We start from the raw sequence: 139,015 nt of genomic DNA on the forward strand, positions 1-139,015 counted from the left end.
TGATTCCTTGATTTCTCTTTCTGCTGCTTCATTGTTGATATATAGAAATGTAACAGATTTCTTTTTTTTATTGTTTAAAGTTTTATTTATTTATTTGAGAGAAAGAGGAGGGGAAGGGACAGAGGAAGAGGAAGAGAGCATCCAAGCAGACTCTATGCTGAGTGCAGAGCCTGGTGTGGGCCTCGATCCCAGAAGCCCAAGATCACAACCTGAGCCAAAACCAAGAGTTGGATGCTTAACTGACTGTGCCACCCAGGTGCTCCTAGAAATGTAACAGATTTCTGTACATTGATTTTGTATCCTGTAACTTTGCTGGATTTGTTTATCAATTCTAGCAGGTTTTTTGGTGGATTTGTTCAGATTTTCTATATATAGTATCATGTCATCTGCAAAAAGTGAGTTTCATTTCTTCCTTGCCCATTTGGATGCATTTTATTTCTTTTTGTTGTCTAACTGCTGCGGCTAGGACTTCCAGTACTATGTTGAATAAAAGTGGTGAGAGTGGACATCTCTCTCTTGTTCCTGACCATAGAAGAAATGCTTTCAGTTTTTCCCCATTGAGGATAATATTAACCATGGGATTTTCATACATGGACTTTATAATGTTGAGGTATATTCCCTCTAAACCTACTTTGTTGAGGGTTTTTATCATGAATGGCTGTTGTACTTTCTCTTTTTCTATTGAAATTATTGTATGGTTTTTATCCTTTCTTTTATTAATGTGGTGTATCACATTGGTTGATTTGCAAATATTGAGCCATGCTTGCAAACTAGGAAGAAATTCCACTTGATTGTGGTGAATGATTTTTTTAATATATTGTTGGATTTGGTTCGCTAGTATTTTATTGATAATTTTTTCATTCATGTTCATCAGGGGTATTGGCCTGTAGTTCTCTTTTTTTAATGGAGGTTTTATCTGGTTTTGATATCAGAGTAATGCTCACCTCATAGAATGAATTTGGAAGTTTTCCTTCCTTTTCTATTTTTTGGAACAGTTTGAGAAGAATAAATATTAACTCTAATTTAACTTCTTTAAATGTTTGGTAGAATTCACCTGTGAAGCCATCAGGTCCCGGACTTTTATTTTTTGGGGAGTTTTTTGATTACTTATTCAATTTCTTTGCTGGTTATTGGTCTGTTCAAGTTTTCTATTTCTTCCTGGTTCAGTTTTGGTAGTTTATATGTTTCTAGGAATTTATCCATTTCTTCTAGGTCGTCCAATTTGTTGGCATATAGTTTTTCATAATCTCTTATAAATGCTTGCATTTATGTGGTGTTGGTTGTGCTTCTCCTCTCTCATTTGTGATTTTATTTATTTGGGTCCTTTCTCTTTTCTTTTTGATGAGTCTGGCTAGAGGTTTATCATTTTGTTAAGTTTTTTGTTTGTTTGTTTGTTTTCCAAAGAAGCAACTCCTGATTTCATTGATCTGATCTATTATTTGTTTGTTTGTTTTTAGCTTCTATATCATTTATTTCTGCTCTTTTCTTTATTATTTCATTCCTTCTGCTGGCTTTGGGCTTCATTTGTTGCTCTTTTTCTAGCTCCTTTAGGTATATGGTTAGGTTGTTTATTTGAGATTTTTCTTGCTTCTTGAGGTAAGCCTGTATTGCTATATACTTCCCTCTAAGGACCACTTTTGTTTCATCCCAAAGGTTTTGGTCTGATTTGTTTTCATTTTCTTTTGTTTCCATGTGTTTTTACATTTCTTCTTTGATTTCCTGGTTGAACCATTCATTGTTTAGTATCATGTTGTTTAGTCTCCATGTATTTGTGTTCTTTCCAATATTTTTGTTGTGGCTGACTTCTAGTTTCAAAGTATTGTAGTCAGAAAAGATGCATGGTATGACTTCAATCTTTTTGTGATTGTTGAGGCTTGTTTTGTGACCTAATATGTGATCTATTCTGGAGAATGTTCCATGTGCACTTGAAAAGAATGTGTATTCTCCTGTTTTAGGATGGAACATTCTGAATATATCTGTTAAGTTCATCTAGTTCAGTGCGTCATTCAAAGCCATTGTTTTCTTGTTGATTTCCCATTTGGATGATCTGTCCATTGATGTAGGTAGGGTGTTAAAGTCACCTACTATTATTCTATTATTATTGATTAGTTCCTTTATGTTTGTTATTAATTGTTTTATAAATTTAGGTGCTCCCAAGTTGGATGCATAAATATTTACAATTGTTATATGTTCTTATTGGATTGTCCTCTTTATGATTATATCATATCTTTCTTTGTCTTTTTTTACAATCTTTGTTTTAAAGTCTAGTTCATCTGATATAAATATTGCTACTCCAGCTTTCTTTGGGCATCCATTTGTATGATAAATGCTTTTCTGCCCCCTCACTTTCCATCTGCAGGTGTCTTTAGGTCTAAAATGAGTCACTTGTAGGCAGCTTATAGATAGGTCTTTTTTTTTTTTATCCATTCTGACACCCTCTGTCTTTTGATTGGAACACTTGATCCATTTACATTCAAAGTAATTACTGATAGATTATTTATTGCCATTGTATTACTTGTTTTGTAGTTGTTTCTGGAGCTTTTCTCTGATTCTTTGTTTTTGTCATTTTTGGTCTCTCCTTAGCATTCAACAAGTTCCCTTTAATATTTAATATTTCTTACATGGCTGGTTTAGTGGTCATGAACTCCTTTAGTTTTTATTTCTCTGGGAAACTCTTTACCTTTCCTTCTATTCTGAATGAGAGCCTTGCTGGATAGTCTGTTCTTGGCTGCACGTTTTTCCCAGTGAGCACTTTGAATATATCATGCTACTTCCTTCTGGCTTGCCATGTTTCTATTAGGAAATCTCCACCTAGCCTTTTGGGTTTTTCCCTTGTATGTTACTGTCTTCTTTTGTGTCATTATTTTTAAGATTTTTTTCTTTATTATTATATTTTGCAAGTTTAATTACAATATGTCTTATTGTCAGCCTGCTTTTGTTGATTTTGATGGGAGCTCTCTGGATGTGTGTTTCTTTCCCAAGAGTAGGGAAGTTTCCTGCTATTATTTTGTGAAATAAATTTTCTGCCCCCTTTCCTCTCTTTCTCTTCTGAGACTCCTATAATACAATTATTACTACATTTGATGGAGTCACTGAGTTCCCTAAGTCTATTTTTGTGTTCCTTATTCTTTCTCTCTTTTGTTCACCTTCATTATTTTCCATTATTTTGTCCTCTATATCACGAATTCATTCCTCTGCTTCTTCCAGCCTGCTGTTCATTGTATTGGCCTGTTTCCAATCTCATCTATTGCATTCTTCATTTATGACTGATTCTCTTTTAACTCTTTCATCTCTGTGGTAAAAGATGTCTTCTATTCTTTTCTCAAAGCTGGTGTCTATCTTTACGATTGTTGCTTTATTTTTCTTAAGATTTTATTTATTTATCTGACAGAGAGGGAGAGCAGCAGAGGGAGAGGGAGAAGCAGACTCCCCACTGAGCAGGGAGCCCAGTGCAGGACTTGATCCCCAGGATGCCGGGATCATGACCTGGGCTGAAGGCAGATGCTTAACCAACTGAGCCACCCAGTCGCCCACGATTGTTGCTTTAACTTCTCCATCAGTCATGTTATTTCTATCTGTCTCACTTAGATGTCTGGCTGTGACCTTATTTTGTTCTTTCATTTGGGATTAATTTCTCCATTTTGGCATTTTGTCCAATTCTGCCTTATTCTCTGTGTTAGAAAAACTAGTTATGTCTCCTGCTCCTGAAAGTAATGGCCTTATGAAGAACAGTCATATAGTGCCCAAGGCCTAGCGCTTCAGGGAGTGTCTCCAGTGTGTGTGTGAACTCTGCTGTTGTGTTCTGGCTGCTCTATCCTTCAGAGCAATTGTCTGCAGAGGCTCTTTTTGCCACAGCGGGCAGTGTTTGCTACTTGGCCTAAATGTGGAAAGTTTTAACTAGGTGTACTCTGGTCTGCTTGTGAATTGAGACCTGACACTAACTCCACAAGAACTGAGGCCCTGCAGAACTCTCTGGCTGGGAGAGGTGGTGTGGGTAGGGGTTTGTGCTAGTCTTCTGGGGGAGGGGACTGCCACATTGGGAATGAGACAAGCTTGACTGAGAAGGGCAGTTCCACCAGAGCACAGGGAGTTGGGGCTTGGTGTAACCATGTTAGGCAGCCAGTGTTGGCACCAAGCTGCTTCTGTCACGTGGTTCTGTGTTTATGCTGAGGGGTGGGGGAAGAATTGGCACCAGTCAGTTCCTTTGTTCCTGGGGAGGAGTCTCTGAATGCTGCCTCTCAGGGAAGCAGCATTCACTATTCCTAGAATAGTGAATAATCTCTCCGCTGTGTGCCTTAGGTGTTTCTCAGTTCACTGTTCCCAAGCCATTTAACCCTGGGTTGTTTGCTTGCCTTCTTTCCAGGAGCAGTGCAGTGCCATCAGGGCTCCATCCCAGCCAAGCCAGCTGACCTTTAAAACTCCAGGCTTTAAGTTCTGCTGCTTGCAAGAACTCATGAAATTCATCCCCTCTAATTTTATAAGACAATAGCTTTGGGGAAATGTTCTCCTTGTGCACTCTCCTGTGTGTTCCTCTCTCTCTCTCTCTCGCCCTTCTCTGTGACCATGGCTCCCTTCCCTCTGCAGCACCCCTGATCCATTTCTCCCCCAAATCATATGCCTGCACTTCCTACGTTCTTCAGTGTGGTTCTTCTCTCCCTTTAGTTGTGGAGTTTGTTCTGTCAGTCTTCAGGTAGATTTCTGGTGTATTTAGGATGATGTGATAGTTATCTAGTTATGTTTGTGGGATGAGATGAGCCTAGGGTCCTTCTACTGCACCACCATCTTCCTCTCCATCCTTTCCTTTAGCTCTTTGAACATATTTAAGAAAGCTGGTTTAAAGTTTTTGTCTAGTAAATCCAATGTCTGTGCTTTCTCAAGGAGAATGTCTGGAGATTTATATTATTCCTTTGAATGGGCTGTGTTTTCTTGTTTCTTTGTATGCCTTATGATTTTTATTAGAAAACTGGGCATTTGAAAAAATAGCAACCTCTCCCAGTCCTTACAAACCAGCTCTGTACTGGGGCAGTGCTTCACCAATTGGGCAGTGCTTCACTAATTGGGTCAGGGATAAGCCTGAGATAAAAGCTTAAGGTCCACTCAGGTCTTTTCTGAGAATGCCTCTTGCCTGGGCTTGTGTGTGGCTCTCTCAATTCCTCCATATACATGGCTATTTTTGAATGTCTTAATATCCCAAAGAGTTCATTCCAGCTTTTCCCCAGGGACTAGATGGTCTATTGTATGTCCCCACCTGTCATCTTTTGCCTCAGGTGCACAAACAGTGACTACTGCTTTTCCCCTAGACTGAGATTCAAGTTATATGAGACAACTAGTCCTTTATGAAACCCCCAGAAAGGGTAGAACATAGCCAGTAAGTTTAATCTGCAACTGGGAATTTGGCTGCTGCATCTTCTAGATGAAGACTGCTGAGCCAGGAGGGAGTGGGGAAATGGTGAGTAAAATTTCCATGAATTTTCCTATCAATTTTAAGGTAAATTTTTCTTACCTGGGAATTCACTTGGTTACTGTAGCTCTTTGGCGGTTTTTCACAGCTATTGTAAGGTTAATTCAGCCAGTTTCTTGTTTTTTGGTGTTTTCATGGACTAAGGGATTGAAACTTTCTAGTTTGGCATTTTGCTTATATCACACCCTTGAGGAACTTTTGTGTAGTTAAGACAATCACTTTGAAAAATTAAACAACGTATCAGGCAAAAAAAATTTCAATACACTGAGATGAAAGCTAATTTCTGTAATATCCCAAAAAACTCTTACAGTAAATCAATTATAAAAATATGAAAACCAAGTAGCACTTTGAACATACAAGAGAGGAAATAACATTATGTCCTTTTTTACATAAATTACATACAGGTAATTTAAAGAAAAAGAAAAGTTACCATTTCTTTTGATGATGTTAAAGTGTATATTCAACTCTTTTTGTTTGTTTGTTTGTTTTGTTTTTTTTAATAATTTTTTATTGTTATGTTAATCACCATACATTACATCATTAGTTTTTGATGTAGTGTTCCATGATTCATTGTTTGTGCATAACACCCAGTGCTCCACGCAGAATGTGCCCTCTTTAATACCCATCACCAGGCTAACCCATCCCCCCACCGTATATTCAACTCTTATATTGGCTTATTTCTAGATAAAGTAAAGAATAAGACTAGTATTTTATATAAGCTGTAAACTCTGCATTGGAGCTTTCTAAACTTTATTAGGTTTATGTATTTTAGCTCCATATCTTTATCGTAGGAAACTTTTCCTTGCCCCACCTTTCTTCCACTTTTACTTCTTATTTTTAAGGGCCAGTTCCCATATTCTTGTTATAAACCATCTCATGAAACAGATTAACCTCCCTCTTAGGTGGAAATCAAGAAATGTGGTCAAAAACAGTTGCCCAGACTTTCCAGCTCTGGGCTTTCTTTTTAATTTTCCCTGTTGATTCAAATTTTGCATTATAGAATGGAGATCAATTACATGAGCATTAGTTCTCACCAATAATCAGTTCAATATGACTATGGTAAGTTATTAGTTGCTTTTGATACTTTGAACTTCCTTGTGTGATTGGTTTTTGTCTGCCATTTATGACTGTGGTTGGTTTTGTCTGCCATTTACAACTCCATTCTTTGGATGCCCAGGAGACAGAAGCTTATCAAATTTAATTAAGATGTTTAACATGTAGAATGAAAATGAAGTTGGGCCTAGAATTTTATTTTTTATCTTAGTACATGAATATTAAGTTCAAGGCATAGGATTTGAAGAGCCCTTAACCATATCATGGGACTGTTGATAAAGGAGAGTGAGACCTCATTCATACTAACACAACTTCACAGATTTATAAGAGACCGAAAGATATCACCACTTTTCAACTACCTTGAAAAATTTCTAAATAAATAAGTAAGTAAGTTTAGGTTAAACCAGAAGCTCTGTGTCATATATTGGTTTCCTTTTTCAGAAGGGAAGTTCAAGTTTAATTTTGTTCAGTACATGTTAGAGTAGTGGGAAGGACATAGTGTCATTTCCTCTCTTGTTAAATTTCTTGCTGATTTGTCTGGGTGAGCTTATTTAAAATAGCTGAAGTCAATGAACAGAAATGGAAATGGCACTGGTAAGAGGAACTGTACCTTTACATTAAAGAAAGAGTTCAGAAACCAAAAAAAGAGAGAAAGAAATGCCTGCTAGAATTTCAGATGGTACAGAGTAGGATCATGTCCTTTCCAAAAGGCAGCTATGAAGGAAGACCAGTGAGCACAATTTAAAATGCCTGCCTATCTAGTGCTCTGAGGCACTCTTTACTCTTTATCTAGGTCCATAGTGCATTAATCACATTACAAACCCATGAGAAGTTTTATTGGTGAAGAGGTACAACCTTACTTTGACTTCCTGTTAACACAAGGAAGACTGATTAGTCCAATCTATTGCAGAAATTCTCAAGAACTATGCTAAATTAAACCTGTGCATGATATTGACTCTTCAATACCCAACAGCTCCCTGGCGATTGGATATTCAGTGTTGACCCAAGTTTAAATATTCCTCAATAATTAGTTCTCTATTTGGACCTCATAGAATCTGGCAATAGTATAATTATTTTCTCTAAAGTAACCTGTCTTTTCACATAGTCTGTTTTCCCCACAATTTCAACTCTCTATATATGTTGTCAGAAATAGCAATGATGCAATCTTCATGTCTAAATTAATTTATATGGAAAATTGTAAACACTGTCCCATATAGCCTTCAGTAGTCTAGTTTTATAAATGTTGATGACAATGAAAACCATAATTAAGCCTTCCCTTACAAATCTTATGATGAAGTGAATAGACTTCCTCGTGATTATACATTGTCTTCAATCATCAAAAGATTCTTTGCCTCACATTAAAAAGGCTGTAATTGTCCTTCAAAAACAATGTCTAGGGGCGCCTGGGTGGTTCAGTCATTAAGCGTCTGCCTTTGACTCAGGTCATGATCCCGGGGGTCCCGGAATCAAGCTCTGCATCAGGCTCCCTACTCGGCAGGGAGCCTGCTTCTCCCTCTCCCACTCCCCCTGCTTGTGTTCCCTCTCTTGCTGTGTCTCTCTCTGTCAAATAAATAAATAAAAAATCTTAAAAAAAATAAATAAAAATAAAAACAATGTCTAATTTATTAAGACTTATTATTAGGAGCAGGCAGAGAAGGACGGAGGGTCTATAGTTCCATAAATTTATAAATAGTAAATTACCAATTACTTTTGGCTTATAACTGCCAGACATTGTCCTTAAAAAGGGAAATTTCCCTTAAAAAGGGAAAAATGAGCTTTGTCACTGTAGCACCCACCACCATAATAGCTAAATAAGTTAATGCATAATTAAGGAATGTGCAGCGGAGAGAAACTGACCTGCAATGTATTCAGAAACTAGCAAGAATTGAGGACTATTAATGTCTGGATGTAAACTGTTGCATTATGAGATGATCAATAAAAAGTATTTGGAAAAAGGCATTCATTAGTTCAATCAACATTATGGAAAATCTAATATGTGAAAGGAGTCATAAAGCATGAGAGATGGGTGTGTCAGATTGTCGAGGGAATGTTTTTCATTTATCTAATGATACATAACATACCACTCAAAATTTGAGGGGAGGGGGTTAAAATAACAACAGTCATTTATTTGCTTACTCTTCCATAATTTTGGCAGGACCTGAGGACAACTCATCTCTGCTCCATGTGACTCAGTCGGGATTGGAAGATCCACTCCAAATATGGCTTACTCATGTGGACAGCAAGTTGAGGCTGATTGTCTCCTAGGTGCTCAGTGGAGTTGTTGACCAGACTCTCAATTCTCCTCCATTGTTGCCTTTGCAGAAGCCTAGGTTGGGCTTCTCACCACACACCAAAAGAGTTTTGAAAGGAAGACGGTGAGTGCCAATGTGCAAATGCTTATCAAGTCTTGGCTCACTTCATGCTTAATAATATCCTATTGGACAACTCTAGTCACATGACCAAGCCCAGAGTCGATGTGGGAAAAAATAATGCAAAGAGCCTGGTTCACTGGAGGCCAAAGTACCAGCTTACCATGGAAAAGTGGCTGGAGAGTTATAATACAAAGAACATACCTTGTTCTGCTTCAAGGAGCTCACAGAGAAGAAACCTTTTGAGTACTATTGATGTTTTACTACATATTGCAATGGGTAGATGTGAGGGACGATCTTTTACTCAGGACAATTGTTTGCTTATGGTATTATATTATAGATAGGATAAATGAAAAATCAGAAAAGCATGACCATGAGCCCAGTGACCACAAGGTGGTTCCAACCAAGGCTGAGGCCCAAGGGGAGGACATTTTGCATCACGGTACAGACCTATTTTCTTGCCCTCCATTCTTCAATCGAGTCAATCTAGGGACATGTTTTAACTGATCCAGGCTGTTTTATTACTATACTTGTCTGAATAACGAACCATTATGGTAACTTGTGGTATATCCTTAGGCAAATCCCTCACCATGCTGTTTCCTCATTTCTCAAACAAGGGAGTCAAATTAGGTGATCTCTACAGTTCCTTCAAAGTGTTTTTACTATATAACAATATAGTTAGTAACATTATATCCTATTACATCAATAATGAGAAATGTGTTCTTTTCCTGACAAGCACATTCCTTTAACTAGTCAGTGAAGTTTATTGAGAACTAACTGGTGAATCTGGACTTCTCTGGGCACATCTGTTTGCTCCCTAACAGGCTCTAACTATGGAAACTGGAGTAGCATGAGTTAGGACTGGCTTTTGGCTTTGCAGGGGCCAGCAGTTTCTCTATTACAAACTAGGTGCCTTCTTGCATCAAAAGGTTAATTTCTGCATTACTTATCATCCTGGGCTGCTAAGAAGATAAGGGAAGTGAAAGTATTTAGCTTTGATTAGGGATTGAGGTTTTTTCCTCACTTTGACCATACTCTACTAGGTTCTGACAGTTTTGCGTCAGTCTTTGGGAAAAAAATAGAGGAATTCACCCTCAGGTATCTGCTAACCTCTAGAGTACTAGCCCTGCCCACGCCAAGGGAGGTCCCACTTTTTCAGCTTCTCTGTTGCTAAATCTGTGACCCTTTTAATGAAACCCAAGGGATTGTACACGAGGCAGAAAAGCAAGACATTTTTAAGAAGCAATTTAATATTTCTCTTCCTGATATTGTGCTTTTTTCCCTTTGCACTTCTTAGAATCCAAGAACTATAAGAAGCTTGCTTTTTTTTTTCCTTTTTTTTTTTTCTTTTCTTTTTTTAGTTTCACTTTCAAGATTGCAGCAAATCTGCCATGCCTTCCTGGTGAAAACGACTGAATTTGGACTAATGAAAAAAGGAACGGTCGGCTGTTATCAGAGTAAATGAAGGTATATCTTTACAATTCTTACTGGGATAAGATCTCTCGTGTTTGCTAGAGCTGGGACCGCACGTTGGTTTTAGTATTCTTTGGTCTTTCTTTGGTCTGGTGCTTGAAATCTAGTCAGAATCAACAAGGAGAATGGAAGAAAAGAGAGATGATAGAGGTGTGGGGAGAAGTGTATCATAACTCAGTGTACATGTAATAGCAAGAATTTATAATTAACATAATAAAATCCTTTAGACAGTAATTAATTTTATTTTTCTTTGTGGATTTCTGGACCTGGAAAAGCACATTAGGAAATTTATGGAGATCATTTTGCAATAGCCTTTTTTTTTTAAAATCATATCTTTGGGGTGCTTGGGTGGCTCAGTTGGTTAAGCATCTGCCTTCAGCTCAGGTCATGATCCCGGGGTTCTGGGATCAAGCCCCGCCTGGGGCTCCCTGCTCAGTGGGAAGTCTACTTTTCCCTCTGTCCCTCTGCCTCCCCTCCCCAACTCCCTGCTCTTGTGTGCTTTCTCTCTCAAATAAATAAATAAATAAAATCATATCTTTGTCTTAAAGTTACAGAGCCCTGTGAGCTTGAAAGAGCTTCTCTCCTTTCCTCAGTTTTGTTGGCTGGAGAGGAGACAGAAGCTGGCATTTTAGGATAATGCGCTTGAAAAGGAGAAAACGCTTCAGGTGTTCCTGGGAGTACAGAAGTGGCTTCTTTGACCTCATAAAGGAAAGCGGAGGAAGGTGACAAGTAGAAAGGAGTTTAGATGTATAGGTTGATCAGAAAGCAGCACTGGCAGGTGCAGGTGCTTCAGATGAAATCTGAGAAGTCAGCCTTGGGCAGTAGTAGCTCAGGAGGTTACCTCCCAATTTTGCAATAGGATTGTGTGTTTGTGTGTGTCTACAGTTAGGTGTTACCTGTATACATTCAGGGGAAAAAAAAAAAAAAGGTATTGTGAAGTGCACAAACCAAACTGGAGAAGCCGACTAAATAGTGGTTAGCTCTAAGTAGCCTGGCTCCAGACTCCATGTCTTCATCATGACGCAATATTATGTCTCACTTGGGGGCGCCTGGGTGGCTCAGTCGTTAAGCGTCTGCCTTCGGCTCAGGTCATATCCCAGGGTCCTGGAATCGAGCCCTGCATGGGGCTCCCTGCTCAGTGGGGAGTCTGTTTCTCCCTCTCCCACTCCCCCTGCTTGTGTTCCCTCTCTCACTGTGTCTCTCTCTGTCAAAATAAATAAAATCTTAAAAAAAAAAAAATTCTCTTTCACTTGGACACATGTAATTCAATGTACCCTGAAAGGCCTTTCTAAAATTGCAAGGCCCACTGAGTCCTATTTTCCATCTTTTTAGTTTTCTTTGCTTCTATTATGTCTCATACAATAGCAATTTTTTCCCTTCTGTTTCATCCTCTAACTGTATTTTCATTTGTTTCACTGAATCAAATTCCAGAATAACTTTTGCATACAGTTTGCATAGTTATAAACTTACCAAACCTTTGCATATTTCAAAATGCTTTCCCCCCTTATCGTGAGTTGTTCCACTGGAAATGAAATTTTAGGTTCAAAGTTTCCCCTGATCATTTTGGAAGCTCATCACTACTGTTTTCTAGTGGCTGGTGTTGCTGATGAAAAGTTTTCTACCATTCAGGGTCTTTTTCTTTTGGAAATAATTGATCATATGTTCTCCTTTGAAGGTTTTAGGATTTTTTTTCTTGTGAATGGCCACAATTCCGAAGTTTCATAAGATTCTCTCTGTGGATTTTCCTTTTTCACTCCTCCTGCCTCCCATTTGGTGAGTCTTTTCCATGTGATGAATGTATTTTCAGATCTGGGAATGTCTTTCAGTCCTTCAGGGATATTCTTTGTAAATAGATTAGTCCTTTTCAGTAATTCTGATCTTTATCTATAACCCTTCCAGAAGAGATAAATGTCACCCAGACAAGCAAGAGAATATACTGCAGGGACCGTAAGTGTGAGTTGGTAAAAACACAAGGAGAAGCATTTGTGGTGCAGGGAAGAGAGGTGTGGGAGAATCTCAGAGAGGTGAGGTTTGGGGAGTTAGTTCCTGATTTCCAGAATGTATTGTTTCCAGCTCCAAATTTTTCATGTATCTGAACAATTTGGTGAGGGGCCTCGCAGCTGGCCTGGGCTGTGATATTTGTCATAGCCTATAAATATAAAAATCGTGTATAGCTTTACAATACTTAGTGCCAGTATTATAAAGGCAATAAAGTAATTCATAGAAACTGACTTTTCTTCTGTTTCTGAGAACTAGATTAGAATAAAAGTAAAACCACTATATTTTAAGAGCCAATTAGAACAATTATAAATACTCATACTAGTTCTATTTTCCTGCAATTAATCCTCTAAAATGATGTTATTCTCTAAAACTTATCTGGAACTCTTCTTATGACATGACTTTTAGAGCTTATGGAAAACCTAACTTATTTAAATATCATTTTTATTGATCCATCTGCATACATTGAAGATGTATTTGATTTTTTAAAATATCTGAAAGTGAAACTAGGTAAATGATCGTACCAGAGACTATCGCATTAGGTACATATCCCACCAAAATAAAGTTGTGTCCATTTATGGAAGTGAAACGTTTTCTTGAGCTGATTAACTGCCCATGGAAAGCTATTCATTCAACATGTATTTATTCAATATTCGCTGTGGTCCAGTCATTGTTCTAGACACAGGCAAAGCAATACAGAGTAAAGACAATCATGTCCTCTACTATTATAACTTTATACTCTAGTCAGGTGGAATAGTTAATTAAATAATAAGTAAAATTATTTCAGATAATTCCCATCAACCATGGCACGGAAAAAACAATCTAGGAAAAGAATAACAAATAGAAGGATTTACGCTTCTGGGGCTCCTGGGTTGCTTAGTCGTTAAGCGTCCGCCTTCGGCTCGGGTCATGATCCCAGGTGCTGGGATCGAGCCCCGCATTGGGCTCTTTGTTTGGCAGGAAGCCTGCTTCTCCCTCTCCCACTCCCCCTGCTTGTATTCCCTCTCTCGCTGTATCTCTCTGTCAAATAAATAAAATCATTAAAAAAAAAGAGAGAAGGATTTACACTTCTTAATTCAAGGTTTACTATGAAGCCACAGTAATCAAAACAATGTGGTGTTGGCGTAAGAACTGACAAATATTTCCATGTAAGAGAGTGGTGAGCCCAGATATAGACCCACACTTAAATCCACCCACACTTACTTGGTTTTTAAGAAGGATACTGAAGCAATCCAGTGGAGAAAGGGGAAAAAAAGTCTGACAAACTGGGTGTGCAACTGAAAAACATGAAACTTGACTCTTCCTTCGCATAATACACAACATTTTATTAAAGAGAGACCACAGGCCTTAACCTAACACCTAGAACCATAATCTTTTTTTTTTTAAAAGCATAATTTGGGAGTAGGCAAAGTTTCTTAGACGGGACACAGAAAGCAGTAATAATAAAAAAATGATAAATTAGACTTGATCATAATTATGAAGATATCATCATTCATTAAGAAAATGAGTAGGTAACCCACAAAATGGGAGAGAACACAAATATAAATCTGACAATGGACTGATACTTGTGTATATAAAAAAAATTCCTAAATGCAGTAATAAATAAGAAACAACCTAATTTTAAAAATGAGTTAAATCTTCAAATATACAAGGGAAAATATACAAATGGACAATAAGCATATAAAAATTATTAAATATCATTAGTCAGCCAAGAAATGAAAATTAAAAACCATAATGAGATATTACTACACACTCATCAGAATGAGTGAAAAATAATAGTGCCAAATGTTGGTAAAGATGTTGGTGGGAGTGTAAAATGGTATAAACTTTACTAAAAGATCTGGCAGTTTCTTATAAAAGTAATTATACTCTACCTTACCAAATGCCCAACGATTTCAATCATGGGTAATTATCCCAAAGAAATCAAGTATATGTTTCCATAAAAACATACAAAGATGTTCATAGTAACTTAATTCATAATTGTGAAAGACTTCACACAATCCATGCGTCTAATAATATCAGCATGGATAAAATATATTTATACAATGGCATACCATTTAGTTAAAAAAAATACTATTTAGTTAAAAAAAAAGAACATCCCAAAACAAGCAACATGGATGAACTTCAAAAATATTTGAATGAAATATCTCTTATTTAAGAGAGTGAATATGAGCCCATTGATAGGAAGTTATAAATCACGCAACACTATAGTAGAAAAAAGTCAGAGCTATGGTGGTCTCTGGGAGACAGGGATTAGAATGAACTGGAAGGGGATGGGGGAACTCTTTAGGGTTTAGTTTACATAGGTGCATACACATGTCAAAAGTCAGAGAATGTACACTAAAGATTTGTGCATTTCGTTGTATGCAAATTTTATATCAAAAGAAAAACTCAACAAATACTGAACCGAAAGTAGCAATGCACACTCTTTTAGAGGGAAAGGTACTGATGTTGCAGTACACTTTGGTGAACTGGTGGATAGAGGATGGATAGATGAGTAGATATATGATAGTGGAAGAGTGTTCACTGTAAAATTCTGTGAGTTGTGCTGTTGTTTAGGACTTTTCATTAAAAATGCTAGAACAAAATAACTGTGGTAGAGCCATATTCTGTATGAATGGAAATGAGCAAATGCTGCTATAGGACAAGATGTGGATCAGTCTCACAAACCTAATATGGAATTTTAAAAAGGCATACCATGATACATAGCGCCGAATTCCATTAACATGTACATCAAAAGCAAGTAAACTTAAACTTTCTGTGTATGACATAATGAAGTGCTTGTCTGGGGAAGGAGGAGGGGTGGCCGGGCAGGAGCATGAGGGAGGTTTCTGGGGGGCTCATTGTGCTCTATTTCCTGCTATGAGTGGTGAATGCACTGACATGCTCTTGATGAAAATTCAACAAGCTGTACATTCATGATTTGTGTACTGTTCTGTATATATTTAAAATATAATTACTGGGGCGCCTGGGTGGCTCAGTCGTTAAGCGTCTGCCTTCGGCTCAGGTCACGATCCCAGGGTCCTGGGATCAAGCCCCACATAGGGTTCCCTGCTCCGCAGGAAGCCTGCTTCTCCCTCTGCCACTCCCCCTGCTTGTGTTCTCTCTCTCGCTGTGTCTCTCTCTGTCAAATAAGTAAAATCTTTAAAAAATATATATATGATTTAAATTTAAAATTTAAATTTAAAAAGTACATATATAATACAAATCCTGATACAAAAAGCTGAGCTTTTATCTAGAAATATAGAATAAAAAGATAAAAAGGTGGAATATGAAAGGAAATTTTATTTTTTTTAATTATTTATTTTAGAGAGAAATAGAGAGCAAGAGTGCAAGAGCAAGGGGTCGGGGAGGGGCAGAGAGAATCCTTAGGCAGACTCCCTGCTGAGCAGGGAGACTGACTCAGGGCTGGATCCTGGACCCTGAGATCATGACACGAGCTGAAACCAAGAGTTGGATGCATAACTGACTGAGCCACCCAGATGCCCCTAAAAGGGAACTTTAAATACAGATAAGATCACACGAAGGGCCAATGTTTACCTAAAAGTGGTTTTAAAGGAGAGAACACAGGAAAAGAAAGAGGGGAAATGATCCAAATAGTAATAGAAAAAGAAAGCTAAAAATTTAAGGAAGACATGAGTCCTCAGACTGACAATGCCTTAGGGTGCATATCTACATTTTAGAGGAAAGATTTAGCATGAAATATCCTTGTGAAATTTTACATTACCAAGGATAAAGAAAAAGACACTTCCAAAGAGAAAACAGAGAGTAAAATAAAGTCATCTTTTACATAAAGGAAAGAAAACCAGATGGGCCTGGTTTCTTCTTAGCAACAATGGATACTAGAAGACAATGGAATAATGCCTTCATGACTTTGCAGAAAAAGTATTTTGAACCTCAAATAGCCTATACGTCAAAATCGTATGACAAAAGAACAAAAACAAATATTCAAGAACTTAAAAGATAAAACCTCCTATAGGTATTTTGGGGAAAGAGGGGGAAGAGCTACTCAAGGAGACACTTTAGTCAAAAATATTTCAAGAAAGAAGGTACTGAAATCCATGATAGTGACATTAACCTAGGAATATGGTGGAATGGACTCCAAGATGATAACCAAATAGCAGGTGTCAGACATATCCCTCCAAACTAGTCATTTACCCAAGAGAATGATGAAGAAGGTAATTAATCTTGGTGTTACAGAAATGAAATCACATATTGTGCTTCTCTCAAAAAGGCATTGCATTGAAACTGGGATGGAGGTGAAGAATGAAGAGGGAGTTTGTATGCTCCATTTTTTACTTTTCGGTGCTATTTGAATTATTCCCATTTGATGTATTGCTTGTATAATACATACTTGTATATCATAGAAGTTGTGAGTCAAAAGATCATACGTAGTTCACATTTAGTTATCTGTTTTACAAGGAAAATACCAATGCCTATGAAAACCTATGTTACTAATGTCTCTTACTTGTTTACGTTTCTTTTAGAGGCGAGAATCATGAACCAGAGTTTACCTTTTCATATCTACTACTTTTTGGGACTGTTGCCCTTGTGGATACTGTGTACATCTTCTGCCAATAAATGTGTTGTTAGACAAGAAGTAGCTGACTGCAGTCATCTGAAGTTGACTCAAGTGCCTGATGACCTTCCGGCAAACATAACAGTGTTGAATCTCACCCATAATCAGCTCCGAAGATTACCATCTGCCAATTTTACAAGATATAGCCAACTTACTATCTTGGATGGAGGATTTAACTCCATCTCAAAACTGGAGCCAGAATTGTGCCAAAAACTCCCCCTGTTGGAAATTCTGAATCTCCAACACAATGAGCTATCTCACCTTTCAGATCAAACTTTTGTCTTCTGCATGAATTTGACTGAACTCCATCTAATGTCCAATCCAATCAAGAAAATTCAAAATAATCCCTTTCAAAACCTGAAGGTAAGATGAAAATGTTCATCTCCATATAAAAAATTAAAAATATGTTATCTCATGTTAAGTTTTCAAGTCACTTATGAATCTTTAGACTTTGTATCTAAATATCAAGGTGAAGAATAAGAAAACCAATCTTACCCCGTTTATGTTTGAAAATGTTTTCAAAAGGCAAAATAGCATCTTAAAACCAATTTCAGTCTTAATTTTTAAAGAACTTTGCCTCTCTTTCTCCCTCCCATTAAAAATTCAACTTAGAGGGGCGACTGGGTGGCTCAGTCGTTAAGCGTCTGCCTTAGGCTCAGGTCATGATCCCAGGATCCTGGGATCGAGCCCCGCATCGGGCTCCCTGCTCGGCGGGAAGCCTGCTTCTCCCTCTCCCACTCCCCCTGCTTGTGTTCCCTCTCTCGCTGTGTCTCTCTCTGTCAAACAAACAAACAAACAAACAAACAAACAAACAAATAAATAAATAAATAAAAATTCAACTTAGATACAACAGGTAGAGATCAAAGAAGAATCTGATCTGTCATAACCAGAGAAGAATCAGAATATACCACGAGGAACACAGCAAATAAAGCTCTCAGTGCTGCTGATTTAGTACCTGAAGTAATAACAAAAAAGGCCATATCCAAATTCTGACTTAAATGAAGTTAACAAATTGATGGATGATAAAGCAAATTGTTCAATTAAAAATTATGTACTCTTGGGGCGCCTGGGTGCCTCAGTCATTAAGTGTCTGCCTTCGGCTCAGGTCATGATCCCAGGGTCCTGGGATCGAGCCCCGCATCGGGCTCCCTGCTCCCCGGGGATCTGGCTTCTCCCTCTCACACTCCTCCTGCTGTGTTCCCTCTCTCACTGTCTCTTTCTGTCAAATAAATAAATAAAATCTTTTTTAAAAAATTGCATACTCTTGATTTAAGAAGTCTCTTTACAAGATTGCTTTTCCAATGGCTACCATCTTTTTTTTCAGTACTTTGCTTGAATTTTGCATGTGTGAAAACGTATGTTATTGTCTCTCAATCTGAGGCAATTATTAAGTACTTTTCTTAAACCAAAGCCATTTTTAAAACTCTTTGTTTTCTTCATTTTATGGATGTAGAAAAAATTGGCATTCTTTGACCTCATGTGCCAAGAATAGTGTACAAACTTAAATATGTGTAGAAACATTTATAAAATGATTTGCTTGCTGGTGATTTGAAAATTCTTTCTTGTGCCTCCTTAGATTCTGAAGTGGACGAAATGTCTTTGGACACAAAGACCTCAAAATCTGGTTAGAGTAATCCTTGGCAAAATCTTCTTTTATTTTTAAAACATAAATAAAAGTCTTACTCTCTTTAAACACATTACATAAGATTCTGCCCTAATATATATCAGCTTTTCATTACCTTTTACCCGAGTGGAAGTCTGTGTGCTAAAAAGTAGCACTAGGGTGGTAAAATGTCCCACGAAACAAACAAAAATGAATATTCTGCACTAGTCATGATGCAAAATTTACATAAGTGTCAGTCTTTCTCAATATAAAAAATCTTTTTAAGATCTCATGGACAGCAAAGTTCTACTCATACTTCTTTAAGAAGAAAATGTTTTCTTCTTTTTTTCTGTTGTTTAGTTTCAAGGCTGATGCATGACACTCTTTGTTTGTTAAGCCACATGAATATTCTTCACATCATAAAGAAATGCTTATTATAAATAAATGCTTATTTTTTAAGATTTTATTTATTCTTGTGAGAGAGAGAGAGAGCGTGAGTGCACAAGTGGGGGTTGGAAGGGGCAGACTGAGAAGACCCCCCGCTGAGCAGGGAGCCCGAAGTGGGGCTCAATCCCAGGACCTTGAGATCATGACCTGAGCTGAAGGCAGATGTTTAAGCAACTGAGCCACCCAGGTACCCCTAAATAAATGCTTATTATGAATACTCCTTATATCATGAATAAATGAGCTTAAGTCCTTTTATTTTGGTAAGAGAAATAAAATGATTATTTTTTAAATGAATCGAAGTAAGAAACAAAACCCTTGCAATCATGGTATTTTCAATCACACAAAGATTTTTTTATTACTCCTACTGTCAGTTTTCTAGGATAGTAGAGAGGTAACTTTTTGCTGTTATTTCTGAGTTATTTCTAAGATTCAGGTACATTTAAAGGAACTGTTTTGGGAGGCAAGACTAACGTATATCTTTTTGCTTTCTCAGAATTTAATCAAATTAGATCTATCTCATAATGGTTTATCATCTACTAAATTAGGAAGTCAGCTCCAACTGGAAAATCTCCAAGAGCTTCTGTTATCAAATAATAAAATTAATGTACTAAGACCTGAAGAACTTGATTTCCTTGGTAATTCTTCTTTAAAAAAATTAGAGTTGTCATCAAATCCAATTAAAGAGGTAAGACGTAAGGTAAAATTATTTTGTGTTCTACCTTTAAGTGTGGGCAGTCCCTAACTGTGTCACATGGATAAGAATCTAAAGGTTCCTAGAGAAAGGGGTGATAATGTTTGCCACGTCTTCCAGAAATCCTTCATACTTCCTGCTTGGGGCCATTGATGTCATCCTCACAAAAAGAGTCTGGTAGCAGTAAGGAGCTGGGGCTCTGCTGTCTAACGGAAGTGGGTTAAAATCCCTGTTCCAATTACAGGCTAGTACTTGGACCTTGGGGAACCTACTTAACCTCTCTGCGTCTTACTTTCCTCACTTGAAAAGTGGAAACAATACTATTTATCCCATAAAATCTCTGAAAGAATTAAAATAGCATGGTAGTTAAGAGGACGAGCTTTAGAGTTGGGTTAGCTAGCTCTGCATCTGGGCTTTCTCTCCGAATGATTGTGTAATCAGGCAAATTATTCAAATTCTTCATGCTCCAGTTCCCCAGCTGTAAAATTGGTAAAATAATAACTATGTCATAGGCTGTATGGTAAAGAATTTAGCAGTGTCTGGCATGTAAGTGCTCCATAAATCATAACTAGTGTTAAATTATTATAAAAATCCTCTTATAATGGGATCTACCTAACTAACCTTCTCTTTGGATCCATGATAGTCAATTCATTAACTACTTTCATATACAGGTATGTCTGTATTTTATTCCTTTACAGGCTGAGAATAAGAATATTGGAAATCATAAACTAAGTCAGATTTTTAAAAGCTGTATTCATTTTCAGAATAAAAATAGACTGTGTATTGGTCCTGAGATAATAAAATATAAACAAACAACAAATGAACATTTTACTCAATACTCAGGCTAAGTTTTGAACAGCATTTTTTTTAAATTTAGAACATTTGATGTAGAAGTCTTATAAAATACGTAAGTAGTTGGGGGGGGGGCGATAAAAATCATCCAAAAGCCCACATTCCAGAGACGGCCAGTATTAGCATTTGGGTATTTTTATCTCCAGCTTTTCTCCAAGTGATAATAAGAAAAAACAGCAGGTGAAATTCAGAGTACAAATTCAAAATAAACTGTGTGTCAGACACTGTGATAAGTTCTATATACATATATATTTTAAAAAATTTTTTACATAGTCCAGTAATTAACTTATTCTTACCATCATTTTACACAAGGGTAAATTGAGATAAGGAAGGATTGAGGAACTTGCCCAAGGTCTCACAAGTGGTTATCTGGTGACAGAACTGGGTTTGTAGCAGTGTTAGATCAGAGCCCATGCTCTCGACAGCTGTTCCGTGTTGCCTCCCTCTGGCGACAGCGTGTCCTCCTTTTAAAAGTAATATCATAAGGAATATGACTCAGCCATCAGAAAGGCTGAATACCCAACTTGTGCATCAGCATGGATGGGACTGGAGGAGATGATGCTAAGTGAAATAAGTCAAGCAGAGAAAGTCATTTATCATACCGTAGCCCTTATTTGTAGAATGTAAGGAACAGCATGGAGGACATTAGGAGAAGGAAGGGAAAAATGGAAGGAGGTAAATCGGAGGGGGAGATGAACCATGAGAGACGATGGACTCTGAGAAACAAACTGAAGGGTCTAGAGGGGACGTTTGAGGGCACCTACTGACTGGAGCACTGGGTGTTAAACGCAAACAATCATGGACCACTACATCAAAAACTAATGATGTACTGTACGGTGACTGACATAAAAAAATAATATCATATCATGAACATTCTCCATGTCATTAAGAATTATTCAAAAACTCAATTTTGATTACTGTAAAATAGTGCTGTCGTGTAAGTTCATCCTAATTAATTTAACAATCTTCTGCTTCATAGTCCAATTCCCTTTACTTACAGTAAAGTACACTTTCTTCCATTAGCCCTCACATCTCACTAAATGACACACAGTAGGAGTCGGAGCCTCTTTGCTCTCCTGGTGTTGAACCACTGCCCAGGACTGGCTGCTCCCCTCTGGATTCCTTCACTCCTCCTGCCTTCTGTTCTCTCGTTCCGGTGCTGAACCCCACCCAAGGCTTCTGGTGAGGGGGTGGGGTCAGAGCAGAAGGGATCTGAAAGCGCTAGCATGAAATAAAGTCGGGAGAAAAAACTGTAGTGGAAAGACAAAGAGCAAGGCTGGAGCTCAGAGTCACAGAAGGGCAAGTGGGAGTCATTGTTTCATAATAGAATCCACCCATTCATTTCATGTGTTCATTGAGAACTGCGGTCATCAAGACAAACAGGATCTGCCCCAGTGGTGACTTTACAAATACCTTATTAATTACAATTATACTCAGAGTAAGTAAAAGCACCAGGGACCTAACCTAGACTGGGAGGTCAGGGAAAGCCCCTTGACGAGAAGACCCTTAAATGCTGGGTGGAAGGTAGTCAGAGGCCCGGAAGGGTGAGGGGTTAGAACAGGAGGGGGCTGTTGCAGGCACAGAGTAAGGAGCGGTGCAGCGGAGGTGTGGAGAAGAAATGCAGAGAAGATGGTGAAGGGGAATGGGACTGAGTAAGGAATTGTTTAAGCTTTTCAAGAGTCATGCAGATGCCACTGTGTTTTGGTTATTAACCTCCTTTCCCCCCCTGACTTTAGTTCTCTCCAGGGTGTTTTCATGCAATTGGAAAATTATTCGGTCTCTCTCTGAACAATGCTCAACTGACCCCCAGCCTCACAGAGAAGCTCTGTTTGGAACTGTCAAACACAAGCATTCAGAATCTATCCCTGAGCAACACCCAGCTGTACAGAACGAGCAATCTGACTTTCGTTGGATTGAAGCACACAAATCTCACCATGCTCGATCTTTCCCACAACAACTTAAATGTGATTGAGAATAATTCCTTTGCTTGGCTTCCACATCTAGAATATTTCTTCCTGGAGTATAATAACATAGAGCATTTGTTTTCTCACTCCTTTTATGGGCTTCTCAATGTGAGATACCTGGATTTGCGACGCTCTTTTTCTAAACAAAGCATTTCCCTTGCTTTGCATCCCAAGATTGATGATTTTTCCTTTCAGTGGCTAAAATGTTTGGAGTATCTTAACATGGAAGACAACAACTTTCCAGGCATAAAAAGCAATATGTTCACGGGATTGATAAAGCTGAAACACTTAAGTCTCTCCAACTCCTTCGCAAGTTTGCGGACTTTAACCAATGAAACATTTTTGTCCCTTGCTCAGTCTCCTTTAGTCACACTCAATCTAACCAAAAACAAAATCTCAAAAATAGAGAGTGGTGCTTTTTCTTGGTTGGGCCGCCTACAGGTACTCGACCTTGGCCTTAATGAAATCGGGCAAGAACTCACGGGCCAAGAATGGAGAGGTTTAGAAAATATTGTTGAAATCTACCTTTCCTACAACAAATGCCTACAACTGACTAGCAGCTCTTTTGCCTTGGTTCCAAGCCTCCGACGACTGATGCTCCGAAGAGTGGCCCTTAGAAATGTGGACGGCTCCCCTTCACCTTTTCATCCTCTTCGAAACTTGACTATTCTGGATCTAAGCAACAACAACATAGCCAACATAAATGCTGAACTGTTGGAGGGTCTTGAGAAACTAGAAATTCTGGATTTGCAGCATAACAACTTAGCAAGGCTATGGAAACACGCAAACCCCGGTGGTCCTGTTCATTTTCTAAAGGGTCTTTCTCACCTCCACATTCTTAATTTAGAGTCTAATGGCTTTGATGAGATCCCAGCAGAGGTATTCAAGGACTTATTTGAATTAAAAAGCATTTATTTAGGATTGAATAATTTAAACATATTTCCACCATCTGTCTTTGATGGTCAGGCATCTCTAAAGTCATTGAACCTTCAGAAGAATCTCATAACATCAGTTGAGAAGAATGTTTTTGGGCCAGCCTTCAGGAACCTGAGTAATTTAGATATGAGCTTTAATCCATTTGATTGTACCTGTGAAAGTATTGCCTGGTTTGTTAATTGGATTAACCGGACCCACACCAACATCTCTGAGCTATCAAGCCATTACCTCTGCAATACTCCACCTCAATATCATGGTTTCCCTGTGATGCTTTTTGATATATCACCCTGCAAAGACAGTGCCCCCTTTAAACTCTTTTTCATAATAAATACCAGTGTCTCATTGATTTTTATCGTTATTGTACTGCTTATCCATTTTGAAGGCTGGAGGATATCTTTTTATTGGAATGTTTTAGTGCATCGAATTCTTGGTTTCAAAGAAATAGACAGACAGCCAGAGCAGTTTGAATATGCAGCTTATATAATTCATGCCTATAAAGATAAGGATTGGGTCTGGGAACACTTCTTTTCAATGGAAGAAAAAGATCAAACTCTCAAATTTTGTCTCGAAGAAAGGGACTTTGAGGCAGGTGTCCTTGAACTTGAATCGATTGTTAATAGCATCAAAAGGAGCAGAAAAACTATTTTTGTTGTAACACAGAATCTACTAAAAGATCCATTATGCAAAAGGTAGGTGAACATTGTGAAATTTTAAGTGTGTACTTGTAGTTTTTTGATTGAGCTTTTAAATATTACATTATGACTCACAACTCAAAGAATTTTAAAAATAAATTTCTTAAAAAAATAACCTGATTCTTAGGGACAGATAAAAACAAACTTAAGGAGGATGTGAGAGCTTTTGGCTGTTAAAAACTGTATACTGGTATATAACGTATTTCAATACTTTTTTCCCCTAGATTCAAGGTGCACCAAGCAGTTCAACAAGCTATTGAACAAAATCTGGATTCCATTATATTGATCTTTCTTGAGGAGATCCCAGATTATAAACTGAACCATGCACTCTGTTTGCGAAGAGGGATGTTTAAATCTCACTGCATCTTGAGCTGGCCAGTTCAGAAAGAACGGGTAAATGCCTTTCATCATAAATTGCAAGTAGCGCTTGGATCCAGAAATTCAATACATTAAATTTATTTCAAGACTAAGGTAACAGAGGAGTAACTTTCCCAACTTAAAAAGTTTCGTAGTCAATTTAGGCTTTATTTGAAAATAATGTAAATCTGTTTATTCATATTCAGAGAGTATTGTCCCATGATTCTATCTCTTCTATCTCTCTATTGCAGGCCTTTTATTACCAGCTGAGTTAATTGGACCCAAAATAAACATATAAGAATATCTTCTACGAATGAATATACAATTGGTTACTGAGGTCTATGACAACTTAAGAAAGTTTTAAGATATTCCTCATTTAAAGAAAAGTTAGAATTATGGGAAGGTTTCTGATAATTATATTTGGAGTTTTTTTAGATGCACTCAGTAGAATAAGAGATAATTGTTTTAGTGGATACAATGCTCTTTCATCTGTGAAAGAGTAAAATACATACCCCAATTTTTAAAAGCTTAGGTATAGTATTTTTTTTTCATTTGGAAAGCTTTTATTTTAGTGGTGCCTGTCTCAGTGTTGATTTTGTTAAGTGTTAAATCCCATTTTAATATACAGATTCATGGTCAGAAAACATTTACAGTTCATTTTGATCACTTAGTAAAATAAACATTTTAATAAATACTTACTTATATTTTCCTGACATTTGGGTTTCTGCTATAGGTGTTAGAAGAAACAATCCTCTTACTTAAAAATATTACAAAAAAAAAAAAGATTACAGAAAGGCTTGCTTCCTGAAGGTTAATTAGTAGATTGGCTTTGTGGAGATAAAATATTCTTTTCTCTTGGTCACAGACTCAGGGGATGGCCCAGGTCAAATCATTTGGTCCCACTGGGATTCTTTGAGTCCTGATTTTGGAAATTATGGTGATAAACAAAATCTTAAATAATCCCATATAATTAATGATGACCATGGCATAGTACCTTCACATGAAATATATTATGTCATAAAATTATATGCTATGTACATGTTAGTCCTTTTCTAGAAAGACTATTATTTTAAATTTTATTTTTGTCTTACAATGAAAAGAATCTAATTGGAAATAGACAAGAATAACCTTTTAAAACACCTTTATATTTCTTGTATTCAAATATAAGAGAGGGTTGAAATGATAAGCTGAGTTAATTTCTATATTAGAAGCACCTGTTTGCTAAATTTAGGGAGCATCTGAGGTATTGCATTTTGGAACTTTGGCTTAAATAGTTCAGTATTCTCAGGGGTAAGCTCACAGGATCCTGAAGTAATATCCACTGTTTATCCACTGTATTGCTGGTTCTGAAAGAGTCTATCAACAATGTGAATGTGTGGAGGACTCATTTTCACTTTCCCATTATACATCATCCTTGCACACGAGACACTTGTTCTATAGCTTTTTTTGTTAAAATGTGTTTTCTGCCTGTAAAATAATCTCGCTTTATTTTGGCATCATAAGCTATAAATAAATGAATGAATGAATAAATAAATAAAATTAAACTTTTATGATGCCAAAATAAAATTCACAATTACTGTTTTCCTTGATGTGCTTTGTATGTTATCTGTGTATCACTGGTCTCAATTTCATTAAAATATTTCTAAGTGAATTTTTCTTATGAATTAATGTTTCATCAGTTTGTCAAAAGGCTTTCATTCTCTTATTTATTTGCTTATAAGATAGTTGATCAAATGGCTACAACTTAAATTGAGCTCAAATGTCATTTTTTAAAGTTGCTGAATGGATAGAAGATGCACAAGAGATGACCCATTTAACTGAATATAAGCCAAACTAATAAAAGTTGAGAGTCTTGACATGTGTTTGACCTGCACAGGAAGAAACATCCTGAACTTCAGCAAGCTGTCCATTATAATTGTTCTCAGGAGGAGTCCTCATCCCTGGGGTTTGAAACAAGGGAAGTGCAGCAAAGGATGTTTGTCTGACCTGTTTAATTTCCAAGAGTGAAGTGACTTGCTTGAATGCTGTCAAGGTGGCATCATGTTATCTGTTTACTCCATCTTCTCCATCCTGTTTTTCACTTTCAAAACAAATTCCAGCTGAATCAACATTGAGTTTAAAATCAACCTAGGAATTTAGATTTTACCTAAAAATGGCATCTTTGTGGCTGTAATAAGAAGTAAATGCTATCAGTTTGTTAGCAAGGAGGGGGGTTTTCAATGCCATTTATTTAACGATGTCTAATTATTCAAATGTCTACCGTAGGTTGTTTGTAAAGGGAACTCAATAGTAACTGATGGTGGCCATTGGAAAAAGGAAAGATGCTCAATATGAAGAGGTTAAAAAATATTTCTTGCAATCTTTAGAGGCAGAAAGCAGACTAGTGGCTGTCTGGACCTAGGGATGAGAATGGGGAGTAACTGTAAGTGGTGCAAGAGATTTTGGGGTGATGAAAATATTCTAAATTCGGAATGTGGTAACGATTGTACAACTCTGTAAGTTTTTTACTAAGAATCATTGAATCATATTCTTAAAACAGGTGAATTTTATGGTATATGAATTATATATTAATAAAACTGTTAGAAAAAATAGTATTCATGGAGCAGTGTGCCTCACCGTGTGCTAAGCATGATGGGGCACAATAGGAGAGGAGCTAAATTGTAGAAAATGGGGCAAGAAGAGTTAGGGTAGGAAGGGACTATCAAAGATGGACCTGAACAAAAGGCTCCATGGGAGCAGATCAGGCCTTTCAAAGGTGGGTAGGATTTTGTTGAGTGCAGAGGCAGGTGGCAGAATGAACAGTAAGATGGAAGGGAGGAGGCATAAACTTGGTGTTGGATGGCCACAGGGATGCTGCAGAGGATGGAACCATGCTGTAGAGAGCGTGGCAGAGGAATTTAGATTTAAGGAGTCAGGTGTTTTGAAATTGTAACTTTATGGGTTTCAATTGGCAAAACCAGAAATTATAATAAAATTCCTTCCTGTGATCTATGACTTAGATTTCTGTGACAACTAGGTGAATAGAGGATGTAACTTCTAACTTGACAGTACAAATAGCCAGGCATACTCCCACATCACAGGAGACTTAACACACTTATTTTTTCCTATAAATGTGGAAATCTATATTAAAGTAACCAAAAGAGTCCAATTAATTGGTCATTAGTTGCTAATTACACTAGTTGATATATCAGCCATTTTTAGCTCTTGCAACTCCTTAGCCTTGCTGCATCTTCCTGTGCAAGGGAGGAACTGGTTCTGTCATGTGACTTTCCCCCCACCCACTTCATGAGCCATCTTGCATACATTGGGCAGGAGTCGTGGGACTTTTCACTGATGGAACTTTTCTGGTTCTATGTGAGAATTGCTGGGTAGCCAGTTTTGAATTCTTAGCTCCCCTTTATCTTAAGTCAGTTCCCCAGGAAATAGACCCTGGGATACAGAGGTACATGCAGCAGGTTTGGGGGTGTGCTCTGATTTATGAGGGAGTGAAATCAACTGGATTGGGAAGAGGGAGAATGATGATCTGTGATGCAATTGCAGGTTGCAGCAGAGGCCCTAGCAGACCCTAGCAGACCCCACAGGTTTCATGCCAAAAAGGGGACTGGACCACTCTACCCTCATCTCAGCCAATCCATATTGGATGTAGGCAGTCCCAGGGAGGAAGCATGCCCTTGAGCAAAAAGCTTTGCCAAATGCAATTCCAAAGGAGGAGCTCAGTTGGGAAGCATGAGGAGTGACCTCTCTAGGCAACTGGAAGAATAGGTGCCTGGGTCCTAAGGTGAGATCTGAGCGGTTCCCAACAGCATCCACGACACCTTCCAAGGGATTTAAAAATTAAAATAGAATAGCTCAGTTGGTTTCTTTAAGCACTTCTGCAAGCTTCCAACAATTTTATTTTTTAAAAAATATAGTCTCTTCTAGACATTCTGGAAAACAAATGGCTTTATAGGAAGCCAACATTTAAAAAAAAAAATAAGGATGCTCTAACATTGTCAGTGTCTTCCAGTCAAAGAACAAGTTGGGTTTATTACTCACCGAACTGAAGGAGGATACACAGCATGCAGATCTAGGGGGGCTCTCAGTAAGAAGGTATGTGAAAGGTTTGGGCTTTCCTTGGGTGATTTGGGGGGAGGAAATGCAGAAGCAGTTTCCTTCTAGATTTCATGCTGTTAGAGAGGGGGAAATTTTGTGATGCTGTTAGAGAGGGGGCACCTTTATCTCAATAAAGCTTGTCTGTAGAGAGAAGAGACTAGAACCCAGATAAAGTTGTACTTGGTAAAGAAGTAGCTGCTTAGCCGAGAGAGGAGTGTTTATGGCATTTTGAAGGTAGCACCATGACCTTATTTTTGTCTGTGCTTATACAAAATTAGGAAGTGGTCACGCTTTGTCTCATTTTATAGTGTCAGCGTTGCCTTGTCTGAGGTTGATATTCTGTGGGGATGTTTCTGTCCTGCAAGAGGATAACATGGCCCAGCTGTGAGTGCTGGGCTGGCTTCTGGATGTCAGGGACTACTCTTTGCTTTTCTCAGCAGCTTTCAATGCAGGTATCTTTTTGGCTCCTGGAAGAAATACCGTTTCATCTTAGTGAGCACTTGGTTGCAAGTGCCAGAAACTCAACGTTGTTTAGGCAGAAAGGGAGAATGTATGTGGTCTATAACCAAATGGGAAAAGGGCAGGGATATAACTAGCTGTTGAGGAGAACTAGAACAGGAACTCAAACACCACCACACCTCATCCCTACTCCTTTCTCTACATTAGTTAATGCCCTTGGTTTGTACTGCTAGAAGGGGGGGCGGTGTGTGCACGGGATCTCTTAGGCTCCCAGTTCACGTCCACAATCCCAGTTTCTAAAACCTCAGGAAAGTCCTCTGATTAGCCCAGTTTGGGTTATATGTCCATGCCATGCCATGGCAATGGGGTCCTGTGGTTGGCAGCACCCACCAGAACCAGGTAGATAGAATGCTGTTCCCCAAAGAGGGGAGCTGGACAGACCCAGCGGTTCATGACCGCCATTTGAGACCTGTAGAACTGGCCTACTGAATACGCTGGACTCGGTGAAAGTGCAAAAAGGGATCTGTGTTATTCTTTCTCCTGGTAGAAAATTCTGCCATTTGGATGAAACCTCAGGCTTGTCATGGAGCTTTTCAGACACTCTTAGAGAGTACAAAGGGTTGTCCAACTTCATCATCACAAACCTCTGGTCCAGCAGTAATAACAAACTCTTGCCCAATTAGGCTTCTCTACTTCCCCAGCTGGGGTCTGCTTCCATCTGCTGGAAGACCCCATTGAAGGGGGTGATGGTGTTGGCGTCTTGTCTCTCTCCTCATTCCACCTGCTCTCCCACTGGCTAACTGAACACCTCTAGAATCTCGGGCGTTCAGAACACAGAGGAATGAAGGGACAGGTACATTTGACCGGTATGGGCATGATCTGGCCTCTGGGCCTTGGCAGCATAATTCTGGGTGGCTGGCTCTTTGTGTCATGGGATGCTTTTGTCACTTCTTCAGTGATGCAGAATCTTCCCTTGGAGCCTAACCCACAGGCGAGGCATGGCTGTGGTCAGCCACTCCCAGCACAGATTCTTCATGTGACTTCCTGGCATCTAATAAAATGAATTCAAAACTTTCCATCACTCTGTCTCCACCCAATCTTTCAAACTTGTCTCCACTATAGCTGTATACATCTAAGGTGCTGATTGGTGTTCCTCACGGGTCTTCCAAGATAACATCCCATAAAAGAGCCCCTGCGAAGTAAATGTGGGAAGCACTGTATGCTATGTCCTCCTTTCAGAAATACACAATGATCATCAGGGTATTACAAAGCTAAGATGTCCTGCTTTAAAGGTAGGTATTTAACTTTCTATGATCAAGGCATTCCCTAAGCCAATTTGATCATAGAACCCTTCTTATCATTTGACTTGTTAACATCCTGCTTCCTGCATGTTCTGCATACCACACTTTTGCAAATCTAACCATAAATGGTAGACTAAAGTTTGTAGCAGTGGACACAGAAAGGAAACAAACACATTCCATTTTGTGAAAATATATGTTTACCATCCAGAAATTTTATGATGTTTCTGGGGGAGACCACGAACAATAGAGAATCGGGGATTCGGAATGCCCCAGAATTTCCTCTAACCTCCCCCAACTCTGCAGTAACTATTCCAAGAATATGCTGCAACTCCGTTAGCAATGGTCCAAGGAGTTCTAGCCCCCATTGAAAACCTTAGTTCACATTTGAAGTTGTGTGTGTGTGTGTGTGTGTGTGTGTGTGTGTGTGTGTGAGAGAGAGAGAGAGAGAGAGAGAGAGAGAGAGATGTTGCTCTTTCTTCTCTTGCTTCACTTCCAACACACAGTAAATAGTCACAAAATATTTGCTAGTGAATGATTAAAGAACCAAGTGAATGAATACACCCCGAACTTGAGCCACCTGGAACTGCTTGCGGTTTTGCCCACATGCCTGTCTCTCTCACGTTTCCATCTGTATGTAAATGTGGTTCTGCTTTCACGGCTGTCCTACATCCTTTTCTTGGCAAAAGCATGAAGTTTCAAGGGTTAGGTCAGGCATCGGCTTCTCCGATAAGGAGACCTTGGCCTAATCTGACCTAACCTTGAAACTTAGAGCCTTCCTAAACACACCTCCTCCTTGGGATGAGTTAGTTGGGTTTTATCCTGTGCCAAGCACTCTTGGATAGAAGAGCTCAATCTCTTAAACAGTGTGAGTGCCTGCAAAGAGTCTACAGAGGGATGTAGACTTAACCTTAAGTTAACCTTATGTAACCTTAAGACCCACTGTGGCCCGTGCAAGAATCTGTGCAAATCCTGGATAGAAAGGGCTTGGTGTCAGCCATGTGACTTTGGAGGAGGCTCTTGGGTCAGAGCGTTTTCTCTGCTCTACTTGTTTACAGAAGATAACCTTTCAGCGCAAGGGGACTTGAAGACCTATTCTTCTGCTCTGGTTGTTTTGGTGTAAAGCAATCTTGACTGGAATAAACATTGGGTCAAGTGACATCGTCCTTCCTCAGAGAAACCCTGTTACCTAAGCAGTGGTAAGAAACAGAGGGTCCCTCTAGACTTCCCTGATAACAGTTCCAACTTCCCAGATTGGCCACTTGTGTGATTCTGCAGCTCCTGATGTAACCTCTCTCTAGTGGCTCATCTGGCATTTTCTGACCTTGAAGTGTGTGTGCTCCCAATACCAAACCTACCCCAGAGGAGAGTGGAACAGGCAGAACTACCCCCTACTCTCACCCCCACACTTATTAGGAAACATTTGGAGATTTCTGAACACAAGGGAGGTGCTTAAGGGATGGTCTAGGGGTGGGAAGCTGGAGTTTCTGTTAATCTTGGCACGGTATGTTTTGAACATCCTATCTTTGAACAAATTCCAAGGGGTGCCATTGGGTCCACTTCAAACTTTAAGGACAGGTTTGCCTATCACATAGTATATCCTCCCTGTTCCTTCTATCTCTCTTGTTTCTCTTATCTGCTTTTGCTATTCTTTTCTCTCCTCTCTGTTCTACACCTGGTACGGAGGCATGCTTAGGAGAAAAACACAAATCATATTAATTTAAAAAATCCCTCAGAGGAAAATGTTATTGTACCCTTGATCTATCCTTTTAGGACCATACTCTACTGCAGAGTGGCTAAGCTGCTTGGGCAGTATTACTCTTGAACTTGTAAACACCAGAATGCATTCTTCTGGGCAGAAATGTAGGGGAAAGGGTCATTGGGCCTTCATGGGGCAAAAGCTTTTTTCCAAGCCCAGGTATCACTTCTCAGCTTGGCTGTACTTGGAGAAGATTACACTTGCGGATGTTATCAAACAACACCAAAACAGAAGGGAATCCCCTATCTCTCTAAGATGTGGCTGAGTGAAATACCTCGCATATACTTTGCAGATTTAAAAATATATGTATATCTATTCAAGTCCTTAGCCCATTTCTTTTCCTTAACCCATTCTTAAATCAAGTTATTAGGTTTTTGCGTGTGTGTGTTGGGGGGGGGGCGTTGTTCTGTTTTGTTTTGTTTTGCTGTTGAGTTACAGGAGTTCCCCTAGAACCAATTTTGATGTGTGGTGGTGGTGGTAGTGTTCCTGCACTACTAAGCAGTTCTCCAACACCAGCTGGGTGTCCTACAATTCAACTCAGTTCCAACACTGTCTCCTGGGAGGTAGGGTCAGATCCCATAGTTTAAGGGCTCAGTCCTGCAAAACTGTTTTCCCCACCCCTCTACTTCAGAAACCAGTCACAAGTCCAGGGTGTCCCCAGTGCTTCTGACAGACCAGCTACAGATCAATGACCCCCTTCTTGGGTTTGACCCCTTAGTGAGTACTACGGAATGTGCTACGATTATAAAGCAGGATAACCCTTATTTCTCCTTTGCTGATGATTAGTTGAGGAATGGACTTTTAATCTAGTTCTAGCCAATGAGACTCAATTGGTCAGCTTGAGAAGCTTCTGGAAAGTATTTTGTTCCTTAATGAGAGGAGAATGAAGGAGTGGGCTGTACCTTCTTTTTGCTTTGAGGGAAAGATGGTTGGTGCTGAGGGTGCCATCTTGGGACCACCAGGAAACACACCATACATAAAACACTGTGACAATGTGTGAACAAAAAAGACAAAAAAAAGATTTGGCATCTGTGATGATGTTGGCAATTTAGGGCACCATTCTCAGAACCAGTTTATTGCGGGCTTCTTGCTCTGTGAGTGCTTGAGCCACGACTGATGAGAGCACCTTAAAAGCCTCATCAGTCGGCTCTCTCCTCTCTCTCTGTGTATCTGTTCCGATGCCCAGTAGATTTAGTCATGATCTATTCATAATCTCTGTGATCTAAAGCTGCTTTTTGATCAGTTTAAAGTTGTTCTTGTTTTAATATTTTTCCTTTGGTAGAATCCAGAACCCTTAATCAAATACAAAGACAATTTTTCCTGAGGCTTTTGAGGTTTTGATCTAGTTTACTTTTCTTTTATTGTGTTTTTCATAGAAAGCAAATGATATGAACTTACTGAAAATATTCAAATAGTACAAAGGTAAATACATCTGGAAGTAAGTGTAGCTATAATTTCCCTTCAGATCTTCCCTCGCGGTTATTCACTGTAACCTGAAATTATATGATAAACATTAATATCATATAATAAAATGGTATATAATAAAAACTAGCATCTACTGAGAGCTTACCCTGTGCTAGGCTCTGTTTCAGTTGCCAAGCATGTATTAATTAATATAACTCTCAGAAAGTACCATTATTTCAGATAGGAATTATTTGCATCCCTGGATTATAGTTGAGGAAACTAAGCGACAGTAAGAGGCATGGGTGTTGATCCATGGCAGAGACGACATGAACCTAGCAAGTCTCGCTCCAGAGTCTAGCATACTGTAGTGTCTCTATTGTGGTTGTTTGTAAATATTTGTTGCATCAACAAATGTCTTTTACCATTAAGAAGCTTTAAATTTTTTAAAAAGATTTATTTATTCATTTGAGGAGCAGGGAGGGGCAAAGGGAGAGAGAGAGAAGCACTCCCCATTGAGTGCATGGAGCCTGAGTCAGAGGAGAGGCTCCATCTCACCACCCTGAGCCAATACCAAGAGTCTGAAGCTCAACTGACTGACCCACCCAGGCGCCCCAAGAAGCTTTAAATTTTTTTATAATCAAATCTGATAGTCTTTTTCCTTGCAGGTTTTGGCCTTGGTGTCATGCTAAGTAAGGCAGTTTAAATTCTTAAACAGATTAATCACTCAGGTTATTTGTTTTAAGTTTCAGGTTTCCAAAACATAACATTTCTTCATAGCAACCTGGTCATAACTTCCTAATATCTTTTCGGTGATGCAGCCAAGCATCATTATACACATCAGAAAACCAATGCATCTAATTGTTAATTAGCCAATATAATCAGAAGAGTTTTATCACAGAAAACACTGCTTTGACATAGTCTTCTGAAAAATCAACACTGCCACAATTAGAAGCAATGGTTTACTGCACTTGCTTTCATGACTACACCTGAGCTAGCTCTTTGTGGTACATCACCTGGGGCTCATGTTATGAGAATGGTAATTAACAGAGAAGCCTGGTAACATCTAACATCTGTCTGAAAGACTGTTGATGGATGAACAATGGCTGTAAAAGACCTAGCATCTTGCTAGGAATTGTTTACCATGTTTCCAATTATAGGCCATTTTGAAAGGACCTTCAAACAAAAGGATCAATCATTCATTCATTGTGCCTTCCTCAGGAGGCTGGGTGGCCAGAATGTTTTATCCACTGCTTTCACTGACAATGATACTTCTTCCCCTGTCCTTTATATGACTCCTGCCATTCTCTGTATAGATTTGAGACAATTATGATTTTAATTTGTATCCAGCTTTATAGAACAAATACCCCACTGAAGATGTTCATAAACATACCAGCCAGATAATATGATCACGAAGTACCCCAATAATTAATTAATACCCAGATAGTGTATTAGTTTCCTAGGGCTGCCATAACAACGTGCCACAAACTGGGTGGCTTGAAACAACAGAAATTTATTCTGTCATTGTTCTGGAAACTACAAGTTGGTATCAGGTGCTGGTAGGGCCATGCTCTCTCCGAGACCTATAGGGAAGAATCTCCCTTGCCTCTTCCTAGCTTCTGGTGATGGCTGTCAATCCCTGACAGTCCTTGGCTTGCAGATGCATCATTCCAATCTTTGCCTCTGTCAATACCTGATATTCTCCCTCTGTGTTTGTCTTCAAATTTCTCTCTTCATCCTCGCATGGCAGCCATATTGAATTAGGACCCATCCCTCTCCCTCTGCCTCTCCCCCTCCCCCCATCATGCTCTCTCTCTCTCTCTCTCTCTCACTCACTCTGCTCTCTCCCTCTCAAATAAATAAATAAATAAATAAAATCTTAAAAAAAAAAAAAGAAAAGGAGCCCAGCACCAATAGCTTTTTATACTTTACTGGATTCATATTTAAAAAACTGTTTCATCTATGTTTTAATGGCATAGAAAATATTGTGTGAAAAAAACGGGCCTTGACAATGCTGAGGGGAAAACAAATTCAGAAGAGTGTCTTACGATCAATAACGTCATAAATTCAATGGAGTTCAGTAATTCTTGATTTTGAAATAAGGTTTTTATCAACACAGATGGCTTAATTTGCTGAAATGGATACTACGTCTGTAAAGTTTGCCCTTTGTTAAAAAGCAGCACAAACTGGAAAAGGATACTGTACCTGGGTAATTTGTCAAATAATTAATATTACCAGGTCTCTGCTGTGGAAATACTCAGTTTATCTGTTTCTAAGTCTTTTTATTTTTAAAGATTTATTTATTTACACTAGAGAGAGTGGGGGGGAGGGCAAAGGGAGAGAGAGAGAGAGAGAGAGAACCTCCAGCAGACTCTCTGCTGAGTGCGGAGCCCAACGTGGGGCTCGATCTCAGGACCCCGAGACCACAGCCTGAGCCGAAACCAAGAGCCGGACACTGACTGAGCCAACCAATGCTTCTTGGTTTAAAATTTACTTGGTCAGATATTATAAAAGCTACACCAGCTTTCTTTTCATTAGAAATAGGCCACTTTCACACAAACTGAGGGTTAGGACTTCAGCATATCTTTTTGGGGGACATGATTCAACCAAGACAGATAGAATACATGTAGACACATCTTAGAGGTAGAATACTTTCAAGCCGGGTTCTGGAAGAACATGAGCTTTTCTGTAGTCTTATTAACAGTACATACTTAAAGAAAAGCATGTGCATAGAAAGGAAGTGGTTAGTGATGGAAGCATAGAAATATCTAAAATAAGGTTGCCCTTCTAAGAGGGAGAGGGTGTTGGCTCTATGGTTACTTGTCCCTTTGGTATAAAACATATATATATATATATATATATATATATATATGACTTACTCCCCTTGATTTCATTCTCTGCTTACCTAACAATCTTCCAACTTAATTTGGTCTTAACGGGAATTCCTTCAAAGGAAAAGAGAAAACAGCTCTGCACTTGTGTAATTATTAGTTAACACATTTGAATATGGGCTTATACACCAGTATTTTTTGAGTCAGGTTAGTGGAGCTCCATCCTAAGAGGCCGGTCAGCTTTGAAGGTCTTGAGCTGATCAGATTTTTCGAGTCTGAAAAATCTGTCTGAGATGTGGTAGCAAACAAGTACTGCTCCCCAGGAACTGGGTGACTTGAACCAGGCTTCACTCAGCAGTGGTTCCCCTTTGCTGCCTGTCCCTTCAAGTTATAGTACATATGTTCAGACTCAATCAGACAATTAGCAGCTTAAACACTGAAAGTGCATGCTCTAGAAATGATCTCTACTTGCCTTGAGGATTTAATTGTTCGATGAACTAGAATCAAGATCCTTATGAAATAAACAGAAATCTTTAGGAAACAGATTTACAATCTTGAATGAGTGCTGTATGAAAACAGAAACAGTTCAATGTTCTAGTGCACTTCACACACCTCTGAGGCCACCTGATGAGTTGCTACAAAAGAGAAACAATGAGAATATGAGAAATGTTGATGGTCCAAAACCACGCTGCTTCTGGTTTCCTTGCATGATGACAGAGTTGGTGCCGCTTGCTTGATTTGACCCTGAGACCTTGGCCTCTAGTTTCTAGATGTGTCTGTTACTTTTCCCCACTCTTACCCTCATTTTGATTCCTCACGGTGTGCTGGTGCTTTATATGGGGCAACTGCATGCTCTTTCCCTTCCCAGCATCCGAGGCCTTTTATAATCTGACCCTTCTCTACCTTGTCTCTTACTTCTCTTAAGCACACATGTGTTCTTCTTTCCTCAAGCTCATGCTGACTGCAGCGCCTGCCTTGTTTTCTGGGACACTCACCTGACACTTAGCTTGTGATATAAAGCTGATTATTCCACATTGTGGGGAGAGAACTTCTCCTTTTTTGTATCTTGATGCTTAACACAATCTTGAAGTAGAAAAGTGCCCAGTGCATGTTTGATCATAGTAGTTGGTTGCAGAAAAGGGCTCATGATAGGTTGGCTGTCTTCAAGCCAATGAAAAGCTTGGCATTATTATAGAAATGTCCCATGGCTCAGAATCCAGTTTGATAACTTCCAAAAGACTAACGTATATAGTCATGAATATCAGTTAATTTATTCATTACCAGCCTTATTCATTTCCTTTCCTCACCTCAAATCAGAAAATAAACCTCCTGAGATCAAAACAGAAACTCTCTACTAAACATTAGTGGATAAACCCTGTCAATATCTTATTTTAAAATCTTGCTCAAAATTGACCCCACGCTACTGCAGATATATTCACACTCATAACTTTATCTTTCACACATATTTCTTCAGATTCAGCAAAATGCAATTTATTCCACTTAATAAAGAACTCTTACCTTTCATTTCTGCCTTTGAGTTTGTATCCAGTCAGTCTGATTATAGTTTGAGTTCTCAAACATTTTAGTTATAAAATCTCTTGGTTCACTCCGATAGGTCTTTTGAACGCATGCATTGAATATGGATTTTACTATCAGAGCCCAATCTTCTTTCCAAGTTCTTGGGTGAGGCACCTTGCTGTTATTCCCCTATGTCATCTTTAGTGACACACGTTGAACTTGGCCCTGAGGTGGCAGGAGTGGGCACTGCTTGTTTCAAGTCCACCCGCCTGAATACACGTTTGTACTAACCTTCCCTCATATCAGAGGGCTGGCCATCTTCCTGACCCTGGCCCATTTGGTCTTGCCAAATCTTTTGACAAGATCGTTTGGAGCCAGGGTTATCTTTCTCAGGCTGATGGAGAAATTGCAGTGTTCCTTTAAGGCACGAATCAAGGAGGGGAGCGAGTGTATGCATTGTGGACACAGCCCCAAGCTGCAGTCTGGGGCCCAATGAGCAATGAGCTGAGCAGGGTTTTTGTTTAGCTTAGCAACGGCCTGCGCGGCCCCGGGGGCCCGTTGGGGCATTTCCGGCGGGCTGAGGCCCAAGTCACCCTCCAGCCCGCGGTGGCGCTGGGCGGCTGCGGCACGTCGCCTCCGTGGGCTCCCAGACCTTTGGCCCTCGCGGGTCTCGAAGCACTAGGCAGAGAAGGGGCTGCTGCCCACAGAGGGCGGCCGCCGCGGGCAGTCGCAGCACGCCGCGGGCCGACCAGGCTGTCGGGGCAGGTCAGTCTAAAGCTGCGCGGGGCTGAGCGCCGCGAGAGGTTCCTCTGCCGCCGGGAGAGCGCGCCCGAGGCCCCCCAGGCTCCGCGGCGGGCGGGGACCCCAGGACGCCCGCCCCAGCCCGGGGCAGCCGGGGCCGGATCCCTGAGGGCGGCGCTGGATGGAGCCCAGCAGCCCGGCTTCCTGTGGTCTGGAGGTTCAGGCAGCAGCGGGAACAGCATCTCCAAGACTGGGACATGAAGGTCGCTGTGTTAGACCTGGGGTCTCTCTTTGCCAAAATCTTCAAGACCTCGCCGGCCGCCGCCTCCAGCGCCTCGGGAGGCGCCGCCAACGCACGGCGGGAGGGCTCCAGCGCGGGCGCCTCGCTCCGCACCGCCCCGACCCTGACCCCTTTGCCCGCGCGGGCGCCCGACTCCCCCTCCGCCTCAAGGGGACCGCCCGCCTCGCTCCATCCTGCGCTCACCGCCTCTTACCCCAGGGTCTCGGTGGCGAGCCGCACGGCGGAAGCAGTAGGGAGCCCCCTCTCGCTGCCCGGTAGTCCGAGAGCAGCCAGACTTCAGCCCCTGCCCCCGAGCCCCTCCAGCGGGGGCTGCAGCGCCGCGGGCTCCCCCGCCCACCTGGTGGCCTCGGCGCGGCGGTCCGCGGGCGCTGGCGGGGTCTGCGCTGCGCGGTCGTCGGTCTGGGGCGCCGCGGGCAGCAGCAGTCTAGCCGCGAGCCCACGGAACACCCGCCGGTCTGGTCCCGGAGAGCGAGAGCCCGGCGCTTGGATGCCCCCTGGACCTGGCCCCAAGACTCTCTTCTTCACCCTGCCGCACATCGGCGAGGAGCGGGCCTCGGACGGCGACTCGGACAGCGACTCGGAGGCCGGCGGAGACGCGTGAGTAGCAGCGGGGTCCTTGTCTGTCTTGGTTGGGACGCCTGCCCTCTCCCTGCCACACCCACCTTGCCTGGCGCGGGTTAGAAAATCGTGCTATTTGCAAGTAACTCCCACTAACTCCCCTGCCCCCCCCCCCCTTGCACCTTATTGCTTGGCTTCCTCTTCTTTTCAAACACACGCTGCGACGTGCTTTTGCTCAACTTTGTCAAAGATAATCCTCTGCTGTTTATTAGCGGAGAGGGAGGAGGACCAAGCAGGGCTTGAAGGAAAGGACAGTATTTTGTTTCTCTTCTGCCTGAAGCGTTCATTTAGATCGTTTGATACCCTGGTTTCCTTGGGGACTTGAAAGGAGTCCCTTTCTCTTGGGCAGAATAAGACAGATAGATGTGCAGCCTAACCGAATACACACTTTGGCAGCTACGATTTTAAGACAGGGTGAGACTCGGTGCTTCCCTACTTTTCAAAGATCAGCCACAACTCTTATCCCAAATGGGATGGGTTTTCTTTGTGTGACATCTAATTAATTTACATATGTACAACATCATCTGATACACAGGGGATTTGTAATGCTCAGGACACTTCTGATCATATACCCTAGAGCTTCCTAGTTATTGCCATAGTGCGCTGCAGAACTACAGAAACGCCGACTGACTTCATGGGAACATTTCACTGGAGATTGGGCAACACTGTCCTCAACACACACGCACACACACACATATGCACGCACACACACGCACACGCGCGTGCACACACACACACACACAATCCTTCCACCATCAAGAGCAGTGATGAAAACATTCCTCTAAAAACGTGCAGTTTAGAATTAAGGTGAATTTTATTTTTTAACGAGCAGAATATACAGTGATTCTTTTTTTTAAGATTTTATTTATTCATTTGAGAGAGCGAGAATGAGAGAGAGAGAGAGCACATGAGAGGGGGGGAGGGTCAGAGGGAGAAGCAGACTCCCCGCTGAGCAGGGAGCACTCGATTCGGGACCCCAGGATCATGACCTGAGCCAAAGGCAGTCGCTTAACCAACTGAGCCACCCAGGCTCCCTATACAGTGATTCTTAAGTGGGTACAAAAATGTTCAGCCTTCTGAATCCTACAAAAGAATAGTGAAATGGTCAAAGGCAGGCCAGAGGGGCCCATTCACAGATGGAAATTTCTACATTATAACCTAGAGAAGGAAGAATAGTCAGTCCTACTAGCACAGAAGCTCTTCCCCACCAGGTCTCTCCCTACCTCCCCCATGGACTGGAGAACTTCTGCATTAAAATGGATTCTAACCCTATCACAATTTAAACAACTGCATTTTCACAATACTGCGTGACATTCATCTCAGTGCAAAAATAAACAATTAAATAACGTTGTTTATTTTCATTTAAAACAGCATAGTAGGAAATGCATTAATCAATTGATTTTTTTCAAAGGAAAATCAGTTGCATTTGGATAAGTGGCTAGAATACCTATCCTAAGGAATTAGGCCTTTGTTATTGGCTACTGGTCCTTAACACTTACGCAGTTAATGTTTTATGAGCAAACAGTTTAACACACTGACTTTAAACTCCAGGCTTAGTGCTTTATACAAAAAGGCTCGCTTTGGCAGCACATATACTAAAATTGGAACGATACAGAGAAGATTAGCATGGCCCCTGCACAAGGATGACATGAAAATTCGTGAAGCGTTCCATATTTTTGAACTAGGGCTGAGGGCCTCAATAAAGTCTGTCCTGTCACTAAAAAAAAAAAAAAAAAAGCACTCAGACATTCAGCGTGGCCAGTGAAAGAACTGGGTGCTGGTTTCAATTCTCAAGCATCTTAGTCCATGTTTCTATTGTCTGAACATTTTTAATAGGTACTTTTTGAATGACACTGTATTTGGCATTATATACAGTGACTCTTCTGCATTAGTAAATGTATCTAATTTTACTGAAAGTACAGGCATTGAATTTTAGATAATTCTATGAGAAATCATATGCACAGATATGTGCATTCCAGAATCTTCCTGATGGTGTGTGTTCATACTCTCCTGGGACATTAGACAGCTCTCTGAGTGCACCATTTTTCTTTTGTAGATACACAATCCTCATATTCTCTTCCTTTTATGCCACAGTCCTTTTTCATTTATAAAGTTTACAAAGGGACAAGGAGAAAGGAAGAAAGTATTAAGTTGCTTTTTCCTTCAATACTACAGACCTTTTGCTCCTTGAAGTATATTTTTTTCCCTCCTGGATTTCTAGCTTGGCTATTGATAACATTGAATACACAGACATCATTCAATGATGGATTTACATTATACAGCTACAACCTCACCTACCGGTTTGCAGATAGCTGCTACGAATTATTAGCCTGCTTGATTAATATTAAAATAGAATATTTAGTTTTCTAAACGCCAGGGACTTGAGGAGGTGGAGGTGGTTAATGAAGGAGTAGGAAGAAAAAGCGGTAGGTAGAGAGAGAATGGAGACATGGAAACAACTGGAAATAAACCCTTGGGAAACATGAATCTAGTGGTAAGACCATTACATTCAGTTACAAAGCAAAATCCTCATTCACAGTTTATATTTCTTTGAAGAAAACCCATGCATTTTACATGCTGATTCTGTACTGTTGTATTAAAACTAAAAATAGTGAAATTAATTGGAGTGGGGAGGTAAACAAACTTTCTTTCAGTCCTGGGTCCTTCTTCTCTCTCTCTCTCTCTCTCTTTTTTTCCTTTTTCCTACACTGCTGTATAGCAGCACAAATTTTGATCTCTGAACCACGGATTTGATGATGAATGGCCCACCGAAGAAAGGGTGGCCCTTTGCATTCCACGAGGTGCACTGGCTGCCACATCTGAACCAGAGGCAGAGGATACGGAGTTCCCTTCTTCACCTCACCTTCTTGCACTCCCGCTATGTGATCCCACACTTTTTGTCTTCACCCTCACTTCCCCATGCCTTTCTGCCTTTCCTTTACACTGTGCACCTCATCCACACTGTTTTCCAGTCTCACCCACACCCTGCTCTGCCTTTTTGCACTTCTGAACTACGTAATTACCACCTTTTGAAAGGTCTTATTCTGTTTGTTCTGGAAATATAAGAATTGCTAACAGTAGGTAAGGGAGGTAGCTATATAGATGGATAATAACTATATAGATGTATATGAATGTTGGTAGATTGTGAACTTCACATGGTCAGAAAGGATTTCTCTCGTTTTATAAGTTATAGCTGCTGGCATATAATTCATGCTTTTTTTTTTTTTTTTGAGTAATTGAGTTCCATGGTCAGAGTCATGTTAGTGTGGAAATTATTGCAGTAACTGCCTGCAGGGCTTGTTAACTTGGCTGGCGATAACACGAATGCAGAGGCTTATCTCTCAGTTCATCCATTCCTGAAGCAGCCCAGGGTTGGAGTGACGCCCGTGCACCCAGGAATCAGAAGAGTGGAATTCCAATCTCCAACCATTTGCTAGCTGTGTAATTCTGGGCAGGTTATTCAGTGTTCCAAAGTGTAGGTTTTCCTACTTGATAGAATGCAGTTGATAATAATACTTGCCTCATAGGGATGTTCTGAAAATTAATTGCCATAATATCTTAAGTGCCTAACACATGGAGAAGTGCTTTCAAAATGTTAGCCATGATCACCATCTGTTTCTTGGCACAGACATGACATTTGAGAGCATGTTTCCTGAAAGGATACATTCCAGGTGAAGGAAAGAGTGACCGAAAAAAAGAATTCATTTACAGTTAGCATCTGACTGTACTAAAAGGTGTCTTTTAGTTCCATTATTTGGGAGAACAAATTAGAGTCCTCTAATCTTTCATCACACTGACAGAAGATAAAGGTTACCTTCATTAGTACGACCACTGATTGTGGTATAATACCTCGAAGAAATGTATTTGCCACTCTGGGATCAGACTTTTAATTTTTAGATTTACAGACACTGCAGAATAATCAGTAACATCACAAATTGTTTCCGGCCCACCCTTTCTACAGCTCTTGGCCATTCCTACCTTGTGATTCATGTTCACATATTATATCCTATTTGGACTGTAAACTCTTTGTCCTGTGCCACCAAAGACAACATATGCAATAAATAAAACAATAAATACAAAGCAAGAAATATAACACTAAATGTAAAATAAAAAACAATTTTATTAACTTTCATGGGTAACCGCATAAAAATCTAGAGGCAATTTAAATGTCCTTCCTTAGGGATAATTGCTGTCTTGGGTCTTTCTGTTTCATTGTCTTAGAGTTTCCCCAAAGTTAGTAACGTTTTCTGCCGGGACTTGGCATTTTCACAGGTATGAATAGTGAGCTCAGTAGACAATGGTCATATGACTATTACTTCTATTACACTCTTATGACCATTACCTTTATTAAAAATACTAATAATTTGAGTTGGTTGTCCACATATTTGCTTAATTGTCCAAGCATTTGCTTCAACTCAAGAAAACAACTTTATTTTTACTGTCTTATGGAATCTTTTTTTATGTTTTAAATTATCTTCTTTACTTTGTTATATTTAAAAATCTCAAAAATTATACTTGAGCTAATAATTATATGTTCTGCTGTGTATTTAAAGAACACCTTTTGATTTTTTTTCTAATGTAGTAGCTAATATATATAGCACTTGATATGTGCCAGGTACATAACAACAATCCTATAATATGGGATATAAAATCTTGATAGTTCTGAGATAGTACTAGGTAATTTAAATTAGGATAGTCTTTAGAGCATAGGTTTGAAGTCAGATTGACTTTGACTAAATCCCACTTTATAATTTTTCTGAGAATACTAAGAATAGAATACTAATTAAGTATTCACCTTGTCTTTAAGCCTTGCCTTTTCATCCCTAAAATGGGTGTTAATAATAATACCAAGTCAAAGACATATTGTAAGCATTAAAAGTGATAATGTACGCAAACATCTCCCATTCGTGGCTGGGACATAAGCACTCAATAAGTAGCTATTACTATTGACTCCTAATTATCATTTTCAGTATCTTTTTATTTATCACCCATCATCAGCATTCTTTGTATAAAGTACAGTTTATTGCTATGATCTTCAGTAAAGATTAATATATGATTTTCAAAACATAGCTGTCAACGTGTATTTATAAAATACCTGTTCCATTTAAGACCCATACAGAGCTCGACCTTCTGAATATTCGGAGCAACAATTGGAAATGAATCTTATCATCAAAGAGTAAGAAAAATAAGATGAATGATTCAGGAGAGGTTTCAGACAAATTGCCATGCGCACATGGTTAGGGGAGAAGGTGTCCATAGATAATGGGAAGGGAGGGGCTCAGGAATTTGAGTCCTAAAGAATGTGTCAAATTGGGGCACATAGAGTCTTGGGATTTGGAAGGACATTTCAGGAGACTAAAACTGTGTGATCAAATCATGGAGGCACAAAACTATATGTCACATAAGGAGTTCAATTTTTTTAGGAGCACAGTGTTTGTGAAAAGGCATTAGGAGAAAACCGGGGAGAGGCTTGGATTCCAGACCCTGTTTAGTAAACACTGGAGAGGCCACTAAATGTTTTTAGACAGAGAAGTGGCATGAACAGGACTGAGCTTTAGAAGGATGAAGCTAATGCACAGGAGAGTGTAAACCCAGAAATAGTAGAAGGCTCTGGCAATAGACCCCTTGAGAGGTATGAGGGCCTGGGATGCAGATGATAAAAATGAAGATCCTGGGATGATGAGTATCACAAGAATGGAAATGCATTGGTGCAGCTGGAGGAAGCAAGAAGGAGAGATGAAGATCATTTTACATGGCTGCCGGGAGAATGCCATTAATAAAGCGGGAACACAGAAGAAGTGGGTTTGTTGCGTAGATGAGGAATTCACTTTGGGATGCATATTGAGTTGGAATCTTAGGAAGACAACTGAAGAAGGTGTCAGGCAGAGAGCCGGACATTCATGAGTGGAACTTAGGAGAAAGATTAAGGACTGGAAATATAAATATGGCAGCTTCCCGTGTAAAGTTAGTGGTGAATATGTACAGCAATTACAAATTATATAATAGCGCATTACATCTTCTGCAAGATACAGTAATCTTTTTTGTTGTTGTTGATGGGTGTTTTAAGATCTTGTAAAATGAGAGGTGTTTCTTCTCTATGCTAGACCAGCGTTTCTTGACATGTGTCCCGTCATTTCCTGTTCCTAGCCCATGATAAGTACAGGAAGTGGGAATAAGCATTTAGACACTTCTATAGTAATTGACAGAGTAACTTTATGCCTATTGGCTGATAACAAAACATTTGTATTTGTATTTTGTGCATTTTTTTTCCATTTCATTTTCTAGCTAACCGATTTTTATTATACTTTGACAACTATTTATCCACAATGAATTGGAAAATTTTTTTAAATGGTCTGACACACAATAGTTTGAGAAGCACCAAGGCATACTTGACCACAAGGAACAAAATATTTCAGGACACCAAGAGAGAAAAAGCCAACCAGGTGATTATACTGTCTTTTTACTGTCCCTAAAATACAGGGCTAAGTACATTCAGAGTACCCTCTGGTTAAAGATGAGATTCTTTCAGTTGCTCAAATAATCCAGACTTGCAAATATGCTCTATTCACAATACCTTTGGGAGCTGGGGCCCTGGGGATACAACCTGTAGCCAAGAGTCCACTGCTCAATAGGACAGGGTTTCTCATACTATTGCTTTTTTTGTTTTTTGAAGTCATAAGCCAAAGTCTCTATCCACCATGACTCTCAAAATTCATTCACAACACTTGATGGCAATTTGTCTCATAAAGCATAACTTGCAAACACAGACACTTTCCAAACAAAAGGAACTTTTGACAGGAAATTTGCAAACATTATATGCTTTCTTCTATTGTTGCCCATCTTATCCTCTTTGGGAACAGTCCTTTGCTTGTGGTTAAGAGATGTTCACAATGTATTAATCTCTTCTGAATCCCATAGAAAGGAAGCATGTCACAGCGAGGGCACTGATCTTATGCCCCCTGAGACTATTTTACCATATTTTAAATTTACATTTGAGCCTCACATTCTGCCAAAGTGGTAGAAACTAAAACTCAGTTGTCTGAGATTTCTCCCATCTTTATCTTGGGTTTGAGCCACTTTCCTGGTGGCGGGGTGGAGGTGGGTGTTGCTTACATGGGACTGGGATATTCAGTGGCAGGGAAGGAGCCCACTTGTTTGTTGATAACCTCTATCCTAGCTGGATCCACTGAAATGTCCATAATCTTATCTTATCCTTCTGTATAACCCAGGTCTCATGCACATATCCACCAAGACCCTTCAAGTTAGGGCTCCCTCCCTTATTTCTGCGAGAGCCCTTGGGGTCAGCCTGTTGCTCTCATACCAGTGTTCTCCATGATAGGACTTCCAGGAGAATGCCAATCCACACCACATAGCCTTTCTTTCCTCTGGGATCCTTACCCCAGGTCTCCTGAAGGATCAGGGCACAGGTCCCCTCTGATCCCTTACCCTAGATCCTTGAGAAAACCTCTAGGAATCCCTGGTGCTGAATGCCTGATTCAGGGACCCACCAGTTCATGGGAATGAGAAAAGACATTCCTTCCTCCACTAGGCCCATTACTGCGCTATGGTACAAATCAAGCAGAGGACTGGCTAGATTTCGATCTACCTCCTGGCTTTGTGCCTTCTCTAGGGTACAGTGTCCTTGATCGACTATTTTGCTTTATAGTAGCCATTCAAATCCCACCTCCTCATTTCCTAATCTCCCTAAGATTCCCTTCTCAGAGACAGAAGATCTGACGCACAGAATCTTCCCATTCTTAGGAATCTGTTTCTCTTCCAAGGGTTGGGAAGAACCTCCCTGATATTTGTGTTTTTCCCTCAATCTTTTACTAGGCTAAAAGTCCATACCAATCTTGTAAGTTCAGGCTTTACTAAAAACATACACACACATAAAAATTGAGGGGGAAAAAAACTCTGCTGCATTCTGTTTTCCGAAGCAATAAGCAAAAAAACTTTGGATTTATACAATGTGGGAGGGGGACAAAAGAACATGAAAACACTAGGGAAAAAAATATCGGTTTCAACCGATTTTAATACATAATACAAAATACATTTAAAAATACTTCACGTGAGAACACTTTTCCCCTCACCAGAGCAGTGTGGATATTTGTTTAATTCAGCAACAGCCAAACCACACACTTCTTGGATATAATTTTACAATCTGTAGGCAAACATTTTGCTTTATTACAAAAAACTATCTGAATATTCTTTCGTTCTAGGAATACTAGGTATTTTACATATGCATATTAAATAGGACATGATTCATAAAATACTTTGTGCCATTTACTGAATAAATGAATAAATACTATTCATTAAATATGTATTGAAAAAATTCAAAAATGACCTTTTATTCTTGAGAGGTAAAAATAGTCAACAAAGATACTATGTTTCATAAAGCACAGAAATTAAAGAAAGCTTTTGAAATGAGTAAATATCCAGTTCTGAACTTGGAAGTGAATGGTATTTGGCAATGACAAGAAAAACAGTCAAGCGAAGCCTTTCCCTGCTTTTGTTTTAATAAACAGATTATTAAGGCTAAATAAACTAAGTAAAAAAAGAACTAAATAAAATGTTCTTTTCATATGCACATATACATGTATATTCTTCTTGGGATCATTGTCATCTTAAATTTATTGTAATGCCAATAATAAAGATGAAGACAAACCCCAACTTGGAAGCTCACAAATTACATTAGGTTTTTAATGCTAGTAATTAAATTTCAGACTGTGTCACTAGATGCCTAGACGGTTAAAATGGGGACTTCTTTTCAAATGAAACATTTAATTCAAATTTCTACCATTCATCAGTGAAGTCTTAGAAGTCATTCATGTATATCCAAGATTCTTTATAATCTAGTTGAATTAAGTGTCTCCATGGAAGAAGGTGAGCCCCTTCCCCTTAAAATCCAGTAATTTCATTGCTAAATTAATGCATAAAGATAAATCCTAAGGAACTTTAATTTTATATATAAAATATATTTTAAAGAAGCAGGAGATATATTCTCAAGAAAAAGTCTACCTCAGTCAGACTTTTGTTTTACTCACTAGTTTTAACATTTTTATAAACATGTTGACTAATGTGAGCATTCCTCAAATATGTATTATTCTGCAAAGCCAAGGTTTTTAGCATTGGAAACAACAGCTGGTATTTCCATGTCTACTAGGTACCAAAGGCTGCATGCATGTTTTATAGACATTATCATGAATCCCCAAAACAAACATACAAGGTAAGAATTTTATTTCCATTTTACAGATGAAGAAGTTGAGGCTCAGAAAGGAACAGAAATTATTTACTTGCGCATGGCTAATGGGTGGAAAATATAACATTCAAATCCAGGCAGTCAGTCTATATCGTGTACATATATGTGTAAGTGTTTTTTAATGAATTGTTTAAGATGGTAAGGAGGATAAACATCTATTTCTATGGTAATTGGTAGTATTTTCCCTGGAACAAACTGACTCTAAGAAATTTTACCCTTTCTGAAAATAAATCTGAAAAAATAAAAATTATGTTAATAAGCAACCTAAGAGTATCTTTCTTAGAATAATACTTCTAGTAATACTGATAAGGGGACCAAATTTAAGGCTTAGTTTTGTCCATTTTGTAGTGCAGCTAAAAAAAATGACTTTTATCCCAAAGCCATGACATTTTTAAAATAAAACATTAGTTTAATCAACTCTCTTCCCTTTTATTGTATATAATATTCTTATAAATTATTTTATATATATAATAGCAAATCAAATGTTTTATTCATACTAGTAAGGCAGATAATTAGCAAGCATTGTCTTACTAGTAAAAATGGAGAAACAGAAATTAGATATGGCCCTTGCTAGGGGAAGGGTATACCTTCACTTTAGCATTTTCTTAGATGTTTCACTTAAGAGTTTAGAAGAAGCCTGATAATTAAATATTGACCACTATAATTCTTGCCAGCCACCTAAATTCATGTTTATCTAATGAATTTTTGTTGCTTTCACAGAACATTTAACATTATGGACCTTGCTTGTTGGTTTCTAACTTAATGATATAATTTTGAGTATCTGAAAAATCAAATAATGAGGTATTTATTTTAAGGGTTCTGTGGTGATTTTGAGGTGATTTTCCACTTCGGAACCACCGAGGAGGCTGGCTGAAGAGTAGAATGGACTTCTGCAGTGATAAAGTTGTCCTGTGAGTCAGTTACACATATTGTGGTGACGGAAGTTGTTTCAGAGGCAAAAGTAGCAGTTTGTGTGATTCCCTGAGATTCCCTCCGTCCCCATGAAGGAGTAGTGTGCTGGAGTTGATTGGAGCCAATTGTGTGCATCTCTTTCCTGTTCCACACTGGGTGGCACCCCAGGGGTGGCTGGAAACTGGCCAAGAAGGGAGTATTCACACCCTGCAAATCTGCAAATGGCTCACATCAGGACTTACGTTTTTTCAGAGAACTGGTTTACCGGCACACCGTTGCTAATAAGTATAAGAAGTATGTTTACTTCCAAAGCCATCCTGATAGGACAGGTAGATTGGAACAAAAGGATGGTTTTAGCAATAGCTTATGAAATTACTGAAAATGGTTCTCTCATACGAACACTTAAAAGAGGTGTTGGGAGCTCTGCCTTTCAGAAGTCACAGAGCTGGACAGTAGATAGGGGGTCCCTGTCAAGGAGGGGCTCTCAACCTTGGTTTCCTCAGCATTAGAGGATGCCATTTTTACGTGTAAGACACGTTTTCATGCACAGTTGTTCATGTAATCCTTTACTCTCCACATAAATAAGAATATGAAAATGTGGTCCTGAAAGCACTCTATTTTGTAATGCCCATTGTTGATAAAATTAGTCTCAAATTTGTGGTTCATAGCTCACAATGAAGATTGAAGTTAAGGACCATGATTTTAGATGGTACATGGATAAGAAGAAATTATGCCCTGCAGGAGGACTCAGAATAGTTTTCTGTCTTGGGGCGCCTGGGTGGCTCAGTCGTCGGGTGTCTGCCTTCGGCTCGGGTCACGGTCCCAGGTCCTGGGATCGAGCCCCGCATCGGGCTCCCTGCTCCGCGGGAAGCCTGCTTCTCCCTCTCCCACTCCCCCTGCTTGTGTTCCCTCTCTCGCTGTGTCTCTGTCTGTCAAATAAATAAATAAAATCTTAAAAAAAAAAAAGAATAGTTTTCTGTCTTGAAGAGTGACTCGGCTAAATGTTATCAAAAGCAAAACAAAACAAAAACAAAGAAACTCTTCGTGAAACACCTTAGCACACAATACATTTTCCTTCTCATAATGAGTTTATTATAGCCAATGGTTGAGCTGTGCTTACTGGAAATATGTCTGTTATGTTTCAAAGCTCATGAGTTTTGTGAATTCAAGGTCAATATTAAATTCAGTTTAGGATTAGAATGTTTATTTTTATTATTTAATGCACTTCAGCTGCTCATTTGTTTAATACTGACACTTTAGGTTTAGCAACCTCTATTTTTGCTTCAAGCTGACCATGAAGCAGGATGCAACCGTGTTTTCACATAAAACATTTATGAATTCTTCCTCACTAAAGCATTAGGGGAAAATGTATATTTTGCTGAAGACTTTCCTGGGACATGAATGGTGATTTATATGACGCATTGTACAATATTTTGCTACAAAAATTCCCTTAATTCTACTTCCAGCAATAGCAGACTAGACTGTGTCAGACCAACCACCACCTGAGTGCAACTAGGAAGACTGGACAATAAACAACAACAACCAAAAACACTCAGGAGTTAGGGTGAACTGGAAAGAGACCAGCACCAAAGAGACTGAAACCCAGACTTAAATCTTCTTAATTACTGATTGGATTAGCATGATTTGGGATGGCTAGAGCCCCCCAGCCCAGTCTGCCATAAGAAGCAAATTTAATCCTCTCTCAATTTAGCTATAAGCAACAACTTTGTATTGTTTACCAAAGAAACAGTTTACATATAAGAATACAGAAATACTGAATATAAATGTATGGATGGCATGTTTGTACATGTAAATTCTAATGAAAAGAAAGCTGGTGTAGCTTTTATAATATCAGACCAAGTAAGCTTTAAACCAAGAAGCATTGGTTGGCTCAGTCAGTGTCCGGCTCTTGGTTTTGGCTCAGGTTGTGGTCTCGGGGTCCTGAGATCGAGCCCCACGTTGGGCTCCACACTCAGCAGAGAGTCTGCTGGAGGTTCTCTCTCTCTCTCCCTCTCTCCCTTTGCCCTCCCCCCCGACTCTCTCTCAAGTAAATAAATAAATTTTTAAAAATAAAAAGACTTAGAAACAGATAAACTGAGTATTTCCACAGCAGAGACCTGGTAATATTAATTATTTGACAAATTACCCAGGTACAGTATCCTTTTCCAGTTTGTGCTGCTTTTTAACAAAGGGCAAACTTTACAGACATAGTATCCACTTCAGCAAATTAAGCCATCTGTGTTGATAAAAACCTTATTTCAAAATCAAGAATTACTGAACCTCATTGAATTTATGACGTTATTGATCGTAAGACCACTCTTCTGAATTTGTTTTCCCCTCAGCATTGTCAAGGCCTTGGTTTTTCCACACAATATTTTCTATGCCCATAAAACATAGATGAAACAGTTTTTTAAATATGAATCCAGTAAAGTATAAAAAGCTTTTGGTGCTGGGCTCTTTTTCTTTTTTTAAAGATTTTATTTATTTATTTATTTATTTATTTGAGAGGGAGAGAGACAGCAGAGTGAGTGAGAGAGAGAGAGAGAGAGAGAGAGAGAGCATGATGGGGGGAGGAGGGAGAGGCAGAGGCAGAGGGAGAAGCAGGCTCCCTCTGATGCAGGGACTCCATCCCATGACCCTGAGATCATGACCTGAGACGAAGGCAGATGCTTAACCTACTGAGCCACCCGGGCGCCCCTGGTGCTGGGCGCTCTTAAGCCAGCTTTGCAGTTAGTAACAAAGAGCCAGCCTACACTTGACCCTGCTTAGGGAACGTGAATAAAGATGTCTGATTCAACACCACTCCCATGTTCTCCCTAGGGCATTGGTTGTTAAAGTTTATGTAAGTGCTTCTGTGTTGTCTCCAGATTTCCTTCCAAGTCACTAATACCCATTATGCAAATTGGAAGGTGATCTTTTTTTTAATGTGGTAAAATATATATGACATAAAATGTACCATTTTAACCACTTTTTTTAAGAGAGAGAGAGCAAGTTTGAGCTGGGGGCAGGGTGAGCAGAGGGACAGGGAGAGAGAGAATCTTAAGCAGGCTCCACACCCAGCAGGGAGCCTAATGTGGGGCTTGATCTCACAACCCTGAGATCATGACCTGAGCCAAAATCTAGAGTAGAACGCCTAACCAACTGAGCCACCCAGGTGCCCCTCATTTTCACCATTTTTAAGTGTGTAATTCAATGACATTTAGTGCATTCACAATAGTAGGCAACCATTCATCTTCATAACTTTCTCATCATCCCAAATAGAAACTCTGTAGCTACGAAACAATAGCTCCCCATTCCTCTGTTCCCCCAGCCCCTGGCAACCACCCGCCACTTGCTGTCTCTATGAAACTGATTACTGTAGAAATCTCATGTAAGCGGAGTCATATACTATTTGTCTTTTTGCATTGGGCTTATTTCACTGAGCAAGTCTTTAAGGTCCATCCATGTTGTAGCACGTATCAAAATTTCACTCTTTTTTTTAAGGCTGAATATTTAATCGTAAGCATAGACCACATTCTGTTTATCTGTTCATATATGCTTGTTGATGAATATTTGGGTTGTTTCCATCTTTTGGCCAGTGCAAATAATGCTATTATGAATAATGGTGCACAAGTATCTGCCGGAGTCCCTGCTTTCAACCCTTGGGGTATTTGTTGCATCCTATGGTAATTCTAGGTTTCATTTTGTAAGGAACCACCAGATTGTTTTCCATAGTAGCTGTACCATCTTACATTCCCACCAATAATACAAGGGTTCCAATTCCTCCACATCCTCACCAACACGTGTTATGTTTTATTCTTTTGGATAATAGTCATCCTAATGAGTGTGACATGGGAGGCTAATCTTTCTTATGGTTTATGACAAGGACTTTCTGATTGCTGCTTTGCTGGCCACTATAAGGTGCTATTGGTGATACACATCCCAACCTCAGAGATTCAAATGTGAGAAATTATGGTTTTTATTTTTCACTTTTGCAACTTTTTAGACTGGCAATTTTTTAAAGAATGTTTTTTGAGCCGTTTGAAGTTCACAACAAAACTGAATGACAGTAAAGATATTTTGCATATGCCCCCTGCCTGACACATGCAGAACCTTCCCTATTATCAACATCTCCCACCAGAGTTAGATATTTGTTATGAATGATAAACCTACATTGACACATCATTATCACTCCAAATCTGTCAACGTCTAGTGCGTTGGGGTCCCTGGGTAAGGGTCGCGAAATCACCGGGACACAGGGGATGCAGAGCAAAGGCAGCACTTGCAACTGCATGCTGTCGTTTATTTTCCACATAGCTATATACTTGTAGCAATCAGGTAAGCATAACAATATGTACTTTCACACATAATGGGATTAAACTAACATCCTTGAAGAAAGATACATTAAAGAATTCTCTCAGCCACCCTTCCTCTGGAGACAGCATGTTGTTGTCCTAAGGAGGGACGCCTCTAAGATAGGCAAGAGCCACTTCTTGCAGATCCAGGCATTCAGAACTTGCAACATGAGATAAGGGGAAGAGAACATTTTCTCCTCCTTGCTCAGGTTTGCCTGGCTTTCCTAACTCTCACTGCAGTCCTTGAATGACCCTGGCTCGCAAGGGGCCTGCAAGCCTATGCCATCTCATTTCCCCCTTTTTTCTTTTGTTTTAATAAAATTGCCTTCCAGAGGGTGGCCATAGAATTCTGGGACGGTTTTATATAGCAGAAATGTAGCAGCGTAAAGCATAAGATAACAACTAGCAACACAATGCCCATTCCTCCAGCAGTATGCCCTAAACTCTGAATGATACCTTTTGGGTCTAATCCCTCAAGTTGTTTAAGGAACAAGTCTGCCAAAGTGGCAGCATCTTCGGTCTCAAATGGTCTGCCAAAGATCTCCTGAATATTTGTGTGTAGATTATTGATCATGTCAACCGCCGATGAATTACCTTCTAAGTATCTTTGGATAACGCTCCAATCATGCTGTGACTTATTATATTTTAAATTGGTAACACAAAAAGTCGTAGAATTCCAATCGCAACGAAGCCAAATTTGCCTCTCTAGTGTCAATACCTTCTTCCCTAATCAGCCCACTGTCTGCCTAAGGACATCTATTTGTGTTTGCAAGCGAGTATCAATCATAGTTTGTGAAAGCCAAAGATCCCGAGAGTCACGGTGCCAATTTTCCACAAAATGTTTGGTTTGCAGAGAGGTATGTAATGCTATACCTGATACTGCGGCCAGCGTGGTAACTGTGATTAAGCTTAAAATAACTGCCACAATAATGCCGGCAAAACGTTTTGTACGTTTCAGCATCTTTTTGAAAAATTCCAAAACTAAGGCGTCCACGGGATTTTGAGCCCATGGCCGTTCTAGATTCACCGGAAGCCAAATGTGAGAACGTTGTTGCAAAATCATAAGAGAATATCCCGGTTCAAATTCTATAGAATTATTAATACAAGAGTACAGTCGACATCTGGTACAGTTAATTCCATTATAGAAACTAAAGTTCCCAACCAGAAATAGATATGGCAGAGGTACACAAGCAGTTACATTCATTTCTTTAAAAATAGTGAAGTTATAAGTTGACGCAGAGTTCGCTGTGCCAGAAAAAGTTCCATTGTACATTCTAACAGTCTTAAGCGCGGCTGCAATTTTCCATAAGTGTGTTTGAATATGATCAGGAAATTTCTGATGTGCTACACGAGGATCTGCAATGCCGCCATCTCCCCAGGCCATCAACTGATGATTTACCATTGGCTCACTCCAGTTGTTCTGCGGTGGTATCCTATAAGTTAAAGATAAATCACAATGTGTTTTATTCCATTCTGAGCAATTCCGAAGAAATTGACCCTATGGCCCCCACATAAGCAAATTCTTGTAAAATTTTGCAAACTTTCCAACACATTCCTGCCATACAAACGGCTTATAGGCCAGTCTTATGTATGTGAAGTCAGGACAGACAGGAAATGAGGGGAACTTATCAAATGTAACATTTCCCCATGTCATGTTAAGAGACCATGCCTCAAACCTTTGTAAATGAGTTCGGGATCCATTAGACATATCGCCGGGTAGGATCCAGTTTTGCCAGTTCATTTCGGCACAGGGAGAGGGGCCAAGACAGATGTAAGGACCATCCCCTTTATGTAGAAAATCAAATAGGGAGCCATCATCTTGATTAAGGTAAGTAAGATTTTTCCAAGGGGGTGAAAGTATCACTGGGGAAGTATAAATAGGAATATCCGCACTTCCCCAGGGTGCAGGTTCCATCCTAGGTGGGTTGGGTATATAGGCCCAATAGCTTACATCTGTCGCTTCAGCGGAGGATGATACAGTAAGTAAAGCGCACATGGCCAAAAACAAATTTTCGGGTGTGCAAGCCTTCCCTGTCCGCTGCAAGATTTTTTGCCCTTCCCCACCAAGCCTTTTAATTTGTCCCCAGGTAGGCAAAACAGTAGCAAATGTTTGCCGACGGCGACGTCGTCCCCGCAAATTTAGGTGTGCCATGGCCTGTATTGGAAGTTCATCGTGGTCTGGATTCCTTGTTCGTCGCCTGACAGGATACGGTGCCGTTCGAGTTGGTCCTTGGCTGGATCCACCTCGCGGGGAGCCAGGAACAGGTCCGTCCATCCTCTGTGGAGACATAAGCATAACCCTTCCCTCTAAAAAGTAATAGCCCTGGTTGCCATTCTGCATCTGCAGCCGGTTTAAACCATATTTTTTCATTTAACGGAGGAGGAGCAGCCTCTCCCTCTATGAAATGCTTTTCTGCTCGGGAAAGAATATCTCCTTGCGGAAGATTCAAGAAATTGAGTGTAAATAGTGCCTGTATCAAAATAGAACGCGCATTAGATTGAGTAAATGATAATATATGATCCTTTTTCCTCCTTTTTAATTTTTTAATTTGTAACTTTAAAGTACTATGCGCACGTTCCACAATAGCCTGTCCTTGGGGGTTGTACTCAATGCCTGTTTTATGCATCATACCATATTGTTTACAAAAGGCTTGAAATTTTTTGCTGCTATATGCAGGGCCATTGTCTGTCTTAATGATAGATGGTAGGCCCATCACAGCGAAAGTTTCTAATAGATGGGTGATGACATGTTGCGCAGTTTCACCAACTTGTGCCGTAGCCCACATGAATTGAGAATAAGTATCTATTACAACATGTACATAAGATAATCGACCAAATTGTGCCACATGAGTAACATCCATTTGCCAAAGTTCATTGGCATATGTGCCTCGGGGGTTTACCCCAGCTTTTGTAGTGCGCAGATGTAAAGGTCTACAGATTGGACATTGCTTTACAATATGTTTTGCCTGATGGTATGGAATTTTATATTGAACATGTAACCTTCCGGCATTGGTATGCAATAAATTATGTTCTTCCTCCGCAGATACAAAAGACACAAAAGCGTCCACTTGAGCATTACCATGTGTCAATGAACCAGGAAGATTAGTATGGGAACGAATATGAGTCACATAAATACGAGCATTCCGGCTTCTAAGCAAAGTTTGCAAAAGTAAAAATAGGTTAAGTAAATTGGACTTATGTGAATGTACAACAGCAGTGTATATATTTTTAAGGACTCCTACAGCGTAAGCAGAATCAGCGATAATATTTACAGCGGAGGGAAAATCCTTTAACACCTGAGTAATGGCGAACAATTCATTTTGCTGGACTGAATTAAAGTCTGTATACTGAACCCAATATTTAGTAGGGGTCCAGTAAGCACTTTTAGTTTTTGAGCCATCGGTAAAGACCGTAGGTGCATCAATTAGGGGCTGATCATTGATGATATCCTGAATAACAAACTCTTGTTTATGAAAGCAGTCCCATAATTTTCCTTTGGGAAAATGATAATTAATTTGACCAACATACCCTGCAAGAGCAATTTGTAGTTCTTCCATATTTCGTAACAAAAATGAAAATTGATCCTTGGACAGGGGGATAATAATGTCCATAATATCACAACCAGTTATGGTTATAGCCCTGTCTCGAGCTTGTTCTATCAGATATGCTATTTGAATACCATAGGGCATAATATTTTTTGAAAAATGATGTTTAGTATAGATCCATTCAATGGGTAACTCATTTTGACCTAGTATAGCCGTGGGATATTGCCATGTATGAAGAATATACAATTTTAGAGGCAAGGAGGGATCAATTCGGGTTAAGAAAGCAGATTTAATTTTTTCCTCTACAAACTGTAGTTCAATTTCGGCTTCAGTAGTAAGTTGTCTGGGGCTATTGATATCAGGGTTTCCCTGTAGGGTTTCAAATAAGTTATGCAATCGGTAAGTAGGGATACCTAGAGAGGGTCGCAACCAATTAATATCCCCTAATAGTTTTTGGAAATCATTTAAAGTTCTCAAGTTATCCCTACGAATAGCCATCTTCTGTGGCCTAATTGCATTTTTTTCTATCACATATCCCAGATAATTGATGATATCTCCTTTTTGAATTTTTTCTGGGGCAATTATTAAGCCAAAAGGAGCAAAGTACTCAGGTAATAATTTTAAAATTTCATCCAATTCATTTTGATGAGGGCTAGCGAACAGGATGTCATCCATATAATGAGATATGTATACATGGGACCACCTTTGCCGTACAGAGCGCAAAGCAGCATCAACATAAAGCTGGCACATAGTAGGAGAGTTCATCATGCCTTGAGGTAAAACTTTCCATTGGAACCTTTGATGAGGTCCCTGTCTATTTATAGGGGGAAGGGAAAAGGCAAAGCGTTTTCTATCATCCTTATGCACAGGGATAGTGAAGAAACAGTCTTGCAGATCAATAACTACAGTATGCCAACCTTTTGGTAAGACAGCTGGCGAAGGTATACCAGGCTGAAGGGCCCCCATAGGGAACATGGAGTTGTTAACCCCACGTAGATCAGTAAGTAGACGCCATTTACCTGAGGTCTTCTTTATAACAAAAATTGGAGAATTCCACGGGGAAGTGGAATGCTCAATATGTTTCTTTTGCAATTGTTCTTGAACCAATTGATGGGCAGCAGTAAGTTTTTCCTTAGTTAAAGGCCATTGTTCAATCCACAAAGGATCTTCAGATTTCCATAAAATTTTGATGGGTTCCATCTACAATTAGAATTCGAGATGAGCTCTCCGCTGCTCTAGGACATTGCGGCCCAAAATATTTAAAGGAACATCTAAAATATATGGTTTTAGGACAGCCATCTGACCATCCTGGGAAGTAAATGTCACGAACTGAGTAGCTAGGCCGATACTGTGAACGGGAGTATTGCCAACTCCTTTTATGTGACAAGGCACGATAGTATAGGGGAGCTTCTCAGGCCAATCAGCAGTCTTAATAATAGTGATGTCTGATCCAGTATCTAGTAAAACAGTAATATCTTTAGTATTCAATTTAACTTTCATCAAGGGCTGCATATGAGTTATCTGTGTAGTCCAAAAAACATTTTTTGTGTCTGTACTACCGAATCCCCCATGTCTAATAACAGTAGACTGACCGACAGAAAGGTAAGGTAATAACAATAATTGGGCAATGCGTTCTCCTGCTTCAAAAGATATATCAACTAGGGAAGACATAAGAATTTGGATTTCTCCCATATAATCAGCATCAATTATGCCTAAATGAACTGTTAACTCCCTTTGATGTCAGGCTTGAGCGTCCAGTTAATAAAGCAAAGGTGCCAGTTGGCAAAGGTCCATAAATGCCAGTGGGCACTCTCTGCGGTTTGTCCCCTCCTTTTAAAGTAAATGATTTTATGGCTGGTATATCCATTGCGGCGCTGTGTTGGGTGGCTGGGCTAAGGGAGAATATAGTTGGTTTCCCCTGTTCGTTTGTCCTGGGTCCGGGGTAGGGCCCGAAATGGAGTTTCCCTGGTGCTTCTCTGCAAAACTGGTATTTAGTTTAGCACGACATTCTCGAGCCCAATGCTTTCCCTTTTTACATCGTGGACAAATTCCAGGCCCACGCCCTTTATCAAGTTTCTTCCCTTTACAATTCTTTCTCAAATGTCCTGGTTGCCCGCAGCCAAAACATTTCATCTTTACTAGTTGTTTGGACTGCAAGGAATGCCAAGTAGTGGCCATAGTTTCAGCAAACAGCTGCATCTTTCGACTTTCTGATGTTACATCCTTACAGGCCTTCATAAAAGTGTTAATGTCTCCTGTATCCTTAATAGGTAATATAACTCTCTTACAATCCTCATTAGCATTCTCATATGCTAGTAACCTCAACAATTGTTGTCTAGCTTCCTCTCCAATAACAGTTCTTTCTAAAGTTAATTTTAATCGTGATAAGAATTCAACATAAGGCTCATTAGTCTTTTGAATAACTTTAGTCCATGATCCATAGTGCTCCCCTGTCGGCCGAATACGTTCCCAAGCCTCTAAACCTATCTCCCGCAATTGCTCATGAATTTCTTCAGGGGTATTAACCTGAGCAGCAATATCAGAATATTGACCTATCCCTGCCAACATTTGATAAGTTATAACCTGTATACGAGGGTTGGGGCTTAATGTGTTCTGACGAGCCCGATCCATACATAGCTCAGAAAACCACATCTGCCATTGCAGATACTCAGGCTCTTTCAGAAGGGCTCTACAAAGGACCCTCCAATCTTCAGGAGAGAAATTATTATAATGTCGAGCTAATCCATTAACTAGCTCCTTCACATAATGTGACTGTGGTCCATATAGAGACACTGCCTTTTTCAAGCGACCGATATCCTCTATTCCGATACCTTCATAATATGGTGCTTGTGCTACTCCCTGGACCGGGGGAGGCCTGATAACAGGAAAAGCAAAGACAGAATTGCCAGCCTCACTTTCATCATCGCTATCTTCTAGCGCATCAAGCTCAGCCAAGGCAGCAGAAAGGAAAGGATTCTTAAGAGAAAGACCTGGTGCGGGTGGCAGAGGTGGAGCGGAGGGTTTTTTAGGGGGCTTCTTAGATCCCTCTGCTATAGCTAGAACCCGCTGGAGAATCTTTTGTAAGTGCTCCATCCCGGAATCCGATTTTACTTTTGGTTTTGTTTCAATGTGGCCACACTCACTCGGTTCCTGAGACGGTGCAAGCTCAAAAGTATCTCTTATTACCGCCTTTAAGCACATCTCAATATCAGTAGAAGCAACAGTAATGCCATAGACAGCAAGTGAATGCTTCAGCATTCGAACATAAGGAGTAGAAGTTTCTTGTCCCATAACCCTGTTATTTTAAGTTACTCACCCTTCCTGTACGTCCTTCAGGGTCCCTGTTCGGGCGCCAATTGTCAACGTCTAGTGCGTTGGGGTCCCTGGGTAAGGGTCGCAAAATCACCGGGACACAGGGGATGCAGAGCAAAGGCAGCACTTGCAACTGCATGCTGTCGTTTATTTTCCACATAGCTATATACTTGTAGCAATCAGGTAAGCATAACAATATGTACTTTCACACATAATGGGATTAAACTAACATCCTTGAAGAAAGATACATTAAAGAATTCTCTCAGCCACCCTTCCTCTGGAGACAGCATGTTGTTGTCCTAAGGAGGGACGCCTCTAAGATAGGCAAGAGCCACTTCTTGCAGATCCAGGCATTCAGAACTTGCAACATGAGATAAGGGGAAGAGAACATTTTCTCCTCCTTGCTCAGGTTTGCCTGGCTTTCCTAACTCTCACTGCAGTCCTTGAATGACCCTGGCTCGCAAGGGGCCTGCAAGCCTATGCCATCTCACAAATCCATAGTTTACATTAGGGTTCAGCATTGACGTTTTATATTGTATGAGTTTGGACAAATGTATGACATATGTCTACCACTGTAGTACCACACAGAGTATTTCCACTGCCCTAAGAATTCTCTGTGCTCTGTTCATCCCTCCCTCTCCCTAACCCTTGATGAACACTGATCCTTTTACTCTCTCCATATTTTGCCATTTTCAGAATGTCGTATATTTGGAATTATACAGTATGTAGCCTTTTCAGATTGCTTCTTTCACTTAGTAATATGTATTTAAGTTTCCTCTCTGCCCTTTTCACAGCTTGATAGCTCATTTCTTTTTAGAGCTGAATATTTCATTGTCTGGAAGTACCTCAGTTTATTTAGCCATTCACCTACTGAAGGTAGGTGGCTTGGTTGCCTCCAAGTTTTGGCGATTATGAATAAAGCCGCTGTAAACATCTGTGTGCAGGTTTTGTGTAGACATAATTTTTCACTCCTTTGGGTAAATACCAATAAGTGTGATTGCTGGGTTGCATTGTGAGAGTATGTTTAGGGGGCACCTGGGTGGCTCAGTGGGTTGAGCATCGGACTTCTGGTTTCAGCCCAGGTCACAATCTCCCGGTTGTGGGATGCAGCCCCGCTTCTGGACCTGCGCTCAGCACGGAGTCTGCTTCAGATTCTTTCTCCCTCTCCTTCTGCCCCTTCCCGCTTGCACTCGCCCTCTCTCCCAAATAAATAAATAAAATCTTAAAAAAAAAAGGGTAGGTTTAGTTTTGTAAGAAAGTGCCGAACTGTCTTCCAAAATGGATGTACCATTTTCCATTCCCACCAGCTATAAAAGAGTTCCTGTTGCTCTACTCCTTACCAGCATTTGGTGGAGTTCTGCATTTTGGCTATTGTAACTGGTGTGTAGTAGTGTCTCATTGTTCTTTTAATTTGCAGTTCCCTGGTGACTTATGATGTGGAGTATCTTTTCATTTGCTTGTTTGCCATCTGTACATCTTCTTTGGTGGGGTGTCTGTTAAGGTCTTTGGCCCATTTTTTTTAAACCAGTTTGTTCGTTTTCTTATTGTTGGTCTTTAAGAGTTCTTCCTATATTTTGGATAATAGTTCTTTATCAAATGTGTCTTTTGCAAATATTTTCTCCCAGTCTTGTTTCCCAGGTTTGTCTCTTCATTCTCTTGACAATGTCCTTCACATAATAGAAATTTTTTATTTTAATGAAGGCCCGGTTGTCAATTCTTTCTTTCATGGGGCGTGCCTTTGGTGTTGTATCTAAAAAGTCATTGCCAAACCTTAAGTCATCAAGGTTTTCTTCTGTGTTATCTTCTAGGAGTTTTATAGTTTTGTTTGTTTGTTTGTTTTACATGTAGGTTTATGATCCATTTCAAGTTAATTTTTGGAGAAGGTTTAAAGGTCTGTGTCTAGATTGACTTTCTCGCTTGTGGATGTCCAGTTATTTTAGCGCCACTTGTTGAAGAGATTGTCTTTGCTCCATTGTATTGTCTTCACTTTTTTGTCCATGATTAGCTGAATATATTTGCATTCATATATCTCTGGGCTCTCTACTCTGTTCCAATGATCTATTGTGTACTCTTTTACCAATACCAACCTTGATTAGGGTAGCTTTATAGTAAGTCTTGAAGTCAGGTGACATCAGTTCCTTAACTTAGTTCTTCTCCTTCAGTATTGTGTTGGTTTTTCTGGGGCTTCTGTGTCTCCATATAAACTTTAAAATCAGTTCTAAATATCAGTTTGTTGATATTCACAAAATTACTTGCTGGGATTTTGATTGCGATTGCATTAAATCTGAGATTGATTTGGGAAGAACTAATACCTTGACAATATTGAGTCCTCCTATCATGATCGTGTATTATTTCTCTATTGATTTAGTTCTCCCTAGATTTCTTTCATCAGAATTCTGTAGTTTTCCTTATATAGATTTTGTACATATTTTGTTAGTTATATATCTAAATAATTCATTTTGGGGGTGTGCAAATGTAAATAGTGTATTTTTAATTTTAATTTTCTCTTGTTCATTGCTGATATATAGGAAAGCAATTCACTTTTTTATATTAATCTTGGATCCTGCAACTTTGCTATAATCAGTTATTAGTTCCAGGAGGTTTTTTTTTTTTTTCCAATTCTTTTGGATTTTCTACAAAGACAATTAGATAATCTGTGAACAAAGATAGTTTTCTTTCTTTCAAGTCAATGTACCTTTTCTTTCATTTTTGTATCTTATTGAATTTGGTAGGACTCCCAGCATAATGCTGGAAAGTGAGTGGGGAAAGAGGACATCCTGACCTATTCCTGACCTTAGTGGGAAAGCTTCTAGTTTCTTATCATTGAGTAAGATGTTAGCTGTAGGCTTTTTGTAGATGCTCTTTAGCAAGTTGAAAAAATTCCCCTCTATCCACTTGACTGAGAGTGTTTTTCATGAATGGACATTGGATTTTATCAAATGCATTTTATGCATCTATTGATAGAATCATGTGATTTTTCTTTAGCCTGTTGATATGATTGATTACATTAATTGATTTTTGTATGTTAAACCAGCCTTGCATACCTGTGATAAATCCTACTTGGTGATGGTATATAATTCTTTTTATACATTGTTGGATTCAATACACTAATAATTTGTTGAGGATTTTTGCATTTATCTTCATGGGAGATATTGATCTGTAGTTTTCTTGTAATGTCTGTCTGGTTTTGATATTATTGTGATGCTGTCCACATAGAATGAGTTAGGAAGTATTTCCTCTGCTTTTATCCTCTGAAAGAGATTTAGAGAATTGGTAAATTTCTTCCTTCAATGTTTGGTAGAATTCACCACTGAACCTACTTGGGCCTGGTGCTTTCTGTTTTGGAAAGTTTTTAAATACTGATTTAATTTCTTTAATAGATTTAAGTGGCCTATTCAGATTGTCCATTTGTTTTTGTATGAGTTTTGGCAGATTGTGTCTTTTAAGGAATTGGTCTGTTCCATCTTGGTTATTGAATTTGTGAGCACTGAGTTGTTCAGAGTATTCCTTTATTAAACTTTTAATGTCCATGGTTTTTGTAGTGATATTCCCTCCTTCACTTCTGATTTGAGTAATTTGTGTCCTCTCTCTGTCTCTCTCTTTCTCTCTTTTTTTCTGGCTAAAGGCTTATTGATTTTTATTAAGCTATTCAAAGAACTATCTTTTGATTTCATTGATTTTTCTCCATTAAATTTCCTGTTTTCAGTTTTTTATTTCTGCTCTAATTCTTGTTATCTCTTTTCTTCTGCTTACTTTGGATTCCATTTGCTTTTCCTTTTCTAGTTTCCTATGGTGGGAACTTAGAAGATTGATTTTAAATCTTCTTTTCTAATATATGCATTCAATGCTATATTTCCTTTTAAACACTGTTTTTGCAGTATCCCACAAATGTTGACAGCAAAATCACAAACTAAAAATACAAAAATGCAAAAAAAATCCCCAAACCCAAACATGGCATTAAACAGACTACAGAAATAATACTTGATAGTATCAGAGCAAAAATAAGAAGGTAAAGTGCTGTCCTGTTCCACCTCAGCTGAGAACATGCAATTCAGGCAACTCAGGTTTTTTGTTGCTCTACGCATGTCTGTGAATAGCATGAAAGCACTCTGAATATTAATTTTGGAATTACAAATAAATTTTAGCAAATAGGTGAATTTATACATACGAAATCCATGAATAATAAGGATCAACTGTATTTTGATATTTTAATGACATCAAATGGAACTGAAACTTTTAATAGTGATCTAGCAATTATTACCAAGTCTTCATTTTCTGCTCTACTAATTAAAAGAATGAGTGAAATTGGGGTGCCTGGGTGGTTCAGTTGGTTAAGCGACTGCCTTTGGCTCAGGTCATGATCCTGGAGTTCCAGGATCGAGTCCCACTTCGGGGTCCCTGCTCAGCAGGGAGTCTGCTTCTCCCTCTGACCCTCTCCCCTCTCATGTTCTCTCTCACTCTCTCTTTCTCAAATAAATAAATAAAATCTTTAAAAAAAAAGGATGAGTGAAATTAAACATTAAAACACACTTTTTTTGAAAAATTTGACTATATTGATGCTGCAGTGGGGGAAATTAAACTCTTCATAGAATATATGTAGGTAGTTTTTTTCACTTAAAGTCTGATGAATTCTTTATAAAAATATTTATAAAAAATTTTTCAGATTGTTTCCTCTATCACTTTCTACTATAATAGTATGGTAAAGTTAATGCTTAAAAGTAAGAAAAAATACTGATTACAGGATGTTATTTAATCCATTTATCCAGCGTATTATTTTGATACATAAATTTCTGGTTTTTTGGTTCAAACAGTACACTATTGGCAATTTCATATGATCTTACCTAAAAATTATTGTCCTTAATAGATTGCAGCACTAATTTAGAAATTATTGGACTTCTAAATAACCAATTTAGGTGCTTTGTTTTGAATAAAATACAAATTCTCTATCTTTCTATAATTATATATAACCTGTTAACCTCATAGATTACTTAGGGCTTTCTAAGCTTTTTATAGTCTTCGTATTAAAAGTCTAATAATTTTTCCCTCTATTACTCTTTTCAGATACAACATTCCTCTAAATTTAAAAACTTTTCTATGTACTTTATTAAATATAGTGTGCTTGAGCTTCTCCAGATCTTTTGTAGAGGGCTTGTGAAGTGTATGCCATGCATAAAAGACTGAAGTATGGCATTGAATAAGCTTTATCTTCAATAACTTAAGTTAGAATGTTGGCTTTGTCATGTCATTGACTTCTTTGTGCTTCAGTTTACCAGTCTGCAGAATGGTACAAAGGTATTTCCTCTTCAAAGAATTAATTGTGAAACTTAAATGCACTAACTTGTAACACTTGTAACAAGTGCTTTAAAGCAGGGATGAAGATGTGGTTAGTCTTCAAGAAATGTTATCGAGGGGCGCCTGGGTGGCTCAGCGGATAAGCGTCTACCTTCGGCTCAGGTCATGATCCCAGGGTCCTGGGATCGAGCCCCGCATCAGGCTCCCTGCTCCGTGGGAAGCCTGCTTCTCCCTCTCCCACTCCCCCTGCTTGTGTTCCCTCTCTCGCTGTGTCTCTCTCTGTCAAATAAATAAATAAAATCTAAAAAAAAGTTATCGAATATTATTATAGAACATATTTGGTATATCCATAAGAGATGTCCATAGGCCATCTTTATGAGAGAAGGAGCTTCAGCAGAAATCTGCAAATTAGATCAGAGATGAATCTTAGAAATGGCAAACTTTTGAACTCAGACTAGACAGATCTGGGTAAAACTGTTTGTCCTCGATAATTTACTAACATTGCTCACCCTCAGTTTTCTTTTCTGTACCTAAAAGTAACCACCCACCAGGGTGTTGTTAGGTTTAGAAGTAAGGTATGTGGGTCCCGGAGCCTATTTGTGTACCAAAGTGTTAGCACTCCATCCACGGACAATGTTAGTATCTTGATACTTTCTGTCAGCTGTGCATACTATATATTGTTCACTGCAATAGTGATTTTTAATGCAAACAGGATTCCATATCTGCACTGGAAAGAAAATTCACTAAATCCTAAATCTTGCAAAAAGACATACATGGTATTAAAATCCACCTGGGCATGTTCTTCAGTGTTAACAGATGGGAAAGATTTACATCTAGTGGCGCTCTGGTAGGACTGCATGCAAACATTTCAATCCCAAAGGAGTCAAATAATGTAGTTATATTTTGCTTTATATAGGCTGTTCTTAGAAAAAAATTTATATAAAGCAAATTTCTGCTGTTACTTAATATCAGATAATACTTATTATAGTTTATTATAATTCTTTAAAAATAATGTCCTTATGAGTTTTACTACCTAGGTAAATTTATTTCATTTTTATGTTAAATAATATATATATTCTAGGGGTGCCTGGGTGGCTCAGTTTGTTAAGTGTCCAACTCTTGATTTCAGCTCAGGTCATGATCTCAGGGTTGTGAGAATGAGCTCCACATTGCCCAGCATGGAGCCTGCCTAAGATTCTCTCTCTCCCTCTTCCTCTGCTCCTCCCCACCCTCCACTCTCTCTTTCTCTCTCTCTCAAAAAAAAAAAAATATATATATATACATAAATTCTACATTTTTCTATAATTTTCTATAAGCTATGGACTTCACAGTTTACCTAACACATTATAAGATTATTATACTCTTCACATTAAAATAATAAAACATAATATTGTTTTACTGGTCTTGTTGGAAAGTAGTTACTAACTTGTAAAATATATTTAATGTGTAGAAGAGTTTACCACAAACATTTTTAAACTAGACTTTATTTCAGAACAGTTTTAAATGTACAGAAAAGTTGCTCCCTGTTATCAATATCTTACACTATAATGGTACATTTATTACAAATAATGAACCAACATTGATGTATTATTATTAACTAAAATTCATATTTCATTCCAATTTCACCAGTGTATTTAGCTAAGATTCTCCAGAGAAACAGAATAGGATGCATCTTTATGTCTACGCCTGCATCTATATTTATAGATTTACATAAAAAGATGTATTTTGAGAGAGAGAGATTTATTTTAAGGAATTGGCTCACATGATGGTGGAGGCTTACTAAGTCTAAAATCTGCAGGATAGGTTGGCAGGTTGGAGACCCAGGGAAGAATTACAGTTTGAGTCCAAAGGCAGTCTGTTTGCAGAATTCCTTCTTGCTTAAGAAAAGCCAGTCTTTGTTCTCTTAAGGGCTTCAACTGATTAGACGAGGCCCACCCACATTATGGAGCATAATCTGCTTTCAAAGTCCACTGGTTTAAAGATAGCCATTACAACCAGTTTTTCCCCAATGTCCTTCTTCTGTTCCAAGATCCTATCCAGGATACCATATTACATTTAATCATCTGTCTCCTTAGTATTCTCTGGTTTGAGACAGTTTCTCAGACTTTTCTTGTTTTGATGACCTTGAGAATTTGAAGAGCATTTTGTAGAATGTTTCTCAGTTAGAATTTGTCTTACATTTTTATCATGATTAGGCTGCGATTATGGGTTTCTGGGAGGAAGACCACAGAGATGAAGTGACATTATCTTACTACCTTCTCAAGGACATGCTATCATCGTAACTCATCACTAATGATGCTGAGCTTGATCCCCTGGCTGAGGGAGTGCTTGTCAGGTGTTTCTGCTGTAAAGCTGTCTTGCCCCCTTTTTGTACTCTACTCTTTGGAATCAAGCCCATAGTCAAGGTTGAGGGTAGGAGGTGTTAAGCTCCATCTCCTGAAAGAAGGAGCAATTACATGATTCATTTATAATTCTTCTGTAGGAGATTCACTTCTTTCCCTCCATTTATTTATTTGGTTCATTCATTCATTTATATCAGTATGCACTCATAGATATTTATTTTGCTCTTTGGACTGTAATTCAATACCACATTATTTATTTTGTTACTCAAATTGTTTTAGCTTTAGCCGTTCAGGGCTCTTTCGGGTTGGCTCCCGAGTCCCTCTGACGTGCCCCCACTGTTTTGTAGGGTTTTGAGTACTTCCTTATTTTCTGGCACTATGAATGCTCCAGGTACGTTTTTATATTTTCCCTGCCCCAGCCCTGGAATCATCTTTCTCCAAGGAACCCTAGTTCCTCCTATTGGAGAATGGTACTAGAAACCAAGATCTAGGTGCTGGGTGGGCTCATTGATACTGGGGACAGCTCTGTGGTGGAGAAAGAAAATAACATGTGTGTCTATATGTGTATATTTGCAAAGCAAGGACACCGTTTTGATACGCACAGTTTCCATTTACATGATACCTGTGCAAAGGCAAGGCTGCCTGTACTGGATAAATATAAAAGTCTATATGCAACATTTGTATATTGCAACTGCATAAGAATAAAATGAACACAAGTGAACTCTCCATTCAGTTTTCTTTTTAAACTCTCACTGGAAGTAACTCAATGTCTGGAGAGCTAAAAGGGGGAATAATTTAAGTCTCAATGTTTTATGCATCTACATGCACTTTCCAAAAATCATCCTAATTCATACAACTCTACAAGAAAGAGGATAATATTAGACTTGTTTTTGACAACTTATGCTTAGAGAATTATTACCAGCTCAGAACTCCCTCAAATCAGGTCAATTTTTAGACAATTTAAATGTTACTTGTAACTATTGATATATCTTTAAATTACTAATAGATTTTCAGAGGGTGATCACATGTACAATTTCATTTCATCCTAATGAATTCTCCAAAATAGGCTGAGGCAGATTCTGGTATCCTTATTTTAGGGATTGAGGCCTCCTATTTAATTACTGTGATTATTAATCCCAAGCCCCCAGCCCCCATTAGAATGTAAAACACTCAAACAAGAATGTGGCAATAGCTATTTACTTTCAGTTCTCAACTATGGTTTAAGTAATCGATAAAGGATGAAAATTGTATGCACTAAGTACAAATAACATTGAGAAAAATGTTTTTCTTTTATAAACCATATTCAAATGTAGAATATTTTTAATTCTTTTTTTTAAATGAATTTTCTTCTGCCTATACAAATTTCAATGTGTCTTTAAGGATAAACTGACAGGATCAGTAGCTTTCAGTTCTGATAATGCAGTTAAGCCTCTAACTGTGTATTGATGATGTTTATGACAACTACATGGAATATATGTGCATTTAGAAGAGAAGACATATGTATTCTCATATATATGTATGTGTATGTATATATACACATATACATATGTATATATATATCTTGGCTATATAAATATTTCACAATTTCAGGCTTGGCTAAGAATGATGGAGTCTTAAAATGTTTAAGCCAAATTAAAAATAAAAGTCAAGGGATTTTATTCTCTTGGGCTACTGTCCAGTAGAGAAGCCACTCGCCACATGTAGTGAATGAGCACTTGAAATGTGGCTAGTCCTAATTGAGGTGTTGCTGTAAGTATAAAATACACACTGGATTTCAAAGACAGTATCGCCCCCCAAAAGTATTTAAAATATCCCAATAATTTTATATTGATTACATGTTGAAATGATAATATTTTAGATCTATTGGACTAAATAAAAATATTATTAAAACTAACTTCAACTGTTTATTTTAAGTTGATGAATGTGGATACAAGAAAATTTAAAAATATGTGTGTGGCTCACATTGTATTTCTACTGGGACACACATAGTGCTCTAGACCAATCCAGTGGGAATATCCTATGCCTTTTGTCTCTAAATCAATGTTGCTTTGGGTTTTGAAATTTGAGAGAGGAGAGATAGGCACTAAATAAGGAGCTGTCCAATTTTTGAGCAGATTTCATAGGAAATATAAGCGCCAGCACATGTTGGGTTTAGAAAGTAAGCTGTTTCAACCTCACAGGCTCTCTGAGTACAATTAAGAAATGACCTCCCAGATGAGATCTGGGGCAGCGGTAAAGGTGAAACCAAAGGTTTGGTCAACTAAAAATCTCAGGGAGATTTAGGGGTTTAAGAGCCTTGTCCCATGGCAGCCTCCAAGGTGCCCCAATGACCTGTCCCCGAAAGAAAAGTCAGAGTGGCTTACAGCTAATGGAGTGAGCTCTGAAGAAATTCAAAGGAAAGCACACAAGTTATGTGAGGGAATTGTATTAGAGGAGGGGTGACCAGCTTGGACTAGAAGCGACTCTGTGAGGAAGCAGGCTGAGGGCCTACTTGGTTGCAAACCTGGGCCATTTCTTCCTCATGAGGATAGCGAAGAGCTCGGAGGAAGCCAGGGAGCAGAAGTGGGTCCTAATGAAGAAACTGGAAACAGGAGCCTGCTTGGATTCCAATAGCCGTGGACCAGTGACCGCTGTGTCTCCCACTGCCCTTCCTTTGGGACACCAGTGCTGGCTCTGGTTCCTCAGTCTCTGTCTCTCCATTGTTTGTGGGCATGCGGGAGGCCTCTGGCTTGTCTCTTTAGTTCACAGGTCTTCAGATCCAGAGGAAACGCCCCCAAGGAGGAGCCTCCTCATCCTCGCTTGGACATGATTGAAATGATCAAATTTTAGGGAATTTTGAGTGGCTTGAGTGTATTGTACCTGGGGGAGAGGGAGTGTAAATAATGTCTGGAGAGAAAGTAGGTATGGTAGAGTAAAAATGTGCTTTGACACGCTTCCCACTGAGAGATGGGTTCTATTTTCCAACGCTTTGAACCTGTGAGTGCTTTGATAATGGAGTACAATGTAAGTGACGCTACACCCGTTCGGAGCCCGCCTTTAATAGAGTGAACAGCACCTCCCTTGGTTTCTTAGAGCCCTGAGTTGCCATGTGGGAACTCTGACTGCCCTGCTGGAGAGATTACCCAGGGAGGTCCCGAGACTACCTGAGAGAAGGGCCCAGCTGTGCCCAGCCTTCCAGCCATCCCTCCACCCCAAAGTGCTAGAAACGATGTGGGTGAAGCCTTCTTGAAATCTCCAGCCCAGCCCAGAGGCCAGTTGAGCAATGCCACGGAGCCACATGCCACGTGGAACAGACAAATCACCCAGCCAAGTCTTGCCAGACTTCCTGACTGCTGTGGCTTGTGAGCAGAACAAAATGACTTGTTTTAATCCACTAAATTTGGGGTAGTTTATTGTGCAATAGTAGATACCTGGGACACACACACACACACACACAACACACACACACACACACACACACGTCACATCCTAGTTGAGTGACCTGGAAGATTTTTACTTAAGGTCTCTGCCTTCAGTATTTTCATCAGTAAAATTGGATGATAGTATCTATCTAGCATGGGTGTTAAAAAAAATTAAACAAAACAACATATATATAAAGCAGCCAGCATGTATTTGGATCATAATATTCTTCTTTCCTTTGTTTCTCTGTCAAGTCTCCCTTAACATATCAATAGTATTAGTGGGTATGTGTTTACTTCAGACACCATCAGTTTTCCTGATAGACACACACATGCACACTCGCTCCCCACATATATTCACATATGTATGGATCACGATTTTTTTTATTATGTTAACCACTGTACATTACATTATTAGTTTTTGATGCAGTGGATCACGATTTAAAATCTTATTAATTTTAGGATTTATAACCATCTACCACTTCAAAACTGATTATTTGTGGTGGTAAATGTGGTGAGGATTCCAGTATTTCCAGAAATGGATTGTTTCGTTGTTGGTAGTGGTTTCTTATTGTCCTCTTAGGGTTGTTCCTTAAAAGTCAGATTAAAAATAAATCAGATTTTTCACTAATAAATGGGAGAGGCATGCTGTACCAATGTAAATTCAGGAAGCTGAGCAGGAGGAATCGGTGAGCTTCTTTGTACCTGTTCAGACTCAGAAGGCCTCAGATCAAAGGAGACTGGATACACAGCCCAGGCTGCAAAGTACCAGCATCCATTTCATTAATTGTAATTATGAAAAATCTGTTGGTGGGGAGAGGCATGCCATATGTAGTGCCCACACTTTGACACCTTGCTTATGTATCTTAAGCTAAATCATTCCTATTTCTTTCAGTTTATGAATATGGTGGCTTGGTCATTTTGCTGTCTCACAACATAGGGTCCAGTGACTGGTCCTGGCATAATGAATTGTATGACTCCAAGATTGAGACAAGCCCATATTAATAAACGTAGACACAGGTACGCTCGCTGCTTTGTAGAAAAGTTACTGGCTTGGATGAGATAAAGCATCTATTTGAAGATGGAGAGAGACAAATCTTTGGCGCATAATTATACCTAGAGAATCTGTTAATCAGATTAGCATCTTGGATTTACTAGGTCTGAGACTTCAATTTTTTTTAACTTCCCTTCCGCCTACTCTCCCCACCGCACCCCTGCCCAACTAGGAATCCTTTGATGGGAGGAGGTGGACGGGTGAAATCTTTCTGTAGTTCTCGGTCTTTCTCCTGTTAGTTAAAGGTTTACTTAAAAGAATTAAGGACAGAGGCGCCTGGGTGGCTCCGTCGGTTAAGCGGCGGCCTTGGGCTCAGGTCACGATCCTGGGGTTTTGGGATCGAGCCCCACGTCTGGCTCCCTGCTCAGCGGAGAGCCTGCTTCTCCCTCTCCCTCTGCCTGCCACTCTGCCTACTTGTGTTCTCTATCTCTCTGTCAAATAAATAAATAAAATCTTTAAAAAAAAAAAAAAAAGAATTAAGGATAGCAAACACCTGTCGGACAGACCCTCCCGCCCAGGCAGGCCCTGGGGAGGAGCGAGAGGCCAGAAGGTGCGCACTGGATTATGAAATCCGGCCTCTGGCAGCAGGACTTTTTCAAGGTTAGGTTCCTGGGAACGCGGGAGGCGGACGCGGGGCAGGGAGGCGGCGGGTGGGGCGGGGAGCGTTGGAGACCTGCAGCCTGGCCCAGGCCGACCTCCGCGAAGGGCGCTGCGGCCGGGGAGGAGGAGGGAAGGGCGTGCGCGGAGGGAACGGGAGGCGTCGCCCCGCCGCGCCGGAATCTGGCCGGTGCGGGGCCGTGGGACCTGTAGGGGAAGGCAGTAGGGGCGACCCGCGAGCAGCCGCGCCTATGGGCTGCGCAGACCCGGCCCGGAGCGTCCCTGGCCGCGCCGCTCAAGGCTCGAGCTTCCCGGGCGCGACTCGGCTGCCGGTGCAGGGCTAGCGGGCTGGGGGCGCAGGGCTGGGCGGGCGGGGAGCCGAGGCCCCGGGGGCGCGGGGGCGCACGGCCGCCCGCCGCCTGCAGGGGGCCCGCGCGGGGTGTCAGCGCCCGGAGGCGCCTAGGCCTCGGGGCGCGGGGCCCAGACCCGGGGACGCGAGCCCAGGCCTGGGGCTGATTGTGATTGGGTAAGTCTTGATCTGGCAAGGGAGGTAGGATGAACTTTCTGTCGTGTCATATTTTTGTGCCATGTGTGTGATTTTTTTCCCCCCTGGCTGAAAAGCTGGAATTCATCTGGTCTGTTTCCCCGCATCCATTCATGAAATCTCTCGTGCTGACATCATCCCGCTTCCCCAAGCGAAGTTGCTCACTTGCACTGAGAAGCGTCCGTCGCGTCTGAGATGACAGATTCTCCATCAGTCCCGAGAGCAGCAGTTGCTTCTAGGATGTGCTTGTATTAGGTCAGGGCGGCGCTGAGTGTTTTTTATGGGAGGAGGGGCTTCGTGAGAGCCAGTCCACCCAGAAAACCATTCTGCATTTCAGCCCATGCAGCATACAAGTCTTCATTTCAGGCAATCCTTTTAAGCAGAAATAAAAAATTTTGGAAGCTTCGATCACTGTTTAATACTGTCTACAAGGCAAAGTAGCAGAGGTTTGTGGGCAATCAAGAGGCAAGTTTTAAAAAGTAAAAATAGATCCTACAGTCATTACCTTGACACTGGAAATGAGTGACTCCTAGAGATTGGGACTCAGCCTTCACTTTGACGAACTGACAAATTAGGGCCATATAGTTCAGTGGGTGCACTTCAGTCTGCCCTAAAACCCAGGTCCCGTTTCCAAATGAACAGCCTTAAATGTACCCATTAGCGGTTTTTTAACATCTCTAAAATTTAAGCAATATAGACAAGAACTAGTGTAAAACTTAAATGTCTATGTATAATGTAAAAAAAGCTTAATAGACATTCCACCACTTTCAAGTTTTAAGATATTTCTAGGACACATCCTGTAAACCCTGTACACTTTTTTAGACTGCATCATTTATGTAGGAATTGATAGTTCACAGGGAATTAAAAATGTTCAGTGTTATGCATGAAGTCACAGTACAATGGTTAGGGGAGAGAAATCAAAGATTCAAAGCAAAACATAAAAAGAAAAAACAAAAGGCAAATTGTATAGCTTCTGTTTTTGGTTAACAATGTCAGTAATTTGGGGTCCCTGGAGAGACATGCAGGTGGCCTGGGTCCAGAGAGCAGCTCCATCCCTATCTTCTTGGTGACCTTGGGTAGTCATTGAATTAATAGGCTCAAGTTCCTCTTCAGAATTCCTCTGAACTCTGTGGTCAAATGAACTCTCAAGTTCAAGAAGTTCCACAGAAATAGACTTTTGAAGTAGATGAGACAGGAAGAGCAGGGGAGAAAAAAGTTAGAGAAATAGTATGGAAGTAGATGGTGGTTGAGGGCATCCATTTTACAGTAATTCCTCCCCCTGCACCCCCCCTCCCACCCCTGCATCTTGAAGATCTGTCATCAGCTCCACTTTGAAGTGAGTAGTAATGCCATCTGGGAAAGGCTATGGTGTTGTATGAAGAGAGGAAGTAGTTCTTTCATTCTATAAATCATTTTCTTAGGTTGGAAAGACTCCCTCCTCTCCCACCCACCCCCCCCAAAAAGATGAATTTTCTGGAGGAAGAGATGATTGTTCATTGGAAACAAAACAAACAGGCATGTGTCTGCTTAGTGAATTTTGTTTTCCAGTCTCACAAAAGGCAGAGGAGGAGCCGAAAGCAAGAACCGATTTCATCCAACCATTCAGTTGTAAAAGTCACTTTTGGAGATAGATGTGAGTTATTCCAAGAGCTGTGAGTTTTCTGTCTTTATAAAGGATAAACAAATCTCCAGACATGTCTTGAACTAGAAGAGTATGTTTGTGTCTGGTCACAATGTAATCTTTTGTAGTAAGCATGAATTTACAGAGTAAACACATGGTCTTTGTTTGGCTCACTAATTTAATCTTTACCTATTGATTCTTTCAGTGAACGTGGAGCATCTCTATGTGACAGGCATTCTTTTAGGTGCTGCTGATAAAAAAAATAAATAAAGTGTCAAAATCATCCCAATAAAAAGCTGAGGGCCGGAAAGAGATCTATATAGTACGAAATGCTGCAGGAGGTACAAAGAAACAGCTCAGTGTTTTTATTGAGTGGCTCGTGATGATGATGATAGCAGTCAACAAGAGCAGCCTGATTGACTCAGCACTGATTATGAAAACACTTTACATACTTTAAGTTAGGTCTCACAACAAGTGTAGGAAAACGTTTACGGTATTGTCACTGTTTTATAGATGTGTGTATTGGTTCCAGGAGAGGAGAAGCAACTTGCTTAGAGTGCACAGCCTATCAGGGGCAGAGCAGGATTCTAATCTACCTTTGTTATTCTTATACAGATTATTTTTTTAAAGATTTTGTTTATTTATTTGACAGAGAGAGAGAGAGAGTGCACGCGCACACAAGTAGGCAGAGCAGTAGGCAGAGGGAGAGGGAGAAGCGGGCTCCCCTCTGAGCAGAGAGCTCGATGCTGAATTCGATCCCAGGACCCCGGGATCATGACCTGAGCCAAAGGTTTAACCGACTGAGCCACCCAGGTGCCCCTCTTATGCAGATTATTATGAAGGAACATATTTTATTTTAATTCACCACCCTGAGGTTTAAAATTATCTCTCAGCAAGAAGCAGATTAACTCACACGCTAGCATTTATTTCTTAAAGCTCAAAGCAGCTCTTTTTGATGTAATTTTTAGTTGAATGTCTCTTTTTTCATCATAAGTATTTTTATGTTTATTTAAAGAGTTATTGAGTCACATGGAAATGATAAATAATTGATGGTTTTGAAGCAACTGAACAAGGCAAAAGGTAAAGCAGTTTATTAGCATAAAAGCTTGTCCTGTATTCTTTTCTCTTAGCACCTTTATTCTCAGAACTGCTTGATTGTACTTTAGACATATAAGCAATAAGGAAGGAAAAAATTTTTACAATTCTGTTCTTCTCTCATATAAGACATACGTATGGAAGGCAGAGGTTCTTGCTAACCTCTGTAGTAATGAACTTGTTTTTCAAATTCCATTTGTTGTAGAGTACTATAGGTACATAACTAAGGGCAGAATTTATTCCCTGTATTAATATTTTTTAAAACTCCATTTACATTCAGGGCTCCTGGGTGGCTCAGTTGCTTAAGCAACTGCCTTCGGCTCAGGTCATGATTCTGGAGTCCCGGGATCGAGTCCCGCATCGGGCTCCCACTCAGCAGGGAGTCTCCTTCTCCCTCTGACCCTCTCCCCTCTCATGCTTTCTCATTCTCTCTCTCAAATAAATACATAAAATCTTTTTAAAAAACTCCATTTACAGTCAGAAATACAAATGTTGTAAATTAGGCACCATTTTAATTGATGACAGCAAACTTTTTTTAATGAATGTTACTGTGGTATCCTTGTTAGAAATATTGAAAGTTGACTTCTTTTTCCAAATCACTGTCACATCTTCAGTTAATATAAAATATGAGTAATTTGTATGGGAAAATATTATTTCTGCAAAAGAATACAAGGTGTTTACTATTAAACGTTAGGAAGCTACTTTGACTAAGACGGAAGTAAATGTTTTAAGAGGTTCATTGAAAGGGCATTTTAATGATTAACACTAACTTTCATACACCAATCAGGCTCAGTACCTTATTTAAAGTTTAGAGGTTTCTTCTGTGTTAGTTTTCCATTAATTTTAATATTTTAAAACTACACATCAGGCTACAAACCAAACAACGATGCCAAATTAAAATGAGTTATTGTTTGTGTGTTTCAGTCATTTTTTTTGATTCATTCATGTGTTTAGTGATTAAAGAGAATTTAATATATTTCAGAATTAATCACAAGGGCACTGGACACTGGTCAAAGGACAAGTGGGACCTGAAATCCAGCTTATGTTGCATTTGCCTCGGAGTGAGGCTGTGTCTGCCCAGAGTTTTGGGCAACTTTTATGAGTCTGGCCAAGTCACAGAAAAGTTGCTGTTGTTTTTTTTCTGTTTTACATAAAGAGGCATGTAGATTCATGGCAAACTTGTTCTAAGAAAAATAAGAATGGTAAGGTCCCATGCCTCAGTTTCTTGAGGATATGTGGGGGCTGTGTGTGTGTGTGCATGTGTGCATGCGCACATGTGTGTTTCGGGGGGCATGGCGAGAGGAGAGGAGCAACTTTATGCGGAGGACATTTTAAAAGTTTTCACGAATCAAATTATTACATTAGAGATACTTTTCATATTTTACTTTATTTTTCAGAAGAGGACTGTCAGAAGGATCTGGGAAGCAAAGTTTGGCTGTGAAAAGCAAAGATCCTTTACCTACACATTTTACAAGCAATGTGCAGAAAGCTATTGATAAATATACCTGGTAAGAATGAACGCACTGCAATGCTTCTGATTGCAAAATCAAAACATGCCCATAATGAATATAGGAAGCAAAATCAGTGATTGCATTTCTAAGAGTAAAAAAAAAAAAAAAAAGCAGTTTCCTTTTTAGTGTAATGAAATGTTACACTGCATAAATGTTTTAAAATCAGTTTTAAGGCCGCCTGGGTGGCTCAGTCGTTAAGCATCTGCCTTCAGCTCAGGTCATGATCCTAGGGTCCTGGGATCGAGTCCCACATCGGGCTCCCTGCTCTGCGGGAAGCCTGCTTCTCCCTCTCCCACTCCCCCTGCTTGTGTTCCTGTTCTCGCTGTCTCTCTCTGTCAAATAAATAAAATCTTAAAAAAAAAAAAACAGTTTTTAAAATCGGCTCCCAGAAGTAAAACCACTTCCAGTTTAATCTCTTCCCAGGAAATGGTCTTTATGGGCTTACGTTTGTCTCTGCAGTGAACCCGGGTCATCATTTACATCCAGTGGCAGCACCACGCCTGCAGGCACCCACAACTCTTGGTCTCGGTCTGGGACGCAGAGTTCTACCACTGGCTTATCAACTGAGAGGAGCTCCATTTACTCTTGGAGAGATGACGTATGTCTCAGCATCTTTTGTATAATTCCATGATTACCATTTATAATGAAGAATTGTTTTCTTACTTTTAAATCATCTTTTTACCACTTTTGAAAGCATTACCTACTGGACACATACACATACATCCCTATGAGCGTGTTTACATGTCACATCCTGGAAAAATTTAAAAATATAGAAAAGATAAGGAAAAATAAAAATCACTCATAATCTCATAACCCAGAGCCATAGCTGTTGATACTTTTGGTTTTTTCCCCACTTCCCAGCCCCTCCTCCTCCGTATGTTGTATATGATCACTTGTGTCCTATCCGAGACTGGAAATTCAGGACAGACTTTGACAATGAGCAACTTAAATACCAGAAAAAACGTGGAGAAGTAAAAATTGTACAAAATCACCGTGATTAGGGGAATTTCCCCCCAATATTCTAAATCAGATCTTTTACTTTCACCTCTCACCCTAGCAGAAGCTGTTAACTTGAACCCTATTTTTGTTCTCTGCGGGAGTGGGATTCTTAGCTGTGTGGACCTGAGTCTCCAGCTCAGGATTTTGTTGGGCACTCTGCCAGCCGCAGGCTCCTGTCTCTTTATTCCCTCAAGTGCCCCTGAGAACAGGGACCCAGCCTTTTGTGAAGCCCGCGTGGCTGTGCAAGAAAGTCCCCTACATTACCTTGGATGCTCTGACTCCTCTTTTTTGGTGTGTGTGCTGGTTTCCTTTGCCGTCTTGAAAGCAGTTCGCCATTTGGAAGGCACCCATGAGTCCACTTCCTCGGATGGGGGCTTGTGTAGTAGCTGGGCTTCTCGCAGCAGTGGGAGGGACCCTGGAAGGAGTCAGCTCCAAACCACTCAGGCCTTTTCCAACAGGGCGGGCCTGGCTCACCTGTGATAAACGGTCCCCACCCTCACTCCAGAGTCTGCAGGTGGGAAGAAGGCTGAGGACCATCGCTTCATACCGTCCCAAACCTGAGATTCTTTCAGTATACATTTTTATGTAATTCTGCGGAGAGTCCTGTGACTTTCATTTATAGAACTGAAATGACTTCAGGCCCTACAATTGCTTTTCATTTAAAAACTTAAACTTACTTTTTTGATAGGTCATATTTGCAAAAAGCAACAAAAGCCAAAAAGAGAGGAAATTGAAAGTAAACTCTTTTACTCGCCTCGGCCACCTGGCTGCCTCCCCGGAGGCAAAAATTCTTAGTTTTTACCTGATTTGCATTTTAAAAGAGATCGTTCAGTTCCCCTGCTGTCTGGGAATCTGGTTTATTATCAATTTAAGAGAAGATGCAAAACAAAAAAAATATCGACTATCATTCTTTGAAAATCAATCCGGTTTGACCATCTTGGATCAGGTATATCAAAACGAATGTGCACTTTATTGCTCTGAGTTGTGGATTAGATTTTAGGTTCACACTCCCCTAAAAGCTAGGGCTCTTCATTAAAAGAAGGTAAATGGCCCTTTGTATAAAAGTCATTTTCCTTTTCAGTGATATCATCAGAGGAAAAACTAGCTGGTATTTTGCAGCTGTGCTTAAGTGTGTCACGCTCACCCATATGAGGGACTTATGTCTGTGTACATCTATGTATATATCTATATATACATATAGATATATAGGTATGCGTACATGTGAGTATATCAATGTCTGTCAATATGTGTAACTTTACCTATATTTATATCTCCGTAAAATCTCAAATAAGTCTCATAACACATGTGGTAGAAATGATCTCTATTTAACAGTTACAGAAGCTGAGTCTCCCAGTGGGATGTAATTTCTCAGAAGAGTAAAAATTGGGCCACTGGTATGTCTGACTGCAAAGTCCACATTCTTGTTTCATGTCATATTTCTTCCTATATAATGGGCACTTTAAATTTGTAAGTGTTAATGATCATGAAGGCCGTCTTTCTACAACTTTTAGTCTTATAACTAAATGTGCATTTCTGTTTTAGGAGTTTGACAAGGCGAACGCAGAGAAAGTCCAGCAGTTATTCTGGGAGGTGGAGGAAATGTTATTTGAAGGGAAAGTAAGCCCTCATACTCAGAATCTAGTGGCTGAATGCAGTGAGTGGGCAAGAAGATCCCTCCATCTGAGGTAGGGAAGTTGTTCATAGTAACTCTCTGAAATACATTCTGGAACGGCCCACTCCTGGCCTGTTTAATACAATTAGTATATTTTGACTGAAAGCAGTTGCCCAGTCAAAATATGTATCCAGAACATGTGTCTTTAGTAAGAAAGCACAGCTTTTGAAATGGTGTCTGAGGAATATTGGGACATTCCAGATACCCAAGTGCATCTTAACTTGTGAGAAGCAAATCTAGCTCATTTTCAGAAGGGCATTACATACGTAACAAATGCAAGAGTGGTAGAAGTGATCCTTTACCTTCACATTCACCGTCTTCAGAGCTGAGGACAGTACTCAGGGTTGGGGTTGGGGGAGAAACAGAGAAATTATTTGATGAATGATTGGATAGATGAATCTTCCTAACTAACCAAGATTCCTTATGTAGGAAGGATCACTTATTTTTTTTTAATCCCTCAGGGATTTTATGTATGTATGTATGTAATTATTTATTTAGTGTTATTTTTTTTAATTTATCTTTTTTCAGTAGACTCCACGCCCAGTGAGGAGCCCAGTGAGGGTCTTGAACTCATGGCCTTGAGATCTAAGACCTGAGCTGAAATCAAGAGTTGGAACTTTAACTGATCCAGGCGCCCCAGGATCACTTATTTTTTCATTTCAAAGATTGGGTCTGAAGGAAAGCTTTTCTTCTTTCAGTGATTCAGCCAAACCCACTTAGGAGAAAAATCCATCTCCCTTATCAGAAGTTCCTCTATATTGTATCTGGGAGAATAGATTAGAGCCCTCATACAAATGTAGATGGATTTTCTGGTTACCTCAACTAGGTAACTTAAAAAAAATCTTGGCTACGTAGTCTTTAAATCTTTCTATTCAGTCCTCCATAAGCCCTCTGTCTTGACGCGTATAATATGTCCACCCAATATTAATTGCGGATGCTTACTTTTTAGGCATGGGGCACTTACGGAAAAGCCAGGAGCTCAGATCCGCTCCTGTCCCTCTTGTCTTATTATAGTTAAGATAAAAATGAAGGAGGGGAGGGTGGAAAAAGAAAAGACTGCAAGGAGGGGCTCCTCAGTGGCTCAACGGTTAAGTGTCCGCCTTCGGCTCAGGTCATGATCCCGGGGTTCTGGGATCGAGCTCCGCATCGGGCTCCCTGCTCGGCGGGGAGTCTGCCTCTCCCTCTCCCTCTGCTGCACCCCCTGCTCATGCTCGCTCTCTTTCTCTCTCTCTCTCGCTCTCTCTCTCAAATAAATAAATAAAATCTAAAATTAAAAAAATAAGTTTAAAAAAAGAAAAGACTGCAAGGAATATAAGCCGGGTATATATATTTGTATAGTTTTATTCATTATGTAAATATTAGTGAACATTTATAGAGAGCTCCTGTGTGCCCAGCGGTATGCTAGCTGTCTGAATCTGATACATATTATCTCTAAACCACTCACCAGTCCTCCAGGTAACTATTGTTGTATCTCGTGTACAAACAAGAAACATGAAATCAGTGGCTTCGAGAGCCTGAGAACATTGCCTCAGATCTCTTCGTCAGTAGCGAGAACAGTCTGTCCCGCTCCCTCAAAGCCTACACTTATTCTTTGACACCATTGTGCTTCTCACATACCAGTATATTCCTTATCACTTCATACACGTGCTTTCAAAATATTGTGTTATCTGACTTTCAGCGTTGCAAAGAATTTTTCCTTTTTCCAATCAAAAATATTAGTAAGTTCCTTTTTTTTTCTTTTTTTACCTTGCAGAGTATTAGGAAGACAGCTCATCATGCCAACTGATGAAGGGTTCCAACATTTCCAGGGCAGCGAGCCTAGTACTATAGTCCACAAACCCTTCTTAGATGCCTGTGGACACAACCGCAACAGCAGAGAGTAGGTTCCTATAAGTAACTTTTGAGAGTATTATTAATTTCATTTTAGTTATACTCTTTTTGTGTCTATCGTAGTCATGAGCCTTGGCTCCACTGGTTTGGAAGCTTAAATTTCAGTGAATGGCAGGTACAGAGCATTTTTTTTCCCAAGATGCTTCTGATTCTAGATTGATGATGATGATGATGATGATGATGATGAGTGTGTGTAATACAGATAACAAGGAAGTTAACTTTTGAACTGTTGTTTCAAAGACTCTGAAATGTGGGCTAGATGAAAAATAAAAAAACTGACCCCTTTTGATGCATCCTAAGCTCCAACTCAATAGCAGAAGAAATAAAGTTCTATCCCATTTTCTTTTTTTTTTTAAGAAATTTATTTATTTGTCAGAGAGAGACACAGCGAGAAAGGGAACACAAGCAGGGGGAGCGGGAGAGGGAGAAGCAGCCTCCCCGCTGAGCAGGGAGCCCGATGCGGGGCTCAATCCCAGGACCCCGGGATCATGACCTGAGCCGAAGGCAGACGCTTAACCAATTGAGCCACCCAGGCATCCCAAAGTTCTATCCCATTTTCTTTTGATAAATCCCTGTATGCCAGTCACACATATTTGGGACTGTGCCATGACATCATTTTATTACAGCAAAGGGGATGCAAACTCATCAAGTAATTTAAGCTTTTAAGAGGCCCTTAAAAATTTTTAATGAGGGCGCCTGGGTGGCTCAGTTGGTTAGGCGACTGCCTTTGGCTCAGGTCATGATCCTGGAGTCCCTGGATCAAGTCTCGCATCGGGCTTCCTGCTCGGCGGGGAGTCTGCTTCTCCCTCTGACCCCCCCCCCACCATGTGCTCTCTCTCATTCTCTCTCTCTCTCAAAATAAATAAAATATTTAAAAAAATTTTAATGATGCCTGTGTTAAAATGTTGCTTTTAAGGATATGATTTTATCAAATATATTAAGCAATGATTTTTTTGTTTGGGATTCTGTACTTTATGGATAATTTAAAGACTCGCCAGAATCATGCAAGCATTATAGTCTTAATGTTCTACAAACTCTCATGGAGGATCTGCTTCTCCCTGTAGATTGTGTGTCTCTGGCTCTCAAATACTCCCCGAGGTGTGCTCAGCCCCTCCCTTGCCAGGCCCCGAGGGCCCAGGGGTTGCTGGCCTAACAGCAGGCTCAGCCCAGGAAGAAGAGGTTTATGACGTGGATGGAAAGATTGAAGAATATTTTGCTTTTGACAGAAAAGAAGAGTAAGTAGAATTTATTTAACATTGACTTAGTGTAATAATATTAATTTACTTGGCATTCATTTTGATTATTTGCTCATTTAGTGTCTTCTGTACTTTTTACTTGTCCAAAAGATTTTCCATTCTTTTGAGAGTAATGTACTCCCAAAAGCTTTTCGATTCCTAGCAGGATATGTCCATGCCAGATCAGTGCTTCCCTCCCCCCTCCTTTTTTTGACAACATGGCACAGCTAGAAAACAAGAATTGTGTTCAGCATGCTGGTGAAAGTGGACGAGGCTCCTAGTGGCCTTCATTTCCTGAGGACTCCAGGCTCCCCTTCTAGAAAGACAAAGGGAAGGCCCAGTCTCTGCACTAAATACAGAGACTTAAATTGGTTCTTTGAAAAAAGCTACAAATATTGAATAATAAGAAGTTGCCTGTGATTGAAAATGGGTACATTAAAAGGTAACAATGTGCTGCTAAAAAAGAATGTTATGTTTATACACGTATAATGTACATATGCATACATATTAGAGAGAGAGATAAGTAGTTGGATAGTACTATTTTAACTTTAACCATTGATACTTTTAGTAATTACAGTGGGTTTTGTTCTTAGTGATGATGAATGTCTTGAACAAAAATCAGCTCACCGTCACAGGATGTGGCGGAAACACGGACTTCCTCCCCTTTCTCCTCATGACTGTATCAAAGATGCGGTGGCTGCAGAAGTGTTTGATCACGTCTGGACAAGTGTCGTAGAGATATTGGAAGAGCTGATCAGAAAAAATTGGGAAGTTACACTCACAGGTACTTATTTGTAGCATTTGGCCCTAATGGAAAGAAAAAAAAAGACCTCTGTTGCTCAGCTTTGTGTCTCCACCCAGCTTGGCCACACCTAGGATATGATCGAGTGAGAAGAGAAGTAGGTTTTCTCCCCTTATTCATAAATGATCTTGAATCCCTTCAAAAAGGACATTATTACTATTTTGAGTTATAAAAATGGGGCGCCTGGGTGACTCAATCGTTAAACGTGTGCCTTCGGCTCAGGTCATGATCCCAGGGTCCTGGGATCGAGCCCCCCATCGGGCTCCCTGCTCAGCGGGGAGCCTGCTTCTCCCTCTCCCACTCCCCCTGCTGGTGTTCCCTCTCTCCCTGCTGTGTCTCTCTCTGTCAAATAAATACATAAAATCTTTAAAAAAAATGTATATGCACTTTGGAACAATAACATAGAAATGCACAAGAAAGAAGCTTAGTCACTCTAAAAATCTCTAATAATAGGATAACTTCTCTAATAATGGGAGATCAGTTTTTAATTGTTTATGACTTTATTTGTAAAGCAAAATAGAAACATAGATAATTTAATAATCACTTCATTTAACCTTATCAAATGTTCTCTTAACTACTTGAAATTGAGAAGAAACAAATCCTAGATATGTCCGTGGTAGATGTTAATGGCTAATGTTATGAAATCAGTTTGTACAATAGGGTTCTGCTCATGTTAATTTAAATATATTCTTTTTCCAACCAAAGGGGTTAATTGGGTTATTATAAAATACCAAGAATTTTTCTTGCCCCAGCATATAATCCCTAGTTTTCTACCTACCACTGAAATAATAGGCATGTGTGTGTGGAAAGCATCACATCAGCCAATGGCTCTGTGGGGGTCTCTGCTCTATGCAGGGTTCAGTGGCCATAGCAGACTCATGATAACTCAAAAACAAAGATTCTCTTTGAACAGTGAATTTTATGTATATATATATATTTGATAACATGTTTCCTAATAATATTAATTTTTTTGTTGTTGACACAGAAGGAAAGAAACAGAAAGAAAAATTGAAAGTAGCTGGGAATATATCTCCACTGATACTCATTTCCCGTATTAACACTGATGCACCAAGTGTTCCCCCATCCAGAAGCTCTGAAGCCCGAAGCATCTCCCTGGCTCCTCATCTTAATCCACCTCAGGTAGATGCTTTTCTGCCAGTATCTTTCTTTCCTTCAGTATTTTTATCTCTGTCCTGGTTTGTCAGTGTGCTATTTTATTATCGAATATTTGGTTCTGTTTGTCAATCAGACCAAAATTTAAAAATAATCTTTTCATGGAGTATAGTAGCATCACCACATTCTATAATAGAGTAGGGACACTCAGATTTGAGACTTTCCACGTGCTTGGAGCTGTAGAGCTGTTTCCATATTTTTAAGGAGAAAAAATGCTTTTCCCCAACATTTCCAGCCAATTTGAAGGTTACAGATACTCTCCTGTCTTCCCACCTAAATGATAAAAAACAAAAGTCAATGAGAATATTTGGGTTCATTCAACATTTATTGAGTTTGCCTTAAGTGCACTGTATTAGGTGTTTTGAGGAAATATATAGATGAGCAAAGCATGGTCCCCGATCTAGTAAAAGGAAAAGCATAATACATGTCACATGCAATACATTGTGTGAGTCATGTGCAAAACAAGGCCTTAGGAGAATAAAGGAGAGAATGATTCAACCTGACTGGGGCTTGAGTCTTGATCTTTTAGGTTGGAGGTGAAAATTGAGCAGAAACATGAAGAGATGAGTAGGACTTGCATGGGTAGGAAGTCTGCATGGGTCATTTCAGGCCAAGGAGAGGCGTGGAGGAATGAAGGGGGATGTGTTTGGAAAACAGTGATTGGGCGGGCTGGGGTTAGAGGCGAGGATACTAGGACCAGCAGGGGCATTGTACCAAGACCAGAGCATTGAGAGTCAGGAATGGATGAGGGGGTTATGTTGGACATGTTGTTTAACTTTTCTAACCTTGAATATCCTTTATCTAGAGAATGATGTCCAAGATAATTGTTTTGAGGTTAGAATCATATAAATACATGAGAGTTCCTAACACAGAACCTGGTGCATGCTAAGCACTCAATACATTTTTCTCGAATTGCTTTCTTAATCAAAGATTTGGTGGAGGGTGAGGCTGGGAAGTCTGAGCTTGTTAATTTGGGTCCTTTCTCTTTTCTTTTGGGTAAGTGGCCAGTGGTTTATTGATTTTATTAATTCTTTCCAAGAACCAGCTTCTAGTTTCGTTGATCTGCTCTACTGTATTTCTGGTTTCTAATTCATTGATCTCTGCTCTAATCTTTATTATTTCTCTTCTCCTGCTTGGCTTAGGCTTTATTTGTTGTTCTTTCTCCATTTCTTTAAGGTGTAAAGTTAGCGTGTGTATTTGGGATTTTTCTATTTTTTTGAGTGAGGCTTCGATGGCTATGTATTTCCTCCTTAGGACCACCTTTGCAGTATCCCATAGGTTTTGGACTGATGTGTTTTCGTTCTCATTGGTTTCCATGAATTGTTTAAGTTCTTCTTGGTCAACCCAAACATTCTTAAGCAGGATGGTGTTTAGCTTCCAAGTGTTTGAATTCCTTCCAATTTTTTTCTTGTGATTGAGTTCCAATTTCAAAGCATTGTGGTCTGAGAATATCCAGGGAATAATCTCAATCTTTTGGTATCAGTTGAGACCTGATTTGTGACCCAGTATGGGGTCTATTCTGGAGAAAGTTCCACGTGCGTTCAAGAAGAATGAGTATTCTGTTGTTTTAGGGTGGAGTGTTCTGTATATATCTATGAAGTCCATCTGGTCCAGTGTGTCATTCAAAGCTCTTGTTTCTTTGTTGATCTTCTGCTTAGTGGATTTGTCTATTGCTGAGAGTGGAGTGTTGAGGTCTCCTACTATTAAAGTATTATCAATATGTTTCCTTATTTTGGTTAACAGTTGGCTTATGTAGTTGGCTCCCATGTTGGGGGCAGAGATATTTACAATCGTTAGATCTTCTTGTCGGATAGACACTTTAAGAATGATACAGTGTCCTTCTGTATCTCTTACTACAGTCTTTAGCTTAAAATCTAATTTGTCTAATATGAGAATTGCTACCCCATCTTTCTTTTTGGGTCTATTGGCATGAAAAATTGTTCTCCATACCCTCACTTTCAGTCTAGATGTATATTTAGGTTCAAAATGAGTCTCTTGTAGACAGCATATGGATGGGTCCTGTCTTTTTATCCAATCTGCAAACCTAATTTGTGCCGTTTCATGGGAGCATTTAGGCCGTTCACGTTGAGAGTGATTATTGAAAGATATGATTTTATTGCCATCATGTTGCCTGTGAAGTCCTTGTTTCTATAGATTTGTCTCTGTAAATTTCTGTTTTATATTATTCTTGGGGGTCTTTCTTATTTTATAGAACCCCCCCCTTAATATTTCTTGCAGGGCCAGCCTGATGGTCACATATTCTTTCAGTTTCTGCTGGTCTTGGAAGCTCCGTGTCTCTCCACCCATTCTGAATGATAGCCTTGCCAGATAAAGTATCCTTGGCTGCATGTTCTTCTCATTTAGTACCCTGAATATGTCTTGCCAGCCCTTTCTGGCTTGTCAGATCTCTGTGGACAAGTCTGATGTTATTCTGATGTTCCTCCCTCTGTATGTAAGAAATCCCTTCCCCCTCGCTGCTTTCAAGATTGTTTCCTTGGATCTAAGATTTGCGAATTGTACAATTATATGTCAGGGTGTCGGTCTGTTCTCATTGATCTTGGGAGGGGTCCTCTCTGCCTCCAGGACATGAATGTTTTCATCATTTCCCAGGTTAAGGAAGTTCTCAGCTACGATTTACTCAAATATATCTTCTAGACCTCTCTCTCTCTCTCCACCCCCTTAGGGATCCCAATAATTTCTGATATTGGAACATTTCATTCTGTCACTAATCTCTCTCAGTTTGATTCCTTGGGTTTTAATTTGTTTTTCCTATACCGCTTTGATTTCTATCTTTTCTATCATCTTATCCTCTATCACACTAATTTGTTCTTCTGCCTCAGTTACCCTGGCAGTCAGAGTATCCAGTTTAGAATGCATTTCGTTCATAGAATTTTTAAGTTCGGCCTGATTAGATCTCATTTCTGCCCTTAGAGATTCTATATTGTCGTTAATATTTTTCTCAAGCCTAGATATCACCTTGATAATTGTTACTCTGAAGTCTATTTCTGACATCTTGCTTATATCCATACCCATTAGGTCTGTCGCAGAGGCCAGAGACTCTGAGTCTTTTCTTTGTTGGGGGTTCCTCCTCTTAGTCATTCCGTTGAGGGGTGGTTGGGGGAATGTACAGAATCCCAAGTATTAACCATGAACCAAGCAAGATGCACCTGTTTTATAGGGACCTTAGGGTTGTCGTCCTCCTGTTCTTCCAGACTGTCTTCTCGGGGAGGGGACTGCTGCACTGTGACTCAGGCAACCAGGCTTGGGCAGAGTTGCCCTGCCCCCTGTGGGGGGAGGGGTGGAAGAGGACGGGGTATGGGCTCAGTGAACACCATTTTTTTCGGGCTTTTGTTCTCTGGTGGCTTTTCACGTCTCTTCCAAGAGTCGGAGCAGAAGTGACACATCCAAACCTCTGTCTCAGAACAGAGAGATCTCAGTCTGCTCTTCACTGAGCTCTCCAGGCCACACTGTCTCCCTTTCTGTCTGCGCTGCTAAAACCCGCAACCTCTCTGGTTGTGTGCCCCTCAGCAGCTCTCCCATCGCTGCAACCCAGGGTCAGGCCGTCTCTGCCCTTCATGCTTCTAAAACCGTGAGCCATCCGTGGTTCGCGTGGGCCCACGCACCTGCAGCTCCTGGATCCTGTCTGGGGGCTGCACTAAAGTCCTTTCCTGGCCCCTACCTGTCTGCGAGTCTGTGCCCTGTCCCCAGAGTGGGAGGCTTGTGCGCGCCGATGTTGTATCACCTTCCCGGCACCAGCTTCAGGGATCCCAATAATCCCTCCCCTTCTGTTTATTTTCTGACATCTGCGTGCAGAATCATGGCTCGCCGCTTTATACCTTGAGATCATGGGATATATTCTGTTTGTAGAGATCCAAATATATCTTCTTACATCTCAGGCTGATTTTGTGGGTGTTCAGATGGTTTGGTAGATATCCAGCTCAATTCGGGGGACCAGTTGGAATAGGGTCCCCTACTCCTCCGCCATCTTTTCTATCGCCAAGGCTGAGCTTCTTCATGGGAGACCTTCAGTAATGCTAAGGAGCTTAGACTTTATGTTTCTCATAGCTCGTCTTTTGTGGAGGTAACAGAGAAAAAGGATAAGTCAGGATTCCTAGTCTTGAGGTAGATGCAGTTTAGCTAGAAGGAGTCAAGCCATGCCAAACACTACTACACACGTGCACACAGGTGCATGCCTGCAACATGAGGCAGTCAGTAGATCGTAGAGCAGATGAGAGTTTGAGCTGTAGGACTACAAGTATAGGGTCCAACGTCACAACTTATTAGCTCTGTGATCTTGAATCAGTCCCTCAAAGCCTTCGTCTCGTTATCTGCGGGATCTGTGAGTCAGGAAGCTGTGAGAAGTAAACAAAATGAGACATATAGTACAACGTGTAGTGTAGAGAAGGCACCCAGTAAGCGTTAGCTTTCGTTACAACCAGATATGAATTGTATGTTATATCCCACCATATCCTATCCTATATTGTAATTTGATGTCCTTTAGCTCATAAATGCCATGGAGTTCAGGGGGAAAGTAGCACACTTCCATAAAGTAGAGTGATACATGAACTAAATCCTAAATAATAGGTAACATTTAGTAAGGCTGCCTCGAGGCAGAGGCAAAAATATGCACCTAGCATAGGAGCAACTAAACAGACAATCTTCGCAAGATTGGAAGAACACAGAATAGTGTGTATGGTCCAGGGGACAGAAGTTTAAAATAGAAATGTCTAATAGGATTGTTTTACTCTGTAGTGTAAGGGCTTTACAGTAAGCTTTCTTTGCTTTTGCTGTTCAAAATAAACTTTCAGAACTGCTACCATTAATTGTATTTGTTTATCATTTTAAACTGCTCAGGCAGGTCCAACAGTGTTTCCCACTTTGCATTTTCAAATATGCAGTACGAATCCCATAAAAATGGGCAGCTGATGACAACATGGAAAAGAATCCTTAAGTATTAGACAATATAAGTAAACTTGAGAAATATGGAAATTTTTAAGTCTAAAGGGTTTTTTACAAGTATTTTCTTTTTATACCTTTTAATGGGTTTTGAAAATGTTTTTTACAGCTAATTTGTTGTTTTCATTTGGATCAATATTAAAAGAAAATGAATGGACAACAAAGTTGAAAGTAAAAACGAAGTATTATTAGAACTTGTTTTTTTTCCTTTAAATTTTTTTATTGTTATGTTAATCACCATACATTACATCTTTAGTTTTTGAGGTAGTGTTCCATGATTCATTGTTTGTGCATAACACCCAGTGCTCCACGCAGAACGTGCCCTCTTTAATACCCATCACCAGGCTAACCCATCCCCCCACCCCTCTCCCCTCTAGAACCCTCAGTTTGTTTTTCAGAGTCCATTGTCTCTCATGGTTCATCTCCCCCTCCAGTTTCCCCCCCTTCATTCTTCCCCTCCTGCTATCTTCTTCTCTTTTTTGTTTCTTAACATATATTGCATTATTTGTTTCAGAGGTAGAGATCTGTGATTCAAGTCTTGCACAATTCACAGCGCTAACCATAGCACATACCCTCCCCAATGTCTATCACCCAGCCACCCCATCCCTCCCACTACACCCCAACTCCAGCAACCCTCAGTATGTTTCCTGAGATTAAGAATTCCTCATATCAGTGAGGTCACATGATACATGTCTTTCTCCGATTGACTTATTTCGCTCAGCATAATACCCTCCAGTTCCATCCACATCATTGCAAATGGCAAGATTTCATTCCTTTTGATGGCTGCATAATATTCCATTGTGTATATATACCACTTCTTCTGTATCCATTCATCTGTTGACGGACATCTTGGCTTTTTCCACACTTTGGCTATTGTGGACATTGCTGCTATAAACATCAGGGTGCATGTACCCCTTCGGATCCCTACATTTGTATCTTTGGGGTAAATACCCAGTAGTGCAATTGCTGGATCGTGTGGTAGCTCTATTTTCAACTGTTTGAGGAACCTCCATACTGTTTTCCAGAGTGGTTGCACCAGCTTGCATTCCCACCAACAGTGTAGGAGGGTTCCCCTTTCTCTGCATCCCCGCCAACATCTCTCGTTTCCTGACTTGTTTATTTTAGCCATTCTGACTGGTGTGAGGTGATATCTCATTGAGGTTTTGATTTGGATTTCCCTGATGCTGAGCGATGTTGAGCACTTTTTCATGTGCCTGTGGGCCATTTGGATGTCTTCTTTGGAAAAATGTCTGTTCGTGTCTTCTGCCCATCTCTTGATTGGATTATTTGTTCTTTGGGTGTTGAGTTTGATAAGTTCTTTATAGATTTTGGATACTAGCCCTTTATCTGATATGTCATTTGCAAATATTTTCGCCCATTCTGTCGGTTGTCTTTTGGTTTTGTGGACTGTTTCTTTTGCTGTGCAAAAGCTTTTTATTTTGATGAAATCCCAATAGTTCATTTTTGCCCTTGCTTCCCTTGCCTTTCGCCAATGTTTCTAGGAAGAAGTTGCTGCGGCTGAGGTCGAAGAGGTTGCTGCCTGTGTTCTCCTTTAGGATTTTGATGGACTCCTGTCTCATGTTTAGGTCTTTCAACTATTTTTAGTCTATTTTTGTGTGTGGTGTAAGGAAATGGTCCAGTTTCATTCTTCTGCATGTGGCTGTCCAATTTTCCCAACACCATTTGTTGAAGAGACTGTCTTTTTTCCATTGGACACTCCTTCCTGCTTTGTCAAAGATAAGTTGACCACAGAGTTGAGGGTCCATTTCTGGGCTCTCGATTCTGTTCCACTGATCTATGTGTCTGTTTTTGTGCCAGTACCATACTGTCTTGATGATGACAGCTTTGTAATAGAGCTGGAAGTCCGGAATTGTGATGCCGCCAGCTTTGCTTTTCTTTTTCAACATTCCTCTGGCTATTCGAGGTCTTTTCTGGTTCCAATCAAATTTTAGGATTATTTGTTCCATTTCTTTGAAAAGAGTGGATGGTATTTTAATGGGGATTGCATTGAATGTGTAGATTGCTCGGGGTAGCATAGACATCTTCACAATATTTGTTCTTCCAATCCATGAGCATGGAACATTTTTCCAATTCTTTGTGTCTTTCTCAATTTCTTTCATGAGTATTTTATAGTTTTCTGAGTACAGATCCTTTGCCTCTTTGGTTAGATTTATTCCTAGGTATCTTATGGTTTTGAGTGCAATTGTAAATGGGATCGACTCCTTAGTTTCTCTTTCTTCTGTCTTGTTGGTGTATAGGAATGCCACTGATTTCTGTGCATTGATATTCTATCCTGCCACTTTACTGAATTCCTGTATGAGTTCTAGCAGTTTTGGGGTGGAGTCTTTTGGGTTTTCCACATACAGTATCATATCATCTGCAGTGAGAGTTTGACTTCTTCTTTGCCGATTTGGATGCCTTTTATTTTTTTTGTTGTCTGATTGCTGTGGCTAGGACTTCTAATACTATGTTGAAGAGCAGTGGTGAGAGTGGACATCCCTGCCGCGTTCCTGACCTTAGGGGGAAAGCTCTCAGCTTTTCCCCATTGACAGTGATATTCCCTGTAGGTTTTTCATGGATGGCTTTTATGATATTGAGGTATGTACCCTCTATCCCTATAGTCTGAAGAGTTTTAATCAAGAAAGGATGCTGTACTTTGTCAAGTGCTTTTTCTGCATCTATTGAGATGATCATATGATTCTTGTTCTTTCTTTTGTTAATGTATTGTATCACATTGACTGATTTGCGGATGTTGAACCAACCTTGCAGCCCAGGGATAAATCCCACTTGGTCGTGCTGAATAATCCTTTTAATGTACTGTTGGATCCTATTGGCTAGTATTTTGATGAGAATTTTTGCATCCATGTTCATCAAGGATATTGGTCCGTAATTCTCCTTTTTGTTGGGGTTTTTGTCTGGTTTTGGGATCAAGGTAATGCTGGCCTCATAAAACGAGTTTGGAAGTTTTCCTTCCATTTCTATTTTTTGGAACACTTTCAGGAGAATAGGTATTAATTCTTCTTTAAATGTTTGGTAGAATTCTCCTGGGAAGCCATCTGGCCCTGGGTTCTTGTTTGTTGGGAGGTTTTTGATGACTACTTCAATTTCCTTAGTGGTTATAGGTCTGTTGAGGTTTTCTACTTCTCCCTGGTTCAGTTTTGGTAGTTGATACATCTGTAGGAATGCATCCATTTCTTCCAGGTTATCTAATTTGCTGGCATATAGTTGCTCATAACATGTTCTTATAATTGTTTGTATTTCTTTGGTGTTGGTTGTGGTGTCTCCTCTTTCCATCATGATTTTGTTAATTTGGGTCTTTTCTCTTTTCTCTTTGATAAGTCTGGCCAGGGGTTTATCAATCTTGTTAATTCTTTCAAAGAACCAGCTCCTAGTTTCGTGGATCTGTTCTACTGTTCTTTCGGTTTCTATTTCATTGATTTCTGCTCTGATCTTTAGTATTTCTCTTCTCTTGCTGGGTTTAGGCTTTATTTGCTGTTCTTTCTCCAGCTCCTTTAGGTGTAGGGTTAGGTTGTGTATTTGAGACCTTTCTTGTTTCTTGAGAAAGGCATGTATTGCTATATATTTTCCTCTTAGGACTGCCTTTGCTGCATCCCAGAGCTTTTGAACAGTTGAGTTTTCATTTACATTGGTTTCCATGAATTTTTTAATTTCTTCTTTAATTTCCTGGTTGACCCATTCATTCTTTAGTAGGATGCTCTTTAGCCTCCATGTATTTGAGTTCTTTCCGACTTTCCCCTTGTGACTGAGTTCTAATTTCAAAGCACTGTGGTCTGAAAATATGCAGGGAAGAATCCCAATCTTTTGGTACCAGTTGAGACCTGATTTGTGACCTAGGATGTGATCTATTCTGGAGAATGTTCCTGGGCACTAGAGAAGAATGGGTATTCTGTTGCTTTGGGATGGAATGTTCTGAATATGTCTGTGAAGTCCATTTGGTCCAGTGTGTCATTTAAAGTCTTTATTTCCTTGTTGATCTTTTGCTTAGATGATCTGTCCGTTCCAGTGAGGAGAGTGTTAAAGTCCCCCACTATTATTGTATTGTTGTCAATGTATTTCTTTGCTTTTGTTATTAATTGCCTTATATAATTGGCTGCTCCCATGTTAGGGGCATAGATATTTACAATTGTTAGATCTTCTTGTTGGATAGACCCTTTAAGTTGGATGTAGTGTCCTTCCTCATCTCTTATTACGGTCTTTCGTTTAAAATCTAATTTGTCTGATATAAGGATTGCCACCCCAGCTTTCTTTTGGTGTCCATAGCATGGTAAATGGTTTTCCACCCCTTCACTTTCAATCTGGGGGTGTCTTTGGGTCTAAAATGAGTCTCTTGAAGATAGCATATCGATGGGTCTTGTTTTTTTATCCAATCTGATAGCCTCTATCTTTGATTGGGGCATTTAGCCCATTTACATTCAGGGTAACTATTGAAAGATATGAATTTAGTGCCATTGTATTGCCTGTAAGTTGACTGTTACTGTATATTGTCTGTTCCTTTCTGGTCTATGTTGCTTTTAGGCTCTCTCTTTGCTTAGAGGACCCCTTTCAATATTTCTTGTAGGGCTGGTTTTGTGTTTGCAAATTCCTTTAGTTTTTGTTTGTCTTGGAAGCTTTTTATCTCTCCTTATATTTTCAATGACAGCCTAGCTGGATATAGTATTCTTGGCTGCATATTTTTCTCGTTTAGTGCTCTGAAGATATCATGCCAGTCCTTTCTGGCCTGCCAGGTCTCTGTGGATACGTCTGTTGCCAGTCTAATGTTTCTACCATTGTAGGTAACAGAGTTCTTCTCCCGAGCTGCTTTCAGGATTTTCTCTTTGTCTCTGAGACTCGTAAGTTTTACTATTAGATGTCGGGGTGTTGACCTATTTTCATTGATTTTGAGAGGGGTTCTCTGTGCTTCCTGGATTTTGATGCCTTTTTTTCCCCACAAATTAGGGAAGTTCTCTGCTGTAATTTGTCCAATATACCTTCTGCCCCTCTCTCTTTCTTCTTCTGGGATCCCAATTATGCTAATGTTTCGTCTTATCGTATCGCTTATCTCTCGAATTCTGCCCTCGTGATCTAGCAGTTTATCTCTCTTTTTCTCAGCTTCTTTATTTTCCATCATTTGGTCTTCTATATCACTGATTCTCTCTTCTGCCTCATTTATCCTAGCAGTTAGTGCCCCCATTTTTGATTGCACCTCATTAATAGCCTTTTTGATTTTGACTTGGTTAGATTTTAGTTCTTTTATTTCTTCAGAAAGGGTTTCTCTAATAACTTCCATGCTTTTTCAAGCCCAGCTAGTATCTTTAAAATCATAATTCTGAACTCTAGTTCTGACATCGTACTAATGTCCGTATTGAGTAGGTCCCTGGCAGTTGGAACTACCTCTTGTTCTTTTTGTTGAGGTGATTTTTACCATCTTGTCATTTTGTCCAGAGGAGAATAGATGAATGAGAGAAGAAAATGCTAACAGGGTAACAACATCCCCAGAGAATATACTCTAAAGAAATCAGAAAAGACCTGAAACCAGGGGCAAAGAAAGGGAAAGAAGGAAAAAAGAAAAAGAAAAAAAAAAGAAAAAGATAAAAACAAACAAAAACAGAAGAAAACAAAAAAAAACAGAATATGATCAAATATGATCAGGCTAGTGCATAGATCAGTGCCACACACTAGATTTTGGGTGTATTTTGGTCTGTTAGGAGAAAGTGCCTCCCAAAATTGTAAAGAAAGAAAGACTTATATATGTACAAAATAAGGGTTGATATGATGAAGGGATGGAATATGACTGTAAAGATGAAAATTATAAAAAATTTTGTAAAAGGAATTGATAAGTTGTTTGAAAAAAGAATGAAAAGGGTTTAAAAAAATGGAGAGAATATGATCAGGCAGGAGACTAGAACAAAGCCATACACTAGAGATTTACAGTATATTTTGATCTGTTAGAAGAAACTGTATGTGAAAATTTTAAAGAGAGAACAACTTATATATATATATGCCAAAAATAAGGGTAACTACTATGAAGGGATAGAATATGACTCTAAAAATGAAAAATAAAAATGTTTTTTAAAAAAGGGATTGATAAGATGGTGGTTGAAAAAGGGAAAAAGAAAAAATTACAAAAAAAAATTACAAAAAATTAACTTTGAAAGACTAAAGAATCATGGTCAAAAAGCCATGGATTGTATGTGCAGTATTCCCCCAGCGCTGGAGTTCTCCTGTTCTCTTTGATCGGTAAACTTGGTCTTGGCTGGCTGTTCGTGCAGATCTTCTGGGGCAGGGGCCTGTTGCCGTGGTTCCCAAATGTCTTTGCCGGAGGCGGAATTGCCCCGCCCTTGTCGGTCCGGGCTAAGCAAGCTGCTTGGGTTTGCTCTCAGGAGCTTTTGTTCCCTGCAAGCTCTCGGCACAGCTTTGGAGGACCAGGGTGAAAATGGTGGCCTCCCAATCTCCACCCGGAGGAGCCAAGAACTCGGGGCCCCGCTCCTCAGTGCGCCCCCAGAGAAAAGCACTCACTCCCGTGTCCCCGGTCTCCGGCCGCACTCCGTGCTCACCCGGCCTGTGACCGAGCGTTTCTATCTCTGGCTCCCGACCCCGTGTGGAGTCTCCAAACCCAGCAGATCCCTGCGGTGCGCTCCCGCACCGCTCCTCCCGGGGGAGGAAGGGGAGTCTCCCCGGCTCTGTCGCTTGTTGGGTCCCTGCTGGAGGAGCAGTGGCCCGACTGTGTCACCGATCACAGTCTATGGCAACCCCGAGCTGAGAGCCCGCGCCTCGGCTCCATCTCTGCAGCCGGCTTCCCCGCTCCGATCCCTGGGAGCTCTGCCGCACTCAGGCACCCCCGGTCTTTCTGTGACCCCAAGGGTCCTGAGACCACACTGTCCCGCGAGGGTTCCACCCCCCGCTTAGCCACTGGAGCGACGTCCCTCAGCGGAGCCGCTTCTCAAAGGTCCGATTTTGTGCTCCGTGGCTCTAGCACTTGCCAGAAGCGGCCGACGGAGGCCCCCTCCCCCGCCGTCTATCCTCCCGAATATCGCCTCGGCTTCACTTCTCCGCACGTCCTACCTTCCAGTAAGTGGTCGCTTCTCTGTTCAGAGAGTTGTTGCTACTCTCCTCTTCGGTCTCCTGTTGAGTTCGTAGGTGTTCAGAATGGTTTGATCCCCATCCAGCTGAATTCCTGAGACCAGACGAAATCCAGGTCTCCTACTCCTCCACCATCTTGCTCCGCCCTCAGAACTTGTTTTGAAATAAAGCATCCTAGCGGTAATTACAACAGGTCTTAATTTATTCCTCTAACATTTCTTTTTTAATATTCAACATGGGAAAAATGTGACTGTGGCTTCTACATCTATTCTCCAACTAGAATATGACTCTAGTTTCCGAAATCCTGTTTCCCTGAATCTAAATGTTGTTTTCCATCCTAGCTGGCCATATCATGGGACCAGATAGGGAATTCATGATTATTTACCCTCACTTCATGCTTCCACCATTGTTATCTAATTTATTTCTCATATGAAGTATGTGTCATTATCCTCAACTTAATGATTAGGGAATTAAGACTCCAAGAACAAAGTAATCTTTCCAAGCCCACCTAAGAGGGAGCGGTGGGAACTGGGATTCAAATGTAAGCCTTCGAGATCTGGTGTTTGGGTTTTTTCTCAGGCTATTGTGCTGCTCCAGGGCAGGTAGCTGGGCCCAGCTGTGAAGGATAGGGTAGGAGAAGAGATCTGAGGCAACAGCTCAGTTAGGAGCTGGGGTACCCTTTCTTTGCTTCTCCAGATTCTCTCTCTACCTTCCTCCCCCTGGTGTGCTCTGGAGGCTGGTGCACACTAGCAGTATGGAGGGCTCCCTTGTCCTGCAGCTCTAGGAGCTCAGAGCGAGGAGGGGGGGGCGGACAATGGCAGGACATTGTTTACTTCTGGCCTCTCTGCCACATCACAGTTATTGGTGGCATTTCCCCAAGCAGCTATCCTGTGCAGATTCCAAAAACCTCTCCCTCATTATTTGCCACTCCAGGCCTGCATGTGGTAATGTGTCCCCGCTGTTATGTTGTTCTATTGCCTGGGGGAATAAAGCCAGTCCTTGTTAATTTCTCTGCCCACATCTTTGTAAAATATCATCTGTGTTACATTTTTTCCTCAAATTAGCTGGTTGGAGTGTGCCATTTTTTTTCCTGCTGATTCCCGAGAGACACCAGTAATCATAATAGCACTGGGTGCTTTTTAATTTGTATTGTTTTTACTTTTCTCAGATTCATCGCTTCTCCAACAATTTTTATAGTGATTTGAGTGGTGTGATGACAATTCAAGCAAAGCCACTGCAGCAGAGACCTACCTATTTCTCAGATAGAACACAGTAAGTATAAGAAATAATCACCCCGCCTCTTCTGTATGCTGGGTAACTTTGAGCACTGAAGACTACAGAGGATGTGGGATAAGGAGCATCCTGTTTAACCCCATATTCACTAGGTGTGCCTGAGCCCATTCGGGAAAGGAGACAGCCACGCATGAGAATGAAGACACACTATTCTAACATCAACCACAAAATGATCACCGTTAGGTTAGGGCAGATAAATAAGGGGAAGAGAGCTGTGAATTCTTAATCTTGTGGGCTATACTGTAGGATTACAATCAGTGAGAACCTTAGATTTTTTCCCCCTGTGGAAGATTCTTCATTGAAATAGAAATTGAATTGGAAATGATAGCCTGTCCGTTCATTCAACCAGTATTTAGGAGCATCTTCTTGAGCCAGGCATTGTCCTAGACGATACCTAGTAATGGATACATGTATATGTGTCCTGTTGTCCTGATGCTGACATCTGAGTAATCAGCTTGACTTCCACCCATCCCCCAGGAATGAGCAAGAGGACAGATCACTGGGTGCAGGGCCCAGTGCCCTTTCTTTGGCACGGCACCGCCTGGGACGAACCTCCTCCGATGCTCGCATACTCCACACTTCTGAAAAGAAAACACCTGCGTACACGAGGCTGCCTTCTCTTACTTCAGACTCACAGAGGATGAAAACCCCCAATGTGTACAATGATGAAGTTCTTAGGGGAACAAAACTGTAAGTTCTGTCTGTCTCCTAGTAGACCAGCTGTCACAGAAGACGGAGACGCTTGCCAGTTAGGGCTTATGGATTCGTATGCACGAAGCATCCTCTATCAGATTGTATGTGGCCACTTTCCAAGTAGTTCGTGAATTTGAGTATTTCACATGAGTTGTGTTGCAGTAGTCGAGTTGACTGTATACTTGAATATAGAGTCAGGTAATGTACCCATAGCCGTGCCATAAAATGCATCTGTAATGGTGAGGTGATCTTGGATGGGAATTCGGTGGCCTCATCTGTAAAACTAACAGTTAGCCAATGCTTTCAAGTTACGTAATTAATTCTTTCTCATTATGAGGTTCAAAAAAATTAATGTGCATAAAATGCTATACAAATAAAAAGGACATATATAACTATTAGTTTTTTGTTTGTTTCAAATTTTTATTTAAATTCTAGTTAGTTAACACAGTGTGATATTGGTTTCAGAAGTAGCATAACTATTAGTTTTTATTTATCTCTAAGGCTATGTTTCGCTCCACGTGGGGAGTTTCAGAAAAGCTTTTGACCTTAGGGATCAACTTCAAATCATTGCCTTGTTAGAAAGGAATCCGTCCCCTCCTTCACTGCAGAATTACGAAGGAGCAATCCAGCTTTCTCACTCATAAGGGCCAGTGTTTATTGGGTGCATTCTGTCACCAGCACCAGCTAAAGGAGTCACATTTATTATTTATTCCCTGCCACAAATCTTTTGAGTTGGTCCTCGTAGTATCCCAGATCCGGGGTGAAGAGACAGAGACTGAGAGAAGTTGCATAACTTTCCCGAGATGATCCCACGAGGGAGAGAGAGGCAGAGCTGGGACTCTGCACAGTGCGGTTGCACTTTGGAGACCATGCCCGCAGGGCCCCTGGGGCCACCTGCCTCCTGCCTCGAGGGAGCCAGTGTTTAAGGGGTTGCCTTAGGCCCCCCCCGCCCTGCAGGGGTTGGGGGCAAGAGCAGCTGCCAGGGCTTAACCAGCCCCTAGGTTTTTCAGGATGCATTCCACAGTGCCAAGCCACGATTGGTTTTTTGATGGGTCACTGTTTCTTTCACAGTCTGAAACTGGTATTTCCAGCGTTATTTGGGGTATTCCAGTTATCTGGGGCTATTTGCTCTGGCAGTTCTTTCAGGAGCTCTCCCCCTCCTCTCTTCCCACTGGGGACCACCAGGGCCACCTCCCCCCTGCCAGTGTCACTAGCACCTCGCTGGCCGTCTCTTCCTCCTCCCAGCCCACCTGGGCTCCACCGTCAGGCTTTCATCCTAAACCTTTTCTGTTTTCTACTGAAGTCATTCCCTTCATGCTCTGGCCCCTTCCTATCTGTAGACCTGTGTTTTTCAACGTTTTTGTTATTACTGCCGTACTAAGGAGCCCTTTTAGACTCTTTTTCCTAATTCCTCCCCCACCCGTGGAATTTTAATGCCACAAATATACTGTACAGTCTATGTACTGTTCTTTATATCTGTGTTTTATGCATAAAAAGAACAAGGTTTTTTTTTTTTTTTTTTGGTCCCACCAACAATTCATGTTTGCCCCTTGGGGGCAATGTCACCATCTTTGACTGGGGGCAGCCTTATCATCTCTCCGACCCACAAACAGACCAGCTGTGTGTGTTCTGACTGCCGTGATTTTGTTCGTGCTCTGTCTTTCACTTTTATTAAAAATAACCTTTTTTTTTTTAACCATCAAAGTACAACAAGTTCTCTGTGGAACATTAGCACAATACCAAAAATATGAGTAGGTATCAAAGAGCCCCTGTATGCCCAACACATAGAAACAGAGAAATGATAACTTGGCAAGATGACTACCAATTTTGTCTGTGGTTATGTTTCTTCTTTTCTCTTCTGTCCCTTATCTTTTTTCTAATACTACATTATCCTACTATTGTAGCACTTTCTCATATGATATTTTCACTTAATTTTATTCATATTTTCCATGTTGTTAAATATTTCTGAAATATTTCCGAAATGACTAGAGAATAACATGTGGGTGTGTGATAATCTATTAAGTATTTCCCATTATGGAAACTTTTCATTCCTTCTATATTTTCCCCTATTATAAGGTATAGTGAACATCATTTTTTAAAAGATTTTATTTATTTATTTGTCAGAGAGAGAGAGAGAGAGCAGGAGCCGGGGGAGGGGGTGGCAGAGAGAGAAGCAGACTCCCCGCTGAGTAAGGAGCCCGATGAGGGAGTCGATCCCAGGACCCCAGGAAAATGACCTGTGCCAAAGGCAGTGGCTTAACTGACTGATGAGACACCCAGGCGTCCCTGAACATCATTTTTATATAAATCATTTTTTTAAGTTTTTATTAAATTCCAGTTAACATACAGTATAGTATTAGTTTCAGGTGTACAGTATCATTTTATATAAATCTTAATAAGGAAGACTTCAAATTGTGTCCTGGTGGTAAAATCCTAGAAGTAAAGCTACCAGGTCAAAGGTTATGGATATTTTTAAGACTCTTGAAATATTTTTGCAAAGCTCTTCCCAGAATGGTTCTCACAATTTGTAATCCCACTGGCAGGACACAAAGATCTTTTCTTGCAGCCTCGAAACTATGGATAGTATATGTATTTTAAAACATCACAGGTCAAAAGGGTCATATTTTAACTTTCATAACTTTATTATTAGTGACTAAATGAATTAGAATCTTATCCTAGACTATCCATCTCCATTCTTGTGTATCATTCAAAACCTTGGATTCCTTATTGATTTCCATCTGGATGATCATGTTTTCAGGAACCTTCAAGGGCCTGGCACAGCCGAGCACTCAGTAAATACAGGTTAACATCACTGCTGACCAAGGAGGAGGTGACTGGAGCTGGTGGTCAGTCCCTCTCCGCGTTTGTCTTGCTGACACTCTGCTCATTTTACGTGAGCATTTCTTTCTGGAAGGCAGTTGTGATTAGTAGTTCAGTTGGGGAGCTTCGGGTGGGGTCTGGCCCCTGCTGTCTGCGGCTGGCTGCTCAGCCAAATGTTGTTTTGTTTACAGGCAAACTGGCATGGAGTGTGTGTCCTCCCCGCTGGTTCAAGCCTCCCGGAGCAGGTTACCCCCAATAGGCTCAGAGACCGGTGAGCAGAATATGGCAGTTCCTGGATCTCGACCTGTTTCTGTAAGACAGATTTCATTCTGTTTAAGTGCACCATTTAGATTGTCTCTTGGGAAACAGACAAGCAGAATATAATGTTGGCCCTTCACAGTGAACTCAGTGCCATCAAATGTTTCATAATCTGCTTCCTGAAAGTAACTGGCTTGCGACAAGGGACAGGAGGTGGGAGGGTTAATTCACTGTTTTGTGAAATACAAACATCATTTGAACTAAGTCACAAAGTCCAGGTGTCAAGGAACATCTGATAGGATGGTAGAGGGAAGCAAAGAGCATGAAGGTCAGGTCAGAAGATAGGGAGATCTGTGTTTGAACCCTGCCAGGTAAACTCTGTATGACTTGTAGACATATTCTCCCTGCGTCTTAATTTTCTCACCCGTAAAAGGGCCAAAGTGATTCCTTCCTCAAAGAATTGTTATAAGGGTGAAATGAATTTATAGATGGTAGATTATGCCTGAATAAAGTAAGATCTCAGGAAAACACCTGTGGCATTTTTATCAGGCCTCATTCTCACACCTGCACCCATGCTCAACGCAGCCACATGATGGCAAATGGTCTGGGCAGGTCTGGGGTCCCTAGTCTGCATAACCACATTTCCCCCCAGATGTACGATGACTCCTCACTTCACTCCCATACAGGTAACTTGTCTCTGTTTTGCAAAACATAGAAGGACCCCAGTTGTGGGAGCGTAAAGGACTAAAGAGAAAACCCAACAGAAACGTTTTCTCTTGGATTCCTTTGCCTCCTCCAGTACTGCAATAGAACCCATTCCTAGAGAGGCAGGAGTTGCAAAGGGTTGTTGTGTAACCTTAGCATGTTGTGGCTTAGAGTAAGGTCATAAAAGAAGGCAAACATCAAAAAAAAAAAGTCTGATGCTTCACAAATGCAAAATTACATGGCTATTATAATTTAACAGTAAGAATTTTAGGTGGTTAAGTTTCTGAATCCATGTTTATTTCTGAGGTCCGTACCATTTAATCAGGTTACATAAGAAAATTACATAATTAAAATGTATATTGATATTCATGTGTGATGGACCTTATACTTCACAGTATATAAATAAAAGTTTTGAATTAACAAGTGAATGAGCACATAGAGTTCTTCTTTTGCCTTTTTTAAGGATTGCATTTACCTTAAACCAGAACATATTATCCTTTATTCAGTACAGAGGGAGGCAGCCACAAAACCGTGTGCTAAGTGCAATTCCTGACAGTTCAAAGCGATCGCCTCTTCGAGAGAGATCTCTGACTATAGAACACTTTTCAAGACCCAGCACGACCCATGCATTTCGGGTGGGTTGCCTGTTAACCCTAAATATGATTTTTGAAAATGTCTGAAACAATAAAACTCATCCCTCATTTTATTTTTCTTCCAACAGTTAGATACTCCCCGGAAAGGTTCGTTGACCCTGATGGAATTTGCTGGCCACACATGGACAAGTCAGAGTTTCTTCACAGGTCGGTTTTCTCCACATATAAATAAAATGATATAATAGGTGAGGTTTCAGGTTTTGGAAAGAGAAATTGAGGATTATCTACCTTAACGGGACTATTTTGACCATGTAGGAGGAAATACCAAGTGTTTCTCTGCTATGTCCAGACACAGAAGTCCCTACAAAGAGCAAAACCGCAGAGATAAGCACCTATCTGCTATTCGGCATAAAGGGGGAAATGTGCCCAAACGCTCTTCATTAAATCAGAGCCCTCACTCTCAGCAAAAGGAAAATTCTGTCTCATGAGTCTTACGAGAAATGTCAGTGTCTCTCTCTGCAATAGAGTTTTCATGTTTTCCATGAAACCCTAATCTTAGTTCTCTTTGAAGACCTAATAATAAAAATGCTTCATAAAATTAATACAAATATTCTATTTTATAATGGAGAGTTGTACAGATAAATACTTATTTTCAGCTATTTTTAGAGTAAAGTTTCTAGTCCGAATTCAGGCCACTGATGTTTCAGTTTTCCAAACTGTTGCCAGCATTTTTGTTTAAGGAGGCAACATAGGGTCGTCATGAGTTGTGATATTCTGGAATCAAATGCCTGTTTTCCATCCTACTTGCTGAGCTGTCTTAGGAGAGCCTCAGCCTCTCTGGGCCTCAGGTTCCTCTTTTGTAATAGGCTGGGTGGATAAAACCATTGTTGGAAAAACGTATGCAAAGGACTTAGCTAGATTCCAGGCATCTATTCTTGTTTAAAAATTATGAATAATTTGTATCTAGATAATCTGAAACGTAAAGGATGATTTGCTATTTTAAGGCAAATGCTATAGTTTAAAAAATAAATCTGGTAAAAGGGAAGCCCTGGGACAACAGAGCAATTTTATCACTGTTTACACCAGCCCTTCTATAGTTCTGTAGCGCAGTGGTGTCGAAGATTCTTAAGCCCTTTACAATTTTTCTCCTATGTGAATAGCACGAAGCTACTGTGACTTTCTGTTGCTTTTCTTTGTATATTCCCTAGCATCATTCACTCTCACTGTCAGTGATGGTAATTTGTTCTCTAAAAGGCAGCCATGCCATGTTATAAGTATCGGTCTGACTTGTAGATGGTTGGAGGAAAGTAGGCATCAAAGCGTGTTTATTAATACATAACAATGTGCCAAGTGCTCGTTCTGTGCCACGTTCTGTGCTGAGGGCCAGCATTCAAACACCGAGGATGTTTTGGTCTGTGCCTCAAGGAACACTCAGTGTAGTAGGGAAGAGGGAAAGGACCACGAGGGAGGTGAGCAGGACCGCCCGCTGGATATGCAGATGGGTAAACGGACAGAGAGGCTTCCCAGAGGAGCCAAGAGCCATGCCCTGCAGGATGGGCATCACGTGGTATGCGAGAGAGAGAGAGAGAGAGAGAGAGAGAGAGAGAGAGAGAAAGATTCCATGGGTGGCCAGGAGACCATGGTGCTGAAGGAGAGAGCTCATGGAATTCTGATGAATTCATTTTTGGAGATGTTGCCCGTAGCATGTTGACTGGAGCTATCTAATAGTTTGCTGGGCACACAGGATTAGAGGTTCGGAGAGGGAACTGGGCTCTGAATTCGTTTTAAATCTGCACACTTAATTTTCCCCCAATACCAAGTCAGTATATTCTCTTATCGATAATTTTGTGACTATTGTTATTGATGGTCAGAAGCCTTTTTCATTTCTATAAGAGTAACTGAGGGTACATGAGAGAGATATTCTTGTATTTCTAAGCATTTATTTTCTTTTCCTCTCAGAAGCAGGTGTGTAATCTCTTTCTTAACCTTTGCTTCCAGGTCAGAAACAACAGGAGCTATTAACTTATCAACATTTGGTCTGTGGCAGAAAAAAAAAGAGAAAAGGGGAAGCTGTGGGGTATCCCCAACAGTGGGAAGGATGTCTTCAGGCAGCTGACATTGCCTCAGTCCCCAGGAAGTAGTAGGACCACCAGAGCTAACCACTCAACTTCCTGGGCCTCAGGGATCCACCTCTGGGTAGAAGGTTCTAGCAAACCCACCTGCTCTCAGAGTACACAGGGCCAGCACCGAGGCTTTGGTGGAGGGGAGCCCCCTTCTTTCTTCTCAGGACCCCAAACAACAGTTTTTGTCTATTTCCTGGTTTATGTACAAGTGACATGAAAATAGTTTTTTTCTTTTTTAAAAATATCATCTGCATGGAATCCTTTTGAGAGCTGGAATTATTAACATTTTAATGAGAGTTACTTTTTGGTTGGTGTTTCAGGTTCACAATATCCGCCTAAATCTTTTCAGAAGATGACTCTGACTACAAGAAAGAGATTCCAAGTGGCTTCTTGATGGAACTTGGACTTCAAAGCCTCAGCACACCATTTGTCACTTGAAAAATGGAAGAACAAGTATTATATTATGTATCTGTTTGTCTGACAGTGAGATGTAAGCCTGTGTGAGAGAAATGCAAACAAATAAACAATTTAATTTTGAACACTTGCATTGCAAAGAGAATACAAGTCAAATTCACCAACCTTCTCTATTGGAAGCATTCCAACAGAGATTCTTTAGGCTTTGCTCAGAAGAATCTGATCTGTGTTTATCATCCATCATTTTATCAATTATACACAGACACACATGTAATTAGTGTATGTTTACACACACTACTTAACAATGTGAGAGGATATTATCTAGGAATATGCCATTTTGTAATGTTGTGTTTTGAAATGTGTGTTTTGTGTCTCATTCTGTCATTGATCCATCAAAATCCTGGTCACTAATAGATATCACAACCTTCTCTAGAAAATAGCGAAGCCATCTTTGGTACAATATGCCAGTTTAACTAAGGTTCAGATGATCCTAATCATTGCGCTGACTTTCTTACACCTGTTTTTTTTAAAAAGTACTTTAGTCACGAGCTTCTTTGAGGAATGTCAGTGGCTGCCTCCCGAGCCAATCAGGTTTTACTGGTTTTCTTGCTCAAACTCGGACAGTTTATTCAAAAGTAGCCCAAACTTATTGATTTTTAAACCATAATTAAAATATATTGCATGTGGTTTCCTCTTCGTTGTTTGCAGGCGAAGGTGTTCATCCACTGGAAGGAAGGCTTCAGCAGACCTCTTCCTTATTTGACCCCAGTGTGACCTTTGCTCAGGTGCCACCTCTGCCATAAAGCCTTCCCGATCCCTCCGCCTAAAGTAGCAGCTCTCTCGTCTCTGTCCCTTTGCCCTGCTTCCTTTTCCTTCAGAGCATGTGTCCCTATTTGCTAGTCATATGGAAAATGGAACAGGGGATGCCAAGGAGAAGTGGACGATTGGAGGCCGGGCTCTAGGGCCGTTTTCTTTGCTCCCCCACCCCATGTTTTTCCTCTATAGAGACTTGTATCCTTAGGCTCACTTTTAGATTCTCAGGTCTCAAATCACCATAATTTCCTTTTTTCTATCAATACTTATATTTTATCAATTTTTTATTAATCCAAAATGAAAGTTTATCTATCTATCATCATATAAATGTATAATAAATTATTTTCAGACATATTTGTGGTTGTAAGAAAAGAGGATCTTGGCCTATTTATAGATGTCTGCAATTGAAAAGTGTGTTGGGACTGGAATTAGCGTTGTCCTTGACCACGGAGTGACAGAACAAACATGATGCTAGCTAGAGTCATCGTGCCTCTGACTGATCATTTCTCCCTTACATTCCTGACTCATTTCTTATAGTAATGGAGCATGTTAGGGGGTAGATGGATGGCCAAAGCTCTGTAACTCTAGGTAATATTTTTAATGCTCAGTTACCCATACAAAGCAGACTGGAGCATTTTGAGAATTTTCTAACCTCTCCCTCAACATTAGCTTACAGAAACTTTCAAGAGAAAATATCGGGTTTTTTTTTTAAGATTTTATTTATTCATTTGACAGAGAGAGACACAGCGAGAGAGGGAACACAATCGGGGGGAGTGGGAGAGGGAGAAGCAGGCTTCCCGCCGAGCAGGGAGCCCGATGCGGGGCTCGATCCCAGGACCCTGGGATCATGACCCGAGCCGAAGGCAGACGCTTAATGACTGAGCCACCCAGATGCCCCGAAAATATTGGTCTTAACTTAGCAGCCCCCAAATATGAGGCATTACTCGGCATGGGAGCAGTCTGGAGTCCCGGTTCCTGAGGGCCTCTAGTTTGGTTTCTCTGGTCCCTAATTATGGCTAACTGTACCCTTTCTATCCACCCTGCTCTTAACAGACCCACTCAGGCTAATTTCTGCCCATTTCCAGGAACCATGCAACTCCTTCCCCAATCAGCGCAGACTTCTTAGAAGGAAAATGGTATTCATTCTAAACTAACATTAAGGTAGAGTATCCAAGATAAATTATTTTCTCATGCAGAACCACTGAATATATTTTATGGGAGCTTCTGAGTTTTGTAAATGATCATCTATTATTTATATATGTATTGATAAAAATGCTTTCAAAGATAGAACCCGGTGCAGCGATCCTGATTTGCATCTTCTAAATCTTTTCAAGAAGAGGATAAAGTATGATTTTAGAGATAACGGAGACTTGGCTCTGCCACTGACTTTAAAAACACTTGTTTATAGCATATATTTTTACACCTGTATTAAAGATAATATTTTATTTATAGGTTAACTGAGATTTAGAGGTTAGTAAATAATGCTTATGTCAAGGATGGTGCTTTTTGAACTGATTAGGGAAAAATTGGGGCAGTGTTTTCATAATAATCTACCTTGATAAATGAGTCTTAGAATTTCTCTGTTAAAAATTAAAAAAGACAAGTTGAGTAACTCCTGAGATCAGTTTTTAAATGAAGGTTAATGACTACATTTACTGAAATGTCTGTTAATTCATCCAAAACCAGGAAGAAATGAAGGAATTTTAAAATAATATAAAAACAGGGACACCTGCCTTCCGCTCAGGTCATGATCCCAGGGTCCTGGGATCGAGTCCCAAATCGGGCTCCCTGCTCAGTGGGGAGTCTGCTTCTCCCTCTGCCTGCAGCTCCCCCTGCTTGTGCTCTCTCTCTCTCTCTCTCTGACAAATAAATAAAATCTTAAGAAAAAAATAAAAATATAAAACATGTAAAATACCATAGAAAACGGCTAAATTTTATAAACTTAATATCAACGGAAGTATCCATACTGGAACTAGAATGGAATTTCCATGCCAATTATGAGGTACATTTTTATAAAATGTCATAAAACATGTGGGTATTATATTTTTATTGTCCCTGCTTCATTATGACCACAGATCTTATTCAGGAATTTTAGCTCTCTAATTTTTAATAAAAGTATTGAAAGAATTTTCAAGACTTCATTACACTTATAAAACTTCTTTCCATTCCCAATTTTTATATCTGTGTACCTCTCCAGTTTCTAATACACGGGTTATTCACTCATTTATTTCTAACTGCATAGCATACTTTTCCCAGTAAATTAAAAATACATAACCATACATGTTTGGGAGGGTTTATCTCATTTATGAATACCCCAATATAAGCTTTTTTTCCCCCCCAGGAAATGACATTCCTGTGTGATAATCATGGATTTACTATTTCATCAAATATTCATCAAGCACCTTCTTTGTGTCAGATTCTTTCTAAGCATTGGGACTGGACAAGACGAAGTCCAAAGTGTTTGCCCTAATAGAACTTTGATTCTAGCAGAGGAGAACGATTATAAACAAATCGATACCAACATAACGCAAGGTCAGGTAGCAATAGTGCTGTGAAGAAACATAAAAAGGGGTGAGGTAACAGTGGAAAGAGCTGCAACTTTAGATAAAATAGTCAGGAAAGGCTTTATTGCAGAGGTAATATTTGAGCAAAGACTTGAAGATAAGAAAAGAAACATGTATATATGAAAAAGCATTCTAGGCAGGAAAAAACACACAGTCCTAAAACAGGAGCACACCTGGAGGTTTGAGGAACAGAAAAGAGGCCAGTGGGACATGGCATGGAATTAGCAAGCGGGTAATATAACAGGAGATGAGATCGGTGAAGTAATTGGAGCCGAAGGGTTAAAATCCTTTTTGACCTTGGAAATGGTAAATTATCTGAAATAGGAAGCCCCTGGAGAGTTTTCAGGAGGAGTGACATAATCTGACTCCAGAGGGTGTTCAGGATCAGATGATAGTGGTACAGCTGGTGAGGAGTCAAGGGACTTTGGATATCTTTTGAAATTTGAGTCAATAGGATTTGCTTTTGCATTGTATATGGACTGTGATGAAAAGGAATCAAGATTGATTCCCAGGCTTTGGCTTAACACTAGGGAGCATGCTGTGAATGTCATGTTTGAGATGCCTATAAGAGGGGCGCCTCGGTGGCTCCGTTGGTTAAGCATCTGCCAGTCATTTAAACATCTGCCTTTGGCTCAGGTCATGATCCCAGGGTCCTAGGATCGAGTCCCACATCGGGCTCCCTGCTCAGTGGGGAGTCTGCTTCTCCTTCTCCCTCTACGCCCCACCCTCTGCTCAGGCTCTCTCTCTCTCTCTCTCTCTCTCAAATAAATAATTTTTTTTTTTTTTAAAAAGAGAGAGATGCCTATTAGATGCCTAAGTGGGGATGTTGAGACATTTGGTTAACTGTACCTGGGGTTTAGAGAAGAAGTACAGACTGGAGGGATATATTTGGCAACTGTCAACATCTAGATGGTATTTGAGTGCCAAAGTGGATGAAATAACCAAGAGCCTGAGTGTAGACATGCAGGGAAAACAAGAGTTCTGGGCCCTGGGCCTCTTAACATCTAGAGCAACAGGATGTGAAGAGAAACTAGCAAAGCCGACGGAGAAGGAATGACTGGTGCGGGAGAACAAACATTAAAGAACGTGGAATGCTCAAAGTCACGTGGGGGAAAAGAATTTTCCAAGGAGGTGACAAGGACTCAAATATGTTGAATGCTGTTGATAAGGGCCAAGAAATTACTTGAAGACTTAGCCACAGGGAAGATACTGGTGACGTTGACAAGATCTGTGTTAGTGAAATGGACAAGGCCTGGTTGCAGAGGGTTCAGGAGAGACTATGAGGAGAGGAATTGAAGCCAACAGGCATGGCCAGTCTTTTGAGGGATTTTTCTGTAAAGGTGAGCAGGGGAATGGATCTAAAGGGAGATGTGGACTCAATCCTTTAGAAGAGGAAGAAAATAAAAATAATGCGATATACTTAAATAGATTAAATAAATACATTTTCTTAAGGTCTTAACGTGATTAAATAATATAGAAGTGAGTAGAAGACAAGAATATAGACGTGACTAAAAGACAAAAAGACAAAAGACAACTTATAGTGTAAGTCCTTCTCCATTCCCACTCCATAGAATTGATCAGCATTTTTCTTTCTAGACATTAGTTTAGCTGTAGAGAAAGAAACTTTTTCTCCCAAAGATGACACAGCATTATATATTCAGTTCTGCAATATATATTGCAGTTATATAAAGATGTCATGCATTATATATTCAGTTCTGCAAGTTGTTTATTAGTTTTCCACTTAGTATTTCATGAGCCTCTTTCCACACTGGTACTTAACAGATGACTTAAAAAAAAAAAAAAAATCAGTTGGAGAAAAGCCCTAGGCAGTGTTTCTCTCTACTTCAAAGAGGCCCTGTAAATGCCTGTGTGAAACCTATACAATAGCTGCAGATAAAACTAATCTAATTAAGCAAAGTAGGAATCCAGAGCATGTCTAAACTTACCAGCTTCCTTGACACTTTTGCTATAGTTTAGGGACCTGCTACCAGGAGAGGGGCACTCCCAGCCCAAGCCCTTAAACAAACGGAGGGTTCTAGAGGGGACGGGGGTTGGAGGATGGGTTAGCCTGGTGATGGGTTTTAAAGAGGGCACGTACTGCACGGAGCACTGGGTGTTACACGCAAACAATGAATCATGGAACACTACATCAAAAACTAATGATGTAATGTATGGTGATTAACATAACAGAATAAAAAAAATTTTTAAAAAGACTCTATATGAAAAAAAAGGGGGGGAAACCTCATCGGAAATGGAGCGGGAGGCCAGCCGGGCTCTCGCACCCTACCATTCATCCTCAATTGCAGACCCAACACAAAGAGAGGTACTCGCAAGTGATACTACTTTACTATCCCAGGAGGGAGGGAGAAAAGTTTTTCTCCTCCCCTAGCAACAGCACAGCCAATGAAAGACTGTCACAGTTCAGCCAATGAGAAGCCACTACCCTTGGAACTCCCACATTAGCCAATGGACTTTTTGTTTCTAACATACTGCCAATTCTCTCCTTCCTCTATAAAAGAGGGCTTTTTTTTCTTCTTCGTTCTCTGGGCTTGTCGATGGTTTTGCTGTCTTTCGTATGCCTCAAATTGCAGTTCTCTGCTACAACCAAGTATACTTCCCATGTTTGCAGGTAAAATAACTGACAGTTTTATTTTTAGGGTTAAGGCACGATTGAGGTAGCCCAGGCTGAGAAAAAGAGGGAAATTGGGAGTTAGGGAACACAACCCTTGGGCAGAATTCCAGCATCCTTGTCACTGTCCTTTTCCTTCTGCAGGCTCAGTGATTGGTCTTCATTCTCTTTTGGGATTACGTCATAATTACTGTCTCCTTAACAAAACCTCCTTTCCCAGCTTCTCTGATTTCCACTTCTTTCAAAGGCGGTGACCTTTTCCCTGACTTGTTCTTTTAGGTGCTGGCTTTTCAGGGTCCCAAGAATATTTTGGAAAATATTTGGATCACAGCAACCCAGCTTTCCCTTCTCAATCAGGCACCTGAGGCAAACTGAAAACGGGTGCTTCTACGGTTGTTTTGTCCCTAAAACTCCCGTAGATCAGAGTAGATCGTGCTCTGAATGATGCAGAAGCTGGGTGCAATCCCGGGGACAGGCAGCCAGTCCTAACAGAGTGGAACGCTGCAGGGTTGTGCAAGGAAGCATGAGGTTAGAGACCCTGCCGGCGGGGAAGGGGGGAACAAAAAAAAAAAAAAAAAAAAAAGCTCCTAAGGTTGAATTTCAAACCAGATACCTCTTTATTTCAATTTTTACACATATTGGTGTCTTCTAGCTGGAGTTCTCCTGTGACCAGCATCATGATGGACCTAAAACCCAAAGCTCAGCCCACCTGGGCCACGCGCGGCTGCCTCAAATTTCACTCTCATTCTCCTCCCACTTCACTTAAGTGCCTCCATTTACATTCAGCAACACTCTATGGAACCCCGAAGCTGTTTTCCCGGGTCTTTTGGTTTCTGCTTGACCAAATAAAGAGGCCCGTGTGCATTACGTAGGTTTTTGCCGAGCACAGTAACGACCCCAGCGGCGCTTTTCCTGGAGCCTGCGAGGCTCCCGCCTAGTCCCGAGGCCCAGGGCGGCCCCTGCAGCGGGAAGCCTGGGTCTCGGGGTCCCCGTTTCAGGGAGGCCAGGCCTGGGCCTGTCCGCGGTGGGAGGAGGAGGAGGGAGTGAGCGGGCCGGGCGCCACCTCTTACCCCTTGGGGCGCGCTGGCATCCCTGCGGAGTCCCGGAACTCCTCCCAGGACCAGCGTCCTTGACCTCCAGGGGCCGGACCAGCACCCCGCCACTGCCCTCCGGGCAGTCTCGATCCCTGTGCGGAGCAGACCGCTGGAGCGATGCTGGCGCTGTGGCTGGTACACTGGGGGCCGAAGCTGCTGATGTGGGGCGCGCTGAGCGCCATCTCGGTGGGGGGCGCCACCCTAATCCTGAACCTCCTGCAGATGCTGGCTAGCTACGCGCGGAAATGGCAGCAGATGAGACCCCTCCCCACGTTACCCGGCGCCTACCCGTTCGTGGGACACTCGCTGTGGATGAAGCCGGACGGGAGAGGTAAGGGACCGCGCCCAGGCCCGCCAGCTGCCCCCCGGGCGGTCGGGGGGCTCCCTGCCGGCGGGGCCGCGCCTGGCAGGAAGCCCCAGGGTGCGGGACCTCCTCGGGGCCTCAGCCGGCTCTGCACCTTCTCCCCGCGCGCCCGCCTTCTCGGCAGCCGAGAGCACCTCTGCTTGCGGTCCTGCTTGTTAGGAGAAAGAAGAACCTGTCACCCGCTGGAGAGTGGATTCCCAGTTCTATCCAGTTTGCCCTGTGACACCTGATCAAATTGTTAGGGCACCCTGTTTCACGTGAACTTCTTCTTTATGCATAGGCTAGAACGCAGTATTTCTAAACTCTTGTTCTGCCTTTTCTCTTCTTTCTCACTTCCTAGCTACTCCTGTCTCGAAACACTGCCAGTCTTGTCTCTTGGCTGTTAAAGCCTGAAGGGCAGAAACTTCCCTGGAACTGGGCAAGTAGCTTAAAACAGTACCATCATTCTCCATCCACCCACCGCCCTCTGGAAAATCAGGCTAGGGATTGATGTGAGACTTCTCTCCCTCCCCACATCACAAGACTCGACCACAACTTTCTTTTTCGACCTTCTTATTTCAGTCCTTTTAAGGAGGTTACATAATAACAGTTAACTATGAGGGCAGGGCCTTCTGGCAAACTTACACGGCATGTTTTAAAAGCCTTAGTTATTAAATAGTGAATTGTTTTCTACCGATATCTTTTTGAAGAGATTGATTTATGCTTTGTTGATGAGAAAGCAAACACACACACACACACACAACACAACACTTTAAGTTAGAAAGCTCTCAAAAGTACCTGGTATTTACAGTTTCCCATTGGGGACAGTGCATTAGATCTTAGCACTTCACTTCATTTTAATGGGTGTATACGTTGGGATACCCAGAGCTGAAAAAATTTGCCCAAAATGAAGTATTCTAAAATAAGCCTAGGGCCACAACCTTTAGTTTCACATCAGATTAATTATAAATAACAGTTTTACAAGTTGAACATTAGATGCAAAGCTTGAGGCATTCTTTTTCAGCTCTGACCCCCCCCACCCACCCCCAAAAGGCTGTCATTTCAACTTCACAGAAATAGACAAGGCCTCATGGGGGAGTGTTTATCAAAATATTGAAAATGTTTTCTAGCAGAAGAAATCCAAGTTAACTTTTCATCACCTAAACACCAGTGTGACTAATGTTACAAGTGATCCAATAATGCATTTAGATACATGAAAACCATGTTTGTAAAAATTATCTTGGTTGATATTAAAACCAGAGCTAACCTCTCCTTCTACCCTGAGGCCTTATAGCATTAAAAAATAATTGTGTACAAGTATTAATCTCCCACCCCCAAAAAGAAATAACATGCTTTAAAAAATCTCATCATATTCTTTTGGGAAATTTTTTTAAAAATTGAAATCTCCAGTAAATGAGACCTGTTTCAAAATAGACGGTGAGTTGATTGGAATATTTAAAATAATTCTCCCTGGAGTTACTTTCTGGGTGAAGAGAATGACAATATACTGGCTTTTAAAAAGGGACTTTTTAATCCAGCAAGTACTGGATTTTGGCATCAGGCAAAGCTCTGCTCACTTTAAATTTGAGAAGTTGTTTCAAACTCTCTAAAAGGAAGAGAGCAAGAGAAGAAAAAGGAACAGAGAAGAACTACAACAACAGCCAGAAAACACTGAACAAAATGGCAGTATCAATAATTAAATGTAAATGGACTGAATTCTCCAACCAAAAGACATGGTGTGGCTGAATGCATAGAAAAACAAGACCTATCTATATGCTGCATATAAGAGACTCACTTTAGACCCAAGGACACACACAGACCAAACATGAAGCGATAGAAAAAAGATGTTTCATGCAAATGGAAACCAAGAGAAAGCTGGGAAGCTGTACTTCTACCAAGCAAAATAGACTTTAAGACAAAGATTAATAAAAAACCAAGAGGGCATTCCATAATGATAAAGGGGTCAATCCAACAAGAAGATGTAACATTTATAAATATATATACACCTAACAGACGAGCACCAAAATATATAAGGCAAATAAATATGAAAGCTAAGTTAGAGGGGCTTTTTTTAAACCCTTTACTTGTAAACGTAACTGTATGACAGAGTTATTTTAAGGAGTAAATTTAATGCATGGTGTTTCTAGATCACTGTCTAGAACTTGGTTAGAGTAAGTTCCTTAATTTTCAATCAAACATGGAGTCCCGCCTTGTACCCAACATTGAGCTAAACAAAGTGGTTGATGTAGGATTATTCTAAGATATAGTCCCTGTTCTCAGTGACCTTGTCTCTTGGGCAGGAGGCTATGCTTTTGATTTGTGGCCGCTGTCCAAATTCTGGCTTCAATAATCTCACCTGGAGTTCTGCAGTTGACCTTTCATTAGCCTTTCAAACCAATCTCTTGCTTTTTAGTCCATTGTCAACACATGCCTTTTCCAACTGTTCTCTGTTATTGGACCCGATACCGTCAAACCACGGGCTCACACTTTCCTGTCTCCTCTGTCAGATCAGACCAAGGCAGCTGGTGATTATCACAAAGCGTGGTGTTTTGACACTGTTGATTTGACCCAGCTCTTTTCATAGAAATTTTGACAACTGTTTGGACCAGGAGACATTTTGAAGCAATAGGGTGTAATGGTTAAGATGGCACATTGTAGGATCTTAACTGCCTTAAGTACCAAGCCAGATTCTGTCATTTACTAGCTCTGTGATATTGGGCAAGTTACTTAGCTGTGCACAGTTTCCTCAATTGGGACAATAATAGTAGTGCCTTTCCTCTAACTGTGGTGAGGCATAACAGACAATGTCCCAAGAACCTTAACACTAGCTCTGACATATAATAACTTGCTGCAGTAAATGAACATGACATAATGGATGTTAGCTATTTTAGGATGATTATTACCGGTTTTGATGTGCCGAAATATGCACTTTAAAAAAAAATCATTAGTGTTTATTTAGCATTATATGTCATGGACATCCGTGAGCCTTAGCTCCTCTCCTACTGCATTTTGTGCAGCCTGCCCTGATGGGTGAAGCTTACTGATGAATGAGGAGCAGAGATGGGCTAAGCATGTACACATATTGGCATTGAAAAAGAGCTGAAAAGTTGAATGGTTCATTTTTTATGCCACGTCCATTTGTCCTTGGTGCCCAAATATCTATGTCAAAATAGCTCTGTCAAAAATCTTAATTACCGTATTAGTAGCCTCACAGTGGGGTTGGAATTAGCCTTGCTGTTGTTAATCAGTCATTCCCTTTGTCCAGAAGAAGCCCTGAATTCCCATATGCCTACCAACTAACCTGCCCCTCCCCACCCCTTCCTACCTAGATTTTCCCAGCAGTTTCTGCCCCATTTCCTGACATGTAATCAATTCCCCAACTGGGACTCAAATCCTCCCTTAACTTCATCTTGTTCGACTTGTGTTCTGAAAGCATGTCTAACCTTTGCCATGTCTTTTCTTTGAGGTCTGGACCCTGTATATTAATTCTTTAGTCACTGGCTACTGTCCTTTGTTTCTACCCAGATGACATTCATCAATATGGCATTTCCTCACAGAGAGTTTTGTCATGGCTTGATCTCTCATAATGCCATACTGCATTCCCCAGAGGGGGGCCTCATGGATTGCAACATGAAAAGTGTTGACTCCCAAGTTTTCCACACTACTTTGATGCTGCAGTTGGGATTGTCATCATTTCCCCACACCTAAAACAAGGGCCTGCCATATTGCACAGCCAATGCCCCTAACCCTAGCAGCATTGAATCCCAGCCTTTTCCCCACCCTCAGTGGCCTCAGTATAGCCAGGTGATCTCACCACATTAGTGTTATTGTCCTAAAATGTGACTCCAGTCATTCTAGTCCTCATCAGAAACTTCCAATTACTCCTTACAGTGTATAAAAGAAAATCAAACCCTCCAACACTCCAATCTCCTGTTCCAATGGTATCACCCCATCTTATGCTTTGGCTGCACCTTTGGGGAATTTCCAGACCTCCGTGCTTCTGCTCTGCTGTTTCTGCTGCTTGGCTTACATTCTGTAAGCCCCTGTTTCCCCTTTTCTGCCTATAAAAATACAACTCATTTTTTAATGCTCAAATGCCATCTCCTTCATGAAATTTTTTCAGCCCTCTCAATGAGAATCAATAACTCCTCAGAGCAGAACTTGTCTTTTAGCAACCATGTCATTTTCTCTGGTGTTACAAAAGTGACCATCTTCCATGGTTAGAAGATCCTTGAGAGTAGGGTTTGGGTCCTTTGGAGGTGCATGTTGCTTGGATGTTATCTTACTCATAATTAAATTACCCTCCCCATTCAGTCATGTCATTAAATAGGGACTGTGTAGTTTACCTTGAAGATGTGAGAGATATGGGAAATATGAAGTGACTTGCCCGAAGTAAATAAAAAACAAAACAAAACAACAACTCAAAAGACACAAGAAACTCATTGAAAATTAAATATTTTCTCCCAGAATTTTTTCAGCAGATCATTTGTTACAGCGAAGAATACCGACATCAACCACTAGTGAAACTCTGGCTTGGGCCCATACCAATAGTGGCCATTTATAATGCAGAAAGTGTAGAGGTGAGTGCACGGTCAATATGACCACTATTCCACTGCATGTCTAATGGTGTGAGAATCTCATCAGAATAAATATAGCAACAGTGTTCTTATATTTAATTGAATTCAGTATATTCAGCGTTTCATTACATATTTTTGGCTATGTGGGTGCCATTTAATGCTTTCCAGATATTGTCTAAATCCTGGGGCGGGTAGCAGCCTCTGGACAAAGCAGCCTCTGTATACATTTGTTATCAGATCCAAGATATTTGTTCTCCTTTTTTTTTTTTTGGAAAACCTGCATAAGGATATAGTTTTGTAGAACCATAAATAGATTATTCCGTAAGGTGAACACACATGTTATCTGCCAGGCACTGTTTCAGGAGTCCAAAAATGTAAGACTAATAAAGTATGAGTGTTTTTCTCAAGGTGATCAGAGCTTCAGATCTGTTACAAATTTATTATTCCAAGTTAATTTTCTTAAAAAAGAATGCTCCCCTGATATCGATAGGGTAGATATCATTGATCCATGCTGTTGAGATAGCTGCTCAAAAAGATTCTATACCTTTTACTTAACATTATGACACCAGGGAGATTATCTTGTGGTTTGATGAGAAAAGGATTTGGGTCAGGGAGTAAGAATTGGATAAACAGAGCTTCTTGGAACAAAATTAAACATAACTTCCTAGGCAATAATGCTGGGATATTTCTTAGTTATTGCAGTGAAGATGTTGACTTTCTCTGTACCACACTGTAGCAGCCTGGTTCAGAATAGATAGTGAGGAGACAGGTGCAGGATTTCAGCCACTGCTGACTTGGTATGAGCAGGTCTGGTGTGTGTGTGAGAGATCTGTCCAGAGTGCAGGACTGGAGTTAGGAGCCTGGGGAGCATTTTGTGCTCAGACCTAAATACTCATCCCCTCTCCTCCACTTGGATTCTAGGTGATCTGATCACATTCATGGCTTTCAGTGTTACTCACATGCTGGAGATACTCAAATGTGTACTTCTAGGTCAAGTCTTTATCCTGAGCATCATTCCTGTTTCAGACCATAGCAACTTGAATGTCTCCAAGTCAATGTGCCCCAAAATGAACTTGTGATTTCCATCTCCCTGGACATGGTCATCCTTGGATTCATTTATCTTCTCTCTCCTGCCCTCCCACCCTCAATAAATGACTCCACTTGGCTCCTAGTTCACGGTAGGATCCAGGGCATCATCTTGGACATTTTCCTTTTTCTCAACTCCATCTAGTCCCAAGACTGAATGACAGTTCTATGTTCAAAACTCTACCTGACTTTCTTTAAGGCACAGAAATAAAAATGAATCACAGAGAAATAATAGTTATAAGATGTTCCTTTAAAAAGTAGTGGTCTAGCCAGGTAGAATTCAACTTAGAGTTGAAATTGTTTTGATGTCTATATATCTCTCAATTTTTTTTTTCTCTTTCCAAGGTAATTTTAACTAGTTCAAGGCAAATTGACAAATCCTATATGTACAAGTTCCTGGAACCATGGCTTGGCCTAGGACTTCTTACAAGGTATGTCAGTGTAGATTTGTAAAGCTGTCTCATAGAAACAGTTACTTCAGTAGGTAACATGTTATGTCAGGAATGGCCACAAAGTAGTTCTCCTGTCTGCAAGACTGTGCTACCAGGAAGTAGGGGAGAAAGCTGGAAGGAAAGGTCTGGAGAACAATGGGCTCTGACAGACAGGAGTCCAGGGTGTATGGTAATCTCCAGCCACGGGACTCAATAATGATGATGACCAATGTTTCAAGAAGAGTCAGGTCCTGGTATATGAATGAAATAAAGCAAAGAAGAACTTGGGGCAGGCAGATCTTGAAAATCTAGTGAAAAAGGCAGTCATCTCCAGCAAAGTATATGGAGCACAAAATCTCAGTCCGGAAATAGGACCCCATCCTCTGAGAGAGGGCCTGCCAAGAAAAAGGCAGGACCCTCATGGGGTCTTTGGAGAATATGAAGATAGTAGAGATCAAAGTAGAATCATAGACCATAGGGATCATCTGAGGACTGAGGTTTTAGTAGAGGGGGGAAAAATAAATTTTAGAAACCCGGAGCTTGGAAATTTAGAAATATTCTTAAATTTTTCAATTTTTATGAGTGCCCCTTTAAATTTTAGTAACATAGAATAATATCTAGTGGCACCTGGGTGGCTCAGTTGTTAAGCATCTGCCTTCGATTCAGGTCATGATCCCAGGGTCCTGGGATCGAGCCCCACATCGGGCTCCCTGCTCCGCGGGAAGCCTTCTTCTCCCTCTCCTACTCCCCCTGCTTGTGTTCGCTCTCTCGCTGTCAAATAAATAAACAAAATCTTTAAAAAAAAAAGAATAATATCTAAACTATCCACATTCTGTAGCTATCTATGAATCTTCGTCATTCTGACCAACGCATTTGAGAATCTATAGGTTAAGCTCTTTATGAGTAGAGTTTTGTTGACTTGGCTAAATTTATACTTTGTTTCTGATGTTGCTTCTCTTGTTTGTAACCATGTATTGTGTTTCTAGTACTGGAAACAAATGGCGATCTAGGAGAAAAATGTTAACACCCACTTTCCATTTTACAATTCTGGAAGATTTCTTAGATGTCATGAATGAACAAGCAAATATATTGGTTAACAAGCTGGAAAAACATGTTAACCAAGAAGCATTTAACTGCTTTTTTTACATCACTCTTTGTACCTTAGATATAATTTGTGGTAAGTCTCACTGATTTGTTCCTAAAGTTACAGTGTAGAGATAGGATGGCCCAAACAGAAAATAATATTCCAGTGGGTAGGTGACTGAGGGGATCTGGAAGGGATACCGGGCTTTTCAGGGTGGTCTTACTGCTCAGCCCCCTAGGAAGCAGCAGCCGCTGGGAGGGCTTTGAGCAAAACAGTCACAGAGCCAACATGCCCAGGAAGGCAGAGGGAAGAAGGAGCGGGAACAGGGAGTCGAATATACAGGAGAAGAAGCAAAAGGGGGAGAGAACAATTTTAAAATCTCTGAGGACAGAAACAGGACTTATATCTTTTTTTTTTTTAAGTGTTTGCCATTGGACAATAAACAGAGGCTATGCGCTCGAACTGAATGGTTGCTTCTTGCCTGTGTTTTGCAGAAACAGCTATGGGGAAGAATATTGGTGCTCAAAGAAACGATGATTCCAAATATGTCCGTGCAGTTTATAGGTAAATGAAGTCCTTTTAATTATCTTTAGAATGGTTACTGATTAGGGCTTAAAAAATTATAACTAATAATTTGTGGGTATCTTTTTCATTGTTTCAAAATGAAACTTTATACTGAAATGGACCTAGTCATTTAAGTATGTATTGGGCCAGTAGCGGAATGGTTTTGTAAATCATGACACACCCAGATTATGCCATAATTTAAAATGATTCTATTGTAATATATTGAAAGATTATATTATGATGCTAAGTGATAAAGATAAAATGAGTTTTTTAGTATGATTACCACTAGGTATAAAAAAATTATTTATAGAAAGAAAAAACTAGAAGATATTATACCAAAATCTTAGCTATGGTTATTATTGTTTTGTGTGTGTGCTTCTCTTTCTTACACTGTTTTGTTGTTGTTGTTGTTCATTCTCCTTTCCCATAGTTTCTGCTCCAAGTATGTATTATTTTTTAATTGAAATAATCAATTTTACTTTAAAAATGGCTGGCAAGTATTCAACTATTAAGAGTCAGGGCCAGGATTTGAATTAATGTTTCCTATCTTTAAGTTCACTGCTCATTTCATTTTATTTTTGTAAGTATTTACTGAGCATCTGTCACCTGCCATTCATGGCCCTAGGTGCTGACTAGTTTTATAGCAGCACACAAACAGCAAGAATAGCAGGGAGACACACATGGAAACAAATAAATGCAAACATAAATTCTAATAATTGCTTAGAAAGAAAAGATCAAGTTGACATGAGAAGGAAAACGGGGTGGCACCTAGATGGCTCAGGCCATTAAGTCTCCAACTCTTCATTGAGGCTCAGGTCATGATCTCAGGGTTGTGAGATCAAGCCCCTCGTGGGGCTCTGTGCTGAGCATGGAGCCTGCTTGGGATTCTCTCTCTCCCTCTGCCCCTCTGCTTGAGGGACATGTTCTATGGATGGTGGTCAGGATACGTATCTCTGAAGAACTGGTGTCTAAGCCAGTCTCAAAGGAGGGGGATCGGTTGAGGTCTTACTTTTTTATCACTGGAAATGACAAGGGAGGTACTCGGGACAGCTGTGCGACCAATGAGTATCTGGCGAGCACTTCTTTTTGGAAGAGGGCAACCACTTGTATTCTGTCACTCCAGAGGAGTGATCAAGCTAATGAGTGGATATTAAAAAGAGGCAGATTTCATCCCAACGTGTGATTCGAGAGCCACAGCAGCCTTGGGAGGTCAAGAACTCTTTCTGAAGAAACAGAAGCACACATCAGATGGCCATCTAGTAAAGATGTTCTATAACGAATTCTTCCTTCTGCTAAGGAAACCATTACAATTTTAAGCTTCATTGGATATGTAAAAGTCCATGCATTCATTGTTGAGTATAAAACACGGGTCTCTTAGTAGCTTCTAAGACAAATCATCCTCATTTCCAGATATTACCCTTGTTGAGAGCAGGCACCAAACAGGTGCTAAAGAAATACATTTTCCCCCATGTATCAGCTAATGTATTTTTATCCTCTGTATAGAATAAGTGATATGATACATCAGAGAATGAAGAGGCCCTGGCTCTGGCTTGATTTTTTATTTCTTATGTTTAAAGAAGGACGGGAATACAAAAAGAGCCTAGAGATCCTACATAATTTTACCAATAATGTAAGTCCTCAGTTTATTTTTTTATTGTGGTAAAATATACCTAATATAAAAATTTGCCATTATAGCCATTTTAAATGTCCAACTTGGTGGCATGAAATACATTCACAATGCTATGCAGCCATCACCAGTCTCCATTTCCAGAACTTTTTAAAATCCCTGACTTTTATGTTTTGTGAATGAATATACCCGGTGTAGGACCATGGAGCCTGTGCCTCATAAAATTTGAATTGAATGATGGAAAAAAGTAGGCAAGATGATTACATTTCAACTATGTACTTAGTAAATATTAATTAAGCACTTGTTAAGTGGCAAATGTACTATCAAGTGTTAGAAATATAGTAATGAGTAGGACGTGTATGTTCCCTACTCTAAAAAGGTTCACTTAGCAAAGGAGGTTATCTATTAAAAAATGACGAAATGCAATATGAACTGTGAATATTTATTAACAAACAGGGTGCTGTGTTAAGAGAATAACAAGATGAGAATTATGAGGGACTTGTGGAAAATGTATGGAAAGACAGTAGTTTTCAAAGGCAAAGGGCCTTTATGCTAGTATTTCAACTTGGAAAAAATTAAAATTAACTGGATATTGCTATTTTATGTCCAGTTCAACGATAACAAAGAGATAGTGATGTTGTTTTGGATATAGGACGTCAGTCTGTGTTAAAGATGAATCTAGAGCGATCACCTGGCTTAGGAGACTTGCCAACAGTTTGTATTTTATGGGTATAATTGAGTTCTTCCTCAGTTTTCATGCATTAATATCAATATCAATAATTAATGAATTTCAAACTGGACGAACAGTATTATTCATTTAATAAATGTTGAAAATTGCATACTGAATGCAAGGCACCAGGGGTTCCTTCAGGAGATCTTGCACTCAAAGGACTTAGGGTCTATTCATTCAAACCATTTAGTAGCAGGTTTGGTCAATTGCCTAATAGGAGAAAAAAAAGTTGAGTTGATGGGCTTTAATGCTTTCGTTCATTCAGCAAATAACGAGCGTTCTCAAAATGCCAGGCAGTGCTCTAGAGGTTGGAAATATATCAATGAACAAAGACAAATTTGCTACCATGTGGGTCATACATTTGAATTAGAAGAGAAGGGCACCAAATAGGAAGTATAACATCATGCCAGATAGCAAGGAAAATGGGAAAAAATAAAGCAGGCTTGGGAAGATAGTGCTAGAGACTAGCATCACAGGGATCAGGGAAGCTCTTTCTGATAGTGTGACAATAAGCAGAGACTTGAAAGAAAGGAAGGAGCCAGCCCTGAGGAGGAAGGAGTAGTCTCAGCAGAAGGAACAGCAAGCAAACAGGTGAACTGACCGGCAAATTGCTATTTCTTTTTTCCAATATGACATGTAATTAGAGCGATGTGTAGTCTACTATATAAGGATTGCATTCTCTCCAGCACCTATACTTTTATCTTGTTGGCTCATTCAGCTCTCTAGAGATGATTATGCTATACCCCATGGAAAGACTGTAAAAATAGTGCTTGAAAATTCTGAAGTTGCCTGACATTAAATTCATTTTTAGAAGTCTTCTCAAATAATGCCCTAAAATTGAACAGGAGGCTTGACTATACTTTTACAAGAGCCTAAGTTATTGTTGCAATAGCAAGGATAGGAAAGTTTTAGAAAAAAAATAAGCTAAAGAAGCTAGTATCTTTTCATAGGAAAGTGTATTTTTAGGTTATAATAAATTGCAGACAAAAGCATGTCATCGTTTAAATCATAGGTCATCACTGAACGGGCCAGTGAAATGAAGAGAGAAGAACCCGGAAGTGCTGACAAGGACTCTTCCTCCTCCAAAACTGAACGAAGGGCTTTTCTTGACTTGCTTTTAAATGTGACTGATGATGAAGGGAACAAGCTAAGTTATGAAGATGTTCGAGAAGAAGTTGACACCTTCATGTTTGAGGTATTCTATGTCATCATGTTATTTTCAGATATCACTAAATTTCAGTTATTTTTTAGAATCTTTAATATTATTTTTTAAGTTTAATGAAATTTTATTTATTTATTTTAAAGATTTATTTATTTTAGAGAGGGGGGAGGGGCAGAGGGAGAGAGAGAATCCCAAGCAGACTCCCCACTGAGCACGGAGCCCCATATGGTTTTCGATCCCACAGCCCTGAGATCATGACCTGAGCCAAAACCAAGAGTCGGACGCTTAACTGACTGTGCCACCCAGGCGCCCCTTAATCAAATTTTAAAGTAGCTTAATATAACTAAGGAAGAGTTATTAGATAAGCATTAAAGATTATAAAATTTAAGAACCTAATAAAGTATCAGATCAATTTCCTTGTTCAGAAAATCTTTGATTCATGGTGGGTACAGTGTAGACACATTTTTTTTTTTTTCCCTCAAGAAAACCTAAGGTCTGTCAGGCTTTTCCAAGCAGAGGAGCAGCCAGAAATTACTGTCAGTCTCTATATCGCTTCACGCTTCCTTTTAATCTCTAAAACCCATGAGTCTCTTTTTTTCACTAGCTTCTTTTAAAGAAGACTGTTTTCTTTCTGCCTCTACCAATGAGTACTTAGCTACTACTACGAGCTGCCCTAACTAAAGAAGAAAGCAAGAGCCCTCCCATAGAGAATTTAACCAGTTTGTAAATCTGAAAAGATTTCTGGTCTTCAAATAATAATAGCAATAATAAAAGATGCAGTTTTTACAGAGATAATTCTAACTAACTATATTAAATATTACAAGGAGTGAGTCTGTCAATGTATGGATTGCCAAGTAAAGAAATGGTTTTTTTAAGCACCACATGGTAATATTTTGGAAGTGGAGGAAAACAAAAGGCATCAGTGGTTTTCGGCGGCTCAGCATATGCTCAGTGGTGTGTTAACTGCTCTGCCTAGAGCCGTCTGGGTGTGATGCTAGTGCTCCTCTGTCCGATCTTCCTGAGGGAGGACAGTCTGCGTGCTGGAGAGGGAAGCAGGCGGTGTTGAATGTCCATTGACTTGGGTTCTCCTCCTGGTTCATACTGGCCATATGAGATGCTTCCAGTCATCCCTGATCTCTGTCACAGCTTTCCTGAGTAAAATAGAGAGATGACCTAGAGCAGTGATTTCAAACTTCTTTTTTAAGCAGAGCACTTTATTGAAAAGAAATGTTATGCAGAAATTGGACATCTACTTAGCTAAAAAATGGAGAGGGGTTCAGCATGTGGTCTCTGGGGCCAAGTCCCAGCCATACCCTGTCCTGGAGGTGTGACCTTGGGCACCTTATCCAGCCTTTCTGGGCTTCAGCGTCCTCATTGTCAGATGACGGGCCTCACAGATTAGATTAATAATTTTTAAATTGTCCCAAGAGGGGCACCTGGGTGGCTCAGTCCGGTCATGATCCCAGGGTCCTGGGATCGAGTCCCGCATCGGGCTCCCTGCTCAGTGGGGAGTCTGCTTCTCCCTCTCCCTCTAGTGTTTCCCTCACTTGTGCTCTCTGGCTCTCTCTCTGTCAAATTAAAAAAAAAAAAAAAAGTAAAGTGTCCTGAGAATTGTGCCTGACACATAGGAAGTATGTAGCAGATATTGGCTGTTATTCAATGTTGAAGGGGAGAGACCCTCTCACATCTCCACCCTGTATACACACACACACACACACACACACACACACACACACACACACACGTGCATCCACACACACTGACACACACACATACACTGTCATCCATGCACCTATACCTACACATACATACATATATATGGCACGCACACATCCATCTCCCACCAGTGACCTCTCACACTCATGAAAACAACCAGACCAATGAATGATCTCTTTCTTCCAGTTTTAACATTCTTTGAAATCCTGAGTTTTTTTCTTTTTTGCATTGAATAGGAGGCATGCCCCCGACTGTAATAGTGAGACCTCCTCCCTAAGGTGGATGTGCCCTGCCTTTCATTGCCTGGCTGCCAGCCACTAGATACGCAGGTTTTTGCCCCTGCCCTAGCCCCGCGGTGCTCTCCTGTAAATTCCGTGCTTTGTTTTGCTTCATCCAGCTTTCTCTGGGTAGCAGACTAAATGAAATAGGACATTCAGCCTCAGTATTTTATCTCAAAAATGTGAATAACAGTATCAAGTATTTCGTGACGTTTTTGTGAAGAACAATTGTGTTAGTTTCTGCCAAAGTACCTAGTGTTTTTCCTAGAACTCAGCACATATTAGAATGAAGATGTTTATCAACTTCTTGCTGTGGAGAATGCTCAGAACTCCCTGGTGTCCAGCATCGACAGGTAAAGCCTACCTTGCAAAGGAGGGGAAAGTGGAGAAGTACAGATCTGGCAAGCTGGCTCACAAAAATCAGACTCTTCCCTCTTTATTTTTTTTTAAGATTTTATTTATTTATTTGAAAGAGAGCACGAGCACGGGCAGGGGGAGCAGCAGGCAGAGGGAGAAGCAGACTCCCAGCTGAGGAGGGAGCCCGATGGGGGGCCTGATCCCAGGACCCCAGGATCACAACCTGAGCCGAAGGCAGATGCTTAACAACTGAGCCACCCAGATGCCCCTGGACTTTTCCCCCTTTAAAACTGCCTGGTGCACGCTGTCCTTGGAATGCCCCTTTATTGGCACAGCCGAGCCACTTCTCACCAAGTAGAAAGCTCCATGTAGCGGTGAAATGTCTCTCTAAGCATGAACCTCCACCTTGAAGGGATTATTTTATATGTTTGCTTCTTACCAAGGTGAGATACTGTGTGCAATTAATTTGTGATGTTCTGGAGTCACACTGCAGCTGTCAAATCCAGAGACAGTTCAAAACAGAGTCATCATTCCTGACCTTTTCAATACAACTCTGCTTCTTAAGCCATGTTTCTTCTCACATTTGTAGGGCCATGATACGACAGCAGCAGCAATAAGCTGGTCCTTGTATCTATTGGGTTCTTACCCAGAAGCCCAGAAACAGGTGGACAGTGAACTGGAAGAAGTGTTTGGTATGTTTGGCCCCATCATTAGCTGCTCCATGGGTCCCAAGTCCACTGAAACCAATGCCATTCATGCTCATCGAGGATGTGCAGTAGGACCTGTTGTAGAGACACTGTCATAAGCAGGAAAGCTCCCATGTGGGACCCCTTCCAGTACTGGAGTCTTTGCAAGGCCTCTTCTGCTCACTCACAGGCATTTGCTACCTGCCTGGCATGTGACTGCATTGGGCTAGATGCTGGGGTTGCACAAATAAATGCTGTATCTCCAAGGACCTCACTGCTTAGTAGATGAGCCAGCCATTGTGCATGAAGCATGGAGTCCTGGCTATGCACTTGAGTGATATGGAGAAGGTGCTCTTTGGGAGCAGGGAGGAACAGGTGATGTTAGTTAGAGGGCGTCCAGGAAAGCTGTTCCATACTGGATTGCATCCGGCCACAAATGGGAGGAGAGGTAGGGTCTGCTAGCGGACATAAATTTCTATTATACAACCAGCAATCTGCTTGTAGAGCTAGTTATACAAGGTATAGGACTATAGGTAAGGAGTCCTAGGCTGAAGCCAATAGGGATGTCATCAGAGGCCCAGTCTTGCTCGTTTTTCTCTCTGTTCTTCACCATTGTGGCTTTCATCTTCTTGATTGTTGTTCTAGGTCTCATGTTTGTCTTCAAGACAAGAGGAAAGGGGAAGGGGGAATGAAGGATGTATTCGTTTCTGGGGCTTCTATAACAAATTCTATAAGCTGGGTGGCTTAAAACAACAGATATGTATTCTTTCACAGTTCTGGACACCAGAAATCCAAAATCATTATTGCTGAGCCTAAATCGATGTGCTGACAGGTTGTTCTCCTTCTGGAAGCCTCAGAGGAATCTGTTCCTTCTCACTTCTGGTGCCTGCCAGCATTCCTTGGTTTATGGTCCATCTCTCAAATCTCTGCCTCTATTCACAGCACCTTCTCTTCTCTCTCTCTCTCTCTCTGTGTGAGAGAGAAAGCGCTCTCTTCCTCTCTCTTATAAAGACATTTGTGATGACATTCAGAGCCCACCTGTATAAACCAGGATAATCTCCCCATTTTAGATCATTAACTGAATCAAATCTGCAAAGACACCCTTTTCCCATATAAGGGAACATTTACAGGTCCTGGGGATTAGTACTTGAGATATGTAGGGGCCATTGCCAGCTGACCACAAGGGGCCACACATTGTGCCATCACTTTTATCCTTTGTTTAATCACACATCACGTGGCTCCCAAAGCTGGGAGGAGAAAATGAAAGATTTGGGTCAGCCAACCAACAAAGTGTATCTGACGCAGTTGCATAGAGAAAAGAACTAGGAAAGGAAAAATGAAGATAAAAGGAGAGGGCAGGCATTCTAGAATGAGGAGAACAGATGGACAGTGACACAGAAATGGAAACATTTGGAGGACAGTAGTAAATAGTGAGGGGCAGCTAGAATTTAGAACATATACTGGAACGTATTGAAAGCTGAGGTTGGACAAGTAGTTTATGTGTTGAGGTTGGACAAGTGTTCATGTGGTGTGAGGACTGGAATTTCATATCAAGAGGGAAGACTTTATTTTGTGGAATGGAGACAATCTAAACTTACTGGCTCTGTTTCTATAGTCATTTTATTTTTTTTCTGTATTGATTTTAATTTCTCTCATATTGCCTGTGGTGAGTTAATTTGGTCTTTGAAAAGCTTACACATTATTTTGGGATACGTTCACATTTTGTATCCTCTACAATGTGTAGCTCATTGCTGGTCTCACAAATACTTTTTGATCTCACCTAATTAAAACACCATTATTCTAGATGCTTTATTCTGCTCCTTCTTGTGTTTTCTATGATGGTATGGTGCCTCACTTTTTCTTCTATCCCCAGTATTAGCTCTAAAATTTCATGAGCAACTAATCTTTGGACATTGAGTTGCAAGTATTAATTCCTCTTGTTACACATAAAATTAACCATTTATTTGTGTATGTTTAGTTGTATTGTAACAAAGCAACTTGTAACTGATCATCCTTTTCCCCCAAAACAAAATTTTTTTAAAAATAAACAGGAAAATAATTACAATAGAGAATGTCAATTCCAGATAAGGTCTTACAGGCTCGCTGTGTCTCCCATCGAGTGGTAAGGCTCAAGTCACGAGGAGAGAATTTTATTTCTAAAGTGTCATCCTAAACTGCAAGGATGCCCATTAAACATCATAATTAAACATGCCAAAGGAGAAACCATGTTGTCAAGATGCCCACTTCACCTGCCCAAGCATCTCTAAACCACCCTTCCCTGATCTTCTAGAAACCCATTTAAAAATAAATAAATAAAAGTACAAGAAAGTAGACAGATACATATTGGTAAATGCTAACTGTCCATATTCATGTAAAGACACAGTGTAATCTCTGAGCCCAATATTGAGGGACTGTGCACTACCACACGGGGACCAAGCACTCCCCAGCTTCTAGCAGAGCTAAGGGAGCAGAAGCATTATTTTTTGTTTTTGTTTTTGTTTTGTTTTGTTTTGTTTTGTTTTTGTTATTTTGGTCCCCCACAGAGCACAAGAGTGTTGTTTATATGAAGTTTTGGTTGAGACAGAAAGGGATAAAAATGAATTTGGAATAGAAAAGGGTAGAGTTTCTCTTCCCAGTGTATTGTGCTCAAGGTATTACCCTCCCCCCCGCCCCCAAATAAGTTGAGAACCATGGTGTAAAGGAGAGAAGAGAGGTTTCAAGAACAGCATGACTGAGCACAAGGGGACGGGAGAAAATTAAAACAAGAAGATTGGAATCCATCAGTCTTCCATTTGTCATCTCCTCCACCATCTTTTCCTCCCTCCCCTACTTCCTCATCTTCTCCTTCATTCTCATTCTCTCCATTAGTATATCTTCTCCTCCTCCATCCCCTTCTTCATCATCCATGTCAGGAACTAAGTGGTACTGTCGTGGATTTGGCCAAATACCATCTTGGATGTCCTCTCCTAACTCATCTGTACCTGCATAAGAAGGGTCAGTAAACCAGAGAAAGCAGCTCTCTGGTTCCTCATGCTCCCTCTTCCTGCTGGCTTTATTTTGCATTTGACTTGAGCATCTCATCAAATCCTTTCGATTTCCATTTGATCTCAGTAGGCTTTGAAGATGGATCACATTCTCATCCAGATGAAATTCTTTGGCGAGAACTTTATTTTTGAAGGAAGGGTTTTTTTTTTTATCAAAATGAATATCTATTCTATAACCTCATTTAATACTTCAAATTCAGTCACTTTCACTCTGGTCAGATAATGCAGTGCCTCTTCATCTTCCTCCCCAAGTAATGGGGTGGCTGACAGATGCTGTGACCCCAGAATTTGGGATTTAGGTGATCAGTTCCAACCTCCTTTGAAAACATGGTTGGGGTGGTTTGTTATATTTCTGTTATCCCTTCAAAATTCTTCACTGGCTTTTTCCTCAGGTCCATCTATTTCATTTTGTACTTCATCGGTATGTTCAGTTGCTCCTTGCTGTTCTTTTCCTTCCTGTGGCACGTCCAGAGAGGGTGAGGTTGATGTCTCCTCTGGCCTGGAGGCAGGAGGCAATCTTAGTTTCTTTGTCTGACACAGGAACGAAAAGTGTTTAGGGGCCATGTTGGGGGGAGAGTCCAAGAATCTGACCCAAGAGAAGATGCACATCTGGAAGCTCTGAGAACTCAAATTAACCATTTTAAAGTGTATGATTTAGTACATTCGCAGTGTTGTGCAACCATTACTCCATCTAATTCCAAAACATTTTCAGCACCCCGAAAGGTAACCCCGTACTGTTAATCAGCCATACCCCATTCCCTCTTCCTCCAGCCCCCAGCAACCACTAATTTACTCTCTGTCTCTATGGATTTACCTGTTCTGAGAACTTCCTATGAATGGAAGCATACTATGCATGACCTTTTGTGTCTGGTTTCTTTCACTTAACACATCTCATTTTATCATGTATAATATTAGAAATCCTACTTTGGCTGTAGGTATTTAACATTTGGTGCTTTGATTAATTCCTCTTTGATGTCCCATTCCCCAAGCCCATAGAGTTCTTTCATTGTCATCTCATGTATTTCCTTTAACCAGGGAAGTCTGATCATCCTGCTGCCTTAGAGGACCTGAAGAAACTCAGATACTTGGAATGTGTCATTAAGGAGAGCCTTCGCCTTTTTCCTTCTGTTCCTTTATTTGCCCGTAATCTTACTGAAGATTGTGAAGTTGGTAAGAACTCTGTAATCAGGAGAGTAGGGAGAATGGATTTTTTAATGTCCATCTTATTCCATTCTTATGACATATTGCCTACCTCTTGACAGGGGGTTACAAAATTGTGCAAGGCTCTCAAGCCATCATCATTCCCTATGCACTGCATAGAGATCCAAGATACTTCCCAAATCCTGAGGAGTTCCAGCCCGAGCGGTTCCTTCCTGAGAATTTGCAAGGACGCCATCCATACGCATACGTGCCCTTCTCTGCTGGACCCAGAAACTGTATAGGTTTGTATCCATCAGAATTGGTTTCACCTTTCCAGCCCACATGGTAGTGGGTTTTTCAGAATAATTTCTTTGAGATGTAGTGTCTCATAGGCAACAGTCTTAAAAAACTGGTTTCCTTTCTCCTCCCCCTCACTATACATTACTATTCCAAAAAAGACTGTCATAAGGATTAATTTTCTAGGACTGCCATTACAAAATACTACCAGCTGGTGTGGCTTAAACAACAGATAATCATTTTCTCATATTCTGTAAGCTGGAATTCTGAAATCGAGGGGTCAGCAGGGTGGGTTTCTTCTGAGGCCTTTCTAAAGCTCGGTTTATAGATGGTCATCTCCCCGTATCTCCACGGGGTCTTTCCTGTGTGTTTCGTGTCCTCATTTCTTCTTAAAAAAAAAAAAAAACCCACCAGTCAGATTGGATTAGGGTCCATCCATATAACCTCATTTTAAGTTAATTAACCTCTATAAAAATCCTATCTGCAAAAACAGTCACATTCTGAGGTACAAGGGTTAGGGCTTCAACATATGAATATGGGGGGACACAGTTCAGCCCATAACATAAAGCACAATCAGTTACATGCTGATTTTGGATCAAAATAGAATATATTTTATATAGTAGAAAACTTATTTGTAGTGATTAGCTGTATTCAACCTAATATCTGTGTTTGTTGCTTTTAAGAATTGCATCTTGCAAGATGAAAACATAGAAGACTTACCATATGGACAGCTGAAGTACTTAAAACAAAATGAATGCACATCACCATGCATTATAAACGCTTTGGCTTTAGGATCTCTAGCATTTTATCATCCATGTAAACGCAGGTGTTAGTAAAATGAGGTCAGATTTAAATGGATGAATCTGAAGCATATTTACTGTAGTAAATTAAAGGCCCAATAAGAAAGCCATCTCAAGTAGTGATTCTCATGCTTCAATGACCAGAATTCTTCTGGGTTATTGCTCAAACACAGATACCTACCCTACCCCAACTATTTGGATGCACTGGGTAGGAGCAGAGAAGGGAACTGAAGAATCTTCATTTTTAACAAACATCCCAAGTGATTCTGATTGTCCCTACTGTGAAAATATAAAATCGCTTGCTTCCTCTAACAGGACCTATGATTTCTCAGATTTGAGATATATGTATAATTAAAGTAATGCTATTTACATTAATTTGAAGGTCAAAGGTTTGCCATAATGGAAGAAAAGGCCATTCTTTCCTGCATCCTGAGGCATTTTTGGGTAGAATCCAACCAGAAAAGAGAAGAGCTTGGTCTAGCAGGAGAGTTGATTCTTCGTCCAACTAATGGCATCTGGATCAAGTTGAAGAGGAGAAATGCGGATGAATCCTAACCATATAATTGGACTGTGCCTTTGTCATGTAAAAGGTCTTTCTTGAAGGAAACTGGATTTATAATTTCTAGATCAGAGTTCAATACTCTTAGTCCCTAGACCTATTTCTTTCTTGTCCCTGCTTACGTTGCAGTCAAGTCCACCAAAGAGTTTTATATTTTCATCACCACCATAGATCTTACCCTTGGTTTTGATCCCAAAAGTAGAGTTAACTGATGATGGCACCCAAATAAACATAGGACAAGTTTTTCAACAGAGGGATCCACTGACCAACTCAATTTCAATTGGCACATCCAAAGGATATAATTTAATTAAAGTTCCAGAATTTTTTTAAGGTATTCTTATTGACTGGGGAACATATATATGCATGTACACCTATGCATTTACTTTGAAAAGGGTGATTAATTAAGTACTTAGACATAAGAAGCTTAAGTTTTTAAATTATATGAGTGGCATCAATTATGAGAAGAATTATTATTACAGCACTTTTTGGATTTTATCACCTAGAGTAGATAATTTGTAAGTTGACTCATAGGTTCTCTTCCTATTTCCCTTTTGACTAAGTCCTTATAGCCATGACTTCATTATTCATAGTATCACAACTACCCTTATATATCATATAAGGTTGGGAAAGATTCCTCTTGGTAATAACCAATCCCCTACATTGTGTCAGGGTTGAGTAATGGCTTTTGGAGCTGGACGGTCCTTATTGTGTATCTAGTTGTACTCCCTTTTATTAGAAGAAGGGAATGAGGTCAATGAGAAGGTAAGTTTCTGCCCAGAGTCATGCCACTAGTGGGCGATAGGGCTGGGCATAGAGGCCTGTACTCTCTCTCCACTCCCGGTGCGATAGGCTTCACTATGTCTGCTTTTACTTTATTGGAACTCAGGTGTGTAACTAGATGTGTCATTACAACACAGATTTTCTGCCTCTAATTTTGGATATTTCTTCTAGAATTCTTCCATTGTTAAAGGAAAAGAGAAGCCGTTCACCTCATTTAGGTAACTATATTTAGTATTTAGGTTACTATGTTTAGTAACCAGTAATATCTCACTTAGTTTAGGGTTAGGCGAGTAAATTCAATCCTCCAGAACATACCTATCGAGCTGTTAACTGACATACATTCTCTGAATTTTAATTCCATAGGTAGTATCTCTACTCCCTCACTCAGTGACTTTAAAAACCAACTTTTAATAAACTTAATAACATTGTTTTTTCAATACTCCCAAGGCAATAGCAGATAGAAGCAACGAATTAAGAAGATGGAATTTGTATTCTTCAATGGATATCAGAGGAAGAGATTACAGAACCAAAGCCATTTGCAAGCACTTCAGGCTGAGTCATTTAGGGCAGGGTCAGAAGCTCTACCCATGTTACAATCCCAAGAAACCCTGGTGCAGACAACCCAGTTGCTAAGTTGATGAGAAGAAGTCAAGGAAGTATATGATACAATTGAAAAAGAGTCCCATCATATGCTTACCTTTGTTATCTAAAAAGTGGATATAGGCAGAAAATCTTATTCCCAGATGACTATAGATAATCAAAGTTTTATTCTTGGAAAGTAGCATTATTTCTCAATTTTATGCATTTAGATATAAAACTTGTGTGATTTTTTCCTTCCTTTCCTTTTCTTCCCCCTTTTCTTTTTTTAGTGACCCTAAATTAGATGTAAAATTAAAGTAAAACATTTTTTAATGTTACCTTTTGGCCTAAGGTCTTCATGTGGCCCCAGAATAATTTGTTATTTGTGTTTTAATTGGAAATTCTCTTAACCGTGTTAGAGGTGGAATTGAGAAATTATGTTATAGTCTGTGGTATCAAAATGCAGATGCTGGCTTTTAGTTTTTTTTAATAAGAGGATGATCTAGTATCTGTGACCCTGTTACCTGTCTTACTACTGCTTGACAGAGGTATTGCAAGAAAAATAAATTACATTTTAATCATAGATGCTACATTTTATTCTAAGAATCGATGTCAGTTTGAAATATAGATAGGTTTAAAGGCAAATTAGTGGGTGACCAATTCATAATGAGTAATAAAGGAAATAGCACGTTTGAGCTGATGTCAACAGTGCTACTCAGATTTTCTAACAAAATGTTCCTTGTACCCTTGTCATAGACTGATTTTGAGTTTTCCTGACTCTGAATAATTAACCAGAGGAGACATAGAAATACCAGCACATTTTGCTCACCTGGGAATTCACAGAGGCCTGGGAACCAGCAAAACTATCAGCATCATTGGATCTCAGGCATTTATAGTCTAGAAACCTTCCCAGTGAACTGATTGATGTTCTATTCATTGTCACAGACAACGAAAGAATGTCAGTTTTTGGACCAAGTGACCTGTCTCACAGTGAAAGAGATGCTGTGCAAAAAAAAAAAAAAAAAAAAAAAGTCAATTTTTACCCTGAAATATATCTGGAAGACAAAAATGTTTTTCTTTCCAGCATGTAATGAGATGCTGGTAGGCACATGACAAATTTTTTAGTCTGTCTGGAAACTTCCCCCCCTTTTTTAAGGAACAGCACCCTCTTTATCTTTGGAACAATCCCATGATAAATACCTCCCCCCTTTTTCTTCCGTGTCTCACCCTTTTGCTTCCCCAACACGCACACTGTAAATATACGCAGTTTTAGTTGATGATGCCATGTTCTTAGGCAATCTTGTTCTCTTAAGTTGATTGACCCAAGCAGGGGCCAACTCTGATTCTGCCCTTGGGAATCAGTGGAGGTTTTAAGTTGTGAGACTGGAGATCAACTGATGGTTGAGCCTCTGGAGCAGCCACTAGGAGATGGGAAGAAGGTGATGGGTAAAGAAGAAGCAGAGGAAAGAAATGGAGAGAATCCTGGAGGGTCCACATCCTGTGTTCCAGATGATGCTGAAGCTCACCTGCATGCCTGCCCTGTGCACTGTTGAGTTGTTCTCTACCCTGGAGCCCAAGGGCCAGGATGTTGTCATTTTGCTTAGGTTGATTGTCCCTCATTTCTAACCCAAAGCAATTTAGTATGTGTCAGCTCAGCTATGGGATGAAGGAAGTTGCTCTATTCTTTGGACATGATCTTAGATTTTCATCCTCTTTCCTTTGTGCTGTTCAATACTTCCCCAGGCTGGATAATATCAGCCAATAACATATGTCTGCTAGTCATTTACATGTGATAGAATTTTTAAAAATTAAGATTTAACTGACATTATATTAGTTTCAGGTGTATAACACCATGATTTGATGTTTGTGTGTATGTGAAAGGATAAATGCAATACCATTTGAGGAAATACAGGGTTTCCATCTTTTCTAGATGATAGGAAAATGAAAAGTCCAGTGCTTAATTTTAGAATACAGCTGGGATTAGCCTAACACAAGAGTCTGGTTTCTTAGCTCCCTCCTGATGTATTCCCCAGACTAGTTCATCATTATTTCTTGCTTTAATTAAACCAGATTCACCCCAGTTTTCATTCTGGCTAGCTGTATTCCAAATTCCGGGGACAAATCTCTCATCTGTAATTACTACGAATGGACTGTGTATTCTCTCCTCTGCTTCTTGTGCAGACATTCACCAAACGGGAGTATTTCTTTGGACCTTTTACATTGAATTCAATTTCTAAATTTACTCCTAGCCTGCAGCTGTTCCTCCCCCTGCTGTCTTGATCCCATGAGATACCTTGTGGCACCTCCTTTTTCCTTCCCATCACTTCCTGCCTCCTCCTCCCCAGAATTGTCTTTTGGTTGCAGTTCACATGAGTCCTTTCCTGTCTTTTCTGGTATTCGCCAACGTAGGTCTTGTGGAAATTAAGGCTGTACTCAAACTCCTATTTCTATATCAAAAACTTATGATAGCTTTTAACTCAAAAGAAAAATCGTTACTGTATGTAGGCATGATTATCTTATTTCTAGAATGTTTTAAACTTATTTTTGAACGCTATACATAGTTTAAAAATATGTGTTTTAGCTGAATGGTAAAGGATGTGTCAGCACAGACCTGCTTCCTGGACACTCCCAGGGCGGAGGCTTACCTCTCTTTCACCATAGTGTATTCTTGGCCTCCTTTCTTGCTCAAGTCCAATCGCCAGTTTGAAGTTTTATGCTTATGGAAATAGAATAAATTAAGACTTTTAATCCACTTGGGCACACTTAATGTTCTTCATATGGCCACAGCTTTGTAGGCATGTGATTGTGCTTCAGGCTTTTTGGCCTCCTGTGCCTTCATCATTCATTGTTATTCCATCAGTAATGCTTGATGTTGTATCCAAGCTGATTCCTTATCCCCGGAAACAATGTTGTTTATGAAAGCCAAGGACTGCAGTGTCTCCTACTGAGCAATTAGAGGGAACCTCAGGAGGACATCTGCTCCCCACAGAGGATATTCATGGGATTAAGGCCAGTCTGGCTATTAGTCCAATAATTGCTGTCAGTGTTATCTATGACTGG

General features: G+C 40.3%; 3 protein-coding genes, 1 non-coding gene and 1 pseudogene across 7 annotated transcripts; 4 read left to right on the top strand and 1 right to left on the bottom strand.

Moving 5' to 3' along the window:
* Positions 1–10,241: 10,241 nt before the first annotated feature.
* Positions 10,242–26,088, top strand: TLR3 (toll like receptor 3). 3 transcript variants are annotated; one of them, XM_088020920.1, is made up of 6 exons: positions 10,242–10,350; positions 12,032–12,129; positions 16,842–17,296; positions 19,477–19,668; positions 22,263–24,115; positions 24,343–26,088. In XM_088020920.1, the coding sequence occupies exons 3-6, from the start codon at positions 16,853–16,855 to the stop codon at positions 24,569–24,571; spliced, it is 2,718 nt and encodes a 905-aa protein (XP_087877046.1). In that variant the 5' UTR covers positions 10,242–10,350; positions 12,032–12,129; positions 16,842–16,852; the 3' UTR covers positions 24,572–26,088. The 3 variants fall into 3 exon arrangements, with proteins under 3 accessions (XP_087877046.1, XP_027955672.1, XP_027955671.1); XM_028099871.2 differs by lacking the exon at positions 12,032–12,129 and having other exon boundaries at positions 24,343–24,511; positions 24,727–26,088; XM_028099870.2 differs by lacking the exon at positions 12,032–12,129.
* Positions 26,089–38,415: 12,327 nt separating this feature from the next.
* On the top strand, positions 38,416–107,356 carry FAM149A (family with sequence similarity 149 member A). Of its 2 annotated transcripts, XM_028099840.2 has the most exons (14): positions 38,416–39,472; positions 78,196–78,306; positions 78,769–78,907; positions 80,851–80,993; positions 82,734–82,859; positions 83,935–84,105; positions 84,699–84,889; positions 85,893–86,047; positions 99,285–99,388; positions 99,887–100,099; positions 103,114–103,234; positions 104,392–104,520; positions 104,607–104,685; positions 106,922–107,356. In XM_028099840.2, the coding sequence occupies exons 1-14, from the start codon at positions 38,832–38,834 to the stop codon at positions 106,993–106,995; spliced, it is 2,397 nt and encodes a 798-aa protein (XP_027955641.2). In that variant the 5' UTR covers positions 38,416–38,831; the 3' UTR covers positions 106,996–107,356. The 2 variants fall into 2 exon arrangements, with proteins under 2 accessions (XP_027955641.2, XP_087877048.1); XM_088020922.1 differs by lacking the exon at positions 104,392–104,520.
* On the top strand, positions 41,069–41,171 carry LOC114206246 (U6 spliceosomal RNA). Its single transcript, XR_003608580.1, has one exon. It is a non-coding gene; the product is annotated as a U6 spliceosomal RNA (small nuclear RNA).
* A 6,734-nt stretch (positions 107,357–114,090) lies between the features above and the next one.
* CYP4V2 (cytochrome P450 family 4 subfamily V member 2) lies at positions 114,091–136,538 on the top strand. Its single transcript, XM_028099842.2, has 11 exons — positions 114,091–114,446; positions 118,926–119,038; positions 120,467–120,552; positions 121,539–121,729; positions 122,131–122,200; positions 123,704–123,830; positions 125,570–125,752; positions 128,660–128,762; positions 132,836–132,970; positions 133,063–133,242; positions 134,420–136,538. Exons 1-11 carry the CDS (start codon positions 114,233–114,235, stop codon positions 134,590–134,592), a joined length of 1,575 nt encoding a protein of 524 aa, XP_027955643.2. The 5' UTR covers positions 114,091–114,232; the 3' UTR covers positions 134,593–136,538.
* On the bottom strand, positions 131,473–132,364 carry LOC114206093 (protein SET-like; annotated as a pseudogene).
* Positions 136,539–139,015: the final 2,477 nt, after the last annotated feature.

Source organism: Eumetopias jubatus, unplaced genomic scaffold (assembly GCF_037043125.1).
Source record: "Eumetopias jubatus isolate StellerSeaLion01/CBP00866 unplaced genomic scaffold, mEumJub1_p1.0 scaffold_2, whole genome shotgun sequence".
Lineage (NCBI taxonomy): Eukaryota > Metazoa > Chordata > Mammalia > Carnivora > Otariidae > Eumetopias > Eumetopias jubatus.

Bases quoted from the DNA above. Each gene is read 5' to 3' on its own strand.
- TLR3 (XM_088020920.1), top strand. From the start codon at position 16,853: ATGAACCAGAGTTTACCTTTTCATATCTACTACTTTTTGGGACTGTTG. The intron at 19,669-22,262 runs GTAAGACGTAAG...CCCTGACTTTAG, and splicing joins CATCAAATCCAATTAAAGAG to TTCTCTCCAGGGTGTTTTCA. The intron at 24,116-24,342 runs GTAGGTGAACAT...TTTTTCCCCTAG, and splicing joins AAAGATCCATTATGCAAAAG to ATTCAAGGTGCACCAAGCAG.
- FAM149A (XM_028099840.2), top strand. From the start codon at position 38,832: ATGAAGGTCGCTGTGTTAGACCTGGGGTCTCTCTTTGCCAAAATCTTC. The intron at 39,473-78,195 runs GTGAGTAGCAGC...TTTATTTTTCAG, and splicing joins TCGGAGGCCGGCGGAGACGC to AAGAGGACTGTCAGAAGGAT. The intron at 104,521-104,606 runs GTGGGTTGCCTG...TTCTTCCAACAG, and splicing joins GCACGACCCATGCATTTCGG to TTAGATACTCCCCGGAAAGG.
- CYP4V2 (XM_028099842.2), top strand. From the start codon at position 114,233: ATGCTGGCGCTGTGGCTGGTACACTGGGGGCCGAAGCTGCTGATGTGG. The intron at 121,730-122,130 runs GTAAGTCTCACT...TGTGTTTTGCAG, and splicing joins TACCTTAGATATAATTTGTG to AAACAGCTATGGGGAAGAAT. The intron at 123,831-125,569 runs GTAAGTCCTCAG...TTTAAATCATAG, and splicing joins TACATAATTTTACCAATAAT to GTCATCACTGAACGGGCCAG.